Here is a 121,896-nt window from a genome sequence, read left to right on the forward strand (position 1 = left end):
AAAGGCGTTAGTGTGGATGCAAACATATCATCATGGTGAAAAGTATTGTACTCAGCCTCAACTCTTGCCACAGGAAGCAAAAGCAATATACATTACACAGACGTACAAATAAATACACATGTACATAAATACATAAATACATAAAAATATACATACATAAAAATTATATATATGTATGTATGTTAGCATTTACTCGTATGTGTGTGTGCATGTATAAAAATACGAAACTACTAAGTATCACATGCATGGCTCACCTTTAGATCTTGCCAGGAAGCAGAATAAGGTAATCCAGTAACCAATACTGCATAATGTAGCAATACAAGTCAATTTCTAACCACATTGAATGTGATGAGAAAAGCAAGAGTAAATCAGAGGTATGCACCTCGATATTCAGAGTGCCGTGAAAGTCCACCACGGCTACTGCTACTGTAACTGCTATAGTGGTCCACTGATGATGACTGTCCTCTCCCACCATGAGCAAGTTCGACCTACAAAAACATAAAATGAAGGAAGGTAAATAACTAAACAGACAAAGCAATAAAATGTGTTAATACTATTCAAAACTAAAACAAAAAATGAAAGGCATAAAAAGAAACAGGAATGGGAATTTACTCGCAGTCGATGTCCATCAAAATTATACCCATCCCGACCATAAATAGCATCTTCGGCATCACGAGCATCTTCGAACTTCAATACATAGATGTGGTATAAGAGAATTACATGAGGCAATAAACAAAACATGAGAAACAAATACTAATTGTAAGTTATCAATACTTAAATAAAACCACGAAGCAGGGATGACCATTTCTGTCAAATCTGTTCAACCAACTCCACACACTCCGGATATAAACCAGGTTGGAAATATATTTCTTTATCCTTTCAAGTTTGGATCCATATTGTTCAAATTTAAAATTTTCCAGACCAATTCTGCTTTAGCCAATCAATATAAGTCAACATGATTTTCAGGAATAACACACTACAACATATAATTAACGTCATTTAACTACAATAGAATACAAAAAACAAATACATAAATTGCTTTATATAATTACACATTAGAAAATGGTGTACTTCTATGTAATTTGGAAAAAATGGGCCAAGTTTGGGCTGTTAAAATCTAAACCGAGTGATTGGGTCATCCATTATTCTCTGAAAATGAAAAATTGGTTACGGCTGTGATTAGGTCAGACAAGATGATCTGATGCTTGATCATTTTTATGATCTGGAATATACCTGAACCCCAAATGTGACAACCCAAACAGGAAGGCACAAATTTATTTCTCTGTACTCGTGTAAGTTTCATGTTAGTTGTGATATCTCAACTCACCTCAACAAAAGCATAGCCTGGTGGTCTTGGAGGGATCTTCAAATCAATGTCAACAATGGGCCCATACTACAAAAGAGAACCAATTAGATAAACAATGATTTGCAAAGAAAGAAAAATGAAGTTCAATCAGCAATTACCCCTCATAACTAAAGAATTTGAACCATATATTAACCCATGCTAACCACATTGTCAATTTCAATGAGCAAAACCATGATCCTCATATGTGCTCTCTCCCCACTAAGATCTCAAAGAAACCCATAGCTTATACTGGTCAGAATAGAATTTCTCAGTTCACCCCACTACACCAAGAAATAAAATCCTTGTATTCTAACCCAAAAAGGATGGATTTTTTTTGTTTTTTGATAGGCAAAGAGAAAATACATTAACAGTGCCTAAAAAGAGGGCACACCAAAATTTGCACTTAAATGTGAAAAAAGGAAACCAAAAAAACTCTCTCCCTTCAGTTGAAGCTAAGCCAATCAACAAAGCCTATCATTCTAACCCATATTCGAAAGGTTAATGATCAACTTGCATTCTAACCCATTCCAAAAAAGACTCATAAAAGCAAATTTGAATGCTTGGTCCAACTGGTCCACATCTTTGAAAGATCTCTTATTTCTTTCCTTCTGAACAATCTAAAACACACACAAGAGGGCTAACCTCCAAGCCTTTTTCTATACCTTTTCTATAAAGGATCAATGCCAACTAAGAAGGGTTCCTCTCATTATAGCGTGCAACAGCCAAACCACTCCAAACAGCAAAAAATTTGTTGCCATAGGATGCTTACTTTAGGGCAACAAATGAGGAGGTGATCAGTTGATTTTTCATCCATTTTGCACATAAAACAACGGACAAGCTGGTGGATCATATCCATTACCATTACTTTATAATAATTTTTTAGAAGGGAACTTCATTGAAAGTCCATATGAATGTATAATAATATTTAGAGAACTAAACAAGAAAGGGTAAAAAACAACCACTAAGAGTCACCCAGAAAGGTGGCTATAACTCAATCAGGATCAGGGTTTCCTTGAGCCTCCGCTGTTTTCAAGTCTGTGCATCTGGGCCTATGTGCAATATCAAGCTAGGTCCTTTACTCTGCATGCATATTTGCACTTTACTTAGTGTGAACTTGGTTTAGGAAAGGAACTTAGCATTGGACCAGCTTAAAAGGAGGGGATGGAAGTTGCTAAATGGATGTCATATATGTAAAGAAGAAGAAGAAGAAGAAATAATTGACCGTATCCTCCTTTATTTGCTTAAAGGCAGTCATCTTGTGGCGGTTGATTTACGTCCTATGGATCCTTTGTTAGGAAGAGGAGGAAGAAAGTTTGAAGAGTTGTTCCTTTATACTTATTTTGGACCTTATGGAAGGAGAGAAATAAAAGGGTGTTTGAAATTTCTGAAAAAGCAAATCAAACAATCAAACAATCCTTCCTTTATAATTTTTGGGAGTGAGTTAGAATATACACGAGAGATTTCTCAATGGCCATGGTGGACTTCATTGACCAGCTGAGCTCTGAATAAGGAGAGAGGGTTGCTTTTTGTCTCTCTTTTTTGTCTAACCTTTTAGCACCTTTGTATATGTCATTATGCTTTAGTCCACCCTTTTGTTTGGCATTTCTAATATATTTTCTATTTGCCTATTAAAAAAAAGGGCGGGCAGCCTGAAAGTTGAAGGAAATGTGAAATTTGTGCCTTTTCTGGTATTGTAATCATGGTTGTGCACCTCCCTTTACCTTACTGCAGTGACATTCCATTATACCAATAACATATGTTTCCTAGAATGATGCTCACTGCACTCATTGGCGCTTATTGCTTGGTTCAATGTTGCCCATGTGCATGTTTTTGTTGTGTGATATATCGTTGCATTTTCTGTTGCAATTTGGACCAATTCAAACCATAAAAAATACTTCCATCACATTCTTCCAGAAAAACTGTATAAGTGGAGCTGTATGTCATATTTTTTTTCTTCCACTTACTAATAATATTTCCCTTCCAACCACTAAATGTGCCATAATTGACTCTAAAAGCACTTAACAAATACCAAAAGTTCAAAACAACGTCAGCCATAAACTCCATCCTATCCCACAATAGATAAGTAAAGGGTTGAGTAATTCCTTGTTTCTTGCTTACAGTGACAACACCAACTGGCTGATATCATCCTTTGATGTAAGACAATCCAAAGTGGGAATCTTTCCTCATACTGCTCCCAGACAAAGGAAAGTTCCTGAGGGGAAAGTGATTCTCAAACCCTTCGATGTTGAAAGAAAACAACACCACATTCCAAACTCGGTCTTATAGTATGATTTCACAAGGAATCTTCCATCATTAACTTACTTATATACCATCTCATTCTTCAGCAAAATCACTTTTGGAGACAAGACAACAATAAATTCTATTATTCCCAACCCCCAATCATAGAAACTACTAACAAAGAAATTTTAACTATTATTATTATTGTATGAAATATTTAGTGGCTATGGTTGAATATACATGGTTTTCCAAGACTTTTTTTTTCATTGGAAGAACATGGCATGAAGTTCTTGCTCTCTAGTGAGGAAAGAAGTTCCAAACAAATACATAATTCTAACTAGTAACTGCATATAGCACCCAAAACATTAAATAAAATAACATCTCTGATAACAAGTGGCAGTGAAACAAGATTTTCACTTTATAATATGTTTGCATTATGTGGTGTTCACCATTACTATACCAATGAAATGATAGATAGATGAAAAATGAAAATAAGGACCTCAATAGAAGTCAAAACACTATAAAATTCATAAGATGACCACAAACAGAAGTGGATGACAATTTAAACTGGTGAACAGAATAAACCCATAGTTACTGGTTTGGAAAACCAGTACAGGAATTAGATGATTATGACGTAGGAAACATGGCTTCACCTTTGAAATAAAAATAGTAAAAGAAAAATGGTTTTGGTGATTTTAAATAAAGTGAATAACCTATTAGAAAGCAGGAATCCAAAGTTTAATAACTTATAATTAAACTTTACAACAGCAACTACTTATAACAGTCATAATAATTTCCATGCAGGAAGAATTGAAGATAGTTAATAGTAGAAAGAAAAGACATCAATTAAGTTGGATATATTATTAATAAGAATAATTTTTTTAAAAAAGATAGTTATTAGCTTTAAATTTATTTATTTTTGCATACATTAATTGAAATTAATAGACTTATATAGAAATCAAGTTTAATTTATTTTTTTCTGAATAAATGAAGTTAGATTAATGTGCATTTCTTAAGTTTTAATTTATCTTCCCATTTATCATATATAGAAGCTGGAATTGATTTACCTCAAAAGATATGAAAATATTTTAATGACATTTTTTTTATTTGAGAGGCAAATATAAGGATATGTTTGCCATTTGAATTAATACGAAGCCCTTTTCTAGGAATTGCTTTAGCAAATCCATGTCCATAGATGGGTTTCCAACCCCCATCTTTCACAGGTTTTGCGACCTCATTAGAATTCCAAAATAGAGTCTAAGCATTAACCAAGGATGGGTGGAAATTGGGCAGAATGGAATGCAACGGTCACTCAATTCAGTAAACCAAACACAGCCTAAATTCAACAAAATGGGAAGCAACAGTTTGTTTCAAAGATTGTTTCAGATAAAGATGGACAATCTGAAGCGTTTTCAGTATACTAGCCTGCCATATAGAAGAAGAAATTTAAGAGTATGTTATCCAAAAATACATTAGCAAAGTTAATAATTTTTAGATCATAAGAATTTTACACAATGATTCACCTGTAAATTAATCCATTACTACCTAATGTTTCATCAAAACACAATTCCTAGCTCATATTTTGACCCAGGTGTTATGTAAAACATAACAAGAGCAACAATTCAAGCAGAAAAATATACTTTACAAGAAAGACATCTCAACTGTGTGTATCAACAGGCATGACATATAATGCAAGTATCAACCGGCATCTAGTTACCTTGTAAAACAGATCTTCTACTTCTCTCTCACGAATATCACCAGGAAGATTGCCAACATAGACAGTGCGGCTAGAACGGCTACTCATTTTTGCCTGAGACCATCATAAGATTTGATTAAAAAAATGATTGTGATGGGATCAAATACGTGCAATGAAATCGCCAAAATTAAACCCATGCCATGAATTCGGAAAGGCATAACCCGCCAAAGGCACCATCAAATAGCTACAATTTAGGGCCCCCTTGTATTTTATTTTTTTAAACGTGGTTCTTTTTCAAAGAAAAAAAATATACAAAAGAAGAAATAAAACCCTTGATTGCTGCATGTAATTCGAAAAAAACATTGAATTGAGAGGAACAAATCATAAATTAAAAAAGAAAAAAAAATATTTCTACTCCAAAAAAAAAAGGTGTTTTTATCTGTTTTGAGTAATTAAAAAAACAGATTTTGACTGTGATTCCCAAACAAGTTGCTGTTTTCAGCAATTTTGAAGTGAACAGAAAATGCTAGAACAAATACAAACATGCCCTAGGTCAACAACAAACTCCATAATTTTGATTGATAAAACATAATTAATACCAAAAAACGAAACAAAACATACAAATGAACGTTATCAAAACGCTGATTGAATAGTCGACAAAGTGAATAATAACTAAAGAACAAATCAAACCAACGATAAAAATGTTTTGCATTACGCTAGCAGAAAAGAAAACGAAGGAAAAACGATAAGAAATTAGAAATCCTACGACGGTAATTCGAACCTTATCTCCCTCGTATACCGTAAATTTTCAACTCTGATTTCTTGAGGTTTCCCAGCAAACAAACAGACGGGTACACTCGAAGGTAAGAGAGGTTTATATAGGGGGAAAGGAAAGGTTATCGTGCTTCTCGGGTGTATGATTATATTTTGTGATTGAAACGCTGCGCTTCACATAGAGCCAAGTAGCCAACGAAACATACGACTCCAATTATTAAAAACTTCAATTTAGGCACTTTGACGTACTAATATTGAAAGTACTCCTTGTTGCCACGTAACACCTATCTTATTATTTTATTATTATTTTTTTATTCAGATATGTAATTTCATTTTTGAATTCTTTCGCACTTTTAAACTCCACAGTTTTAAATGTTGTTTATAATTTTATTTTATTTTATCTTATTTATTTATTTAACTTTATTATTTTAATATTATTAACTTATTTTTAAATAAAAAATATTTTTAAAATTTATTTTTATTAATATAATATTATACTCTTAAATTTAAATTCAATGAAGGTCCATTATAGCAATCTTACTACTATGAAAAAATAGGCTATATGTGTTCAATTTGGTGAAATTTTGAATTATATCATGCTATTTTGAAATATGTTGGTGTTTTTATAGTAATCAAAAGAGTAAGGAATTGAGTCAAGTATTCAATCTAATGATGTTGAGCATATTTCTCATCTCTTCTTTTAAGAAATAAATAATTTGTTTTTTTGCAAAGTTGTACTAAATTTCACATGTGACAATTTTGTCAAAAGAATTATTAGATCGTTCCACCATAAAAAATAATTAATTAAACTCTATTAAATTTGACTTTTAATTGATCATTTATCAAAATAGAAAAAATAATTAATTAAACTCCGTTAAATTTGACTTTTAATTGATCATTTATCAAATAAAGATTTTGGTTATTGAATGAGAGGGAGTAATTAACATTCTTATTTATGTTAAACTAAAAATGTATGCAATTTAAATTTCATAGTTTAAGGTGTTGTTTGTTTTTTTACTTAATTTTAAATAGAACTTTAATGCTTAATAATGTTAAGTATTAGACTGTTTGTTTTTATAATATTTTATTTCTATTAAGCATTAAAAGGTAAAGAAAAATCAGCATATTATTTTTTTTGTTTAAAAAAAGTCAAATATTTTGACTTTTTCTATTCAGCAAAAAGTTTATAATAAGTCAGTGAAAAATATAAAAATAAACGAAATCTAAAAGTAAATTACCTTTAGCAAAAAGTTAAAAAAAACCAACACCCTTTAATATTATTTTAATTATCTTTTCTTTAAATATTATACTATTTTTATTTATAAATTAATTAATAATCTTAAAATAATAAAATTACATAAAATAAAATAAAAATCATCTAAAAATGTGAAGTTAAAAGTTCAAGAAATTCAAAAAATGAAATGGTTTCAATTCAAAAGTGAAACAATGAGATGCATTTGTCAAATGAAGTTACAATCCAAAAAATAAATAAAATTAATGAGATGGCTCCTATAGGCTTTATTTTTTATTTTTTATTTTTTTATAAAAAAAGAAGGGTAATTTTGGCTTGAAACTGAGGTATTGCTTCCGTTTTGGTTGGATAGTTGTTAGCTTATGATGTTGAAGGTGGAAACCTAAGTTGGAGTCCTAATAGATTTTGTATTTTAAAAACTATTTATTATCTTTTAAAATATTTTTATGAATAAAAAAATATTTATATTTTTTCAAAGTCTTATAAAACTGAAATCTATTTCATCGGCCAAGTATGAACAACCTTGAAAATCCCCTTTTATTTTAAAAATACAAATAAATCGCTTGGATAATATTTTCAAAAGTTGGTTTTATAACCATTAGTTGATATAAGCAAGCTTTTTTTGCTACTAAAAAAACTAAAGAATTTTATATTTTATAAAATTTAAATGTAATTTTAATTACTTTTAAAAAAAATTCAAATATATTGTATCTACGTGTTTGAGTTGAAATAGGAGTTTATTTACTTTTTCAAACATACTTATATATATCTATCAAGTTTTTCAAGCGTTGTTTATAATGTTAAGTAAAAATAAAAAAATAAAAATAATAAATTTGGAAATAAAGATAAGGATAGGTTTGTTTGGTAAAACTTAATATTTATTATTTAATATTTTAAGTTGATTTTAAGTTAAATTATATTAAAGTTATTGGATTAAAACTTATTACTGATAAAAAAAATTTAAAATTGATTCTAAATAATTAAATTGACATATTTATCATTATAAATTATAATTAAGGCAAATAAGAATAAGTAACAGTGAAGGTCATGAAGTAGTAAAAAAGATTGTGAAGGGTAAAACTTAATACTTATTACTTAATACCTTAAGTTGATTTTAAATTAAATTATATTAAAGTTGTTAGCTTAATTCCCGATAAAAATAACTTAAAATTGATTTTAAATCATTAAATTGACATATTTATCATCATAAATTATAATTAAGGCAAATGCAGTCAAGTAATAATGAAGGTCATGGAATAGTAAAAAAGACCGTGAAGGTAATTAGAGCAAATGATGAAAAAAAAAAAAGTAAAATTAAAATATAGACTTAATAATAAGTTAATTATTTTTACTTAATACTTAAAATTATTTTTTTATTTTAAGTTATACCATTAAGTTATTTTACCAAACATACTTAATTTACTTAATAACTTAAATTAAGTTATTAAGTCATTTTAAGTTATTAAATTGATTTACCAAACATCTACTAACATTTTATAAAAACGTGTTTATTCAGAGCCCCTTTGATAATAATTGTAAGGAACGATTTTAATGTTTTTAGTGCTTGAAAATAACTCTTTAGATAAATATTTCTCAATATTGAAAGGTTAAAAACGCTTCCTAAAATTAGTGTCAAACGAGTTCTTAATCTTAACGTTAAATCGATTGAAATGATGAATAAATAAATAAATAAGTTGGAGCTTAAAAAAATAAATAAATATCAATATTAAATTTTGAATTAGATCGAGCTACTTTAAAATATGATAGTGTTTTTATAGCAATCCAAGGGGCAAGGAGTTGGGTCAACCATTCAATCAAATGATGTTAAGTAGCTTCTCATCTCTTCTTAAGAAACAAATGGGTTGTTTTTTTACAAAGTTGTACTAAATTTTACATATGGAAATTTTGTCAAAAGAATTATTAGTTCAATTCACCTTAATGATAGAAAAAATAATTGATTAAATTCTATTAAATTTGACTTATATTGATTATTTATCAAATAAAGATTTTGGTTATTGAAGAGAGTAATTAACATTCTTATTTATGTTAAACTAAAAATGTATGCAATTTAAACTTAATAGTCTAATATTATTTCAATAAAGATAATTTTTTTAAATATTATGCTATTTTATTTATAAATTAATTAATGATATTAAAATAATAAAATTTTAAATCATCAAAATCATCTAAAAATGTGAAGTTAAAAGTTCAAGAAATTAAAAAAAAATGAAATCACATTTACCAAATACGGTTTCAATTCAAAAGTGAAACAATGAAATCGCATTTGTCAAATGTAGTTACAATAAAAATAAATAAAATCAATGAGATGGCTCCTATAGGCTTTATTTTTTTTATTTTTTTATTTTTTATAAAAAAAAAAGGGTAATTTTGGCTTGAAACTGAGGTATTGCTTCCGTTTTGGTTGGATAGTTGTTAGGTTATGATGTTGAAATTGGAAACCTAAGTTGGAGTCCTAATAGATTTTGTATTTTAAAAACTATTTAGTATCTTTTAAAATATTTTTATGAATAAAAAATATTTATATTTTTTCAAAGTCTTGTAAAACTGAAATCTATTTCATCGGCAAAGCATGAACAACCTTGAAAATCCTCTTTTATTTTAAAAATACAAGTAAATCACTTGGATAAAATTAGTTTTATAACCATTAGTTGATATAAGCAAGCTTTTTTTAGGATTAAAAAAATAAAGAATTTTATATTTTATAAAATTTAAATATAATTTTGATTTTAAATAAGCATGAATTAACCCCACAAATTCCAAATTTTAATTACTTTAAAAAAAAATTTCAAATTCAAATATATTGTATCTATGAGTTTAAGTTAAAATAGGAGTTCATTTACTTTTTCAAACATACTTTTATATATATATATATATATCTGTTAGGTTTTTTAAGTGTTGTTTACAATGTTAAGTAAAAATAAAATTAAAAATATTCAAACCGGAAATAAAGATAAAGATGGAATTGTTTGGTAATACTTATTACTTAATGTCTTAAGTTGATTTTAAGTTAAATTATATTAAAGTTGTTAGTTTAAAACTTCTTACTAATAAAAATAACTTAAAATTGATTTTAAATCATTAAATTGACATATTTATCTTCATAAATTATAATTATGACAAATAAGGTCAAGTAACAATGAAGGTCATAGAGTAGCAAAAAAGACCTTGATGATAATTAAAACAAATGGTGAAAAAAATGTAAAATAAAAATATAGATTTAATAATAAGTTAATTATTTTCACTTATTACTTAAAGTTATTTTTTATTTTAAACTATACCATTAATTATTTTACCAAACACACTTAATTTACTTAATAACTTAAATTAAATTATTAAATTGGTTTACCAAACATCTACTAACATTTTATAAAAACGTGCTTATTTAGAGCCCCTTTAGTAATAATTTTAAGAAACGTTTTTAATATTTTTAGTATTTGAAAATAACTTTTTAGATAAATATTATGAAGGTTGAAAGGTTAAAAGTGTTTTCTAAAATTACTGTCAAACGAATTCTTAATCTTAACATTAAATCGATTGAAATGATGAATAAATAAATAAATGAGTTGAAGCTTAAAAAAATAAATAAATATCATTATAAAATTACAATATAAAAAAATATCATTATTAAATATCTCCTATTTAAGAGATTAGAATTGGGATCAAACTCAAACTTTTACTAATCCCAATTACAAGAATCATGTATGGGAAAAGGAGAAGAGAAAGGCGGAGTGAAATAGAAGCTGGTTTGTCATACTTTCCACTGTATTTTGGGCAACTAGAACAACTACAAGAGCAAAATTTGCAACAACGTTGGCAGCAACAAAAACAACAAAGCACTATTGATTACCGAAGGCTCACCTCCTTCCTGGAATACGATGATTCGTTTCTTTCTGTGTGGAACTGGAAGCCTACTGACACCAGTGACAACGGTTCATCATCACAAGGAGCAGAAAGCCGACGACTTTACATAGAACTCCAATCTGGATCACTATTCAGTCGTGATGTGAGTTTTGTTTATTGTTTACCAACTATTTTTTATTTAGTTTAATTACCATCTTCTAATTTTTCTTGTAAAATACAATATTTTTTTCTTATAAAACCTATAAACATAGAATTAGATCAAAAAAGTTTTGTAAGGCTATGTTTGGTTCCCAAAAAATTTGAAAGAAAATGAAAGAGAAAAAATAAAAAATAAAAAAGAAAGAAAAAAAATCAATAAATTATTTTTATATACTATTTCAAAAAAATTTCATTTATTTAATTTATATACTCTTTCAAAAAAATTTCATTTATTTAATTCTTCTATATAAATATTGTATAATTTAAAAATATATATACTTCTTTATTTTTCTTAATATTTTTTTTCTTTCCTCAGTAGACATAATATAAAATTTATTCTAATTTTTGTAACATATCTTCAATTTTTCATAAGAAATATTCAACTCTAAGCCTCAAGATGAATTAATTAATCATAATAAAAATATTTTTATTGTTTTATATTTATCAAAATTAATTAATTTATTACTGTGATTATTATTATCCTTTCATACATCACTCTCTTTCTATATTACAATATTTAAATATTTATATATTGACTTGTTGATAGCAAATTCTGTTGTTGATTTAGTAACCCACTATCAAATTTACTGAATTTACCCGATGCTTATTGTTATGAGGTGGTTATTACCTTGAGGTTTCCTCGGTTATTAAAAAAATAAAAAACTTTTTAAATTTATCTTATTAATTATATAGAAAATGTTTGCACCAAATACATAAAAGTTTATTGTGTACATAACATACCAAGAGAGTATAAATTAAGTTTATAAAGTTTGTAGACTAACATTTTTTCTTTTGTATGTAACTTTGTTAGGTTTTCTATGTGAAATCCGAATATATGAAGTCTAAACAACCTTTTGAGAAAGCTTTTAAGTCCCATGGAGATTAGTGATTCTCGATACGCTGTGGAGATTAGCGACTTTGAAGAAACTTCAGCGGCAAAATTGAGAGAGATTAAAAAATAATCTCAATATGTAGTATTTAATAATTTAAATAAGTTGAATATATATATATATATATATATTCTCATGGGCTTTACTTTTTGCACTCCTATTGATTCTATGGAGGCTTGCTGCTTGTACATACCATCTTTGCATCAATAAATTTGATAAGTTTAAAATATTGGTTTTATTTTCTTTTATTAACTTGCATTTTAAATGGGTTGTTTTTTAAATAATAAATAAATAAATAAATAAATTTATATTTTATAAATTTTTTAAAATTTTTATTAAATTCAACTTTAATTGACCTGAATCATAATAGCAATATTTTCAAATTCACCTTTTGAGCTAAAATGACAATTAGAGCTCGTTTGGGAGTACTTTTTAAAAGTTTTCAGAATTTTAAAAACACTTGTAAAATTTTAGAAAAACACTTCAAATTTTTTTATATATTCTTAAAATACCATTTTTCCCAATCCTCACTCTTACTTCTCGTTATCTCCTCTTTCCCTTTCATTTCCCTTTTATACAAATAAATTTTTATTTTTTTCAATAATATGAATGTTTATATATTTTTTAGTTTATTATCATATTTTTTTTTTATAATAAATGTCATTTTTAGTAATTTACTATTACTAAAAAAACATTAAAAACACTTTTACTAGAAAAAAGCTGAAACAAACTCTTAGACAAACACTAAACCAGAGAGAATTGGGACAATTCCATCCAACAAGTGTTCCATGGTTCAATATAATATATAAATTTTTTATTTGAAATTTTTGTGTTTTACCTTAATGTAATTTGACAATAATTTTAGAAAATGCTTCCAACATTTTTAATATTTGAAAATTTTTAATATTCAAGTATTAGAAATATTAAAAACATTTTTTAGAATTATTGCCAAACACATTCTAAGACTTTTATCATAAGTGATTTTGAGAAAATAAAATAAATAAAATATTTTTCTCGTTTTATGAAAATCATAAAGTTGTAAAAATAAAGATAATAGAATCGTGTTTGTCCATTATTTAATCTTAGCACTTATTTTTCTAACATTTTAAAATCATTTTAAGACTTTAATTTATTGAAATAATGGGTTAAACCTTAAAATATAATAGTAAAAGAAATCAAGTGCCAAAAAAAATATTTTTAACTCTTTTCTATGTTTTTATATATATTTTAAAAATAATTTTTATATGTAGTGTGTTATTTTTAAACATTCCTTTTTTTTTTATTACTAAATATGTTTTGCTATTTTTCTTTTTAGGGAACATAAAACTATTTTCTAAAATAATTACCATACAAATCCTATATATATATATATATATATATATATATATATATATTAAATAGAAAATAATTTTTTGGTTGTCAAATATATCCAACTAATATACACATATATTGTAAATTAAATATTAAAAAATTTAAAAATAATTTATAAGGATATACGATAAGTTCATACTTTTTATCCAATAGTTATTATATTTTATATAAATTTTACTATTAATTTTTTAAACAATATAAAATAGAAAAGTAAATCATTAATGTCTAAAATCCAATATATATATGTAATAGAAAACATATAAAAATTATGACTATGTTTGGTTCACATCAAATAATAGAAAAAGAAAAAAAAAAGTTAAGAAATATGATTTTTCTCATGTTTGATTTTACTATAAAATATATATATAAATCCAATATAATTAAAATTAATTTAAATTTTATATATTTTAATATTATTTAATCTTAATATAATAGAGAAGACTAAGTAAAATTACTTTGAGGAAACATATAAAAATAATTTATTAAATTTGAACTTTTTTCTTTTATTTTTTTTCTTTTGTATTTTTCATGAACCAAACATAACCTAGATAAAATTAGAACATTAATAAATATAATTGTTAAATGTCTTTTCTTTGTCATATTAGAATTTGGATCAAACTCAACCTTCACTAATCCCACTCCGAGTACACATCCTCTATCCTATACCCATTAGCTTATATAATCCGAAATCACACCAAACATTGTTTTAATTTAAGAAGAATCATGAGTGGAAGAGGAGGAGGAGAAACGCAAAGTAACATGGAAGGAGGTTCCTCGTGCTTTTCACCACATTTTAGGCAAATAATACCACAACTTCACCTGCAAAATTTGCACCAAGAGCACCACCACCAACAACAAACTATTGATTACTCAAGACTCACATCGTTTTTGGAATATGATGACTCGTTTCTTTCTGTCTGGAATTGGAAGTCTATCGATGACGGTGACGTCAATTCATCATCACATAGAGAAGAAAGTCGACCACGTTACATGGAATTCCAACCTGGATCATTATTCAATCATGATGTAAGTCTTGATCCTTGTTTATGAATAAAATAGCAATTTCAATTTAATTTAAGTATTGTCTTCTAATTTTTCTTGTACTAAGCATTATGATGCTTAATTTTGGTTGATCAAAAGGGTTTTATAAATAAATATTAAATTTCTTTGATTGATGTATACAATTATTTTCTTCAGATCCATCTTAACGTTGTCTTATTTGAAGTCATTGATAGCATGCGAATTCTTTTTATGATTGGGGTATTTAGTAATTAAGTTCATAAAATCTATACACTAACATCTTTTCTATTGTCTATGGTTTTAGGTTTTTTACTTGAAATCTAAATATATGAAGTCTGAACAACTTCTTGAGAAAGCTTCAACCTCCACAGAGATTAGTGATCATGAAGACGCTTCAAACTCCACAGAGATTAATAATCATGAAGAAGCTTTAAGTTCCAAAGAAATTGGCGATTATGAAGAAACTTCAAGTTCTAAAGAGATTGGCGATTATGGAAAAAACTTCAAGTTCCAAAGAGATTGACGATTATGAAGAAACATCAAGTTCTAAAGAGATTGACGATTATGAAGAAACTTCAAGTTCCAAAAAGATTGACGACTATGAAGAAACTTCAAGTTCTATAGAGAACAATGATTTTAAAGATGAAGATTAAGCCAAAATTGACACCAAATTTAATTGGGTTCTTTAAGACCATTTAGAATTTCATAGGATATATAAATATATATTTTTTCATGGGTTTTGCCTTTTGTACTTCATATTTTTGTTAACTAGAGATATTAATAAAAGCTTTTACATCTTATTGTTACATGGATAAATTTGACTAGTTTTAAACATTGATTTCAAATTTTTTTGGTATAAATTTATGGGATAGTTATATTATTTGCCCATACCAAAGTTAAAGCTCAATAAAACATAGGAAAATTGTGATAGCATAATGAAAATATTCTTAAAATATGATCGGTTTTTTACTATTTCAATCTAGAATGATTCAAATGCATTTTATTTTAAGGAAATTATATTTGCATCCATCAATTTTTTCTTTACATCCATCCTATTTATGCATCATCCAATTTAAAATAATGACCTAACATCATTTACAAATTTCAATTTACGAAAAACATCTTTCGATTCTTCTCTTATCGCATTCATTTTTTTTCTTTTCTTTTTTATGAGCTTTTTTCTTCTCAACAACAAACCATAAGAGAAAATATTATTGACAAAAAAAAAAAAAAATTGTCTAAAAATAATTGAGAAGAATCTAAAGATGATTTACAAGTGAGAAACAGTGCAAAAGTGCATGGACCTAATGATGAATACCATGCAAATATCCAAGCTTAGTGCTCTATGAAGAATGGATAAATTATCTCATCATTTATTTTATTTTATATTAAACTAAATATGAGATATAATATTAATGATAAGATATATAATTTATCATCCTTTTGATGTCCCTCATATATAAAGTATGTTAATCCAAAAGTTAAAATATAAAATATACATATTTTATATATCATAAATTGTTTTTTTATTACTTATTTTATCAAATAAAAAATTTTGATTAGAAAAATTAAATTTGCAGTGAAAAAAAAATTTATAAATTATAAAGAAGAATTAAAAATATTTATAAAATATATTGTAAAATAATACAAATATATGTATTATTTAATATATAAATTATTTTTATGTATTGAACAACAAAATATGACATTTTTATTTATAAGTTTTTAAATATTTTAGTCATAAATATTATTAACAAATAAATAATTATTTATTTATTAAATTTTAAATTATTGAAAATTTCTAAATAGCATTAAATGTGAGAAATTTCATATACTTTTTTATAGCAAATATTAGAATGCGATATTTTTTTTTTAAAACTATTATTGAACATCGAAAATTAATATATATTCCATTTCATTTTTTTAGTCATTTAAAAAAATAAATATAAGCATGATAAAAATATTTATAAAATATAAAGAAGAATTAAAAATATTTATAAAATATATCGTGAAATAATACTAATATATGTCTTATTTAATATATAATTTTTTTTTATGTAATGAATAACATAATATAAATTTTTTATTTATAAATTTTAAATATTTTAATCATGAATATTTTTAATAAATAAATAAATATTTATTTATTAAAGTTTAAATTATTGAACAATTTCTAAATACTACTAAATGTAAGACAAATTTCATATTTTTTTAGCAATATAATTTTTATTTTAAATAATTATTAAATATTTAAAATAATATATGTTCTATTTCATTTTTTTAATTTTAAAAATTAAATATAAATATAATATAATATATCTCATTAAATATGTATATCTTATCCAATGAAATATGATATTATAAGATATACATATCTTAATTTATCTTTTTCTGTAAAACAAATTTAACCTTAAAATTTTATTTTTATTTATATGTTATTTTGATTTTAGATAATAAAAAGAAATACCATATTAACTAACTATTGTAAAATAAAATATGATATCTTAATATATATATATATATATATATATATATATATATTTTATTTTCTTTTAGATGACCGAGATATATTTATTATTTCTAGCCAATAATAATCTAGACGGGGATGACCTTTTCGAGCACACCACCATTAATTTTCAATTTATAATATTATTAAAGAGTTAAGAAAAAATAGAAAATTTTCTATCAAAATTAATGTACATATTAAGATTTTCTTTCTATATAAATTTGCTATTTAAATGAAAGCCCTTAAAACGAGGATTTTTGCTTCGGACGGTAATCCAAACAGGCCCTTAACTTTTTAACTCTTCCGTGGTAGAAATTAAGAAGCCGTGCTCTGACTTGGATTTCAAGCAACCTGCAAATTTTCAAGGCAACCAATAGATAAAAGCCACGACTGCATCATGTAAAATTGGAGGACCTCTTTCGACTAAACACCCTCATAGTTACTCTGCAACTACCAAAAACTCCTCAAAGTGATGACGTGTCAGCATGTTATTGGAAGTTGAAGAAATCACTTCAGAATAACGAACATTAGATTAAAGCCCAAAAGACGTTCGCCCACAGTTTTTTATAGCTTGATGAATCGAAGTTGTCTTCGTCTTCTGGGATTCGAGGTGTTCGTAGCTCATATAAATTCAAATTCTTGCGGTGTCGAGGTCTGCGTTCTGTTTCTCAATCCTCTCTGGAAAATGGCTGAATCAATGAGCATGGGTGCATCGATTAGAAAGTGGGTGGTGGAGAACAAGCTTCGAGCTGTTGGTACTTTTCTCGTTGCTTTTTATTTATTTATTTATTTATTTCCTTCAGTTTTCCGTGAAAACAGAAAATCCATTTGGTTTTGGATTTTCTTTTGGTTTTTGTTTTTTGATTTTGTTTGATTTGATGGAATCTGGAAAAGGATGTTTATGGCTTAGCGGAATCGGGGGTTCAATTGCCTACAACTGGTCCCAACCCGGTATGAAGACCAGCGTCAAGATCATCCACGCTAGGTATGGTCTTTTTTATTTTTATTTTTATTTTTTCTGCTTTCTCTATCTTTTGTGTTTGTTTGCATTCGTATGGGTTGTTGTGGAATTATGTGGATCAGAAGCACCCTCTGTTTGTTTCTCGGGAAAAAATGGGGAAGGAAAGTGATTGAACAAAGAAGCCCTTTCGTTTTTTTTTTTTTTTGAAAAATTTTCAACTTTTAATGTTAGCAAATCTAACAAGCAGGAGGCAACGCTGACTCCCAGCGCATTGACTTTGCATTTGAAAATGAAGTTTTAAAGGTACTCCTATAGTCCTATGGAAAATAATGATAATTTTCATTCATGTAAAGTAAATTTGGAAAATACATTTTTAAATTATTTGTAAAAGAAGAAAAATAATTAATATGGGTTTGATAGGAATTTTTTCTTTTTATTTTATTTTTTTCGTATTTTCTCTTTAATTTTCAAAAACCCAAATACACTTTAGAAGTTGTCTTAAACTCAATTCTACCCCAAGGAGGTAAACATAAATATCCTTGTATGTTTATATTAGAATTTTCTCAAAAACTTATTGTAAAAAGAAAAAAAGAAAAAAGTGAGAGAATTAAATATAATTAAAATTAATTAAAAAATATATTTTAAATTATTTAATCTTTATATAAAAAATTTAAAAACATAATAAACTTAAAATAATATATAAAAAGTATCATTCGTTGCAATTCTATAAGTTGTATAACTTGTATCAAAGTTCTTTGAATTTATGACTTTATTCTTGGATCGAGTTTTGACTATAGAAAATGTTCTCGTGACTAGAACTCATGACCCTCACTCTTGATTCTGAAAAGCCAATTAGTGGTTGGATTCTGAAACCAAGAAGTTTTGATCATTTCATTTAAAAATCAATAAGTGATGAATAAAAATAAGTTAAACTTTTATGACATTTGACATCAGTTTATTCTAAAAGTCACTTTCATCCTTAAATTTAAGAGTGATATTAATTACATACAAACATAATACATTTTTTAACTAAGTATTTTCAAATTTTCATCATTTCTCTTACTTTGTGGAATTTGGATCTTGGAGTTCAAACTTTTGCTTACTTGCTAACTTATTTTTTGGGTTTCAAATAATAAATATGAGTAACCAGGTTGCACGCTCAGGCTTTGACGCTGGCTGCATTGGCGGGGGCTGCTGCGGTGGAGTACTATGACAGATCGGTGAAGAAGACAGATGAAATGACGCACTCCGTCCGCTTAGATTAATCCATTTTTCAGCAAATGAATTCCCCACCCTTGGAATTTGGATGGAAGAAATCAACTCTTCTCTCTCCGCATTCATTTGTTGAATCTTTGCTTAGGAGCCTCTACCTTTAATTAATGGTGGGCTGTTGGGAATATTTTGTTTGGCCGCCCATATGGTTTGTCCTGTATTTTTTTTAATTTAATTAATGTCATTTTCCCATGTGGTTGGGAATATTTTATTATTAAATTTTCGCTTTAATTTCCAATATATATATATAAACTAAAAAAAATAAGAGCATGTTTGTAACTGGTTTTTATAGGTGAAAAACATTTGAATTTTTTATTTTTATTTTTTATAACAGATTTTTGGGAACTTATTTTGAAAATAGGGTGTTTCCGTTGTTTTTACCTTTTTTTTTTTTTACAAATATTATTAAATAAATAAAAATAAAGCACTATAAAAAAAATTATGGACTTATTTGACAAAATTTCATATTCTCCTTTAATTCTAAAACCATCCTAGACATAGACTTGTTTATAAGAACTATTTTTTGGAAACAATTTTCAAATACGTTTCCAAATGCAACCTAATTTCTAACTTAAAAAAAAATGTTTATTTTTCAAGAATTTATTAACAAATTTGGGTCAAATGTTTGTTGCCAAGTGTATGAGAATATGAATAATATGATTATTTTGAAAAACAATTAACAAATGGTTTTCAAAATTTATTTTTAAGAATTGTTTTTAAAATGTTATCAAAAGACAGGTGGACTCTATTTGTGTAGCCTATTTTCTATTTTTCATTTTTTAGAAAATTGAGTTGAAAAAATTGGGTGGAAACACCTAGAATATTTACCAATTCATAATATTATAATCATTTTTTATTTTTTATTACTAATAGTATATCGTTTCTATATTAGAAAGTAATTCATTTTAATGAAGCAAAATATGTGGTTAATTTCTTTGTTAATTATAGATATATTATTATTTTTTATTTTCTGTTACAATATTAAAATAGACAATAAAGCAAATAAAAAAAAAGAACAAAGATATTTTGTTATTTAATTATTTTTATTGTGTCAAATTAGTACCAAATAAAAGAGCACAGTTGATAAATTCCTTTATTAATTAAAGACTTACTATATTTTTTTATTATTATAGTATTAAAATAACATAACATTTAATTTTAAATATATACTAGATCATATTTATTCATATGAATATTTTACTTATATTTATAATATTTATTTCCCTTTTATTTTATAGGTGAAAAAAAGTTTTATGTGATTTTTATATTAATTCCCTCAAACTTTTTCATATTTAAATGATCAAAATTCAGCTGTTTGGACTTGAAAAAATTGAGGAAAAATGTGAAAGAAAGAAAAAAAGATTTTTTTAATTTAATAAATTATTTTTATATTTTTTAAAATTCATTTTATTTATTTTTCACCATTATATAAAGATTAAATAATTTAAATATAAATAGTTTTTTTACAAATTTTAATTATATTTTATTTTCTTTTATATTTTTTAGGATAAAATTAAATATAAAAAAACCATTTTTCTTTCCTTATTTTCTTATTTTCTGAAAGCAATTTGCTTTAAAATTTTAAAAATATTATCCATTTATATTAAAATGAGAATTATTGTTATTTTCATGTATCATTGTTGTGACTCGGTCCCACCAAACTCAGCTCGACCCGTTTTTCATGGGCTTGGCCCGAATTTGCCCCGTAAACTAGACCCGATGGGAAACACAAAAGGGAGAGTTAAAAACCCTAATCCCAGATTCCCAATTGCTCCCAACGCCGCTTCATCCTCACTTACACCTGCCATATCATAATCGGTACATCTCTGTTTGTTTCCTGAGAAAGTGATTATACATAGTTTATTCGTCTGATCAAGAAAATTTTGATACTTGAAAAGAGGAAATATTGTACTGTTCGGAGAGAAATTATTTTGATTTTCTAGGAATATTTTCTTGATAAACAAATAGTGTGCTAGCCCTCTTATCTTTTGTGGTATGCAGAGTACAGCCAAAGATGAGTCGGGGAAGCGCAGCGGGAGCGAAGGGGAAGAAGAAGGGAGCGACCTTCACGATCGACTGCGGGAAGCCGGTGGAGGATAAGATCATGGACATTGCTTCGCTGGAGAAGTTTCTCCAGGAGAGGATTAAAGTAGGCGGCAAGGCCGGTGCTCTTGGTGACACCGTTACCGTCACCCGTGAGAAAAGCAAGATCACCGTCACTTCTGAGAGCAACTTCTCCAAGAGGTAACTCTTATTTTACTAACTTTTTTGTTTATTTTCTTTCTTCTGTGGATTTGAGTAGATATGATCCATAGATATATGATTTGATCTCTTGATTTTTTTTCTGGTTAATGAATATGAATTAGGCAGTATATGAAAACTATTACTTGATTCAGTGTCTGCGTGTTATCATTTAATTGATGAATTCGGTAGAATTGTTATTGTATGTTTGTGTAAAGGGAAAAAATAGTGGCTGAAGTTCAGATGTTGAGGATTATTTATGTTCGGAACTAATGTATTTGATATTTAGGGAAAGCAAATGCCCTATTTCTCTTTTTCTTTTCTTTTTTTATACTAAGGAAATACATGGAAAAAGAGGAATAAATTCAAATTTTAAATGTCAGATTGTCATTATTTGGGACTTAGGAAGACAGGAATCATACCGAATCAGACCGCTGCTTGGCCTGGTTTGGGTGAAAATTAACTTTATTTCCGGTAGGGAACATTTTTCGAAAACAGTTTTCAATTGTTTTGAAGAATATAATTCTATATGGAAAATAGTTTAAGTAAAAAATAGTTTTACTCCTTATACAATGTAAAAGTTGCCAAATTATTCTCCCTGTTTTCAATTATTGCTCAAAACACCATACAGAAAAGTAGTTGAAAACACCTCATATTTGTTCTTATAAACTACCTATTTTCAAAACAAATTCTGAAAACAATTGTTTTCTATTGGAAAGTTTGCAAAGCTCATTTCAAGTACAGTTTCGAAACAGGACTTTAATTTTATTTTACAGTCTTATATGAAACCAAATGGAAACCAAATGGATGGGAAGTGATTCAACATTCCTGTGGATTGTGGAAGCAAAGATTTACAGTTGAAATTTAGAGACATTATGATCACCTCGTATATGGAAACGTATTTCTTGAACTGGTGATGGGTGTTTTAATTTTTATTTTTACATTAGTGTTGGAATTTTATTTGGTACTTGAAAAATCTATATCCTTGTGTTCTAGATATCCAAAAATGCTTAGTGGTTGACTGAAACATCAATAGTTGTAAGCCGGATTTTGGCCACCAGGGTTTTGTTTTGGGTAAAATTTGACAATTTATTTAGTGGACTTCTTCAAGTTATTCAAAGACATTATGTGCTTTTCAGTCTTTATAAATAGTGGGGAAAGGTAAAAAGAAAAATGCCAGTCAAGCTTGTTTTGTGCTAGACATTATTGAATTCAAACCCCTTCAAGTTGTTACTATAGATGATTCGAAGTTTTCTTCCTGACATTCCCATTTAGTTTCCCAAATTGTGATTAGGATCCAAGTAGCGTGCAATTGTTGGGTTATATCTAGTTTCCTGAGTGGTGTGTTTGTTGGGTTGGTTCAGAGGGAAGGTGACTGATTCTCCAAAATGCTTGCAATTATTGAATATGCTTGTTCTCATTTATTTTCTGTTTTTCTTCTTTCAATATGCTTGTTTGAGTCATTTTTGGGTTAAGTTAAATGTAAAGAATATTGGACGGGCTTTTTGCCTCTTCTTTAATGCATTTCATTTTTACTTATATATAAAAAAAAAGAACATTGGACGGGGGTTGAGAATAACATAGCTTTTGCAGTTGGCATAGCATTTAAAGTCAAGTTGCTACAACCCCTGAATCTATTCTCAGTTTCATAGTTGATCAATTGCCTCTTTGTATCTGTGATTCAGGTATTTGAAGTATTTGACAAAAAAATACTTGAAGAAACACAACGTCCGCGACTGGCTTCGTGTAATTGCATCCAACAAGGACCGAAATGTTTATGAGCTTAGGTACTTCAACATTGCAGAGAATGAGGGGGAGGAGGAGGATTAAACATTTGATCTACATTATTCATCTATAAACACCTTCTTTCACCTTGCTTCCTTGGATGTCTCTTCGTTTGTTGGATTTTTATGCAGTTTAACAATTTTGTTCACCGAGATGATCTTGTTGAATTTGGATAGCTATAAGACTCTACCATTTAAAAAATAGTTTATTATCATTTTGTGGGTCTTTATTATCATTTTGTGGGTCTTCGAATTTATCTGAGGTTCTAAATTATGCTTTTTGTGCTGCCCAAATCTCCTGAACGTGGTGTCTATACAGCATTCTGCCTCTCTTATGTCAATGCATGTTGAAAGATCAAAATTTTAACATTTGAACCTTATTTTTTCGTAGTTTGAGGTGGCATTCTTTTTTAAAAAAAAATCGATCAATAGCCATCCATTAAATTGAACTATGCATTTTGGGGCCTGGGTGCAGAAATATTGTTATGGGTGATAAAAGCTGAGGCCATATTCGGATGATTAATAGTGCAATCGGCAGCTTGACCCTTTAATGATCACCTGCAGCCTTAATTGCTACTTGGTGGGCGATCGACTGTGAACTAAGATTGTGCCTGTCGACTTGGTTTAAGCTTCATTTATGAGGTTACCCACCCTTGAAAATCATTTTTTTCTTGGAGTGCACCTACCCTTGAATTTGCAAATCTTGATTAATGCATCCTTATTGTAGTTTTTCATTTGTATTTGAGATTCATTGTAAACTAAGAGTCAAAAAATTGAGTGAACCATCTTTAGGATCTTGTGTGAGAATTAGTTTAAGTACAAGGGATATCTTGAGGTATTGCAAAGGTTCAATGGAACATGAAGTCCAAGTATACATGAAGTTGGAATCGTTGGTTAAAGAGAACCTTAGATGAGTGAAATGAACCTCAAGCTTGTGAAGAAACAAAAGAGTGCAGATGTAGACAATTGTCGATCCCCTATAAAAATGGTATCCACTTTCCTCTCTTCTCTAATTACTTTTCTTGTTATTGTATTACTAATTGTCATTTGCACTATAATTCTTTCAAAAATTTTAAAATTAGAGCAAACACCCAATTCTAAACCACCCCTTGATCCTAACACAAGCATGTTGTGTCATATTATAGCCTTCAAAATGATAGAGGAGATTCGATTAGAAAGTTTGGTCCAGAATGAGAAAATAGAAAGTTATGTTTAGTAATCGAAAAATTATTTTCTATTTTTTATTTTGCTTTAGTTATGTTTGGTAATTAGAAAATTATTTTTTATTTTTTATTCTTAAAAGCAAAAGGCAGAATGTCTTGAGAAAACATTGTTTAATTGTTCTTAGTTGTTTAATATTTTCGTTATGTTTGTTTATCGGAAAATACTAAGAAAAAGAAAAAAAAATGTTAAAGAAAATGATTTTCTCATGGTTCTGGAAAATAGAAAAAAATATATATAGTTAAAATTAGTTGAGAATTTATATATTTTAAAATTAAGTAATCTTTATGTAGAAAAGAAAAAATAAGTTAAATGAGTTTAAAGTAGTATATAAAATAATTTATTGATTTAAATTTTTTTTCCTCATTATTTTTTTTTCCCTCGTACTTTCCCTTGTATTGTCCCAAGCCAAACATAGTCATTCCTAACAAGCTTTTATTTTACAAAATATTAAAAACAGTTTTTAAAAACCGTTCTCAAACAATTTTAGAAAACAGTTACCAAAAAAGGCATTATTTTTCTTTTCTTCCAAGTTTCTCGGCAACCAAACACAAGGTGTAGTCCTGACATATGATTTGCTTGGATGCATGTGCTGAATCCAGAGGTTTTTTTCTTTCATTGTTTCACTTCTTTTATTAATCTCTTCGTTTTTTTTAGAAACTCAAGTACACTCAATGATGTTAGATTTGATATTTTCTTTGTTTTTCCTAAACTTTCTCAGCAACCAAACTAGAGCCATGGGAATCCGCACCGCTCCCATGAATATATTGCTGCTCCTGTGGCTAAACACTCCCATGTTGTGAGCCCTTTTTCTCTAGTTCACTTCATATCATGAATCTTGGAATGTCTCTTATTGATAAATGATAATACAAAGAAAAAATTGATATTATTCTCACAATTTTCCCTAATTGGAAGATACTTTATTACAAGAATTTTCAAGAATTATGCAAAATGATTTATTGAGCTAAATAAAAAAAGATATTAAAAACAAATAGTTTTTAAGAAACTTCAAAGGATTTTATTAAAAATGATTTTCAATTAATGATTTCAATTTATTTATTTACAAAAAAAATCAATTTCATTTGTATTTAATTTTCAAAAAAGTTATTTACATTTATTGTATCAAAAGAATTTATTACAAAATTTTAATTTGAGGACAAAAATTATTTTTACTTACTTTTTCTAGAAAAATATGAATTTTTATAATTTTATTTACAAAGATATTTCAATTTGTTTTCATTTAAGAACAGTGACTTATACAAATTATTAATATATATAACTTTATTTGCAAATGAATTTTTAATTAAAAATTAATTTATGGGACAATTTTATTTACAAAATAATTTTTGGACAATTTTTATTAAACAAAGAAATTTTTGGACAATTATTATTAAAAATAATTTTTCAAATTCTATTAAAAACAATTTTTTTTGGATTTTCTAAAAGCATTTTTTTTGAATTTTTATTAATAAAAAAAACTTTCTTTTATTAAGAAGAATATTTTAAAATTATTATTTTATTAAAACATACTTACTGAATTATTCCTTTTATTTAAACAAAATTTGTGATTTATTTGATATTCAATTTTATACATAACAAGTAAATATATACAAATAAATATTTACAGAACCAATAGAAATAAAACCAAATATAAGTGAGAAATACCCAAACAAGCTTACAATAAGTTTAATGTCTTCTTACAACTTTTCGATTTTCATGAAATTTCATGCACCACGTGTCATAAATTCGTACTCAGCCAACAGATTTGTAGAATGGATCCATGCAAAAACAAAAATAACTCAAAGTGTAAATATCCAAAAATATGTAGAGTACAAAATAATTATTCAAGCACAAATTAAAACATCAAAACAGTCCAATAGATTTCGTCAATTAAAAATGAATCCAAATTAGCAAATATAACCCAACATAAATATCCTCATGCCATAGCCATAATGTAAAATTTCTCAATTAATTACCAAAATACTAGCACAATCAATCAAAACTAAAATTGGACAAATTAAAATAAATTCTACTAGGCTTAAATTTAGTATTCTATAATTCAAGCCTAATTTAATATACACCACAATTGTTCCAACCCATATCAAATATTCAACTCATTCAACAAATTTCATTCATATTGTGGGTCCAAAATTCATATCAATTAATAAACTCACATTAATAATACATATAGCCAAAGAAAATAATGCTTCAAGTCCAATCCAATAAGCCCAAATAAATAACCAATAAGCAATAGACCCAAGTCCAAATAAGATAAATAATATGTATTGACATAATCCAAATATCCCAAATTAATCACCAAATACAATATATCCACAAACTCAATTTTTATATTAAAAAAAAAAAAACAATACATCATAGAGATCAAGAATTTATTATAATAAGAAAATAAAAACATATAAATAATAAATAAGAAAATGAAAAGTTACCCAATTTCAAATAAGAGAAGAGAGTAGCGATGGAGGTGGGGGGTCGTCGGAAGTGGCGTTGACAACGGCCGCCGACAACTAGAGCGGTGTAGTGAATTTGGGTGGAAAGAAAGAAAAATAAAATAAATAAAATAAAATAAAAGAAAAGAGAGAAAATGGATGAAAATAGGGAAGGGGAGATGGTGCGTGGTAAATATGGTGGCTGTGTTGGAAGGGAGGAAGAAAAAAATATTGGGGCTGTGAGGGTGAGAGTCGTGAGTGGCAGTAGAGAAAAAATGGGGCGCCACCAAAATAATGGAAAGCAAAAAACTAAGAAAAATGAGGAGAGAGAAGAGGGAAGATTGGAGAGTGCGGGAGATGACTTGGGGGTATGGGTGAGAGAGAGAGAGAGAGAGAGAGAGAGAGAGAGAGAGAGAGTGGATGGGGTAGTTGGTGAAGGTAGGAAGAGAGAGAAAGGAGATGGAAAAAAAAGGAGAAAAATATATATATATATAAAAAGTAATAAAAATTAAGAATTGAATGGTAAATGGATAAAAAATATTATATCTAATCGGATTTAAAATTTAAAAATAAAATTATACTCAAAATTAATATAAAAATAAAATTGAGATAAATTTTGAGTATACAAAAAGTCTTATTTTTCTTTTTTTCTAAGTTTTCGGCCAAGTAAACACAAAAGGTGTAGTCTTGATATATGATTTGTTTGGATGCATGTGCTGAATCTAGAGGTCTTTTTCTTTCATTGTTTCACTTCTTTTATTAATTTCTTCGTTTTTTTTAGAAACTCAAGTACACTCAATGATGTTAGATTTGATATTTTCTTTGTTTTTCCTATACTTTCTCAGCAACCAAACTAGAGCCATGTGAATCCACGATTCCACACTGCTCCCATGAATATATTGCTGCTCCTGTGGCTAAACACTCCCATGTTGTGAGCTTTTTTTCTCTGAGTCACTTCATATTGTGAATCTTGGGATATCTCTTATTGATAGTACAAAGAAAAAATTGATATTATTCTCACAATTTGCCCTAATTCGAAGATACTTGATTACAAGAATTTTCATCTGAATGATTTCTAATGCTTGATGTAAAAAGAATACAAATCTGTAAAAATACATATATATTACAGCTCTATTTCTTCTGAGAACCATATCTATACCAAAATTAAGATATAAAAAAAAGACATTGCATGGATTACAGTGAGATGAAGAACTAATAATCAAAACAATTTAGAAGTTCTCCTTGTGGAAATCAAATTTGGTGCTTGTTTTCCGGGAAAAGTCCAGGGCTAGCCTCTTTAGCTCTCCGGTCAGTGTAGGTGCACCGCAGTAGAACACTCCTGTTATAGATGTAAAAAGTTAGAATTAGCTCAAATCGTATGATTTTGATCATATAGAATGATTGAATTAAGCTTGAGGATAGACAATGCTTACCAACTCTTTGATTGGCATGGTTGAGTGCAACACGCTTGAAGACGTTTCGCCAGTTGGGTCTAGCAAAATGTGTTTTAACCCGAGTCCCTGAAACTATATCGACGCCATTTTTGGCGTGATGGAGTGATTGAAGCATTGCAATGAGGGCAGACCGAGCGTCTCCTTCTTCATAGACGCTGGTGCAGTAGTTGTGAAGCTCGATCACACCGTCTTTGTCGTTCTCCGTCACCTCATTCATCACACTCCTGAACCACTCGAATGAGCCCTGCTCGCGAGTGACCCAGTAGAAGTAGGCTCGTCTTGTGGCAAAAGGTTTTCTTGCGTTCCCTCTTTCTCCATTGCTCTCTGTCATGCCTTCTTCAAGTTCTTGGTATTGCTTGACGTTGTTAAGCACATCTTTAACTATGCTAATTAAAGGAGTTGCACCGATCCCAAGACCGACGAGGAGGACAACATCGTATTTCTTGTAGTCCTGTGCCGGAGCTCCATAGGGGCCATCGATCAAGAGCTTGGGTAATCTGTTATATGCCCATGAATGTGTCAGATTACAAGTCCATTTATGGGAAAACACACAAAAATTCAACCCAAAAGAGAAAAGATGAACAAAAGAAAAAATGCATACCTGGGCTTGTTTTCGCCTTTCATCATATCAGCTCTTAGGAGACCACTTTGATTCTCATTTGAAGGCTGACATGCCTATATTTGTATGCCAAAGAAAACACAAGTTATTATAGAGAACCAAAAGAAAAAATTTCGGCTCAGGAACAATGATTTTGTTGAAAATTTAATTGCCTCATTCCATGGAAGAAGTGAAGTACCTTGGAGAAGACGGTTTTCAGCTGCGATGTCCAGTCACCCAAGGTGCGAATATAGATGCTTAGATATTCGTCTCCAGGCGCGGAAGTAATAGAGAAGGGATGCCTAAAACACATTGTATCATCACCATCAGTTATTTGTGTATGTTGTTACCATAGAATATAACTAATAGGGAGACTGATTTCTTTCTTAGGTACGTACCATTGAAATGCAGAGACAGCAGAGCAATTTACAAACATATACTGCCCACTAGTGTATTTGAATCCTTGAGGTTTCGACATATGCAGCGCCAATACATTTCCAGGATATACTGCAACCTGTAAATTTAGGAAGAAAAGTTAGGACTCGTTTGGCTTTTGAAATATATGATTTCTTTATGGGGTTTGGTCATGAGCTTAGTGTAATGTACCTTCAAGATCCGCACGCTTTTGTAGCCAGACCTGAATGCCCGAATTAATCTTTCGCATGCATATAAGATAATTGGAACAGCTAGATACATCCATGTCTGCAACAATTCAGTACAATAGATTAGATGAAATTCCTGATGATGTCCTCGAAGGCTAGAAACTACTGATACTCGAGTTTATGAGACACTTACTGTTTTCTTGTACCACTTCTTGGTGAGGTAGAGGTAATAGCCATGGATGACGAAGAGAACATAGACAATGATAAATAAGTGGTGGGAGTACCAGAAGGCATTGAATCCAGTTAGCCTCTTTAGGGTTTTCGGAAGATTGAGCCTGTTGCGGCGGAACCAAGGTTGAGCTAATATGTAAGCTATAGCCATAAGCACCACCATTACCACACCAGTCCAACCCTCAGTGCCCTTCACAAACCACCAGTAGCTGCGAGGTTGGTCATGACCAAAATATTTCTCCATTGGCTCGTACTGTTCCTCGGTAGCATGTAGCAGACGAGGGAAGTCGCATGTTAAATGTGCAATTGCATGCACTCCAACCCCAAGGGCTATTCCAAAAGCAATTACCTGGAGAAATTGATTCAACACCAGTCAAAATATGTAGGATGAAATAAGACTAAAGAATTTAGTTATACTATTTGTATTATCTTACCTTGTGGAAATTGATATTGTCATCAAAGGGAACAGCCATCCCCAGCTTGGTCCTGCTCCTGAGCCATGTAATGGTGTTTCTGCAGACGGGGAAGAGGATGAGAGCCATGTTGAACTTGAGCGTCTCAGCAGCGCCCTTGGCTGCTGTGACACAGTACCCCATGACCTCGAACACAGCCCGGTTCTTATACTGAATGAATTTCCAGGTGAACAGCCCTGCACAGATGGCAAGCCATAGTAGCACCACCCAGATTCTCTTCCAGTTGTCCTCGATGAAGTACTCAATCCCCCTGAAGCATCTCTTGATGGGGTTTGGCTCCTTGGTTGGCACTAGCTTTTGGCTGAGCAGCTGGCTCAAAATTCTACTATTTGTAGTGAGGTTTGTTGATGGGTTTGGGGCTTGCAGAAGCAGCAGTTCCAAGTTGTGTAACTGCATATACCAAACATAAAAAGCATTTTCAGAACATCACCATTTTTGCAGGGCCCATTTTGGGCTGATGGCCCAAATTGTACCATACCGAAAGGAAATTAGACTTTGTTGGCTGAATGGGCCCAATGGGCCCAAACCTAGGCCGAGATATCAGTGGTGGTGTTTGGATGCATACCTCAATGTATCCAAGGTTATCAGGATCAAGCTCTTCCATGATTAGAGCAGCATATTCATCAGCACGTTCTTGGATCTTGGACAGCTTATTCGCAGAAGCACTTAGCGTGATAATCTACAAAATTCAATTAAAAAATTAAATAAATAATTAAAATTTTCCACATAAAACAAAGAACTAAGAATAAATTGCTTCTAATTTCAACTCTTTCTCTTCACCTCTTTGACTTCACCTTCAGTGATGCGTCCGTCATCATCCTTGTCCACCCTGTGGATAAATATTCACTCCCAAATTAAAAAATAAAAATAAAAATAAAATAATAATTCTGGGTGTCTATAATTGAATAAAGCCAGCCATGAATTCAAAGCCCGTGACACTTTTGAAAAAAAAAACAATCATTTTTAAGATTCAAATATCTACTACCACTATCATGCTTTCTATCTAGAAAGAAATATCAAGCCCTTTGACAAAATTTAAAGGGCAGCTCACCTAACTCTCTCAATCTTGTTCTTATCTCTTCAATAATATATTATAAAACCCGTAAATCATTGACATTAAAGGGAATCTATGATTTCTTCATCAAAAAACAGTTGCGACGACCAAAAATTGAAGGTTAATACCGTGTTTAGTTATTAAAAAATGTGGACAAATATAATTGGAATCAAAGATCACGTCTATTCGAGCTTAAGTTATGTTTGATTCCTAAAAAGTAGGAAGAAAATGAAAAATTACTAAAAAAAAATGATTTTAATATGATAAAGAAAAAAATCAAATATAATTAAAAATTTATATATTTTTAAATTATTTAATTTTTATATAAAAAAATAAAAATAAGTAAAATGAATTTGTCAAACAAAGTCTATTTTTTATTGATTTCTTGGCACTGAGAATCATAGTCTTATTTCCAGGAATAGTTCATAAATCAAGAGAGGGTAGTCTTATTGTGTCTTGATAAATCAAGACCGTTAGATACGATTTTTTTTCGAAAGAGAAAATTAAATTTTAAGAGGATGCATGCATTGCCGTACCGGAAAATGGTTTAATTGTTTGCATGGGTCTACTAAACTGTTTACGTGTCATGAAATGTAGTTTCCTATTCTACCCATGCTTAAATAATGATTATAACATATTATTTTGGTTAAGAGAAGGGCATTATGGTAAACAAGGGCAGAAAATTTTACATGTCGAAGAAGGTCTGCAGCCTGGCATCGAAGCTTTGATCGGTGATCTGCTCCCAAAACTCTCTCAACTCCGCCCTGGTGATCGAATTCGATGTAATCCCTCTCCGGCGAGCCAACGCGTCGAACAACTCGCTCGCGAATTCCTTCGAATCCTTCATTCCTGATAGGAATAAGACCGATAAAATTAACGATCGAAACATGAGAAAAATTTGCATAGTTTTAGAGAAATATTTTGTGTTAATTACCTATACATTGGCCGAAGCTGGATTTGGGGAGGGCGCCGTTGACGGATAATTGATCGAACCGCTTTTCAATCGCCGACCAGCCTTCGTTTCCGACGTTCTTGGTCATGAACTGGAGTCCTTTAAGGGCGCGGGTGGCGCTGGACTTGCTCCGGTCATCCTTGTTGAACCTCTTTGAGGAGGAGGAGGTGATGCGCTTCAGCTCTTGGGAGACCTGTCGGATCCGGAAGGAGAGCTGGGAACCGAGGGAGGGGCGCTGCCTCTCGAGGCGGCTGGCGAGCATGGAAGTTTCTAGATCTCCGCCCCTGATGTTTTGGACGGAAACTGAGTCATCACGGACGTCGAGGGTAATTTCGACGTACTCTTCGCTTTTGAATCTCGCGCTCTTTTTGCTGCCCTTTTTGTTACCAAGCAATGGACCGCTCGGAGGGCCGCTTGATGGACCACTTAATGGGCCGCTGAAACCCACCCGGCCGCTCCGGACGCTCTCCGTCTCCGACGAAGCTTGATCGTGGTTTTCCTGGATCTCCATTTGACTTTCTCAGCCTTCTTTTCTTCTTTTCCTACCAGCTCGATGGACGATGAGTGTAAAAGAACGGCTGTCTACTTGTGAAATGACAATATTACCCTCAACAGTAAACCAAGTTTACTTATCTCAGTTGGGTAATATGGTCCTTCCAGCTGCGAAAAGATAGGAGTAGGTGGTGGTAAGAAAGTTTCCCGAGAAAATTGGACGAGAAAGTGATGAAGTAACCGAATCCCGGCGCGAAGAGGCCGGGAACTTGGAGAGAAAATAAGGGAAAGTAAGAAGAAAAGTGAAGAAGGATTGGAGGATGTTTGGATGAGAAAATTGAAGAGGGGTGGAAAGGGGTATATATATTGAAGAAGATTTAGAGAGAGAGAGAGAAACCAGTGGGCGGATTATGAGAAGTGTGGGCTTGGTTTCAGAGTTCAAAGATTAGAGGCACTCCCACCAACTTGGGTTTGTCAAACGCGTACAGAGGGAAGAAAAAGCAATGTGAGAGACAGAGGGGTGGAGTCAAGGAAACACATGATAAAAAGTTTTAGTGGAGACGTAGCCAAGTCAACAATAAATTCTTTGACAAAATTGGTAGACGAGCTATTTTGCCCTGTTTGGTTAGTTAGAAAGTGGAGGAAGGTGAGGAGGAAAGCCACTATTGACTAAAAAAAATTTGACATTGCAGGCTAGCATTAAAAATTAGGAAGGAAATTTTTTCTACCGACATGATCAATATTCATCATGCCTTATTTTATTCTCATCACCTTCTCTTCCACAAGTTATTACTATAGAGTCTTTGTTAAGTTATTGAATTGACATTTATTAAAATAAATAAATAAATCAACTACAAGTCTACAATGCACCGCATTTTTTAATTTGGTTTAATTATTTGTATTTGATTTACGCGTGTGTTACTCTGATTCGATTGATGGGATTTGGTATGATGTTTATAAGATCTTCTTCTTAAAACAACATAGTGATTTGATCCGTAAGAGGAAGCACCACCCAATAGCATATTATTATTAAAAGTAGAACCCGTATTTATTTGTGTCAAGCAACTAGTAAAAGATTCTTTTAACAAAAAAAAATAAAATTTAGAAGTAGAATACCTATCAAAAAAATTTTGCAACTCTTATGATGGAATCATACTCGTGTTTTTCCATGGTTTAAATTTTATTATGACTATGTTTGGTTCTCGAAGAAAAATGTAAGGGAAATAAAATACAAATGAAAAATAGAAGATTATTTTAAATTTATTTTATTTATTTTAATTCATCAATATTAAGATTAAATAATTTTAAAATATTTAAATTTTTAATTAATTGTAATTACATTTGATTTTCTTTGATATTTTTCATATAACAATTAAACATGAAAAAACCATTTTTTTTCGAGAATCAAACATAACCTATATATTTTTAATGATTGAGATTGTAAATTCCATGAGATATCGAAATCTTATATCTTTATTTATATATATATATTTTGTAATATTTAATAAGAATTATGAAAAAAATTAAAAATAATATTAAATTTTCTTATAGTAGATGTAATTACAATTTAGATGATTAGTAGTTGAATTAAAAATTAGAAAGTAAAACTTTTTTCATGCAGTAGTCAACTACTGACATGGATAAATGCCTTGATCTTATCTTCTCAATTTTTACTCCCGACTTTTGCTTTATTGAATTACTATTTGTAATTGTGATGCGCTTTATAAAGGAGTGGGATTGATGCCTCTAATGTTAAAAATAAAAATAATAAATATAAATATTACACAAATAACACGTGGGTTTGAATATATTTTTTATTTTATATTTTTAAGAATTAAAAAATAGGAATAAAATCTATATAAAAAAATTGAACATTATATAAAAATTTGAGATAATAAAATTTTTTAATACCTCAAAATTTTAAATAATTTTTGAAAATATCATTTTTTTTCTATATAAACTTGTAAGAGTTTCTTGCTTCTTATATCAAAGTTATCATTATTTTTAAAATTTTAAATTAAAAATTATAAAGAAAATGTTGTTTACGCATTATTAGTGTTCATAAGATCCTACCATCCAATAGAGTGACAATTTGTATCCATGGGTTGCATTCATCTTGTGTTAAAGTTTAAGTATTCTATTATATAATTCAATCCAAACCCGATATGAAGAATAATCATGTTAAAAATATAAATACAAATACTATATAATTATTAAATAGGTAACACATCATGCAACTCATTTAACCCATTTAATAATCAAGTTAAGTTAGATATTATATATGTTCATATAATTAATATCTCAATCAAATATGTTTATAATTTGATTAACTTATTTATTTAAAAATAAATTTATAAATTTAAAATGATTCAAATATGGATTAAATAACTTAAAGATATAATTAAGTTAATAGTGAAATTATTAGGTGAGTCAATTCAATTTAAATTCGTGTAATGAAGATTGACTAAAAAATTATCTATTTATTAAACGGATTATGTAGGTTAATACGAATTTGACCAAAACTCAATTATACTCAACTCAAACCCATGAAAAATGGGTTAGGTTCGTATCATGAATCATGTCAAACTTCACCACCCTTATCATCTAGGCATATCCCGTTTAAGCAATAAATCAGACATGCTCATAAATAGGATAATTAATCATTGAATATGATACAATGAACATTACAAAATTTAGAATACTTGATAAATATAATATTTTTTTTCTTATGGATATTATATTTTTTTTTGTTCATTTACATGATGATAACGTGAATTAAACGAGGATGAGTCTAGATTGAGACAATCATTCAATAAAAAAAGACCAAGGGAATCTTCTTCATTTTCCACATAAAAAGTTCTCTCATTTATTTTTTATATATGTTTTGTAATATTTAATAAGAATTATGAAAAAATAAAATAAAATTTTCTTTATAGTAGATGCAATTACAATTTATATGATTAGTAGTTGAATTAAAAATTAGAAAGTGAAACATTTTTCATGCAGATGAATAAATGCTTTGATCTTATCTTCTCAATTTTTACTCCCAACTTTTAATTTAGTGAATTACTATTTGTGATGCGCTTTATAAAAGTAGTGAGATGATGGCTCTAATATTAAAAATAAATATAATTATTACACAATAACACGTGGGTTTGAATATATTTTTTATTTTATATCTTTAAAATTTTAAAAGTGGAAATAAATTCTATTTTAAAAAATATAACATTATATAAGCTTTAATTTGAGATAATAACATTTTCTTATACCTCAAAATTTTAAATAATTTTTGAAAATATTATTTTTTTCTATATAAACTTATAAGAGTTTTTTTGCTTCTTATATAAAAGTTATTATTATTTTTAATTTTTAAAATTAAAACTTAAAAAGGAAATATTGTTAACACATGATTGATGATTGTAAAATTTTACCATCTTATAGGGGTGACAATTTATGTTGGTGGGTCGTATTCAACTTGTATCGAAGTTTAAGTATTTTACTATATAGTTCAACCCAAGCCCAACACGAATAATAATCATGTAAAAAAATATAAACCTAAATCTTACATAATTATCAAAACAAGTAATACATCGTGTAACCCATTTAATAATCAAGTTAAACTAGGTCTTATACATGTCCATATGATTAATGTCTTAATTAAATATGTTTATTACTCAATTAATTTATTTATTCAAAAATAAATTTAAAATAATTCAAATATGGATTAAATAACTTAAAAATATAATTAAGTTAATAATGAAATTATTAGGTGAATCAATCCAAGTTAAATTTGTATAATTCAAATTAATTAAAAAGTTATTTATTTATTAAACGAGTTATGTAGGTTAATACGAATTTAACTTAAACCCATTTATACTCAATCCAAACTCACGAAAAGTGGGTTGAGTTCGTGTCATATTTACGAATCATGTTAAACTTCATCACCCTTACCATCCAGACATATCCCGTTTAAATAACAAATCCAAACATGTTGTGAATAAGATAATTAATCATGTTGATAGTGAACATGATACAATGAACATTATAGAATTCTGAACACTCACTAGATATAATATTTTTTTCTTAAAGATATGATTTTTTATTTATTTATTTACATGATGATAACGTGGATTAAACAAGGATGAATCTAGATCGAGACAATCATTCAATAAAAAAAGACTAAGGGAATCTTCTTCATTTTCCACTAAAAAAAAGCTCTCCCATTCGAAGGAAGGAGGTCTTTCACTCCATATGGCTAACTTAATCCTTTGGTTAGGGTACCCCTCTTGTATTATTGGATTGCAAAGATAGAAAAGTTGATTGAGATAGATTAGGACCACCACTAACTCTTATTTCTTTTTATTTTGCTAATAATTATAATAATAATAAAATTAACAAGTGATGACATATAATATTCTCCATTAAAATTTAAAAATATATTAAATTCCTTAAATAAAAATTCTTTATAGTGTATGCAATTATGTCAAGAGGGAAATGTTTTTCACACCATCAATAAGCACAAAGCATTAAAGATAGATAATATTTTATCTTATTTTAGCACCTTTTTCTTTCATAAATTAATATCATTTTACTATTTTGTGACAACACGAAGGTGTATGTCAGATAATGACTTTGTTAATGAGTAAATATTTTATTTTTTAAAAATAATTTTTTATATAAAAATTTAATATTTTATATAAAAAATATAAACTTATCTTACATCTTTAAAAATTATTTTTAAAAAAATTTAAAAAAAATTGAGATGAAAATTTTCTTTTCATACCTTAAATTTTTTACTTCTTTGATACAAGTATATAAAAGTTCTTATATCTTATACAATTATTATTATTATTTTTTATTTTAAAAATATTATAATAATATTAAAAAATTTAAATCAATTTTTCTTTAAATTTAATAAAACATAAAATATTATGTGTACCAATGAGAGCCACAATTGAAAAGGAAACAACTTTTGCAAACAACTTTTGTTTGGATACTTTTAGATTCTAAAGCTGCTTCCATGGCCAAGGTGTTATCCAGTTGCCAAAATAAATAAATTTTTGCTTCTTATCTTTTTCACTTTTATCAAACTTTAAAGATCATCCTTTTCTTTTTTATACATTACGATATAAAAAAAATTTCTACAATACGACGCCTAGTACTAAAGTTTTATCTTATTCGATTCTTAAAATTTTTTCAAACATATAAGGGACAGAAATCAACTTCCAAATTTTGAACTAGAAATTTCGTGACATTATTCTTACTCTCATTTATATTTTTTCTATTAGTTTATTGGTTTGAGCATGGATGTTCTTATTTGGACATCTTATTTGGGGTATTGGATTTATATTCTTAATTTCCTGACGTGGATATTGGTAAGAATTGATTACTCATTAAGGTAATCCAATTAATCAAGACAGACATTAGAAAATATGGTTCTAATGAGTGGCACATGGTCCTTAGTTCAAATCTTGTCACTAATGATACCTTGAATTTACCTGATACTAGTTGTTGTAAAGTGATCAATACCTCGAAGGGTTTAGCCATGAAAAGTTCTTTAGTTATCAACAAAATGAAAAAAGAAAAAAATGGTCGGAATTAATTAAAACTTTAGCATGAGCTCATGAAAGCACACCTTTGGCCAATTTGATTCAATAAAGAGATAAATCAATGGCCTTTTCCATTGCGCAGACAAGATTTGTTGGATTAACCTACTAATCTATAACTAAGATCGACATTAGAATATATTACGATATAAAACAAATTTTAGCTTTAAGATTCTATATTTCATTGTGGCTTCCATGTTCAACTAAGTCATTTTATATTCATCATCCAAAGGCTATGGTCCTATTACTATAAAACAAAGGACTAAAAAAAAGGTTAATAATTGTCTCATTTGCCTTTATTATTCTATTCTTGTCCCTTTCAAAACCCTAGTTTATGGTACTATTAAAGTAATACGTAGTTGCTTTAAATGAAAGTGCTCCCTTGGACCCATATTCCCATCTTTTAAGTTCAATAATTTCCAACCCAAAAATATTATTTAATTAACTTTAGTGTGTTTGGTAGACTAAAAGCTATGTTCATATTAACTTACTAACAACACTAAGTAAAATTAAATAATAGCCATTAAAGTCCACATTTTACATCTTCATACTACCTCTAAAATCAAATTTTCTCACCTACCCATACTAAAGAGTTATTAAAATTACATTTTTTTTTTGTAATGCATTAGTTGTGACTCCACCGCAACGAGAATTTTAGGTTAAGCAATTATTTGGTCCTCATATGCGTATATTTTATAATATAGTTAAAAAAAATTAATAATTGACTAGTGGATAATTTTATTATATGGTTCTATTCATAATCTCTATCGATCACCGACATTGACCGTATAATTAGGATTTACTTATGATATATTCATAATGGTCTATTTAGTAAAAATTTCCCGACGCTATTAGGAATATGATAATTAATTATGTAGATAAAACCTCAATTAAGTAAATTTACACCCATATGTTGGCACCATGTTGTAGTTTGATTAACTTAGAATTTGTCTTTTGTCATGTTCACATTTGTCTTTTTGGTTTCTTTGTTTCTAGTCGTTTGACCGCCTCCCTTTTGGAACCTTTCTTCTATAAATAGTATCAAACTTATGGTGGTTAGATTTATAGTTGAAAAAGTTAAATAATTAACCAAGTTGATGAAAATGAAAATAATTTAAGCAAACAATGTCTTATTTTAAGAATTAGTTTTTAAAAATAGTCTTTAAACAAACCCTCAAATTCTTTAAGAAAAGTAATTTTAAATTTTTCATAATTTTAAATTCTAATTTTAGGTAAAAATTAAAAAAAAATAATATAACTTTTTTATAAAAAGAATTCATATACCTTTTTATCATTTTTTCTCTTTTATTTCTTTTCAAGCGTGCTCTCTATCGTGGAAAGGGTCTTAAAGTTTCAAGACGTACATTTTCTTTTTCCTTTTGTTTTAAGAAAGTGTTGATAGAAAAGTACGAAATAAACATTATTCACGTGTATTGAATAGATTTATTAAATGAAAAATCAAATAATTTTTATATTTATTTAAATTTTAGAACAAAAATGATAAGTAAATATCAATCACATTTAGAAAATAATTGTATCATAAATCAGTAACTCTCACATCTATTAAATATGATGATGAAGATAATGATGGGTAATTCCATTCAAAATCAAATAATTTTCATATTTATAAAATAAATAAAAATAAAAAACCAGAAAGAGAATCAATCATGATGCAACCCTTTGTGAGATGGTGACATACTGACATGAAATAGACGTCCAATTTGGGCCATTTAGGGTTGAGAGATTCCAATATTTTGGCCACCTGATTTCATTAAAAACCAGTCAATTTTGGCGGCAATCTTTGAAAACGGTGACACTTGGAGTTTGGGTGTTTCTCTTGCACAACAAAATGGAAGAAATCAACTTCAGCTGACATCCATCTCTCGTCAACTTGAGCTTGCATCCATCTCTCTCTCTGTGGTTTGACTATTGATAGAAAAGGAAAGACCCTGCTTGTTTCCTGAGAAAACGTGTTCACAACAAAAAAAAAAGAAAAAAAAAAGTGATTTGAACAACAACGTTTAAATAAGAATCATTCAAAGTCTACTATTTTTTAACAGTGAATTTGGATGTTTCTCTTATTTAAGAAGGGTATTAATATAAATAAATAAAATTAACGTATAAAATCTCGAAATTATATATAAGATATTTATAAAATAATAAAACTTGAATGTATAAGCGATATCGCTTAGTTTATAGTACTTTTCAATAAACATCGAATCAAAATAGTAGTAAGAAAAAATTAATTTTTTTAATTGTTAAATCATATGAAAAATTAATTTTCTAATTGTTGGGTCTGGATATATTTTTGTTTTTTGTTTTTTTATCTTTAAAAATGTATTAATAAATTTTTTATATAAGAAATAAAAACACTATAAACTTATTTTATGTCTTTAAGATTTATTTTCAGAAATTTTAAAATTTGAGGTATTAATTTTTTTAATAACTTAATTTTAAAAATAATATTTTTAAATTATTAACAAGGAAATTGAATGGCAATTATGAAAATGTAGAATTTTGTCATTATGATAATGCTTCAATGATATATTTATTTATACTCGGTAAGTTATCCATGAGGCTGAAAATTTTTCCAAACACCTATCTTTACTCAAGGGAAAGAGCCATACTTAAAAAGCTAAATGACAGTGATATATTAAACTAAATAATGGTAATATATTTATTGGAATTTAAAATCTAATTCACTAGCAATACACCCTTTAGACATAAAAAAATAAAAATGAAAACAAAAACAAAACAACCTTATATTTATGATAATTTAACTATAATTAAAGGAATATTTAATAAAATTTAATACTTATTATTTAATAATTTAAATTAATTTTAAATTAAATTATATTTAAATTATTGACTTAAAACTTATGAATGTGATACTTAGATTTATTACCATACTTAATATTTGGAAAATATTTTTGTCCATACTTCAAATCATTAACTATCCTATAAAGTCAAATTACTTTAACATGTCATGAAAGTCAATGGCATACATTCAACTTTACAATCATAATTAGGAATGACACTGAGTTGATTTTTTGGGATGTTCATCCCACTCTTGATGGAACAAGTTTGGAAAAATGATAAACGGGTTCACATAAGTTTAGGTAGGTTTAGGTTTTAAACTCGATTGAGGTAAGTTTAGGTATTTCCTTGTCCATCCTACTCCACTTTGTTTAGACATATAATTAATAAAAAATATATATTTTTATTTATTTAAATGTATATCATTGAAATAAATTATAGTTTTTTTTTTTGGAGACGATGATGAGAATATGTTTAAATAATTAGGATAGGATTGAGATATGAGTGTTTCGTCATAAACCCACCTCATTGTCATCTTTAATAATAATGTTATAACTTATTATTTCTTTAATAATATCATGAATGCTCTTATTTGCTTTCGTGTGAGTGGGTGTTTATATTATACAAATACAATATTTATATACCTTAAAATTCATTTTATTGCTTGTATGTGTAATTAATATGGTTTTGATACTTTCATCTTATATTGTTTTAGAATGTTTATCAGATGGTTTCTTTGTAAGATGAATGTATTACCGTCTACTTGTTGAACCTCAATTCAAAGAACATTTTAAGTGTCATTGTGATTCAAACTCTTAGGGTTGAGTAAGAGAAGATGTGTTTGAAATAGAAAAATCGATGGCATTTATTATTTTTAACAAATTATTCTTCAACTAAACCTCTATTTTTCCTTACTTTATTTTTGAGTCCTTATTAAACTTTGATCCTCTAACAATTGAACACTTACACTCACAATCAAGTTTATCATCATCATAATCACAATTAAGTTTATCATCATCATCACGTTAATAATATTTAGTCGTATCACTATAGCCAACAAAAATACATTTAATGTATTTCATCATCATCATCATCATCATCATCATCATCATCATCATCATCATCCTGCTAATAACCTTTAGTCACATCACTATAGACAACAAAAACCAACTTCATGTTTTCATTATCAATTTTTTTTTCCATGCTTTTATTGTATCTAGGAATATGTATTATATTAATACGTATTCAAAAACTCCGGAAAAAGAAACATTTGACTTGTATACACTCAATGCTTCTGAACATGTTCTTTCAAAAACTATTTTAATAGAGGTTTATTCAACAAAATTAGTATACATATGACTGATTTTGTTTAGAAAACTTTAAAAAATGACTTCAATTTCAAACGCTTCTTGCTATTTTCATAATTATTATATTTTTTCTTTCGATTATACCATTTTATTGAGATATATAAATAACTATTAACTGTCATCGAATATCTTGATTCTGTAATAATTATTTATTGATGATGATTTTTTTTTATCATATCTTGATGTTTTGATGTTGCCAGTTTATTTTTATATATTAAAATAAAATATAAAATATTTATTTTTATGTAAATTTCAAACAAATTTAGACTTGTGAGAATGAAAACAACCCCATCTAGAAAATAATTAAATAATAAATTACATTATTCAACTCTTACAATTATACAATTTCAACCCATTTATTATAATCCTAAAATACCCACTAAAATCCAAGTCAAAAAATGACAAAAAAAAAAAAGAATAAAAATCAATAAAATTTCAAAATGTCCTTATCTAGGGAACACCCCAGAGGAATATTAGGGTACCCTCACCTAATACTGCAGAGTATAAATAGTGAAAGAGCTGTCTCTCGCCCACTGGATTCTGCTGTATTGTTGACCATCTAGATCTAAAGCCTCCCCGGTCCCACTACCTTTTTGGCTTTTTTCTCAAGGGGTTGTGCACCCATGGGATGATTGTGGGCCTGGGGCATCACAGCCGTCCACGTGGAAGGGGTGTATTATGCAATGAAGGGTGGCTTGGACTAATCAGCTTTGTTCAAACCTTCTCTTTGTGGTCCAATCATCTGCTTTCTGTGGACTTTTGTGTGTATATCTTCATTGTCTCCACACCCAGGTGGGTGATGGTTCTTGAAGATTCTCATGGGAACTACATCCATAAAAAAGCTGCAAATTATTTGATAAATTTAAAACCATAAATCTTTTAAATTGTTTTTCTTTTATAATATGTTTGGTTTCAAGAAAGCATCAATAAATAAATAAATAAATAAAATTATATATATATATATATATATATATATATATAATTTAATCTTTATATAAACGAAAGTTGAAAAAGTATGTAAAATAATTTATAATTTGATTTTTTTTTCTTTGGAATTTTCCAATAACTAAACATAGGGTCGCATTCAAAGATCTATCATCTAATTTTTTAAAAATCAATGTGATGTTGATTTAGCGGTTGAAATGAAAGAAAACAAATCCTACCAGTTGAATTGATTTACATAAAAAAATTTAAATTTTAACGTTATGTTTGATTTTTTGAAAATTTGAGGAAAAAGAAGAAATGAAAAAAAATAAAAAATAAGTTTAAAGTCAATTAATTATTTTTATATCTTGGTTTAAAATCATTTCATTTAATTTTATTTTTAAATAAATATTATATAATTTGAAAAATGTATAAAATTTTAACTAATTTTAATTATATTAGATTTTTTAAATATTTTTATAATAAAACCAAACATAGAAAAAAAAATTCTTAATATTTAGTTAAAACCAAACATAGCATAAAAGAATGGGATGAAATAATTCAAAATAACATTTAAGATGAAGTGATTTACTATAAGATTAGAATTTTAGGACTACTTGCTAAATTCAAAGGCACATACGTGTAATTAGTAAGTGTATTGAATTTTTTTTTCAAGGTTCATGATCAATAATTTTGTAAAATGTTGCTTGAATCATACAAAAAATGATTTAGGGTACATTTGATTCTAAATTTAGAAAGTTGTTTCTTATATTTTAGAATTACAAATTAAAAAAAATAAATTGAGGTTCATGTTTTTCTAAGAAATTCCTCTAAAAAATCTTATGGTTATGTTTGGTTCTTAGAAATTTTGAGGGAAATGTGGGAGAAATAAAATAGAGAAAAAAAGTAGACAGAAAGAAAAAAACGAAAGAAAATAGAAAATAAATTAAAGGTCGATAAAGTATTTTTACGCTCTTCTTCAAATTCATTTCACTTATTTTCCCTAGTCATATAAACATTAAGGCTCTGTTTGGTTCCTAGAAAATGTAAGGGAAAATGTGAGGGAAATAATATAGAAAGGAAAAGTAGAAGGAAAAATAAAATAAAAAAAAAATTAAAATTAAAATCAATAAATTATTTTTATATGTTACTTCAAATTCATATTACTTTTTTTCATTATTTGATATAAAGATTAAATAATTTAAAAATATATAAATATCTAATTAATCTTAATTATATATTATTTTCAGACAACCAAACATGATAAAATAATTTTCCTTAACATTTTGTTTTTTTTCCTTAATACTTTTTGAGAACCAAACATACTCTTTTGAAAGGCATAGGACAAGAAAATTACGCCCATTACCTTACAATATTTGATATTTGATAGAAAATAATTGACTTTGAGCAGTTAAAACTACTATAAAAGTTTATTTGGGCTTTTTCGTAAAAAGAGCATGCATTTTTGGGCTTTAACCTAATCTGAAACTATTTTGGGCCTGGCCCGGGTCCGTTGTGTCCACTCCTACTTAGGCTTGCATGGCCCATGTCCTTTCTCAAAATTTGGTGTGGGTCATGAGTCATGACCATGGAGGTTGATACTATTGAAGCATAGGCCCTTTTTTTTTCTGATCAAATCAGGACCAAATATTTTAATGGGCCCCTTCAAGATTGGGCCCACTTAGGAGTTTAATAGCCATGGTTTTAAGATTTTGGGCCCAATCAGTAATTGGGTGGGGCTGGATTCACTTTAATAATTGGAGTGGGCCCAGAACAGATGAGAGCAATTAGACTCAGTTATTGATCCATTAATACCTGCTACAAGCATATAATCCCCAAACCAACCAAAGTATTAAATATCCTCATTTGATAATTTTTTATATTTTTATTTAATAATTTTTATTTTCAAGGTGTTAAAAATAATTTTAAAAATAAAAAAATCCAACCCAAGTTAAAAAAAAAACCCAAAAATTCGAATTTAAATGTGTCTTATAATAATTAATTTTACAACCACATTTAAAATCTCAATCTTTTTTTTTTTTTTTTTATAACTATTGAGAGAAAAAAAAAATTGTTCTTCTAATCTCTCTCATAATTAATCAAAATTTCCAACATCACTACACTTTATCCTACAAAAAGAAAATTATAAAATTTCTCAATATTAGTCTGGGTATTTCCTAAAATTTCATTTTAAACTTTTAAATACTAATTTTGCCAATTTTTATTTTTTAAAAGATTTCAAAATACAAATATTTAATCAAAATTTTTGTGGATATCCTTAGCCCAATCCATGACTTTAAGTAATACTTATTTTTTGGTTGAATAGAAAAAATCAAAATATTTAATATTTTTTTATTCAATTAAAAGTAATTTGTTGATATCAACCAACATAAATGAACTTGTTATCGATAAATTTAATTTAATTATATTGATCGATATCAACGTATTACTTTTAACTAAATCGAAATAATCAAATATTTTGATTTGTTTAATTCAATCAAAACACGAACACCATCTTAAGTATAACTTATAAAGTTTATATTTCAAATAGTTTCTCATGATGTCCAATAAATAAATAAATCTAACTGCATTGAATGAATGAGGAGATGCAGATCTGAAGATTTGATGTTAAGGGCTTAAAGTGAAAATGTACTTCACAAGTGTACAAAATTCATTATAGTCCTTCAGTGAAAAGTAGAATAACAAGCAATGAGAATTTTGAACAGTGTATTGTTGAATAGTCACACTGCTCTACAACCAAGTACAGCATTGAAATTAAGTTCCACTGGAAATTCTATACTACCAATTCATCCTCATATGGGGCTTTAAATCTAAGTCATCCTTGTATTTAACTATATCTATAAACAAAGATTAAAAAAATTAAGACTGATTTGCTGGCTATAAGTCGGATTTGGGGCACTGCTTACATTAAGTGTACTTTTAGCCATCATATCCTATTGGATAGGAATTTATTTTTACCACTTGATTATTTTTAGAATAATTGTGGTTAAAATATTTTTAATTTATAATGTTTTGTGAGTAACACTTAAGTTGTGTTTGAATATACTTTTTATTTTTTGATTTTAAAAACCAAAAATAATATTAACTTTTACATAAGATACACGAACTTTACCTACCTTAAAAAAATAATGATTTTTCAAAATTATTTAAAAAAATTAAGTATATAAAAAATTGTTACTTTCTCAAAATTTTAAAAATAATTTTTAAGAATTTAAAATAAGTTTATAAGTTTTAAGTAAGGTGGTGTTTGTTTTTTTACTTAATTCTAAATAAAACTTTAATGCTTAATAGTATTAAATACTAGATTGTTTGTTTTTGTAGTATTTTATTTATATTAAGTATTAAAAAGTAAAGAAAAATCATTATGTTATTTTTTCTATTTAAAAAAAGCTACATATTTTGGCTTTTATAATAAATCATGAAAAAGTAAAAACACAAACGACCTAAATTCTGAAAACAAATTACTTTAAGCAAAAAGCCAAAAAACCAAACACCACCTAAGACTTATTATATTTTATAACAAAATTAATACTATTTTTTATTTTTAAAAATAAACATTTTTAAAGTGATTTTAACACAATTTTCCAAATCTCATTTTTACAAGTACTTTCAATGGTTAGGAAATGCTTGTAATCACCTTAGAGAGGAAAAAAAAAAAAAGGTTGAAATAAGTTTCTAAAAATGGAGATTTTGAAACTATTCAAATGCTATTTTTGATTGGACAAAGGCTTTTTTGGTAAATTTGGTCGCATTGGAAACTACCTACAAAAAAGGGGAAGATTTGAGACATTAAAATGAAACTCCATGAAGAAGTAGGAAACCTTGACAAAAGATTTGAAATCATAACTTTCTTTGAAGGGCCATTTTAAATTTTTAATTAAAAGTTATGCCTTATGGATTCTAATGACGTGTATAAATGAAATATTAGATAAGATATATGTCCACTATTTCTTTACATCTATTGTGTTTGTTGACTATAATAAAATTATTTTTTATGATAATTATCTTAAAATTAAGGTTTATAGCTTAAGGTATTAGTCCAAAATGATCAACTATGAATGCATATAATGGTCTTATTTATTAATGATATCAAATCTTTGAGATTAAATGTAGTGTCTCATATTACTAGGAAATGAAGAAGAAAGAGCTATATATGGAGGGCTTTTACAATACACTATTGGTGCTTTTTCTTGAGGACATAGGTTTAATAAAAAAGCAAAATCGAGATTAGTTAGTGGGTCGTGTGTGCACCACTATAGCTTTGAACTCGATAATATCGAGTGGAGAGTGAGACCATGACATTAAAAAACATGTTTTAGTATATACCAAGATTGCATTTAGAAATAATTTTGACTAAAATGCTTTTATTTATAGTACTTTTATTAGTTAGGTTTTCATTAAAAATGCTTAAAAAAATCATTTGGTGTCCATTTGTACACACTTCTTAATTTTTGTTTAAAAAATTAAAATGTAAGAACTTGCTCCCAACCGTGTAGATATTGTTCGTTTTAGATCCAAAGGGTTCCTCATGGTTTTAAAACGCGTTTATAAGGTTACGAGGAGTCCATACTTATATAACGTCAAAAACTTTCTCTCATATCCAATGTAGGATGTCACAAACACCCCCTCCTCCATGCAAACACGACGTCCTCATTGTGTCCCATGGGATTATAGGGCTAAACAGACAAACACTCCCTACAGAGTCAAACAAACCCTCACATCGAAGTCGGGGATCGGCTCCCAATTATGTAGATATTATTTGTTTTGGACCCAAAGGATCCTCACAGCTTTAAAACACATCAACAGGGTTATGAGGAGTCCATACTTATATAGCATTAAGAACTTTTTCCCTTATTCGATGTGGGATGTCACATAAAAAGTAATAATAAATTCTATATAAAAAGAACCTTTTTAGATATAGTACTTTTTCGGTAATCGTAGCATTTTTCCCAATTCAAAATTATAGGTATTAAATGTGCCCTCACACTTTGGTAGAAAGTGTGCTAGTTCATGGCAAGAATTACTCAGTCAACGTAAACCAAGCCAATTGTCCACAATGATATGGAGATTATGGTGTTGGTGTGGATCCTTCTCCGTTAGGTGAGACACAAAACAAAGAAAATCAAACTTACAACCCCACCAAACCATGGATGGAATGTGAACCTAAAAGAAACCAAACAATAACCACTCGGAAAATGATGCCACAAATGTGTGGAAAAGAGTCAAAACATGTAGCATGGTAGCCTCTAATTCAGCATCAAAAATCTAGTTTTTCTTTCTCAAATGTTGCTTTTGGTTTCTCGGTGGGAGATCACATGAGAAAGTGATGGCCACATTTTTAAGTGGCCATCACTAAGGAATGAAGAAGAAAGAGCTATATATGGAGGGCTTTTACAATACACTATCGGTGCTTTTTCTTAACGACATAGGTTTAATAAAAAAGCAAAATCGGGATCAGCTAGTGGGTCGTGTGTGCACCACTATAGCTTTGAACCCAATAATATCAAGTGGAGAGTGAGACCATGACACTAAAAAACATGTTTTAGTATATACCAAGATTGCATTTAGAAATAATTTTGACTAAAATGCTTTTATTTATAGTACTTTTATTAGTTAGGTTTTCATTAAAAATGCTTAAAAAAAAAATCATTTGGTGTCCATTTGTACACACGTCTTAATTTTTGTTTTAAAAATTAAAATATAACGATCCACTCCCAACCATGTAGATATTGTTCGTTTTGGACCCAAAGGGTCCTTCACGGCTTTAAAACGCGTTTATAAGGTTACGAGGAGTCCATACTTATATAACGCCAAGAATTTTCTCCCATATTCGATGTGGGATGTCACAAACACCCCCTCATGCAAACACAACGTCCTCATTGTGTCCCATGGGATTACAGGACCAAATAGACAAACACCCTCTACGGGGTCAAACAAACCCCCACATCGAGGTCGGGGATCGGCTCCCAATTGTGTAGATATTATTCGCTTTGGACCCAAAGGAGCCTTCACGGCTTTAAAACGCATCTATAGGGTTACGAGGAGTCCATACTTATATAACGTCTGAAACTTTTTCCTTTATTCGATATGAGATGTGACATAAAAAGTAATAATAAATTCTATATAAAAAGAACCTTTTTAGATATAGTACTTTTTCGGTAATCGTAGCATTTTTTCCAATTCAAAATTATAGGTATTAAATGTGTCCTCACACCTTGGTAGAGAGTGTGCTAGTTCATGGCAAGAATTACCCGGTCAACGTAAACCAAGCCAATTGTCCATAATGATACGGAGATTATGGTGTTGGCGTGGATCCTTCTCCGTTAGGTGAGACACAAAACAAAGAAAATCAAACTTACAACCCCACCAAACCGTGGATGGAATGTGAACCTAAAAGAAACCAAACAATAACCACTCGGAAAATGAAGCCACAAAGTGTGTGGAAAAGAGACAAAACATGTAGCATGGTAGCCTCTAATTCAGCATCAAAAATCTAGTTTTTCTTTCTCAAATGTTGCTTTTGGTTTCTCGGTGGGAGATCACATGAGAAAGTGATGGCCACATTTTTAAGTGTTGGACCATGTCCATCTCTCTCTCATCCTTTAATAATGTGGGGGTTGGAGGAAACTTACACTATCACCCTCCTTAGAGGTAGGCAAAGTCCAACCAGAAGCTGTACCCCACATACAAACTTTTACATAGTTTGTTGAGATTTTAGCTGCTAAAATCTGGATTCAGCTGCAAATCCCATGGCCCTTAAGCTTGTCAAACTGGGGTTTTGGGGCTCTGGGATTGTAACTAAACAGAAGAAAATGATGAGGCGAAGGAAAAAATACAGTGGGGTTGGCTCTAAAACAGAAGGCAAGGTGTAAGTAAAAAGGCTTCAAAGGAAAAGACAAGTTCGAGTGGATATTAACAGTGTCTGCAGGGAGAATTTATGGAGGGTGAGAAGAGATAAGAATGCTTCAGCGGAAGAAGTAAAGAAGGCCCAGTACAACCACAACTGCCATGTTCAGGGGTTCCTTGGAGTAGCATTAAAGGCTCTCTCTCCTCTCAGATCTTCTTCACTACACATCCTTACCATTTCCAACCACACAAAAACTCATTATTTTCTAGAGAAAATGAAGGAAAAGAAAAAAAGAGGAGCCAGATTTATAAGCCGAAATTTGGAATGATCTTTTGATGATTTGGCTGAACAGCATGGGTTCTGGGTTGAAGATTCTCCACATGATCTCCATCATCATATCCATTCTCATTTCATTCCAAAGTGCCCGCATTTTGATTCCTGCTGTTTCTTCTGCTGCTGTATTGAATGCAGAAGAGAATTATTTCAATGCTGTTGATGGCCTAAAAAGCCTGCATTTCATTGAGGACAACACCACAGATGGTAAAGAACAAATTGAAAAGGTCTCTGGTGAGGATGATAATGCAGAAAAGGAGCCTCTGATATTGGAAAAGTTCAGAGTTCTGCTTGGACTAAAGAGCTTCAAAGCCAGAAGAACCCGATATAATGGTGAACTTGAAAATTGTTCCCCATCCCCTTCTCCATCACCCTCCCTTGAAGATGAGGCTGAAGCACCGGCTCCGGTCCCTGCACCGCCTCTCCATGCACATTCCCATCCTCCCCATCACCCCAAACAGATCCCACCAGCCCACAGGGCTCACAGAGAGAGAAGAGGTAAAGGTAGAGTAAAAAAAATTATAGTAGCAGTTCTTGTATCTACTGGAGCCACATCTGTAATCTGTGTTCTGGGTTTCATCTGGTTCTGCCTAAAATTCAGAAAACCCAGGAAGAGATCTGCAAGAACTGTCACAATCCACGGCAAAGAGAAAGGAAGCAGAGGCAGATCAAATAATGGAACAGCAAGCAAGGTGAGCATCAATCCTGGCCTAGACCTCTTTTATCTTGACTCTATAGAATCAAGTTTAGAGCCACAAGGTACTTGCCTTAAACAAAGTTCCCAAACTCCAAACATATCAACAACAAATCAGAACTCAATTAGTCCTACATTGCTTGAGAGCGAAGGACTGGGCCACCGACAACTGAGAAAATCAGAATCTGGTCATGTTAGCTATGCGTCGGGTGAGGGAATTGTGTCGGTCCATGGGGATGCAGAGTCAGGGGATGATCATTCCAATGGGGGTGGCTCTTCTTGTAGGAAAAAAAATGTTTCAATTGAAGCTCATTTTTCAGATGATGATGATGAATCTTTTCACTCTTTCTGTGAGTCACATTCATCCAATGTGAGGCTTTCGAATGCTTCAGCTGGTAGTTTTAGGGATGCAGCTGAAGTTTTCTCCCCAAATGTGTATAAGATTCAGCCTTCTCTGCCATCTTCTTCTAACTTGCCTATTCCACCAGCAACCCCAGATCTCATTCCAGCCCCAGCTCCAAATATTGGGTCATTTCCTCCTCCCATTTCCACTAAAAACCCGAAACAGGAAGCTTCATGTTCTTCAGAATCATGTCAGAAAGATCTCCCACCACCACCTCCACCGCCACCGCCACCACCACGGCCTCCACAGTTTTCACCATCTCCTTCTTTTAGCACAACCCGGCTTTCATCTAAAGCTTCGTGTTCTTATACATTGGCAAATTTTTCGTCTCCTAGGAACTCAGACTCTTCTTCAGGATCAAACCAAACCCCACAAAGGGACTTGCAGCCTCCATCTCATAAACCTCCCAATCCTCCACCACCTCCAGGAGGCATCCCTCCGCCGCCTTGCCCGCCTCCATTTCTGAGAGTAAATAGTAATTCCCTCAAAACCCCGCCGCCTCCTCCATCTCAACTCTCTCAATTTATCCCTCTGGGAAAAGATGGAGCTCCCCTGCCAAAGTTGAAGCCATTGCACTGGGACAAAGTCAGAGCTGCGCCAAACCGTTCCACAGTGTGGGACAAGCTGAGATCGAGTTCATTCGAGTAAGTTACACCCTCTTTTCTTGATCAAATGTTCCATTTCTGTCTGCTTGACCTTGAATGATGATATGAGGATGTGGAACAGACTGGATGAGAAAATGATCGAATCACTTTTCGGGTACAATCTGCAAACTACAATGAAGAATGATGAGGCAAAGAGCAAGAGCCCTTCTCCAAGCAAGCATGTTCTTGAGCCCAAGAGACTACAGAATATAACCATACTCTCAAAAGCCTTGAATGCCACTGCTGTACAAGTATGTGATGCATTACAACAAGGTAAAACGCCTCCGAACCTCTTTAGAATCAAGGGTTTTATTCATCTTAATTTGATTGTGGAAAATCTTCAAACAAGCAGGGGACGGTCTGTGCTTACAACAACTAGAGGCATTGGCCAAGATGGTGCCCACTGATGAAGAGGAGGCTAAGCTCTCAAGCTACAATGGAGACATCAATGAACTGGGCTCAGCAGAGAGGTTTGTTAAGGCAATGCTGGATATCCCATTTGCCTTTCTGAGGATTGAAGCCATGCTCTACAAAGAAACATTTGAAGATGAAGTGGTTCATCTCAGAAAGTCCTTCTCAATGTTAGAGGTAATCACCTTCCAACAATTTTATCTTTTTAAGATACAAAGTTTGATATGATTCATCAAAACGGCATAAACCCAATACGGTTTTTATGGATTTGAGCAAAATTTATGTCCATTTACATAACCTGTTTAACAAATATATAATTTTTGAATCAAACTTACATAACACGAATTGATATGAAGTCACCGTTTGATAATCCCGTTGCTTATATTTGTTTTTAAATAGATAGGTTAATTAATTCATAAATATATTTAGTTAAGACATTAATAATATAGAACCCATTTGATAACGAGTCTAGAGAGCACTTATAATTTTTTTAACATTTGCAAATTTCTACCATTCAAGGGTTAAAAATGGTATAAACTTTTTCTAACATCAGTGTCAAACACCATCATAGTCTTATACAAGACTTAATTGTAATTATTAAATATGAGAGCTTGATTATTATATGAATTAAATGTTAAAGGACATGTTACCGGTCTATTAATTAGGTAGTATTTGACTTTTATGTTTTTAACTCGATTATTATGACACGACTTGGACGCAAGACCTGCCACCCTGGTGTACACCATTTTTCTCTTTTCCCAGAAACAATCTCATTCTTCTGGTTTGTCAGGAGGCCTGCAAGGAGCTGAGGTCAAGCAGGCTCTTCCTGAAACTGCTTGAAGCTGTGCTGAAAACCGGGAACAGGATGAATGTAGGGACAATCAGAGGAGGGGCAAGAGCATTCAAGCTGGACGCCCTTCTTAAGCTTTCTGATGTGAAAGGAACAGATGGAAAAACCACCTTACTCCACTTTGTGGTCCAAGAAATGATCCGGACAGAAGGAATCAAAGCTTCAGAGAGCATCATAGGGAAGATCAATCTGAAAACAAAGAACAAGACTGTTGAAGAAAGAGAAGAAGGGTACAGAAGAATGGGCCTAGACCTTGTCTCAGGGCTCAGCACTGAGCTCTGCAATGTGAAGAAGACAGCCACAGTGGACATGGATGTTCTTGCAAGCTCAGTCTCAAACCTCTCGGATGGAAAGAGAAAGCTGCAGAATCTGGTAAACAATGACTTGGGTAATGACCAGAGAAGCAGAAACTTTGTGGGTTCCATGAAATCATTTCTGGGTCATGCAGAAAAGAATCTGAAGGAGTTGCAGGAAGATGAAAATAGAGTCCTGTTACAAGTTAGAGAAATCACAGAGTATTTCCATGGAGATGTGAGCAAGGATGAAGCTAATCCACTTAGGATTTTTGTGATTGTCAGAGACTTTCTGGGTATGCTGGACCATATCTGTAAAGAGCTTAGAAGCGCCAAAATCCCAAGATCTCCAAATCCTCTGTCCCCATTCAGATAGATTTTTTTTTTTTTTTAATAATAATTTTAGATTTCTGGGCATGTTCATAAGAAACCATCAGAGATCTGTGATAACTTCTTTTTTTTCTGAAATTGTGTAGAATTTTTGGAATGTGTAGAGTGGATTTCTTGAATCAAGGATTTGTAATAACAATCAGGTGTAACATCTTTAATTGGCCTTTTTAATAATCCGAACTTTTCACTTGCTAAGTGCGGCAATATACAAATATGACTGTGATAAAAGATTTTGATATGACTCCAAAAATGCCAAAATTATTAATTTTCATGAATAGTATTTAGTTACAATTAATTGACTACAAAAAATAATGGTATTTTCCATGTGGGAATTTTTATTAATTTAACATTATTTTTATTTACTCTTCACAACTTAAACTTTTTTGTCAAATTAATAGATCTTGGTAACTATTTTCGAAAATAATTTTTTATTATCCAAAACAAAAAACCAAGAAAACATATTTGATAATAAATAACTATTTTTATTTTTATTCTTAAAAATAGAAATTTGTGCACTTTTAGAAAACGACTTTTAGTTATTTTTTTTATTGTTTTTACTTAATTTTTTGTTGATTGTTTTAAGAAATAATTTTACAAACATATGATTAAAAATAAAATAATAAATATAAAATTTATTTTAAAAATATTTAAAATAAATTAAAAACATTTTGGGTTTTAAAACATAATTTTTTTTTTTACAAAATATCATAAAACAGTTTTTAAAAACAGTTTTTTAAAATTATTTTTGAAAATAGTTACTAACTTAGAATCCATTTTTAAAAAAATTATTTAATATTTGGATATAAATTAAAAATATGTTTTGATAATTAGTAATGTATTATATAATAAAAACGTAATTTTTAAGTTACATACAAGAATACTTCACAAGACTTTCTAAAATTTTAAAAAATTCATCAAACGTGAAAGCATTTCCAAGTATTACAACTCAACAAATTCTTAGTATGTTTGAAAATTCAAAATTTCAAGTACATGTATAGGATTTAAAAAAATTAGATAATTCAAAAAAATATTTCCAAATAAACTAATTAAGAAAAAATCAATTGAAATTTTTTTTTATCTTTTAAAGAGACGATGCCAATTTAAATATTGAAATTACTTTTTAAAATTCAAATAAAGTTATCTTTTCAAAAAAAAAAAATTTTTGATTGAGAATATTTTGATAAATATTAAAAAAAAAAACCTTATTTTTTCCTAATTTTTAAGACATTTAAATTAAATTTTTATTATTGGATATTTTTAATAGGTCGAAAATTTTAATATAAGTGTTACTTTAATTTTATAGGTAGAAAACATTTTTCTAATATCATAATACTAAATACGAATACGTACATAGTGGGTTGAACTGGAATCATTTATGGAAACGACGTCGTGTGAGTCCATGCATGTCATGCCACCAACAGCCACCCCTTCAGTTTTTCTCCAAATCCCTAAAATAACCTTTCGAACACGAGTCAAGAACCTTCAGGAGATACCCAGTACAATCATTCTGCCACCGTGGCAAGTTCCCATTGGTTGCCTCACGTGGAGAGAACCTAGAGGCGCAAACAGCAGAGCAACCGCTAGGACACGTGGCGAAATGTGATTGCTTGGAATACTCTAGCGTGTACTCACCCACAAACTATATAAATACACCTCTCAGCGGCGTGGTCGCTTAATAGAAAGACACAGAAAAAGCTCTCAGACACAGGAACTATGGCGGTGAAGAACAGGGCGGTGATGATTTTGCAACTGTTTGTTTTGGGTAAGGAAAATTTTGAGCTCTTGTTAATGGGTGTGTTTGGTTGCTGAGAAAAATGGAATGTTTAAGAGTTTTCATTGTTTGGAGGTGAAGAAAAATGAACTTCTTTACTCTTACCTAATTTGAAATTTTCTTATATTTTTTGCTTACTTTTCATGGTGAAGAGATAGATGCATAGTTTAGGGATTTGATTTGTTGTTGCGTTTTATGAATCGGGTGTCTTTGTTTGTCCAGAACCTATCCTTTTTTTTTCTTTCTAGTTTGTTTTGGTTTCTGTTGCTCCCTTCGATATCTGACAAAATCTGGGGAAAAGGAAGTTAAAATTCAAATGGGATCAGGAAGTTTTTGAATGGGTTTTTGTTTGGGATTCAAGAAAACGGAATATTCGTTGTGTTGAGCTTAACATACAAGCTGACCAGCTGACATGAGCTCTCTCCTAGTATTTTTCCCTTGCTTTTCCTGGCTACCAAACAGAGAGTTGTGAACTTTTATTTTACTTCAAGAAAGAATACGGATGCTTCTCATTTAATTTGCTTTCATGTGCTCTATTTCCTCGCTAACAAAATATTGGAAAACAAAGTACAAGAAGATTTTGAATAGCTTTCTCATTAGAGAAAATCTAATAGAGTTACTTTGCTTGATTGGGGTTTCAAATTTTGAGCTTTTGATTTGCAGATAATCCTTGAAACCTTGTCTAATAAATTTACATTCTGCAGAATTTCTTTTTGGAACAGCATTAGCTGCTGAAAATTCACAGAAGCTTGGGACAGTTATCGGTATCGATCTCGGAACTACTTATTCTTGCGTGGGTGTGTATCGGAACGGTCACGTAGAGATTATAGCGAACGATCAAGGCAACAGAATCACCCCATCATGGGTTTCATTCACTAACACCGAGCGTTTGATTGGAGAAGCCGCGAAAAATCAAGCCGCTCTCAATCCAGAACGCACCATCTTTGATGTTAAGCGGCTTATAGGAAGAAAGTAAGTGAATTTCAATTCATTTCCATTGAAATTAGTCGCGGGTTTGATGCTTTGGATTGTGATTTGTAATGGGTTTTGCTTGGATTTTCCTGTAAAGGTTTGATGATCCGGAGGTTCAGAGAGATATAAAGTTCTTGCCTTATAAGGTAGTGAACAAAGAAGGGAAGCCATATATACAAGTGACGATCAGAGATGGTGAGATTAAAGTATTTAGCCCTGAGGAGATCAGTGCTATGATACTGGGGAAAATGAAGGAGACAGCAGAGGCATATCTGGGAAAGAAAATCAAAGATGCTGTCGTCACTGTTCCAGGTAGAATTTCTTTTACATTACAGGTCTTGTTTCTTAGGCAGAGAAAAAAGTTTCTTATCCTATGTATATATAGACTTTTCTGAATGATGTAGATATATTTTAAAGTCATAAGAGTCCATTGAGCTATGAGCGACACTATATAAGTATAAGATCATGTCAATCACGTAAACGTGTTTTAAAGGTGTAAAAGGCCATTGGGCTCGGACAACATCTACACAGTTGGGGAGTGGGTTTTGTGCATGTGATATCCTAGATCAGATAGGAGTAAAAAGAAATTCTTCCCATGTATATGCATAAACTCTTTCTAATCGTATGGGTTTTAAAGTTGTGAACCTATTGGGCTTGGTATATAAGCTTTTTTGAACCATGTAGGTGTGTTTTACAACTGTTAGAACTCATTGGGCTTTGAGTGAGCAATATCTATATGGTTGGGAAGCGGGTTGTTGCAGTGTGAATCTTGGGTCTAATGGGTTTTCTTTTTGTTGCTTGAAGCTTATTTCAATGATGCACAGAGGCAGGCAACCAAGGATGCAGGCATCATCGCTGGGCTCAATGTGGCTCGGATAATAAACGAACCGACCGCTGCAGCTATTGCTTATGGGCTAGACAAGAAAGCAGAGAAGAATATTCTGGTCTATGATCTTGGTGGTGGTACGTTTGATGTTAGCATCTTGGCTATTGATAATGGTGTTTTCGAGGTTCTTGCTACCAGTGGGGACACCCACTTGGGAGGAGAAGACTTTGATCACAGAGTGATGGACTATTTCATTAAGCTGATTAAGAAGAAATACGACAAAGATATCAGCAAAGATAACAAGGCCCTTGGAAAGCTCCGTAGGGAATGTGAGAGGGCGAAGCGAGCACTGAGCAGCCAGCATCAAGTTCGGGTTGAGATTGAGTCCCTTTTTGATGGTATCGACTTCTCAGAGCCATTAACAAGGGCAAGGTTCGAAGAGCTGAATATGGACTTGTTTAAGAAGACAATGGGGCCTGTGAAGAAGGCTTTGGAGGATGCTGGCCTGAAAAAGACCGATATCAATGAAATTGTGCTTGTTGGAGGGAGTACTCGCATTCCCAAGATCCAACAGATGTTGAAGGAAATGTTTGATGGAAAAGAGCCATGTAAGGGAGTCAACCCAGATGAGGCTGTAGCCTATGGGGCTGCAGTCCAGGGAGGAATTCTGAGCGGTGAAGGAGGGGAAGAAACTGGAGGTATTGATTCAGTTCTCATTTCCACTACAATTGGGGTCATTTCTCATAGATTTGATCACTCACAGGAGAGTAATCTATCAATCAATCTGTTTTTGCAGGCATACTTCTGCTAGATGTTGCTCCCCTCAGTCTGGGAATCGAAACAGTTGGTGGGGTGATGACAAAACTGATTCCCAGGAACACCGTTATCCCCACCAAGAAATCTCAGATTTTCACTACCTACCAGGATCAGCAACCCACAGTATCAATCAAGGTACATACCATACATTAATTTCTATAGATTTTTAGCTTTCCCTTCTTGTTGATCATACAGAAAACAACATTCCTTTCATATATTCCGGGTGATCTTCAGGTCTATGAAGGTGAAAGAAGCTTGACAAAAGACTGTCGTGAGCTGGGGAGGTTCGAGCTCTCTGGAATTCCACCTGCTCCAAGGTAAGATCAGGAGCCAGATCCCAGGTTATGTAGCTTTATCTCTTGGTGTACTCAAGATCAGTTCCTCAGTGATCTTTTTTTTTTTCTGCAGGGGAGTGCCCCAGATCGAGGTCACCTTCGAGGTGGACGCCAATGGCATACTACACGTCCGGGCGGAGGACAAGGCGGCCAAGAAGTCACAGTCCATTACCATCACCAACGACAAGGGGCGGCTCAGCCAGGAAGAGATTGACAGGATGGTAAAGGAGGCAGAGGAGTTTGCAGAAGAGGATAGGCAGGTGAAGGAGAGGATTGACGCCAGAAACAAACTGGAAACATACTTATACAGCATGAGGGCCACCATCAACGACAGAGACAAGCTTGCAGACAAGATTGATTCAGAGGACAAGGAGAAGATTGAGGCCGCATTGAAGGAGGCGCTGGACTGGCTGGACGATAACCAAAACGCAGACAAAGATGAATATAATGAGAAATTGAGAGGAGTTGAGGCAGTATGTAATCCAGTTATAAAGCAGGTTTATGAGGAGTGGTGGGGCTTCTTCCAGTTCTGATGGTGAAGAAGAACCCACTGATGAGTTGTAGACAATAGGACAGTTTGATTTGTTCCTTTATATATATATATATATATATATATATATATATATATATCTTTTGAGGGCTCGCTTTTTCCTTTTTCATGTCAATAAATAGAAAATTTATCTTCTTCTGCTTTAATACTTAAATATAAATAGAAATTAATTTAATAAGCATTAAGTATTAATAGGGTAAAAGTGAGTTGTTAGAAGTCTTTATTATCAACTAGGTTCAATTAAAAAATAAAGTCTCAATTGTCAATTACTAATATTTTTTTTCAATCTAAAATTTCAATTACCAATTAAGTTTTAGCTGAAAAAATAAACTTCAATTACCCTTGAAGCTTCATTTTTTTTAAGGATGATCTAATAGTCACATGTCCGGAAAGAAGCCATATTGATGAAAAGGTTGCTAGATGAAGAAAGTTGTCATTTATTTATAGGCATGTGATAAATTATTTTATACATGATATATGAATTTGGATTATATTAATTTTAAATAAAAAATTAATTTCATTTTTTTTTCATTTTTCAACCTTAAACATAATTAAAATATTAATTTTCATAAAAATAAAAATATTTTTTATTTATATATTATATTTCCTTTTAATAAATTTTAAAATTTTAAAAATAAAAAATTGAAAAAAATGAAAAGTGTTGAAAATTTTTAAACACGAGACGAGTATGAGAATTTCTTATGCTCACCCCACCCGCTCCATTTAATTTTATTATTATTATTATTATTATAAGGATGAGAATAGATATAAATAAATGAGAAGGGTTGGGATGAGAGTAACCCATCCTAAACTTGTTCCATTGTAATCCCTAATTGAATGCAATAAAAGTCAATTTACTATTGGTCTATTATGAGTAAAAATATAAATATTATAGGTAATTAGTCATAATTTTAAACTTTTTATTTTGTTTAATAAATATATAAGTATATAACATCCAAAAATATAGCTATAAATTTTAACACTTGATCATATTTGAATTGATCTTTATTTATTCTAAACCTAACTCTAACCTTGATCGTAACCCCATTTAATGTTCAAAGTATCTAACTTAAACCTATTTTTTAAAACTTGAATTAAAATTAAATTCGATTAATGTTGATTAATATTGAATTGTAAAGTTTAAATTAATTTTATTATGCTTCGCTTGAGATGTCTAGGGTCTAACTCCCTGTTGAGTTCGTAGGATCGAGTTATTTGGTTAGCTCGGGGGTTGAAGGGAGCAACACTTTCTAAAAATTATTTTGTTAATATGATGAATGACGAGTTTGTCCCTATTATATATTTAATCCTTTATGTTTTAAGTTTTGTTTTGAGATGGTGAAATGTATTTTTTTAGAAGCTTCATCATTGTACTAATTCTTTCTTTGATTAATGTATTGTTGAGTGTTAGTATACTATGTGGACATAAGGATCATATTGATTAACAAATCACATTAAAATCTCATATTTTTTCGTAATTTTCTGCTTGTGTGTGCATGGTTTTGGTTAATAATAAATATAATTTCATATTAATTGGATTGATTGACTTAATGACTTTAAATATATATATATATAAATTTAAGATCTATTTCACTAAATCTTTTATTAATCAATTATATAAATACAAGTATTATTAATAGCATTTATTTAACTAAATATTTAAAACATTTTTAAACCAATATCATAAAAGGTAAGTTTTATAATATACATTTACTTAGTCAATAAAATGAATCAAAAATTCTAAAGCAAAATGAAAAACAAAGTAAAGTAAATGTTCCATATTAGTTTAAAATAAAAAATATATTATATTCCAATATTTTCTATTAAAAAATAAGAAATTTCTCTCATGTTTAATATTTGTTTGAAAATTATTCTATAATTTATAAGCCATTAAATAATTTTTAATTCCTTCTTTAATAATAAATGTGGTTAAAATACTTAAAATTTATAAATGAAAATTTTATAATATGTTGTTAAATATATAAAAACATTTTATATATTTAATTATTATATTAGCATTATTTTAGGTCATATTATACACATTTTTCTTGATTATTTCCTATTTTTTATAACTAAAATTTAGCTTTTTAATCAAAATTTGAAAAATGAGTAATTTATAAACAAAATTTAAAAAATAAGAGAAAATATGAGATAAATAAATTTAAGATCTATGCCATATATCTCGATTTATGATTATCATATCTAATGTAAATGGATATATAAGAAAAAAATAAAAAAAAGATTGCATAAATTATCTGATCACTTATTTTGGGAGGTGTTTAGTGACATGATGATTTATTTGATCTGTTCTCAACTAAATATGAATAAGATATATTATCTCATGTTTTATTATAATGGAACATGACATACATATTCCAAACAAAAATTTTGTATTCATAATCAATAATTCAATCCGCACGAATTTTTTATTTATAGCAAAAGTAATTTAAAAAAAATCATTTTTGAAGACACTAACATAATATTTCACATCCGTGGAGTCTTCTTAGCCATAAAAACGTGCTTTAAAGTCATGAGTACTCATTGGGTTCAAAATGAGTGATATTAAGTAAGCCTTAGTCTTGACCCTACAACGAATGAAATCGTAATATTTGCATGAGGGATGATTTTGATAGCCGAATTCAAATAGAGAAAAATTTTCCAACACTATATGCATTAGACATATAGACATGTAGACATGTAGAGCACAACAATATCTACATTAGAGAAAGCTAGTTGTCTCCATAATTATGTATAATTTTAAATGTTTTAAAATATTTTTCATATTTCAATTATGGTTTAAAATAATCTAAAAAAAGCTAAAAATATCTCAAATTAGTTCTAAAAAATAATCTATTTTCAAAACAAATTCTCACAATGCTGTTTGTGTTAAAAAAAAAATAAATAAAGTTAAAAAATGTTTTTATACTATAAAAAAATGAAAAATATTTTTAAGAATAGTTTTAAACAAATTATAATTTTAAAAAGAATTCATTCATCATCAACTCTTTAAAATTTCTTACATTATTTAAAATAATAAAAATATCTTATTACAAACAAAAGGAATATTAACACTTTTTTTTTGTACCAAATATTGGATTGTTGAAACCCTAATTTAAGACGACTTAGTGTTTGGTAAACCAATTTAATAATTTAAAATGTCATAATATCTTAATTTATGTCATTAAATAAATTAATTGTGTTTAATAAAATAATTTAATTATACAACTTAAAGTAAAAAATAATTTTAAATATTTTTAAATTTATATTTATATTTTACCTTTTTATCCTAATTATCTCCACAATCTCCTTTTACCAAAACTCTTTTGTCCTAATTATAATTTATAAGAATAAATATGTCAATTTGATAATTTAAAATAAGTTTTAAATTAAATTTATAAAACAACTTTAATACTTAAAGTAATGATTAAATAATAAATTTTAAGTTAATAACCTAAATATAATTTAACTTAAAATCAATTTAAATCTTTAAATAATAAGTATTAAGTTTTGCCTTACACCACAATTCCAATTTTAAGTTAAATTAAGTTGACTTTTTTTTTTTAAAAAAAAGGTCGGGTTGGGTTACTTCTAACTAATTTGCCTGCCTCGATGCAGTACAAGCATGCTTCATGGTTTTTTCCTATTAAACGACGTCGTTTTATTTTCCGCCGCTGAATGTCGAAGTCTCCCCTTCACGGCTTCAACCATACACTTCGTTTAAAGTTTCGCGCGTTGGCGATATTTCCATCTTTACCCCTCCGATTCTCAGCTCTGCAGTTCTAGGGTTTCCAGTTCATCCTTAATCGCCAATCTCTCTACACAGGTGAGACACCATAGTCACATTACCAGATTTATTGAATCTTCAATTTCCGCGATAATTTTTCATCTATTTTTTAGTTTCAATTGATTGAGTAATGCTCGCAACTTATTTTTGTTTAAAATTTGTCGTTCTTATTTCCCTATTTGTTGATTTAACTTGTAAAATAGTCTTGTTTTATTAAAATGTTGTCGTTTTTCCGGTTAATCTTCCGTTTGATTGCTGAGGAAATCCGGGAAAGGAAAAGGAATTGAAAATTTGAATATAATTCTCTATTTTGAATTTGAGAAATCTCGATGTTCCACTCAAATGACCTAATGCAGTTGTCTGGTATAGTTGAACTGATTTATTTGTGTTTGTATATATATATTTATATTTATACTTATATTTATTTTATTTATATACTTTTTGGTGGGAAGGGGCTTTTGGTATTGGAAAACCTAAAGTTTCAGTTATCTCAAGATTCAAATTGGGGGAAAATAGAAGATATTAGTGTTTTGAATTTTAGATTCGTTATTACCTGAATCTGAGGAAAATAAAACCTCCATTCAACCGCACTTGTCACTATTAAACTTGGTTGAGGTGAGTTTTTCATTTTTCAGAAACCCAGAAACTGAGACTGAAAATTTTAAAATATTGTCCATAGTTTTCTCACAAGCCAAACAGAAGGTAGTGCAATTGTAGATAATAATTTGGCTTGTATTAATCTGGATTCAAGATGGTTACTAGTGGATATATTTCTGTGTTCAATATACAAATGTGTTTATATTAACCATTAAAAAAAATGCAAAAATAAAAAAACAAAAAAATCTTGAAATTATTTTTGCCTGATTATATGTTATGACCCTTCTTTGGGGAAGAGCATGTTTAATTTGAGTAACATGTTTTACTTCCTCTCTTTATTTTTTTCAGCCTAATGGGTAATATGGGAAGTTGGAACTAGGACGATTCACTTGTGGAATGACCATAGTACTCTGCTGCTTTTGAATAACTCAATAAACCCTCATTCATCATCATCCCTTTTTCCATCACCTAGCTTCATTATTTCTGTTCAAATAGGTTTTGATGAACTTTGTTTGGTTGTTGAGATGACTGAAGAAAAATAATGGAAAGAAAATTTGGAATTCTTTGCTTCATGTTGTTTTAGTCTCAAAACAAAAAAATAAAATAAGGAAGAAGAAGAAGAAGAAAAGAAAATACACATCTAAGTCAAGCCAAATAGGTGTACTAGGTTTAACTGTGTGGAGGATTTGTGTTTTCCTAGGTTCTGAAAATGAAAATGCTTGAGGTCTGCATTTATTCTCTTTCCCATATTTTCTCATAACCAAGTGGAATGTGAAACTTTCACAACAGCTCCCAACTTGACACACCACTTTCTTCATATAATTTTGTTAGGACTACATTCTATTTGAGTTACGACTCTTTCTGTCATTATAATAAATGAATACTGATTGTTTAATATATTTTGCCCATTTACTTTGATTGGTGCATGCAGTAAGCCAATTGGGTCAACATAATCCTTGTTCTTAACATGTGTCTTTTTCTTCTTGGAAAGTGTTTTCACATTATGGATGGCAACAATGTACACTCTGACCAAGTCATTGCAGAGCTGATTGAAATGGGATTTGAGTTTTCAGCTGTTACAGAAGCTATAGAAGTTGTTGGTCCATCATTAGATGATGCTATTGAGTTTATTTTGAATGGTCCTCATAGATCCAGTAGGGGGGCATCAAGTAATTCTAAATGTCCTACCAGCACTGGAAAAGCTCTGGACAAAACAGCTTTGATCTCCTCGCACTCTCTGGATCAAATGCGTCAGTCTAGCATAACAGAACATCTCCAACCAGTAGGTAGATCCAAACGGATCAGAACTAATTCTGTATATAATGCAGTATCACCCTATGGGTCAGAGATGTTGCCTGGTCATCTGGAAGAACAGGTGTTGTCATTTTCTGGTGAGGGTTGTAATCTGAAAGCTGCCTCAGAGTTGTCTGCACTGCCAGTTTGTTGCCAACAAGAGCTGGAGATTGGAAAGGATTGGGTGCAAAGAGTCAATAGTCTCTTGCACAAGCATTTTGGGATTTTGTCCTTGAAGAGTTTCCAGAAGGAAGCCCTGTCTGCTTGGTTAGCTCACCAAGACTGTCTTGTTCTTGCTGCAACAGGATCTGGTAAACTAATCTTTCTTAATGTCTGTTTCGTGTGTATTTAATTAAGTGCATTAATTGGCTATGGACTTGTTGAAATTTCAGATCATTTTGCCTTTCTGTAGGAAAATCTCTCTGTTTTCAAATCCCAGCACTTCTGACAGGAAAGGTTGTGGTAGTAATTTCACCCTTGATAAGTTTAATGCACGATCAGTGCTTAAAGCTTGCAAAACATGGGGTGTCAGCTTGCTTTCTGGGGTCTGGACAACCTGACAGCAGTGTGGAGCAAAAAGCAATGAGTGGCATGTATGAGATAATTTATGTTTGCCCAGAGACAGTATTAAGGTAAGAGATTTGTGATACCGTGAGTCCTATGTTTCAAAGAAGTATGTTGACAGCAAGTGCATTCTCTTATTCTGCAGACTAATAAAACCACTTCAGAGGCTTGCAGAAAATCGCGGAATTGCACTATTTGCAATTGATGAAGTTCATTGTGTTTCTAAGTGGGGCCATGATTTTCGACCCGACTATAGGTATCTTTCTCTCTTCTAGCCCATTTGATGGTTTTCCTTCCTCTTTGACAATTAAAGCATCATTTAGTTCTGTTGTCTATATCAAATATTCTTTTTTGTATACTTTTGTGAATTGGGCTAGGGTGTATTTAGAGGATCATACCTTGTCTATGATTTACTTTATTGAGTGGCTGTTGTTAAGTAAGGGGAAAGGTTAATTGTCTTCTTTTTGCCTAGTTTCTCGAGCATTTGATTGTATACTTCATGTGTACTGTTTTCACCGCTTCTAGATGTTTCTAATACAAGCTCTTTTTTACCTATCGACAAAAAAAAAAAAAGGTTCTGTTGTCTATATCACTACCATGAAAGTTGGATTATTTGCAGTAAACGCTTATTATCACAATTTTATCTGTCCTTAAATATAACCTCAAGTAACCATCAATATTGCAATTGTGCAATTGGTGCAACATGCAGGGAAGTGAGAGTGATATAGTGGATCCAATTTAGAAAATATGCTACCCTACAAAATAAGTTCCATGCCTATTGTTCTTTTAATTTCTTTCTGTATATGGCTTGATATGTTTTCTTGATGGCACAAGTTACTAGTCCTCCACCTGTCAATCGAAGTCTAAAAGTCATGCCCTTATCTATCCAATTTACTGTTAATTGTGTTGTTATGCCTACAAATTCTGTATTGGGCTCCAAAACCTATTTCTTACGTCATTAATTAGAATTATCAGTATATTTTGAGAGATGTTTCCACATGTTTCAGGCGATTATCTGTCTTGCGAGAGAACTTCAGTGCTTGCAGCTTAAAATTTTTAGAATTTGATATACCAATAATGGCATTGACTGCTACTGCAACAATTTGTGTCCGAGAAGATATCCTTCATTCACTGTGCATGTCAAAGGAAACAAAAATTGTGCTCACTTCATTTTTCCGATCAAATTTAAGGTTTTCAGTAAGTTGTTCTCTGTTTCTGAATATTGTTCCTGGGATATCATGCATTTTTAGTTGTTTTGTAATTCAAACACACCAAGGAGTCCTTATAAGGATTGTCTTCAAGTCCTTTTTAGTAGAACTCTTTCATTGGGTCAAGGATCATATATTTACACATTTCTCTGTTTTTTACTATGTCTTATGGTAACTTCCTTATTTGTTACGATAACAATATTTGCAATTCATTTGCTGCTATTTTTAGGTAAAACATAGTAGAACATCATCTCCATCTTCTTATGAGAAGGATTTCTCTGAGTTGATGGATGTGTACACAAAGAGCAAGGTTGGTAAGAAGAAACAAAAAATCTTCTCTCAAGAGTTGGATGATGCATCTGATGACTCCACCAGCTCTGCTGATAGGAGCTTATCTGAGGCAGATAGAATGTCTCCAAGTGATGTGGAAAACAATGGTGATGGCTACTTTGGGGAAAATGATGATGAAGCAAATTCATCGCAGGAAAATGGCTCAGCTGCTTCAAAGCAGAGACAGATGTCAGTCGAATATCTGGAAAATGAGGTTGACCTCTTTCAGAGTGTAGATGACTGGGATGGTACTATTACTTCTTCAATATTTCTTTTTAAATTTACACAATGTATCGCGTGTAATGTAAAGTTTGATAGGAATTCATGAATGATGCTGAAATAAATTTTTTTTCATCACCAAGCTTGAATTAACTTGCATATTGGATGATTATTTCTTCCATATGCTGATTCGTCCCTGCTCTTTCCATTCTTGCAGTTTCCTGTGGTGAATTCTCTGGACAACCTCCTACTGAACATACATTTGGCTCATCTGAGACATTGGATCCATCAATGAAACTGGATGAAAGATTGACGCTTTTGAAGGGGCCTTTAGAACAAGGACCAACTATCATATATGTTCCTACTAGAAAAGAAACATTAAACATAGCAAAATATCTTTGTCGGTGTGGTGTAAAGGCTGCTGCTTACAATGCAAAGGTATATATTCTACTATAAAGCACACGAAATACTCCAGATTAATATAGAGTAATTATTATCCTTGAGTTTATTTCACTTGTGCTCTTGAACTCTTGCTCTATTACTCCAACCCTTCCTCTTCCTTTGACTTAGTTATTGTTTCCAAATTTACGAACCTCATTTTTTTTCAGAGACCAAAGTTAAAAGTTTTTTTAGGTTTGCCATTGTAGTTAACTGCAGAAAATTGATTGGGTGAGGTCAAATACAATTTCAATTTATATGTGCACTTTAAACTCTGCATGCTAATTATAATTTTTAATTGTTCTACTCTACTCTCTTGGTCATTAACTTTTCCCAACATTTCATTGTTGTTGCTTATGTCAGGCTCACTGAGTCTTTGCTATTTTGCTGGCTCTCCGCTACTGTTTAAACTCATTTCTGGTTGGTACACAGCTAATATATTGGTACTTATTTTCCCCAGTTGCCGAAATCACATCTAAGGCGTGTTCACAAGGAATTCCATGATAATGCTTTACAGGTATGGATGATAAAGCTTCTCAAGTAGATAATGGAAAAGATAATCATAGGCTGTCTTGTGTATGCCTTGTATATTTTCTGTGGAAGTTAACCAGATTGTCATTTTGGAGTATCCTCTGTTTGGCTTTTTTCAGATTACAAATCAAATTTTAGAGAATTTTCCTCAAAATTAACCTGGTGTAGAGAACATTTGGCATATATATTTTTCTTTTCACCTTCTTAATTCATTTTTGCTCTTCACTGCCTTGGACATTGTACTGTTATTATTGAGTCTTGTCTTTACAAAAATAACAAATCAATTTTGCGGGTAGCTACTTCTGTCAACCTACTTGGATTATCCAGATAAATCATGCGGATACATCTTGTGGGACTAATGTGTGGCTCAAATTTTGATAATACAAATTAACTTGAATTCAGAATCAAATCTATCAAATCAAGGATGTGGATGGTCTAATTCTCGCATTCTTGATTTTTTCATGGAAATCCTCCTCCTCGTCCTTCTTCTCCTTTCCTCTTTCATTCCTCATGGATAAACAGCTGGCCATCTCCTCATACTCCATTATTGTGCATATAATATATATATGAATGTAATATCAAATGTTTGTGGCTTGAGTATTCTTTTCTCAACCCTCCAGGTTGTTGTTGCAACAATTGCTTTTGGAATGGGGATTGATAAGTTAAATGTCCGAAGAATCATCCATTATGGTTGGCCACAGGTCTATTTTACCTTTTGTCTATTATGTCTATTGTGTGCATCATTTATCTCTTTCTTGGTAAATTAATTTCAGTTTTTTGATTTTGTTAGTTTCTTTTATTTGTTGGTGTAACTACAGAGTTTAGAAGCATATTATCAAGAAGCAGGTCGAGCTGGGAGGGACGGGAAATTAGCAGATTGCAGTGAGTTCATTTACAATTTACAGAAAAGACATTATTTTGATGGAATGGAAAAACTTATATGACAAAATTTTTTATAGTCAGATACAACTATTGATATATCCAAATGATATTTTGTCGAGAAATGACATCTCAATATCCCTTTCTAGCCCATAGTTATATTTGTTTCACAAAGAAGGATTCACATCCAGGTCATAAACTCGAAATAATTGGATAGAGATAGTCCACTATTCATTTTAATTGAACTAAATTGAAATTAAAATTGATGATGCTATTAATAATATTAATTATTATTAAATATGTTCTATTTTTGTCAAGCAGTTCTATATGCTAACCTTTCAAGAGTACCAACTCTTTTGCCAAGTCAAAGAAGTGAAGATCAGACAAAACAAGCATATAAGATGTTATCTGATTGCTTCAGGTTTGTCTTAAATACATTTTCTGCAAACTTTCTCTCTCTCCTTTTGACATCCATTCTATATTTACTTTGATTTCTTACAGATATGGAATGAATACTACATGTTGTCGAGCCAAAACACTTGTGGAGTACTTTGGGGAGGATTTTTGTCATCAAAGTTGTATCTTGTATGTATGTCTTCTTTTCATTTGAGGATCTCTTCTATATGGCTGTTGTAATAGAAGCTATTATCTCAAATATGAATCTCCTAGAGTGTAAAAGCCATATTTGTCTCGTATTTTGCCAGAGGCCATGTTACTAATCCTGTTCTAATTGTAGACTTAAACATTTCATGAATAGTTTAATGTTTAGATCTTATGAGCACATGCCAATTTATTGTCATACATAATGTGAATAATGAGTTTTTGCTCTTCAGCATTTCTTATGTAAGTTAAGCATATCTAACATGTTTTTTGTTTTTGAAAGCTATCCTGATAGGACTGCCTCATATGCAGGTGTGATGTGTGTGTTAATGGACCTCCTGAAAAGCAGAATTTGAAAGATGAGGCAGATACTTTTATGCACGTGATTGCTGCTCATTATGTGAGCATTACAGATTTTTCAAATTTTTTTTTCAGTTATTTTATTTTTATTTTTTGTGTCCTACACTCTTCAATTTTTGCAAATTTACTTGCTACCGTGAATATTTGTATTAGTGCTTGTGGAGAACTCTGAATTTTACTTATTTTCACCATTTTTGCAAATTTACTTGCCACCATGAATATTTGTATTAGTACTTATGGAGAACTCTGAATTTTACTCATTTTCACCATCTCAAGAATCATTTAATATTTTAGACCATATTCTTAATCTCATCAATAATTGATAACTGATAACTCTTTTTTCTCTTTCACTGCTCATATAAATGTTTTCAATGTAAATAAAATCAAGAAAAAGTAAACTGAAAAATGGAGGAAGAAGAATGCTATAAGATTTTGAACCACTGTAGCTGTAAGTTAATTACCCTTGTGGATTGTCAAAACTCCAAATAATCTATGGGCATATTTTATGTTCTAGACATGGGGATTTGGTTTTCTTCTTGTGTTTAAATTATAGGTATATGTTGTATTTCAGGGGAAGAGCAGTTTTGTGGATGATTTGTATGATGGTGTGATATATGGTGATGTTGAACAGCAGAGATTCATGGATAAACCAAATCTCAGGATGCTTGTCAGTAGAATAAGAGAACAGGTAGTTTCTGAATTTAGCTTCTCTCTCATCTCCCCTTCTCGCTGCATATGAAAGTGGGTGAATGATCATAACGGTGTTTTTATGGTGTATCCACATGCTCATCTGCTTTGTTGGTTTTTTTTTTTTATCTGTTAAGTTACTGATCTCGATTCAGTGTATATGAAATGTACTTGAATCAGTACAGGCTGATAAACAGCTCTTCTTTTATTCTCTCATTTCAGTTGTTTGATGCTTTTCTTTATGATGGTTGCATGCACAGTTTCAAAAATTTGCAGCAACTGATCTGTTATGGTGGCGAGGTCTTGCTCGAATCATGGAAGATAAAGGGTACATCAGAGAGGGAGAGGACAGGGTATACTCAAGAATTGATATTCCATTTTAGATGATGAGGAATTTTTATGTGAATTATTTTCAGGTGATTTCCGTATCATATTCTAACTGCGCTATCCTGTGTAGATCCATGTCCAGATAAAATTTCCAAAGCCAACAAAACTGGGACTGGAGTTCTTGCAATCCACAACAGAGCAAACATTCGATGTTTATCCCCAAGCAGATATGCTGCTCTCAACGAGAAACCCCAAATCTTATTCCACTTTCTCAGAATGGGGAAAAGGCTGGGCTGATCCTGAGATTCGTCGCCAGCGCTTAGAAAGGAGGCGATCCCAAAGAAAGCCTAGGAAAAGAAAATCAAGAAAACATCAACCCAACATGAAAACGGCTCGTGGAAGGTTAGCAGCAAAACTCTTAATACAGAAACGATAAGTTAGACCCATTTTGCCATGCTGTTTATGTATTAAAACCACAATTTCATTATTCTTCTTCCTTCTGTCAGTTATCTAAATTTGGAAGTGCGGAGTGCGATCGACTGGTATTGGTAGAATAGATAATAAATTAAATTAACTTTGAAATCATTTGGCGGGGATATTGCCTGGTATAGATACTGTGATGAAATCTTAAGGGAAGAATTTTCAACTGCTAAGTAATCATCCTTCATCCTTCATCCTCTTTGCTCATGGATTTGAACCAAAACTCAGAAAAGAAATGCATCAATGTCAAGTACAACAAATTGTGTCTCTTATCACTAGACGTTATAGATTCTTGTTCAGGTGCAGACCACAGTTCAGTGCGATGCCGCATCTTTTGGATGCGGAACTTTGTCCATGGACCTTGGGTAAGGCACAATAGTAGTGTGCTGTTAGAACCCCGTATTGCCTTTTCCTCAAGCAACCCCGAACGTGAGGTTACTAGAAAGAGGAAAAGGCTACTCTTAAGTACTTATTCAAAAGCAAAGAATCAAAAGCCCTTTGCCATTTGCTTCTTCTTCTTCCTGTTCATCCTTTTCTCGCCTAAATCAATGGATTTTGGCCCCATCTTTTACGTCTTGATTGGCTTCTCCATGTCGGTCTCCCTCTGTTTGCCAAACCTGAAAAAATGGCAGAGTCAACAGATCACAGCAGAGAAACTGAGGATCATTAGCGAGGCCCTGGAACACGCTGAAGAGAGAGCAATGAGGTTCCAAGAAAGGCACGATCGTGTTCTCAGCCAGGTAGGCTCTTACTACCTCTGCAATCAGGAGCTTCTGGAGGCCTTGGCGGTATCCCGAATCGCCATGAATGAAGCCCTGGGGTTTGCTGTTGGACTGAGGAAAATGCAGATGGAGATTATATGCTCTTACCCAGATGAAGTTGATGATGTAATTCTACGAAGACTCTCTGAAAACACAGGTTCAGCCTCAGCCACCCGAAGAAACCGTTGAGAGGCTTTTGCTTACTCCGATGTTTGTTTCCCAGGAATGCAGACTGTGTTCATTAATCGAAATAAAAAAGAAAATTTTATTATATCTGGTATTAGTAAAAAACAAAATAAATATATAAACTTCATTTCATTTTGTAAGGTAATGATAACTATCATTGTTCATTCTCATCTTCACTAGAATTTTCAATACATTTTACATATAGTGGAACTAATTTCTTTATTTCTTATTTTTATTTACATAATATATTATTAAATTTGTAGGATTGTGGAGAGTGTAAGGTTTCGTTTGGCTTACGGAATTCAAGAATGGGAATGGGGGTTATATTCCCACTCAAACAATTCCATTATTTGGGAGGATTTTTAGGAATCATGAAAACGACTTTTGCTTATTTTTTAAAAATTATTATCTATTTCACTTTGTTTTTAAAAATTTTTTATAAAGAACAATAAACAAATATTAATATAAATTTTTAAAAATAATTTTTTATTTTTTTTATTTTTAAAAAAATTATTTTTAGAACTTTTTTTGAAAAGAATGTATATTTTAAAATCTATTTTAATTGTTTTTAATTATTTTTGGGATTGTTTATGAAATAATCATACAAATATGAAAAATAATTAAAATAAAATCTTACATGTAAAATTTATTTTTAAAAAATATAAAAAAATATAAAAAAATATAAAAAAATATAAATTACAAATTTAGCACATTCCAAATTTCAAATAAGATTTTATTCCAAAAAGCATCATAAAACCTATTTTGAGAATTGTTTTCAAAATACATTTTCAAATAGATTTTACGTGTTTTATAAAAAATGAAAAATTACAAATCTATCCCTTGTATTTATTTTTAAAAAAAATTAATAACAAATAACTCCGTTATGAATATAAATGTTATAAACTATCAAACCTATTTTCAATTAACAATATAATCAGGTGAGTGTATTTGATAAGACTTTTATTTAAATGTTATTTTTTATAAGCGTTTTGAGGAGAGTTTTCTATCAAATACTGTCTAGAAACTTCTTTTTTTTTTTTTTTTTACTTTTTCAAATTGTTTTTATTATACTTTTTTCTTTTTCTTTTTTTCTATTTAATTTAAAAATATATTTAAAGGAAATTCAACTTGTATAAACCTTTCCTGTTATTATATAAATTTGATTAATATGATTATCAAATATTAATTATATTTCTAATAATTTATTGATTTTTTTAAATCTATTGTTTTTTATTTACTTTTAATTTTTCTCACTATTTTATTTTCTTCACATTTTTCCTCAAACTTTTTGGAGCCAAACACATCCTAATATTAAAAATAATATTAAAAAAGCATGTTGAAAATGATTTTTTAAAAAATATTAAGAATATGTCAATTTCTTTAAAAAAGACAAAAAATTTATTAATAAAACCATAATTCTTTTTTTTTTAAAAAAAGGTACTGATCTTGCTAGTGGTATGGGCTAGAAATCAGAGCGTCAAAAAATTTGGGCCGGCCTCACCAGAACGAACTCAGGTTTACACGTAGGCTCAGCGCACTGTCATCAGACTTCACGCAGAAGCCTCCAGCTCTCTAGGGTTTGCCGGCGGCAGCAGCAGCAGGAGAAGCCTCCATCTCTCCACTCAAAAGCTTTCTATCTTTCCTTCACCAAACGCTGCGTTTCGGTCAATTCTACTAGGTACACTTCCAATCTCTATACCCCAATTTATATACAATCGTTTGGGTGCTGAGAAAATAATGGCATTTTTCGTGCTATTCAAAGTTTGGATTCTTTTCTTCTTTCCCTACGTCAATTCCTCGTCCATTCAATTCAGTATAGATTCGATACCTTGTCTTCCAATCTACTATCTGTCTGCAATTCTTCCCTTCCTTCTTATACTCCGGATCATGTCCTCTCTCTCTTTCACTCCTTTCCAGAAGTCGACTTTGATTAAGTCTAAGTAGAGGAGTGAGAGTGGTAGAAGCTAACTGTTGAGTCAGTTGAATGTGCTAATTCCTTCTCATGCCATATGGCAATGACAAAGAAAGTTACATTTATAGAGTCAGATTCAGTATGAATCTCTTGTGTCACTAGCTCAACTACACAAGATTCTAGCAAAAAAGCTTGGATTCCAATGCTGTTTGTGAAACAGCCAGGAAGAAGAACTGAAGAAGACACAGTACAGACTACGGAAAAATAAAATTTTCTTATTAAATAAATTTTCTGCTGTCTCTACCTAGGAACCAGTCCCTTTTATACCTAACTCAACGAAAATGAAAGGAAAGCATAGATAATGGAAAGCATAAATCACGGAATAAAAAATCTAAATAAAATCACGGAACCCTAATTTAAAATGGGTCGTTGCATTCCTTGCCCCTTCAGAAAAGCCTTGTCCTCAAGGTTGAAATAGAGGAAACTTTTGTTGTAACTTAAATGCATCCTCCCACATTGCATCTTCCATGAAGGAATTTGACCATCGAACCAACCATTGTGTCACCGGATGATTGTTCCGCAGAACCACTCTCCTATCCAAGACAGAAGTGGGCTCAAGTTGCAGCTGTCCATCTTCTCGTGTTGTTGGTAACTCCGTGAAGGGAGTGATCGACTTCCCAATTTTTTTCTTTAGGCAAGAAACATGAAACACAGGGTGGATTTTTGACTCAACTGGTAACTCCAACTTGTAGGCGACTTGTCCAACCCGTTGAATAACCTTATATGTCCCAAAGAATCGAGGAGACAACTTCCTATTTCCTTTGAATGACACTTTGTTTATAAGGTTGTAGGCAAAGGAAGACCATATTTCAAACCACTTATGAAGCATTGCACAAAAAATTCCTCGGTTAAGCCTCTAGTCCTTGCCATTAAGGCTTCAAATTGCTCTTGATAAATTCGTATTGATGTGGTTTGCCTCAATTTAGTAATCTAGCCCATCGGATTGTCATATGTTCCTGGTCCAAATTGCACAATTACATCTACAGTGAATGTCTTTCAATTTAATTCTTTAAGAGAAGCTTCATAACCTTGAAACCATTCTAGAGCCTTACCCTCTAAATAAATAGAGGCAATCCCAACCTTCTCATGTTTCAACACTTCATTGTATTTGAAAAACCTTTCACACTTATACACCCAATCCGTAGGATTTTCCCCCTCAAAAGTTGGAAAATACAATTTAGAAAATTTGGGTTGTGAATGATTCATGCTAGAAGTGGAACCTATTCTTGGCTTGGTTGGAACTAAACTACTAACCTCCATGGAACCCGTCGGAACCAATGATTTTTCCATTAGTTGATCAATTTTGAGGTTCATTGCTATCATCATACGGGTTAACTCCTTCAGCTCTATCGATTGCTGATCTGAGGTCTCCTTCAATTGCTTTACGGAATCCTCCTAATGACGAACTTCTTGTGTTCTATTCCCATCTACCATTCTAGGTGTCAGGTCGTGGCTCTGATACCAGTGAAACAGCCAGGAAGAAGAAGACACAGTATAGACTATGGAAAAATAGAATTTTCTTATTGAATAAATTTTTTGTTGTCTCTACCTAGAACCAGTCCCTTTTATGCCTAAGACTCAACGAAAATAAAAGGAAAGCATAGATAAATGAAAGCATAAATCACAGAATCAAAAAAATCAAGCAATTGCCAAACTTGGCTTATTCCTAAATAACCAAAATAAAATCACGGAACCCTAATTTAAAATGGGTCATTGTAGTTTGATAAAGAAAAGAGCAATTAATGGAAGACTTCTTGGACAGAAGAAATAGGCCATAAACCGGGTTTATTATAATAATATTAATAATAAGAAAATCGCCTGCGATTAGCCTGAGAAAATGAAAGAAAATTTTGAATCTTAAATTTTGCAGCATCTAGGGCTCGAGATAGTAATCAAAGTGTGGTTTTCTTTTATTTTTCTTCATTTTTCCTTGTAATCCAAACAGAGGGTCGGATTTCACGCTCAAGCGTTTTATAAATTGGGAATGCTACAACCATAAGTTTTGAATTCTAGGGTTTCTCTTTGAACATCTGAACTATTGGCAGTTTGGATTACAACTCACGAAATTTTTGTTGGATTATTGGTTCCCTGTGTCTATTTATATATTTTTTTTTCTTTTGTTTTATTATAATTTCAATTGTTGCGATGATGATATGAAATTGGCAGTGTCGGTGGTTTAATATATATATTTTTTAATTTTCTGCAACACTACTGTTTTTTTGTTGTCATTGGAGTCCTTTTTTGTTGTGATCTGCTTGCATGGAGGAAATAATGTTGAGTTGTTGAAATATTTTTTGTGGTTTTTCAGAAAATTTTGTTTTGATTGCCTGTTTTGGCTAGGTGCTGCTTTGAGTGTCTTAAAGTAGAAACTAATGTGTATGGTGCATGCATTTGTCTTTGATCTAATGGAGAAACTGGGTGCTTGAAATGATACATGCATTTCATTTATTTTGTTGCAAGAAAAACATGTTTGGTAGTGACAATGAAAACTGTTTTCCTATAATTGAAAAGAGGAAAATGAACATGACATTGGAAAACATGTTTGGTAGCATTTTTTTTGAAAAACATTGTATGAAATTGGGTTAGTTTCGGAGGACTTTTAACCATTGAAAATGATTTGAGACTGACAAGATTTTACTTGTTCACTGTTTTCATTTTTGAGCCCCATGAGAAAAATCATATGCGTTGCATTTGGTAGCAAGATCTTACAAATCAAGAAAATGATTTGGTCCCAATAAGCAAATGACGTGTACCTTATGATTGTTTCATTTTTAATCAAATCTAAATGATAAGTGTAGTTTTTGGGAATTTTTTTAAAAGATTGTTTAGATCTAATGGTTATAATTCCCTAAGACTAAAGCTTTAGTACGAGCAGATCCATTTGATGGTGGATTGGATCTATTTTTATCCAATCATGGTGAACAAGTGAAGTAAATAATTGATGGGAAATAAGGTTCAGGTGATATTTACTTCATAATAAAAATAAATAAATTATATGTACAGCCTGAAAAAACCTAAAGCTACATTTCCAATGGAGGGTGCTGCTGAAGAAGCTGCCAAAGCAATCTCGGATTTATCCATGGATGGTTCTTCATCTGAAACCATAAGCAAAAAGTGAGTTTTTCGTACTATAATTCTCTGTTTATTTCCTGAGAAAAGACAAGAAAACCTAGTCAAAATGGAGGCTTTGTGCTTCTTTTTTTGGCTGCAAATAGTGGCAATGTGGAACTAAGGTTTTGGTAGTGTTTTGACTGAAATTGTGTTGTTGATTGCTTTTGGTAGTGCTCGGAAGAAGGAGTTGAAGATGAAGCAGAGGGAGGAGGAAAAGAAGCGCAAAGAGGAGGAAAAAGTAAAGCAGGTGATTAGTTTCTTAGATCCTAATTGTCTGTTGGTTGAAGAGAAAATTTGATTTTCTTTTTGTTTTAGTTTTTCAGCTTTCTAAAACAGGGAAATTCAACTTGTTTAAGCCATGCACTTGACATAGGTTCTGTTGAGAGGAACTTTTATTTATTATCAATGTTTTAAAAGGTTAAAGACAGTCTTGAGGTGTTTTGCCTAAATGAGGCGAAGCATAACCCTCAAAGTAGAACAAGGCATAAGCCTTGACTTCAATAATAATAAAAAGAAAAAATCTTAAAAATCAGAAAAATATTAATAAAATCACATGAAAATTAAATGATAGCAAAACCATACAATGTATAATAATCAAATTAATTGTATGTTATGTTATTTTCAATAGCTTCTGATTTAGTTTCTTTGTCTTTTCTAAAATCCAACTCTCTCATGCAATTATCCAATAATCTTCAAAACTACCATCACTATCACTAGTAGGATCCTCCAATGAATCATAATTATATCCAATTGTTCTATTATCTTCCCCATCAATGTTAATGTCAATCCATTTTTCTTCTTTATCCATTGATTATAGTGATATTTTTTCTTTTATCCATCAATAATAAGATAATGATTAGATGTAAGCTTGATCACTATAATGACCAATAATTCTTTTATTTCTTCTTCCCAATCTCTTCGTTTCATTTCAATTTAAAGGGTTAATTGGTAGTCAATTAGGCCCTTATTTTTTAAAAGTTTTAACCCTAATATTGGATGCAAGACAAAACTTATAAATCTATACGAAAACCCCATAAAAGCACAAGTCACTACAACAAATAAATGTTGAGGCTTAAATCTCTTAACAAATGTATACAAAAAGTCGATAAAGACCCTAAACCCATTAAAACCCTTTGAATATTTGAGACTTAAGCCTCAATAGCCTCAATCAAGTGAGGCTTAAGCCTCAATTACCCTCTATTGAGGCTGTAACCTCAAGGCTAATTTGCATAGCCTCACCTTGAGGCAAGCCTCAAGGCATAAGCCTCAATAGCCTTTTAAAACACCATTTATTATTATTATTATTATTATTATTATTATTATTATTATTATTATTATGTATTATTATTGCTTTGAGGAATCTAGGTTCTGTTTGGTTTTGAAGAGAATTAAAGGAAAGAAAATGAAAGAATTTTGAAGTTGTAAACTCCATCATGAATGCATTTTTTTTTCTTCTTGTGTTGGTTTTCTGCAACAGGGGATGATGGAATTGTTTTTTTTTTTTTTCCATAACAATTAAACTGAGAGTTAGAGGTCTTAGTCCGGTTCTAATGGAATTCACCAGCCTTCTTAATATTTGAATCACAAGTGAGGGTTAACATTGATTTTTCTATTTATTTTTTTTTTTTCTGAAAATAAGATATTTCTACTTCTAAGGTTTTCTATTTCCTGAGAAGATTTTAGTCTTTAATGCTTGTTTGTTTTTCATTCTATATAAGTCCCTTTCTTTTTCCAGGCTGCTGCAGTCTCAAGCTCGAAGGTGCAGAAACCCATGGCTGGTGATGATGAAGATATGGATCCAACTGTAGAGCTTTGTTGCCCCTTGATTAAATAATGTTTTTCTATTAATGGTTTCCAAGTGAACCTTTCTATTAATGTTTTTCTATATGGTATTAACCTTCAATTGTTGCTCTTTTTGCTTGATTTCTTGTGCAGCAATACTTTGAAAATAGGGTGAAATATCTTGCAGCTCAAAAGGCTGCTGGAAAAAATCCATATCCTCACAAATTCTTTGTTACACTATCTATCCTTGAATACATAGAGAAATATGGAGCCTTAAGCAATGGGGATCACCTTGAGGATATCACAGTATCATTGGCTGGTATTGGAAATTTGGGGGTTCTACACATTTAGTGTTGTACCTGTTGTAATTTTGCATTTCTTTATGCTAATCTCTATAATATTCCTCTTATACAAGGGCGAATAATGAGCAAACGGTCATCCTCTTCAAAGCTATTTTTTTATGATTTGCATGGTGATGGTGCTAAAGTTCAAGTTATGGCTGATGCAAGGTATCTAATGATTATTATTTCTTCTTATTTACATATCCATGCTCTTTCTTGTATTTATGTAAGGTTGGGGCAATAATTTTCAACAAGGGTTTTTGTTAGTATTTGCTTGTCTAAATCCTTGATATTCAAATCAAAAGCTAGCTTCCATTATGCTCTGTCTGGTGACTTATTTAATATGAATTTTTTTTTGCTTTTTTCTCTTTCTTTGTTATACTTCTTGAACATCTTCTTGACTTTCCTGATGGGTTCTATAGAGTTTAGAAGGGTCTATATCTATTCTATTATTGATTTGTTATCTATATGTAGTAAGCTCAACCACTGTTCCATACTCTATGCTAAGTTGGTTTTCAATGATATGTTCTTCAAATTGGCATTCTAAATTTCAATATTAAAGGTAACTCAAAAGGAGGGGGTGGCCCATAGCTAATAGATGTTTCCTTCTTTTGTGTTGAAGAGGAGTCTATTAATCATATTCTAATCCATTGAACCAAGACAAGGGTTTTGTGGGAGTTGTTATTTGTGCTGTTTGGTGTGATGTGGGTCCTTCCGCTTTCGGCTAGAGATACCCTCCTAGGATGGCATGGTTCCTTTGTGGGCAAGAAGCGTAGAAAGGCTTGGATGGTAGCTCTATTATGTTTATTTTGGTTGGTTTGGAAGAAAAGAAACATGATTGCTTTTGAAAATGAGGATCTTTCGATTCAAAGGGTGAAAATTCTTTTGTATGTAATCTTTGGTCTTGGTCTAAGTCGTGTATAGATGAAAAATCTTTACCTTTAATCAACTTTTTTGATTGGTTGGGTTTTAGATGAGTGCTGGTGAGTTTTTCTGTATCCCCTCTTCTTTTTTGTTTTTGCCTTTAGGTGTCTCTTGTACACTCCTTGTATCATTTGGGTTGGCCTTTAGACTCCCTTTTCTCATTTTGTTTATAAAATTTTTTATGCATTTACCTATCAAAAATATAAAATAAAATGTTAAAGGTGACTTAAAGATATGAACATGTTTCCTATACACACAAGCACAATCGGCCTTTGCACAACATCCCAATTCTCCCCCTTTCCACCTGCTACCTAACCCGTTAAGTGTTTAGGAGTTTAAGACGACCTGTGTTAGTCTGGATTATGCTTGTTGAGAGTTATCATCTGTGTTTAGCAGTATATGTGTCTGCTCCATGTGCAGGAGCTTGAGATACAATAAAAGTTCTTGTCACTTTAGGATATCTTTTTAGTTGTGTAACTCATGCTTCAATATGTGTATAGCTTTTGTTTAAATATGTGGAGGTGTTAAAATAACAGTATCTATGAGTTTTTTTAGCAGATTCAATTATGTGTTATTATGTGTTTTCTTGTGGCTTTTGCCTTCTTGAAAAGCTCTAATAGACTATGCATTTCATTGATGCAGGAGCTCGGATATGGATGAGGCTGAATTTTCTAGGTTCCATTCTGGTGTGAAGCGGGGTGATATTGTTGGTGTCACTGGCTTTCCAGGTCCAGATATTACAATTAATCAAATATAGCTTCTTTAATCTATCTTTATAAATATTTCATGTGTCTTTGGTGGAGTATATGAAATAGAATTATGGTTATAAATTAAGTTTCAATTGAATATACAATTTTTTTTATCTTGATCTGAAAATCAAACCATTGCTACTACAATGAAACCTTGTGGATTTAACTTTTTGTTCTTGCAAATTGTTTTGCCAAATACTAAGGATTGCATTAGAATTTTATTATCCTTTGTTAATGTTGTTAATCATGGCTACGATGAAAAAAAATCCAATCAACGACTTTTTAGTTAGGGAAACTCCTTATATTTATAAGAGAATTATAGAGTTCTAGATCACATAAAAAGCTCTTGTATTTGCTTTCTTTGGTTGGAAACTAAGATGTTTATAAATGATGGTTCTTTGACTTTAGTTAGTTTCTTTGATTGGTTGGGCTCTTGTTGCCCTTCTTGTTTTGTAAATTCTTCTCTTGTTTGAGCCTCTTGGTGGTAGGTGTATACATCCTGTTTTCCTTGGGCCACTCTTTTGGTGCCTATATATATACACATATATAGATACACTTCTTTATCTATCAAAATAAATAAATAAATAAATGAAAGAAAGAAAGAGAAGCAACCAACCAGAATTAAACATGGATTAGATTTTATTGCAAAGAAAAAAAAATCCATTCAACCATGCTTTAGTTGGCTGGAAACTCCTTATATTATAGGAGAATTATATACTTCTAGTTTAAATTAAAAAACTTCCTATTTATCAATTATCTTGTGAAACCTGCCCAGTGTCCGTAATGGAGTTTCTCAAGGATGATGAGGGCGCATCCTTTGGTCTGCTTAGTGTCTGCTCGTGTGTACTTTGGTGCATCCTTTTTGGCGCTTTTTAATACACTTCTCATTTGTTGATCAAAAAGTATGATGAGGGTGCATCTTTTGGATAGTGAATATCCTGCTTGTCATTAAGGAACATTGCCATTTGGAAACAGGATAAGATCCTAGAGTATTGGTTATGATCCTGAATCATATTGGTTTTTTATTAGCTTTTTATATCATTTTTTTTTTTGTTCTTCCCTTCTAGCACCTACCTGCTACCTTTGTAGGGGAAAAAAAATTGAGAATAGGGGCCCTGAGCCTACATCTAATGTTTTTGGTGTTTTTCCATGCAGTAGTATAATCCCCAATTCTTTACTTACTTGATAATGTAGGTTTTAGATATGTTTCTTGTACAATCTTAGTTAAGCTTTTAGTTTTATTGTTAAAGTTGTATGTGTGTGTTTGGATCTTCCTACTTTCTCCGAACCTTTACTATGACTGGTGTAGGGTGCTCTCTTCTGCCCCTTCTCCTACTCGCTTCTGATAGCCATTCCTATGCCCAACCATTTTTATCTGTTTCCTTCTACTATATACAACTTTGTTATTATCTTGTGGGTTCTTTTACTAGATGTTATGTTGGTGCACCGCACGGATATTATCGATTGCAATCATTTAAAAGATGTTAGAATATTGACAACATCTCAATGTGCCACTATTTTGATATTGTTCTTTCTTTTCTTTCATGCCATGTTCTCACAGTTATATTGATGCTTTGTTTGTCATCTTACCTTTTTTATTATCCATGGGAGTCAGTTTTTGGGTTAATGTTTACCGAAAGCATTTTGCATTATGGTTAATTGAAGAATTTCTAATGATGCTCATGTTCAAGCTATGGTGATTTATGTTGTTCCTTATTTTTAATTTGGTTTTTTCCTTTTTTTGTTTAACTATTTTTCAGGAAAAACCAAAAGGGGGGAGCTAAGTATTTTTCCAAAATCTTTTGTAGTCTTATCTCATTGTCTCCATATGATGCCAAGACAGAAAGCTGGTCCTGGTTCTGATAATGCCAATGTGAAGGTGAGCAGATTTTGTTTTGTGATTGATTTAATGTTGTCTGGCTTTTTGCTAACATCAATTTTTTATGGCGTTTGTACAGAAAACTGATGTATGGGTCCCAGGAAGTACCAGGAATCCTGAAACATATATTTTGAAAGATCAGGTATTAGTTAATAGCCTACAACTTAAAACATGACCTCTTAACTAATTGAAATTTTGTCAATTGTCCAAATTTTGTTCTTTTTGTTTTTCATTTGAGTTGAGTTGCTCTTATTGATTTCATCCTAGTTAAATGAAAAAAAAAATGCCGTTTCCTATAATTAATTCATTTTACTCATTTAATTTCTGTATCATTATGTTGAACTTGAAATGCATGCATATTTACTGATTAAATATTCATACACATTTTTGTTTATTTCCATGGTTGTTGGTTTCACATGATACACTTTGTAGCTTTCAGACTAGGCATATTAGTTATCTTGGCTCATGATGTAGGTCTACAAATTACCATTTTTTTTTTCTTTTTTTTTGGGCGGGGATGATTTTAGCAATGCAAAGAGCAAGGTGAAAAAAAGATTTTGCAATGTCCATTTTCAATTTATTTTTTACCCACTTGGGAAACCCATCAATTAGTGGATCAGCCTGATTTAGTTTTACGTCTTGAAAAGAACCTGAACAATATTAGAGATACATGGAGACAGAAGGATGTTTATATGTGAGTGATTGTGGATTTATTGTATTGAACATATAATATGATTTTTTTTTTTTGGATTGGTAAATTTTTGTCCCATTGGGTCTTTAATCTGAAACCTCCCACAAAACCCTTTACCACTTGATCCAAGCCTCAAGGGTGAACAAATATGTGAAAATTTATCTAGGTAGCTTTAATATATATAATACACATTTATCTATGTATGCATGAAAAATTCAAGATTGTAATGACACCAAATAACTATCATATAATTAGAACTGTTATGGTACTCGTTTAATTGTTAAAAAGCAAATGGTAGTAGAAGTTCTTTATATAAATGGTATAATTTTCTTTTCTTTTTGATAATATCAAACTAAAAAGGAGATTTGCTCTTCTGCAAGTGTTTAAATAGTTGGACACAGATGGATAGAGTCTTGAGTTGAAAAGCGTCCATTGTGCCCCAATCAATAGGACAAGTGCACTACATATCATTACACATTCTAATGTATGTTGAGTTATTATCTATTGATGTAGTCACATTTAATCGAGCATTTGGAATCAAGATTGAGTTAGAATTGCTTTGGTTGGGCACAGCTGGATTGGATTTAGGGCATTTCAGGAAGAGCAACCCAAGTTATAAGCAAGGACGAAAATGTCGCTAAAAATTGGGGATATTTTGATGAAATAATGTGTATCGGCAAATTCCAAAGCAAAAAGTGATGGAGACATCTTGGAAGGCTGATTTTTCTCAAAAATTGGCACAAGATCACTGATATATCAGCAACATGCGGTGTGCGCGGATAAAGAAAAGGGAGGGTTGGGGCTAAGGAAAATTACTCTATTAAACAAAGCTCTCCTTGGCAAATGGATTTGGAGATTTGCGTGTGCTAAGGAGGAGCTTTGGAAAAAAGTGCTTGAGGCTAAGTACGGGAAAGAGGAGCTTGGGTGGAGGACAAGGAAGGCAAATGGGGTGTTCGGTGTTGGAGTGTGGAAGGAGATTCTGAAGGAATCCACTTGGTGCTGGGAAAATATGGGGTTTAAGGTGGGTAAAGGTAATAGAATAAGGTTTTGGACTGACCTTTGGTGCGGTAACAATGTGCTGTCCCAAGGCTTCCCGAATCTTTTCTCCATGGCTGCCCATAGGAATGTCACAGTGGAGGAATGTTGGGATCAAAATACGGGTCAAGGAGGGTGGAACTTAGGGCTGTTAAGGGACTTGAATGATTGGGAGGTGGGTTTGGTGGGCAATCTCCTAGCTGTGTTGAGGGATTATAGTGTTAATGTGGAAGACGATTCGGTTTTTTGGAAGAAGGGTGGGGACGGGCTGTTTAAAGTCAAGTATGCGTATAATGTGTTGGTAAATTCTCAAGGGCTGGATTTCCCTCATAGCAATGTTTGGGTGGGCAAAGTCCCAACCAAAATTGCCTTTTTTGCTTGGGAAGCTACTTGGGGGAAGGTCCTCACTTTGGATAGGCTGCAGAGAAGAGGGTGGCATTTACCTAATAGGTGTTTTTTGTGTGGGTGCGAAGAGGAAACGATCAATCACATATTAATTCATTGTACAATGGCAAAAGGGTTATGGAACATCATTCTTGTGTTGTGTGGTGTACAGTGGGTTTTTCCAAATTCTGTAAAGGAGGTCCTTAGTAGTTAGAAAGGTTCTTTTGTGGGGAGGAAAAGAAAAGAAGTGTGGAAGTCCATCCCGTTATTCATTTTCTGGACTATATGGAAGGAGAGGAACATGCTAGCTTTTAAAGGGGGGGTGTTGGCTTATCAGAAATTAAAAACGTCGCTTGTATACATTATTTGGGGTTGGGCTAAAGTGTACATTGATATGGAGTCGAAATCCCTAATAGGTTTCTTGGAGTGGTTAGCCTCCAATTAGGGTTGGTTCGTGTTGTTTTTTGTTTGAGGGTTGGTAGCTTTGTATACTTCCTGTATGCCGTGAGGCTATTTGCCGTTTTATATATATCATTTGCTTATCAAAAAAAAAATGCTGATTGTTTTTGACCACTTATCATGATATATCAATTTTTCCAGCCTGTGGCATGGCAGTGGATGTTTGATTGAATGGAGGGCATTGCAGGAGAGAATGGGTGCAGGAGAGGATGGGAACGCCGAATATGGATGTGGCAGCAGCGTGGCAGCTGCTCTCTTGCCATCGTTAATAGTGATTGTTAATATAACGATGTGTTTTTAGACTTATTTATAAGTATAGTATAAGGTTTACTTGGGAGAGAGTTAGATTTATTAGGGCTAAAGTTGATTAAATGACTATCAGTGAACAATTTTGATGCAGCTTCGTTTACATTGATGAAAGTGCCTAGAACTCAACTAAACTGGAGAAGGGAAGTTTGGTTGTTTTGTTGCACCAAACCACACCTCCCTCCTAGTCAATAACCTGAATGTTCTGTATAATATTAATGTGGCTTGTGCAGTAATGTGAATAGTGTCTTATAGGATAACAGAAAAGTGAGTTTTTATCCCAGTGGCACACTGATGTGAGTTCCACTTCAATCATCTGAGCAGTGTGGAGTTGTGTTGACATTATTAATTGTGCTATTTGAAATTCTTTGTTTCCTATCCTTATAAGTTGTTGCATTATTTTTATTCTTGGTAGTTTAGAAAAAAATTTCCTTTCATTGTTTGGTTATCAAGGTTTTTTTTTTTTAAATTTAATTTATTTAATTTTAAAATTTTAAAATTTATTTTCTTATTTATATTTTTGGTAGGAAACTCGATATCGCCAACGTTACCTGGATTTGATGTTGAATATGGAGGTTCGACAAATATTCAAGACCCGAGCTAAGATTATTTCATACATTAGAAGCTTTCTTGACAATCTTGATTTCTTGGAGGTTAGTCATTTGTTCAGGTGTTAATCTTCCTTTATTATCAATATTGTTTAATATTATTAGCCGTCTAATGCCCAAGCTTTATCTCTTTTTCTCGTTCATTCATTGAGTCTCCACACTTCAGGTTGAAACTCCAATGATGAACATGATTCCTGGGGGTGCAGCGGCTCGTCCATTTGTGACTCATCACAATGATCTAAACATGAAGTTATATATGCGTATCGCTCCTGAACTCTATCTTAAGGAGCTAGTTGTTGGTGGATTAGACCGAGTTTATGAAATCGGAAAACAATTTAGGAATGAGGGAATTGATTTGACCCATAATCCTGAATTCACTACATGTGAGTTTTATATGGCCTTTGCAGACTACAATGACGTGATGGAGCTCACTGAGAAAATGTTGAGTGGTAAGCATGGCATTTAGGTTGTTCCAAACAAGCACATTTTTTTTTCCTTGTGGCATTTCATTATCCTTATTAATTTTTTCCCTGAATTTTTTTTCTAACCATAGTTAATTGAAACAGGTATGGTCAAGGAACTTACAGGTGGCTACAAAATTAAATACCATGCAAATGGCTTGGATAAGGATCCAATTGAGATCGACTTCACTCCACCTTTCAGGTTTATTGACTATAATAATCTATGGTGCAAAGTATAACCTCAAACATCCATCCTTCTGGAATAACTTTTGTGATTGATGTTTTAAATATTGCAGGAGGATTGACATGATAGAGGATTTAGAGAAGATGGCAGACCTCAGCATACCCAAGGATCTCTCGAGCGATGAAGCAAACAAATATTTGGTGGATGCATGCTTGAAATTTGATATCAAATGCCCCCCTCCTCAAACAACGGCTCGTTTGTTGGACAAAGTAAATCCTCTATTTATTTTTGACCCATTCCTAAGCATCTCAATATTTATCAATGGAATCTGGGAATATGACAAAGTTTGTGGTCTAATGTTATATTACTGCTTCCTTGCTGGGGAAGTTCCAAAACATGACTCTTCATGGTTCAGTAGCCCTTATGGGTTCAGCAAATGGCTCATCTCAACCCTTGGTGGATGGCTGATGGCTGCACTTCCAACAAACCACATTTCTTCCACCTCGACCTCCTTCACCAGGCTAGCCATGTGCTGCTACACTTTAAAATCACTACCAGCTCCTCTCAACACCACTGACACTGACACAACCACTGTTGTTTCTGCCACTGTTGTCTTCACCATTACCTACAACTTTGGAACCATGCCAGCATTGCTGCCACTATCGACACCCCCCTGTTAGTGCATGTTGCCAGCATCAGCATTTCTATGAATACTAGAATCACATAATGTTACCACATGCTATTGACAAGATAATATTGATAGGTCATCCTACTAAACTATCCTTTTCAAAACCTATCCCAAATCCATGTAATTTTACCAGTGTCACTTCTGCTGCCAACCCTTCAACATATGTGCCACCACCAATGGTAACTTGTTAAGAACCACCAGCATAATTGCCTCACATTCACTGTCCACCACCATCACAGGTACTACTAACTTCTGTTAGATGTAACCACCTCTAACACCAAAGACACCGTTGTCTCTTCTAACATCCCTCCTTGATCCTTGATCTACTCCTCCGTAATCTCCAGCCTTGTGATCAGAGCTGAAATTTTTATATTATAGTTCAAATTCTGGATTTTTAAATTGAGCTAGCGAAGGAGACAAGATTAGGGTTAATCTCTGTCACCTCCCCTGAGGTTTTGGCTGAATACACTTAACCGTTATTGGTTTGAAATTTCATCAAATACCCTCCTTATTTTGAGAGAGAGAAGAGGTGAATGAAAATGACAAATGAAAATACCCTCCTTTTCATTTGTCATTTTCAACCTCTCCTATCTCTCTCAAAATAAGGAGGGCATTTGATGAAACTTCAAACCAATGGGAGTGTATTTAGCCAAATCCTGAAGGGAGGTGAGTGAAATTAATTCTAAAAAATTGTTTTAGTTTCTTAAATTTTCTGTGGAAATTTTTTGTATAAGAGAAAATTACAAATGGAGCATTTTGACACATTTTTCCCACCATGAGCACTTTGAAAAACTCCTTTGGCTCCCAATTTTTGCAGTATTATTTGTTGTAGTGGTCCTTTAATTGAAATTAAGCTAATAGCAAAAACCTTTATTTGGTTGGGGGCTTCCTCCAATACCTTCTGAATTTTATTGGACCTGGTATTGGTACATTATAAGAACCTATTTGGTCTTCTAATTCCTATGGATGAGCCACTGCTCCCCCAGCGATCATGTTCATCATTGGAGTTTCAACCTGAAGTGTGGAGACTTGATGAATGAACCAGAAAAAGAGATAAAGCTTGGGCAGTAGATGGCTAATAATATTAAATCCATCAAAAAAGAAATTTAGTCTTCTAATTCCTATGTCTTAGATTCAATCCCAATTCCTACAAGGAAAAGATGTTCTGATGAAGACATTTTAATCTCCAAAATGAAAGCAATACATCCTTGAAAACTTGTTTTTTTGGTGGTTTCATTGTTCAAGTGTTTGCATTTCATAAAATATAGAACACAGCAGTTTGATCTTCCTCGAAGGTAGCACATGTAAGAAATATTTTCTGAAAACAGTTTCTGAAAATATACCATTTTTAAGGCCTGACATGAGAAAATGCTTAAAGCCCTTCTTGCTCTATTTGTTTTTCCGTTTCTTTTATCTTACCAATTTTTCAATCATCAATATCTGGTCGAATGCTCTTATGTTTTCTCACATGGATTATTTTTATTAAAATACAATATGACTTGTATGCTGGCAGACCATTCCTTCCCTTCCCCCCCTTGGCCCCCCCCCCCCCCCCCCCCTCTCTCTCAAATGTTTTTGTATTTTTCGCCATTGGATGATAACGGTCTTTGTTGGCTTGTAGGTTGTAATATTTTTAGTAAGTTGTATGAGCTTCTGAGTGAATTTTTGGTGCAATTTGAGACTTATGCACCACTTCTGACTTATTTTTGGTGCAACATTTTGTGATTTAAATTGTATCTTTTATGATGTATAGCTTATTTTAAATTTTATGGATTTTTAATTATTTCCATTTTGCAATGTTGCAGCTTGTGGGGCATTTTCTTGAAGAGGCCTGTGTAAATCCTACTTTCATCATCAACCATCCAGAAATAATGAGTCCTTTGGCAAAGTGGCACAGATCGAAACAAAGCTTGACTGAACGTTTTGAATTGTTTGTCAACAAGCATGAAGTACCTACGCCGTTTCAAGATTTGTTTTCTATTTCTATTTTTTGTTTTTTCTAAACCAACTCTCTCATTCATACTTGTTACAACTACTCTGTAATTGCACAGCTTTGCAATGCTTACACTGAATTGAATGATCCTGTGGTCCAACGTCAGCGATTTGCCGAACAACTCAAGGTAGAAAAAATCATCAGAAATGTGCAACTGAGTTATCGTCCTAATTGAATTACTGACTTTTTCTGAGGTGAATGTATTTCCAAATGTCAGGACCGACAATCAGGTGATGATGAAGCAATGGCTTTGGATGAAACATTTTGTATGGCTCTTGAGTATGGATTACCACCCACTGGTGGCTGGGGATTGGGAATTGATCGACTTACAATGATGTTAACAGATTCACAAAATATTAAGGTTTGCATCTCTATTATTTTTTTATTTTTACCTTTGTGGTATATTTGTGTTATGATCTCTATCTCTATCTCTTTCTCACACACATGCACATAGGAACCACGGTATATATAAATGAGACTGCTAAATTCTTGGTTACTGCTTACATTTTGAATTCTATGGGGGACAGGAAGTTCTTCTCTTTCCAGCCATGAAACCTCAAGATGAGCCTTCTTCTGTCCAGCCTCCTGCACAACCTTCTACCCAAGGTTTGCTTATTTATTATGGATGCCATGTTTCAGTTGGAGCTTAACAGTTGATCATTTATTTATTTTCATTTTTCTTTTGAATCATGCAGCTGTGTAGGGGTTGGAAGACTGAAATCTTGAATGGATGTTTCATCGGTGCACGTTTTTGGGCTTGCTGTCAAGTTTTGATCGTTAATTTACTATCACAACGACAGTGACAATGGCTGCTTCCATGTTGTTCAAAGCCGAAAGAGAAAATCATAAACCCTAGACCCCAAACATGAAACAAATCCCGGGAAGCAGTGATGAGAAGGGTTTAAACATTGGAATTTATAACGGTTTGGCTAAGATACCAAAGACTTTGAAATTTTTTAATATATATATATATATATATATAGAGAGAGAGAGAGAGAGAGAGAGATAATGATAAAAAATGATTTATCAGATTTATTTTTTTATTTTTTTAAAAGTGATTTAAAATTCGAATTTCATGATAAAATAAATTAATGAAATGAAATATTATTGTAAAAAATAAATATTTAGAAAGCTATACGTGGGGCTGACCTTTTGAAAAATGTCTTTAATTTTATAATTATCTTATCAATTGTTTTTATTTAAAAGTTATATTTTATAAAATGTTTAAGAAATTATTTTTTATTAATTATATTGATATTTAAGTTTGTATTTTCATTTTGCATTTTTACCTCATTTGTTATAGTTACTTTCACAATTTCTTTTGTTATTTCATAACCTCTATTATTACTCGATCTTTTTTATTCTAATTATAATTTATAAAGATAAATGTATCAATATAATGATTTAGAATAAATTTTGTTAATTTTATTAAACAATTTTAATACTTAAATTATTGAATCTTAAAAATTACAAAAATTAAGTTTAAATTATTTTCATATTAATCATATTAAATAAATTAAAAAATCTTGAACCTTAATTTTTCTATATCTTTATCTAAATTTTTAAAAGAAAATTAATGGATTAATATGGAGAAAGTTAAATATATATATATATAAAAAGGATAAATCACCGGTTTTTTTTAGTAAAATCAACAAAAAAAATTGGAATAATATTGTGATTATTTAAAATAAAATTAGTGTGTTGAGCAAAAATGAAATGTAAAGAAGGTAAATAACTGAGTAAAAATTACCAAAAATATCCTTATTTTATATTTAATTTTTCATTGTTACCAATTAATCTTATCCTAAAAATCATATAATTATCACATCAATATTTTCATATTAATCGCATTAATTGAATTACAAGAAATTCCTTTAGCCTTCACTTTATTTATACATTTATAAGTATAATTTTTTCATTTATAATTTTTCATTTTAAAAAGTTAAAAAAAATACTTATTAGTGGATAGGTGTGGACCTACATTCTCCACATGTTTTATTGTGAAATTTTGATTTTTGTAAAAATTGTTTTGAAGTCAACATTTATTTTTATTTTATTTTTTAAAAATAAAATAAAAACCTTCACTCCTAAAACAAAAAAACAAGTCTATGAAAAATTGAGTTGAGGTTTGGGGTCAAATTACCTATTATAAAGATATGGTAATAATTAATAAGACATAACACCCCACTAAACCTTAAAGTCAAGTCTCTACTAATTAAGTCAAGACACTATAACAATTGAGTGGTTGATCGGATATCTATGAAATATCAAGATATGTTATGGCCAAGGAAACATCGAAAAATAATCAATTAGATAAGTAAAGTTACAAACCTACTTAAACAATGAGCAAAATCAATCAATAGTCAACATGTACAAGACACTTAGAATCACCGATCAAATGGTGAAAATCTCATATGTTGGGTCCCATCGATGCTCGATTTATTTACATGAATTAATTTTATGAATATTATATTTTTTATGATCATTGAAAAGGATCATAAAAATTTAAAGGAATTCCATTATTTTTGGAATTATATAATTTATTAACTTTGAAATATTTAAAGTGGAGTTTTTGAAGAATTTTTAAGAAAAGGAAAATGAATGTTATTTAAAAAGGAAAATGAAAATCAAAGAAAAGCATATAAAAAACACCAAATGGGAAAGTACACCAAGAGGAGTGAAGGTGGTCATGGCCATGTAGGACTGTAGGAGTGGGGCTGGGTATTGGGATGATGCTGATAGTGCTGAGGCCCCACAAAGCTGACCATCATGTCTAGCAAATGGAATCTGGAAGACCGGCTTGGTTTGAATCTCTATCACATCGAAAGTCTCACTCGAAATTCCAAAATTTGATGAGGTTTTCACAGTTTCACCCCTGCTTCCATCTTTGATACAAAAAAAAACATCCATAGTAGCTACAGTCATGTCATCGTTAAGCCTCATGTAGAGTGTGTTTATCCAAATCACCGAAAATATGTGAATAATAAGTATACAGATAAAAATGAAGTAAAAAAATTGAAACTCACAAATAAGATTGATTGAGGTTGGAGTTTGACTCTATGTTTTTAAGACGAATTTATTCCGCTCAAGTGCTTATGGTTTATTGGCAATCGTCTCTCAATATACAATGATCACTTTCTTGTGATAATAGCACTTCAAATTACAAGAAACAATGAATTATTTGATAATTTGTACTCTATTATATACCAAATATTTGGTAGAAAATAGAAATGATTAGACTCGAAGGTAAGGAGGATTTGAATGACAAGAAAGAAGAAAGAGTGGAGTGAATGAATTAATCAAAATGCCACGAGGGGCCCCTTTTTATATATATTTGAAAATGACATTAGAAGAAATGTATTTAAAATACTAGACACATCCTTTGCAAGATTATGTCTTAAGACACCAAACACAACCTTTGGAAGAGGTTGTGTCTTTTAAATACAAAATACACCATTTAAAACAAGTTGTGTGTATTAAGAAATAACATGTCTTCCAAAAAAAAAAAAAAATCCTAATTTTCATTCACCTATGTAAATTCCAACAATCCCCCCCATGAATGAAAATTGTTTTAAAAAATCCAAATGACAAACTAATTAATCAAAATAGTAAATTTTGAAAAGTAATTACATAAGGATAGGTAGCTTGTGACTTTGAACCTTCCTTAGTGAAATATTAACGAATTTACTAGCTAGAGAATTTTGGCTCTAAAACCATCTATAATGATCGATTCCCTTGTGTACATGTAATATAAGCTACTACGGGCCTAAGGTTTGAGTGGTTTTAATATAGCGTTAAGCAAAAAATGAATAATATCAACACATAAGAAAGTCATGTCATTAAGAATTTCTATGACACCTTGAATACAAAAGCCATAACACCATGATCAGATCATATATGAAGCCTGAAAACCTAACATGAGAATAATAGAATGAATTGAAATGATAGGCAAGTGCCAAAAACACAAATATGTCCCAGTATCAGCTAAATGGAGAAATATTAATCCCTCAATCAAACGTAGTCTCCAAATTATCAGAAGTCTTAAAATAGAAAATCAATAACATCCTAAATGAAAATGTACTCAAACTAGCAATTATAACATGTATAAATGACTACAATATAAAAGAAAGTAGTAAACAATCCACCAAACCAACCATATATAGGCCAAAAGCATATAAAAGTGACTATTAAAAATATTATTTTATATTTTAAAATATAAATGCAAATTTTACAATTTAAAACCATTAGAAACAAATTTTAAAATAAAAAAAAAAACTATGAGAAAAATAATCCTAAGGTCATTAAGAGTGCGTTTGAGAGTGATTTTAGAAAGCGTTTCTAATATTTTAAATGCTTAAATAATAAAAATTTTCAAGTATTAGAAATATTAAAAACATTTTCTATAATCACTACCAAACAAACTCTAAGAGTGTATTTGATAGTGATTTTAAGAAATGTTTCTAACTTTTATAATACTTAGAAATTTTAATCCTTCAAATATCAAACACACTTTAAATATTTACGGGAACATTACTTTTATTATTGTGAAGATTATTTGCTTAATCAACTCCTTTGGTAATAAATCTAGCGGACCTTATCTTATTTTTTACTTTATTTTATACCTTTTAGATTTTCTTAATTATTGCTTAGAAATAAGAGATAGGAATGAGCTTTACATACTTTTAGTTTTTCTTAATCAACTCCTTTTAGTTTTTTAAGTCCTCCATATTCATCCTAGATGTTGGCAAATTCTCTCTATATATTACTGAAACTATAAAATAGATTGGTCATGACAACATTTATGATCATTATTATTTTTTAATTATATTTCTAATAAATTTATTTTTTAATACATTATTATTTTTATATTCAAAGTGTGTTTATTGTTTGGTATCGACTATTTATAAATTTACCATTTGCCTAATGTATGATTATGAGTCATTAAATATTATCGAAATTAAAAAATGATTGACAATTTAATTAAATATGTGTTATTATTATTGTTCCAACTAAATAAAAATAATTTTAATTACTCGTTATAAGACTATGTTTGGCTCTAAGGGAGTATTAAGGAAAAAATGTAAAAAAAATTATTTTTCTCATATTTGATTTTAATATAAAAAATAGAAAAGAAAATTAGTTATAATTAAAATTAGTAAAAAACTTATATATTTGTAAATTATTTTAAAATAAAAATATAAAAATAATTTATTGACTTTTTTAAATATAACTTTTATTTATTTTTTGCTATTTTATTTTTTTTACATTTTCCCTCAAACTTTTTGGAGCCAAACATATCCTAATATTAAAATTTTTTAAATATTAATAAACCAAAATTCATTTTCAATAAATAAAAAAAAGGGGACAATTGTGTTTTGGACCTAGTTCGGCTCAAAAATTAAGTTTTGGTTCATATAAATTCACTATTTAAGCCCAAGACCTAGAGAAAGTGTGAAAATTGAGAAGAAGGATATGAGATTTTTATCTTTCCAAAAATGACCTTTAATGACTGAAAAAAAAAAGAGTAGAAAAATATTAATTTAAATTTTATTCATTTTTCAAACCTCAATAAGATTTAATATAATTTAGTGATTTAAAAAAATACACCATTTTCCAAAAAAAAAAAATTATTATTATTTAAAAATCAAACATCTTGGAAAATATATATTTTTAAAATTGCATATATAAAAAATAATTGAAAATATGTCAAATTTATTTTTTTTAAATGATATATTTTTATAATATATTGGTCTTTTCATATCTTATGCCATCTCCATCAATTATGTAATTTTTATGGGTCAAATGTTAATTTTTGGACTTTTGGGCCAAAATAAGCTTTTGCTTAAACATAATATTAAAAGTAGGCTCTTTCCCATATTAATGTTCAAAATAACCCCTTGAATCCACATCAGCATAAAAACCAATTTTTTATACTATTTATTTTTTACTTTACCAACTTCCATCTCGTGTTGTTCTCTCTTCCCATCCCGTGCTGTTAAGTGTGGTTTTTTCCTTCAAAACCCTAGCCCCACCAGTGGGCCACTGAAAGAAACGTTGGAGCTACAAAGTATCAAGTTAGTCCTAATCTTATTTTTGGCTTATTTTATGTAAAGTTTTTGGCACTTTCCAATTTTTTTTCCCATCTTAGAATCTCGGTTTTCAGAAAATTATTTTTTTTCCATTGCTTTTGGTTTTCTCTTTTGTTTATGTCCTTTATGGCTATTTTAGCATAAATGGTTTCTTATCATCCAAAGATTGAAACCCTTTAAGATGCAGACATTTGTTGAAGTTTATGGGGAAAATGAAAATTTCTGGAAAAAATAAAATTTTATGGGGAAAAAGGATAGATCAGTGATTTGTATATTTGATGATTAATGTCTTGAGGTTGACCTAGTTTCAGCTTCTGGGGAAAATAAAATTAATGTATATTGGTATTGGTTTTCTGGGCTGGTTTTAGGTTATATTGTGATGATTAAAAATTAATATATATTGGTTTTCTGGGCTGGTTTCAACTTATATGGTGATGATTAAAAATTAATGTATATTGGTTTTGTGGAGGGTAACCCGGTTTCCGCTTGTGGGGAAAATAAAATTAATGTACATCAAAGAATGGGTTTTCTGGGCTGGTTACAACTTTGGTATATTGGTATTTTGGGCCGGTTATAACTTTGATATTGTTAGCTTAAAGTTACAATTGAAGAGAATGGGTTTGTTTGAGAGTTTAGGTCTTTCACGTCATCTACATAAAGACTTATTATTACTTATTAAAAAATAAAAATAATTATATAATTGTAATATCTTTTACTATCCTAAACTCTCCTTTGGATTTTTCAAGGGCTTAATGTTAAGTTTTTAACTTTTATGAATTTGATAATATCATTACAAAATTTATAAATGAATGAATAAAAAAGCCATGGTCCGTATTTATATATTTGAAAATGACATTAGAAGAAATGTATTTAAAATACTAGACACATCCTTTGAAAGATTATGCCTTAAGACACCAAACACAACCTTTGAAAGAGGTTGTGTTACACCATTTAAAACAAGTCGTGTCTATTAAGAAACAACATGTCTTCCAAAAAAAAAAAAAAATCCTAATTTGCATTCACCTATGTAAATTCCAACAATCCCCCGCATGAATGAAAATTGTTTTAAAAAATTCAAATGACAAACTAATTGATCAAAATAGTAAAATTTGAAAAGTAATTACATCAGGACAGGTAGCTTGTGACTTTGAACCTTCCTTAGTGAAATATTAACGAATTTACTAGTTAGAGAATTTTGGCTCTAAAACCATCTATAATGATCGATTCCCTTGTGTACATGTAATATCGGCTACTACGGGCCTAAGGTTTGAGTGACTTTAATATAATGTTAGGCCAAAAATGAATAATATCGACACATAAGAAAGTCATGTCATTAAAATTTTTCTATGAAACCCTGAAATCAAAATTCATAACACCGTGATCAAATCATATATGAAGCCTGAAAACCCAACATAAGAATAATCGAATGAGTTTAAATGATAGGCAAGTGCCAAAAACACAAATATGTCCAAGTATCTACTAAATGGAGAAATATTAATCCCCCCATCAAACATAGTCTCCAAATTATCAAAAGTCTTAAAATAGAAAATCAATAACCTCCTAAATGAAAATGTAATCAAACTGGCAACCATAACATGTATAAATGACTACAATATAAAAGAAAGTAGTAAACAATCCACCAAACCAACCATATATAGGCCAAAAGCATATAAAATTGACTTTTAAAATATTATTTTATATTTTAAAATACAAATGCAAATTTTACAATTTAAAACCATTAGAAACAAATTTTAAAATAAAAAAACTATAAGAAAAACAATCTTAAGGTCATTAAAAGTGCGTTTGAGAGTGATTTTAAAAAACGTTTATAATATTTTAAACGCTTAAATAATAAAAATTTTCAAGTATTAGTATTAAAAACATTTTCTATAATCACTACCAAACAAACTCTAAGAGTGCATTTGATAGTGATTTTATGAAGTGTTTCTAATTTTTATATCACTTAGAAATTTTAATCCTTCAAATATTAAAAATATTATAAACACTTTTTACAATCACCATCAAACACACTCTAAATGTTTACGAGAACATTACTTTTATTCTTGTGAAGATTATTTGCTTAATCAACTCCTTTGGTAATAAATATAGCGAAACTTATCTCATTTTTTACTTTATTTTATACCTTTTAGATTTTCTTAATTATGCTTAGAAATAAGAGACAGGAATGAGCTTTACATACTTTTAGTTTTTCTTAATCAACTCCTTTTAGTTTTTTAATTCCTCCATATTCATCCTAGATGTTGACAAATTCTCTCTATATATTACTGAAACTATAAAATAGATTGGTCATGACAACATTTATGATCATTATTATTATTTAATTATATTTCTAATAAATTTATTTTTTTAATACATTATTATTGTTATATTCAAAGTGTGTTTATTTGTTTGGTATCGAGTATTTATAAATTTACCATTTGCCTAATGTATGATTATGACTCGTTAAATATTATCCAAAAAGAAAAAATGATTGACAATTTAATTAAATATGTGTTATTATTATTTTCCAACTAAATAAAAATAATTTTTATTACTCAGTATAAGATTATTTTTGGCTCTCATAGAGTATTGAGGAAGAAAAAAAAAAGATTTTTCTCACATTTGATTTTAATATTGAAAATAGAAAAGAAAATTAGTTATAATTAAAATTAGTAAAAAAAACGTATATATTTTTAAATTATATTAAAATAAAATATAAAAATAATTTATTAACTTTTTTTAAATATAATTTTGATTTTTCTCCGTTATTTTTTTTTTCACATTTTTTCTCAAACTTTTTGGAGCCAAACATATTCTAATATAAAAAAAGCATGTTGATAATTATTTTTAAAAAATATTAAGAATATGTCAATTTCTCAAAAAAATAATAAAATATTAATAAACCAAAATTCATTTTCAATAAAAAAGAAAAAAAGGACTGATCTTGCTAACAAACAATCAATCATTTTCCTCATGTGAAATACAAGCGTCACTGATCCAAACAGAAGTTTTCCATTGGTTCAAACTGTAAGCCGAGGATTGCCAACGTGTCAAGTAAATCAGTCAAAACAAGCAACCCCATTGGTCAGAATCCAACACCCACAGATTCCCATCGTGGCACATCTCAGCCGTTAGATTATTTTCAAAACCAGACGCACCTCCCGCCAAATTAAAGTGGGACCCACCTCAAGCCTAATGTCGTCATTTCAGTATTAAGTACAGGGCTTCTTTCGTCATTTAGAGAAAAATCTAGGGGAACTCTTGGCAATTCAGGACAAGGCCATTCGCCAAAACTGAAACCTTCGGATTGCCAGCGTGTAATATCTCCCAGCCGTTTGATGAGGACGATCCAGATCCAATTTTCCTACTGGCGAACATTATAAATACAAACCCAAAAGACTACGACCCCACCGCATACTAAACGTCGATTTGGGATATTTGAATTTGGAGATTCGGCAGAGCTTGAGAAGGAGTCAACAATGGAGAACACCAAGCCAACGAAGGGTGCCGGAGGAAGGAAGGGCGGAGAGAGGAAGAAGTCGGTGTCGAAATCCGTCAAAGCGGGCCTGCAATTCCCCGTTGGTCGTATCGCCCGGTTCTTGAAGACCGGCCGCTACGCTCAGCGGACCGGAACCGGTGCTCCTATTTATCTCGCCGCTGTGCTCGAATACCTTGCCGCTGAGGTATTTTCTGATCCTTGAAGTTTGAATTTATCTTTCTGTGTTTGGTTCCTTTGGAAATGTAGGGAAGTTTTGTTTGGAAAGATTAGATTTCTCCCTTTATTTGATTTTGAAATGTGTGCCATAGCTTCAGATCCTTCATTCTCGCTTATCTATCTCTGATCGCCTCCTTAAAATGGAAAAGTGCAAATGGATTTTGTTTCAGAAAAAAACTTTAATGCTCATTTCCATTAATTTTGTAATGTATATCTGATCCAAACAGAAGTTTTCCACCATATATCTTTCGGTTGAGAAAACATAACTCGGTTTTTATGAAGCACATATCGTGCGCTTAATTCCTATCAGATACTTGAAATTTTAATTTGTGAAAAAAATTTCAATTCTCATTCCGATTCTTTTTGCAATGAAGGTGTTGGAATTGGCGGGAAATGCAGCAAGAGATAACAAGAAGAACAGAATCAGCCCTAGACATGTGCTATTGGCCGTGAGAAACGATGAAGAATTGGGAAAGCTTCTCAGAGGTGTTACCATCGCAAATGGTGGTGTTCTGCCCAACATCAACCCAGTGTTGTTGCCGAAGAAATCCAATTCAGAGCCCAAGTCCCCTAAGAAAGCCTAAACTCTCTTATAGTCCCTTGTTTATTTAGGGTTTTGTTTTTTTGGCTTCTGCTTTTGTCCTCGCCTAAGAGTTGCGGATTAATAATTACTGTAGTTGTATCTATTTTACAAATGAAATGGAAGGTTCTCCTTTTTCAGTTATTGTATTTATTGATATCTTTTTGAGTATCAACCATCTTTGATTTGAAATCAATGGGAAAACAAAATGACTACCTACTTGATGGAAATTGATTTAGAATGGAAATGGGCATTTTAGTTCCTTTGCTACTTACTTTTGAGGTTAGATCATTTATGGCATGCGAATAACATATTTTCACGTCCGTGTATGGGTTGAAAATTTTATGGGATGGTCTAAATATGATTGAGCATTTATATTCTATTGGCAAGAGAATGGAGTTGCTCTCTAGGTTTGCAGTTTATATGCTAAGCCTCGACCTTCACTGTAGCTGTTATGGCCTGTTTGGGCTTGCCACTTTCAGTTACAAGGTTTCGAAAATGAGCCGAAATCCTAACTCGTTGGGTTTTTCGTTTGTCTTGGACCTCTGGGATGGATCAAGTTGAGGCCCGTTGCAAACTTGGTTCTGAATACGGCCCAATTGCCTGGGCTTTGCTAGGGTATAAGCTCATGAAGCTTATGCAGATAAACTACTTCGTCGGAGACTACTAATAAATGCTCCCTTTCTCTCTACGTTTCTGTTTGATTCCGGAGAAAACACAGTGAGCCGAAAACATACCTTCAGGTGTTACTGCTGCATTCTTAACTTTGAAGTCTGTTCCTTTTCCTTTCTCTTTCCATATTATCTTGGGAGCCGAACAGCCAATTCATCAAGTTAATAACTTTTGTTATTATATTCGCAGGGAATGGCTCGAATCTCCACTATGAACTCCGTCTTGCGGAAGGTTTCTGTCGCCGCGGCCGCCTCTGGTTTGTTGTATTTGTGTCGCGATTCAGATTCCAGTGAGCTCCAAATATTCTTCGAACTTTTATCTTTTTCCTTATTGTTTTGTTAACTGGAAAATAGAGGAAAAGGGCAAAATTTTCTGTGTTGTTGCGTTGGTTTATGGATGCCGTGATCCGGAACTAAGCCAAGTGCTTGTGTTGATCACAGATGATGTGAAGAACCAAAGACCGAATATTTTGACTCTGTTTGGCAAGTGTATTCTAAGTCAGTTTTTGAGAACTGCATGTTTTGTGGAATAATAATTTTATTTTAAATATGTTTTTTCTTATAGAGAACAGAAAACTATTTTCGAAAAACATGGCCTTTTGACTCTTCTCTTTGCCCTCTTTTCTCCGGACGTTTTTCTTTACAAACCAAACAGGGCTTAATTCCCTTGAATTCGCTAACAAATCTAGAATGAATTTGAATGCTAGAAACAATGGTATCAATATCTGTTCCGGCACAATTTCGAGAGCCATTGTTGAGGCCATGGCAAATTGCTCAAGATATAATTCATCGTTCTTCATTCCTTTCACAGGGAGATGCCTCGCAATCTGGTTTGTTTTTTTTTCAAGTTATATTTATTTGTTGTTGTTGGTGTGTATTTTTTTTTTTTAAATTATAAATCTTATCATAAACAAACATTTCATTATCATAAAATGAACAAATACAAATAAGGATGCAAACTCACTCATTCACAAGACAACTCCATACTCTACAGAGAGTTAAGGTTATTGCATTACCAAAATTGTTACATTTACAAGCTGAATAATAAGGCAAAATTGGCTTCTCAATCTGTTTAGATATTTACCATGTAATTAGCTAAGGAATCCAAGTCTAAAGTAATATAAAAGCTTCTTTCCTTCTTATTCACCCGTGATAGTATTATTGTGGAATCTCTCTCTATTGGAAGATTGGAGTGGCCCTTAGCTTTGGTTAGCTTGATGCCTTCCAACAATGTGAATATTGATGCCTCAATTCCTAAGCCCACTCTACCATGTTTAGAAGTGCTTTCACTAATGTTATAGGATGCTCAGTGAGTGTCCCCAATTCCTAACTGTACTCGGCTAAGTAGCATCCATCAAAATTCAACTTGATGCTACCCACTGGAAGAGGAATTCATGTGGGAATTGTCTCATCAACCAACCTAGTAGATCTACACTTCAACTCTAAAGCTATATGGTTTGAATTTTCATGTTATTTATAATCATTCTTTTGGCATAGCAGCTTCTTTCTCTTGTTATTATTTGGTCAAGTAAATTTTTTTTTTCAGGGAATCTCCCGCCTATTTTCTCTAGAATTGGACCTGTTCCATCAGCAGATGTAAATAAGGAAGCTTTTGGGAAAGTGGGTGATGGTGTGAAACCATCTTGTGGATTTTTAGGCAGAGATAGTATTGCCAATGCAGCTGCTATGGTTGGTCCTGCTGTTGTCAATATATCAGTACCACAGGGTATGTTGCAGGGACTATTAGTTTAGCATTTGAGGTGTTTTCCTTGAGAAATTATTGGTGAGCTTGTTTTTAAAATTTGTGCTTGCAGGTTTTAACGGGATGACTATTGGAAAGAGCATAGGCTCTGGAACTATCATTGATCCTGATGGTACTATCTTAACTTGTGCTCATGTTGTAGTTGATTTTCATGGTCTCAATGATTCATCCAAAGGGAAGGTTGGTGGGCCCCATTTTATTTTATTTGTCACTTCCTATTTATATTCTTGCCTTCTTGACATTGGGATAATTTGACCATTCTTTGCCATGTCTCTGAGCTTTATGCACGCAAGCACTTGATACCTAGTCATGAAATTCTCCATTAATTTGGTTGTAGATTTCTCTTGTACACAAGGCATAATCATCAAGAGCCTGAATGGTACACAGCATAATTGTCAACAGCTTATTGTGCATCAACACAAGGCATAATACATTTTCATGTAACATGATGTATTACCCATGTGTATTGTATCTTAATTATATCCTAAGATACAAAATGTGGCACATACTCCTTTTATTTATTTGTTGGTTTTTTATAATTGGTGAATAGAAGTATCATTAGAAAATGCCAAAAAGGGTCCTGTTAATGAGATCTATAACAAATAGGCTCACATTCCCAAGGATCCCTTTGGCTAAACAAATAGAGGTTTTTAGGAAAATTGTCTTTCAGATTCTGCTTTGAAAGCTCAAGCCTTAAAATCTTCACTTCCTACAATTTTATAAACAACAATACAAAGCCATAGGAGCTGTTCTCCTTATTTTTTTCCCCTTCTTTTGTCATATTCATGCATGGAATACATGTACATTTGTCTATTTTTAATAAATTTTAAGAAAATCAAATTTGAAATAGTTTCTTAATAATGCAATATTGTCTAAAATGTACATTTAAGTTAAAATAAAATTTTAGAAACTCTCTTTTGTATTTTTATTCTTTTCCTCCACGTTAAAATTCTCTTTATGCACTTGAATCTAATATCATTTTATACTTATCTCTTTTCTTTACAACTTTTTTGGGGTTTCTCTCAACCCCCAACCACTTGAGGTGTGGAGGTTGAAGTCTCAAAATATTTAATGAGTTTCAAGACTATGTGGGAAGCTGAAGCTTTACTATTCAATTGGATTTGAGATTTTACAGGCTTTTGGGACATATTTTTTTGGGTTGTGGTTTGTCTTTGTGTGTGTGGGGTGGAGTTTGAAATGTAGCCTTTGAGACGAAGCCTTATTTGGTGAGATGCCCTATCGCATGCATGGGAAAATTATAGAATTATCTATTCTAAAGAAGGTTTTGCTTGGTAAGTGGAGTTGGAGGTTTGTTACAAAAAGGGGAGACTTTGTGGAAACAACTCATTATGAGGAAGTTTGAAAAGACCCCCTTGTGTGTAGATTTCCCTTTTTTTGCCATAGCCCATTGAAAGGATGCTTTGGTTGTGGGTTTGTGGAGAATTAGATGGGGGAGAGAGTTGGAGAAAACGTTTCTTAAGACGGTCTCATGATTGGAAGAGGTTAATGCATTTATTATGACAAAGGTGACCAATAAGAAGAAATGATGAGGATAGACTGATTTGGAAAAATCTAAACGATCAAATTATGTGGAATTGGAAAGTGGAGGGTCTTTTTTTGTAAAAGTGGGTTGGAATTCTTGGGTCCCCATGAAACTAGGGTTCTTTGCTTAGGAAGCGGTTTAGGTGAGGGTTTTGATATTGGATTAGCTTATAGCTAAGAAGTAGAGGAAAGACCTTGGTGGACCTTGCTTTCTTTGTAAGGAAGCAGAAGAATTAGTTGATCATATCCCTTTTTATAGGGTCTTGTGGCATTTTTTATTCTTCATATTTGGAGTGGAGCGAGTCTTAACTTCTTTAGTGTAAGAGGATTTCCTATGCTAGCATGGGAGTTTTCTAGGGAAGAAGCCCAAAGTGTGGAAGGTTGCTTTTTTATGCCCTTTTTGGAGTATTTGGAAAGAAAGAAATGAAAGACCATTTGAAAATATGGATAGCAAGAAAATGAGAGAAGAAAAAAAAAAAAAAAAAACCCCTCTCTCCTTACTATTTGCTAATCTAATCTTCATAGCCCTTCATGAATAAAGAATGCATCATGGATAAAGAATGATCATCTGTATACAGTTTGATCCATTCCAAAGAAATATCTATTTTAATTGCTTGTTTTGATTGTTTTGAGTCTTCAAAAGCTCGTTTGTTTCTTTCTTTTCATATTGTCCAAAACAAACATAGAGGGAGTGGTTCTCAAAGCGTTATTTTTTTTTCTGCTTTTTGTCCATGAAAGATCCATGCCAGCTCAATAGAGTTCCTCTTAAAGTTGTTTGTTTATATATAATTATTGTCTTATTAATCTTGTCATTGATAAATGAAGTAAAGAGATCACTAGAATTGATGGATGAAGAAGAAGAAGAATGGATGAGGAGGAACTAATGTAAAAACTATTGAAAATAGCTAACAATTAATTTTTTTTTATTATAAGTTTTATAGGTTTTTATTGTTCAATTTTACAGTTTGTTATTGTTCTATTTGATGAAATTTATTATTATTTGTATTATTTTTAAAAATTTATTTACTTTGAGGTTTTTGTCCCTTTGCATCTTGAGGCTTGCACCTTGCCTCATTAGTCTCAAGACCGCTTTTTGGCCCTTTAAAACTTTGGAACCTGGAGGCTTGGAATTTTTGAAACTACAACACATGAACACATATGTATCCATAAATATATATACATACTCATATTTCATTTTTGGTATATTGGTTGGGGATTTGAGTGAACTTTAAGACTTTCGTGTTGTAGTTTTATTAGCAGACTTATTTTTTGGGTTCTTTTAATGGACTATGTGTGAACACATCATATCTTGTTCAGTTGTTTTCAGAAAAACTCTTATAGTTAATGTTTACCTATCTATTATATTGAAGTTGTTTCACCTTTTCTATCCTTTGCATTTTCATGAAATTGGTTATATATCACTACTACATTCTGGCACTACATGTGTTTTGCACATGCATACTTATTTATTTATTTTTATCTATTTTTCAACATGTGAGAAATTGTTGCAATATGTTACATGAAAAGATAGGAGAATGATACATGACAACTTACTAATTGACAACTATGCATGTGAGTCAGAGTCTGAAAGTGATGCAGTGGAATATATTATGGTTTTTTTAACATCGCTAGACAGAACATCATAAAAATGTATTAGTTATATATGCTAGTTGTCTATGCATGTATTATGTTGTTTCTGTTACACAAGTAAGGAAAACAAAATATTTGAATGCTTTGGTATGACATTGGCAATCATGCATGTGGTTAATCAATCAAGAGAAGTCCATGAGACATAGGTTTTAGTTGCAACTTACTCTTGTTGCTTAACTTTTGCTTAAGGAACTTTTATTTGAATAAGATCATTTTTTTGGAATTTGTGTATTCAATAGTGTGGCTGATGTTTGACTTTTGTTTTGCCCATGTGAAAGACTAAGTTGGTGGACTGATTGAATTTTCTATGTCGTGGGTGGATCTCTCATATTGGACTCTAGATCCATCATAATTTTCTGTGAATGAATAAAGTGAGCTAGAAAAAGGTACTCAAACCCAAAACTATTTGGATAGAGTAGATAATTTCTTTGTGAAAAGAAAAGTTAAAAGATCCACCCCAAACCCATGTTTACTTTTTTGATTGCACATGGATTTCAGTATGTTTACATCCAAAACCCAGTCCCTTCCCTAGACATGACTCCAAGAAAGTTAATGCAACCCATACTGCATGAACATTTCTGGATGGAAATGAACAAATTTTTTTCCATCATTTAAGGACCATTTACATTTACTTGATTTCATAGTCAAATTATTCATGATTTGCTAGATCCATTCATACAAATAATATCAAAATACTAATAATGGCCCATATACAACGTTCATGAAGTAGAAGATGCTCTTGGTAAGATCAAAGAAAGAGCATGTTCTTCTTACATAAAGAATTCTTCTAAAGTTCTCAACCTAATCTTTTCAAAGAAGTTATTAGATGCCATATCAAATGTTATTCTCAATACTGTCACGATTAACTGTTGCAGGTTGATGTGACCTTGCAAGATGGTCGATCATTTCAGGGTACTGTGTTGAATGCTGATTTACATTCTGATATTGCTATTGTAAAGATCAAATCTTCAACTCCACTTCCAACTGCAAAACTTGGCACTTCAAGTATGCTTCGTCCAGGGGACTGGGTTATAGCTCTGGGCTGTCCACTTTCCCTTCAAAATACAGTTACTGCTGGTATTGTTAGGTATTCAGAATGAACTGAATTGATATATACTTTTTTTCTTCTTTACTTAATATCTTTGGACTCATAAAAAATCATAGTTTGTTTACATATGGTTTCTACAATGAAATTTGAACTACCTAAAAATCTTTCAATATTTTATAGTTTGTAGTCAGTAGTGAATTTGTAACATCTGATTTTCTTACTTCATTATCCTAGTAGCAATATTCTAGAACATATTTTACATGTTGGATTAATGAACTTAGCTAGAACTCCTAATGGTAAATGATTCTTTTCTACTTTTTTGTTTCTACCTTTTTGGATCTAGTTGTGTTGACCGTAACAGCAATGATCTGGGTCTTGGAGGAATGCGGAGAGAGTATCTACAGTCAGATTGTGCAATCAATGCTGTAATATAAACCTCCCTCTCTCTCTCTCTCTCTCTCGCTATTTTTCTCTCTTTAGCAGTCACCTTGTAAGTATATAAATATGAGTGCATCCCCTCATGCACTGTTCTACTTTTAGTGTGGTAATGTGTGTATTTATTGATGATAGCAGTGGCTAGGATATTGAGATGAATAATTCTAACATTGGCAAGCCTAACAGCAGCTATCATTTCATTCGACTGTACTTTGTTGCTGGATAAGCCACTTGAATTTTATATACATAGAAATGTAAGAGATTGGATATTATATTGTGGCATTTTGGTTTGCAATTAGTTTAAGGTTTGAATTTGATGATTTTTCCCCCAGTAGTTGAAAGCATGAAATCATGGCTTAGGGATTGCTTGTCACTGTGGGATTTCTTCTTGATGTTGATTGGACAACTGTTGCAAAGTTGTTTAGAGAGAATAGAGGGATAAGATTAACTAATTAATTTATTAATACAACAAATTTTGATCCTTTATACTAAGAACTAGTGCCTGAGGTTTGAATTATTTGAAATGTCTCTACTATGCTGCTTTCAGGATTCAAATACCTGTATTATTGGCATTCATGAAGTTTATTTTCATTCATGATGTTTTTGTCAAAGACCTACATCTTTTTATCGATTAAATTTAGAAAAGCCAGTCTATGGGCAAGGTTGGATTTCCTTATTTGGAAGGGACGTAAATTTTGTCTTGCTAATAAATGGGATATAGGATGACTTTAATCAGTTACCTTATTTTGGCCAAAAGTGACCATATTATAGAAATAAGATCCTACATCCTGTTCCATGTCTTTATCTACAGGGTTAAGGAAGGATTTGAGAGGATATTGATTGTGGCAATTGGAACAGGCTGGAAGAGAAAATTTTCAAATCGTAAGGCTACTGGTATTGTAGATTAGCAGATTACAATTTTGTGCTTGCTGCAAATCCATAGATATCCAGACCTGAAGTTTTGTGCTTTTCTCTTTGTACAAGAGGTCATTTTATGGTGAAATGCTGTTGTATATGGTTCAAGGAATAGTTGCATCAATATACATGTCTGCTTGTGTGTGTGCTCTCAGTTGTGGTTTCAACTAACTCTTTCATGTATTATCTGTTAAAAAGTTCTTTTGTCTGTTTAAAAAAATCTTTTTGTTGTTGGGACATTCTGTTTTTGTGAACTTACTATTTGTTGTACTCTGTTTTCAAATTCTTTCGATGTAGGGAAATTCTGGAGGCCCCCTAGTTAATATTGATGGAGAAGTTGTTGGTGTTAATATTATGAAAGTACTTGCCGCTGATGGCTTGGCCTTTGCTGTACCTATTGATTCGGTTTCCACAATTATAGAACACTTCAAGAAAAATGGGTATGTTTTATGTTTTTGTTTGAAATTAAATATTTAGCTATTGAATTCCATGCCATTGATAATTTAGTTTTGAGTTGCATCATTTGTTTCCTTTCTCTCTCTCTCAAATATAAGCAGTCAAGAAGGTTGAAATATTATTTCATTCATGTATTTACTTGTCTTGGTATAGACTACATCATTTACCTCATCTCATAAGAATCCAAGGTTGAATATAACGTAGATATTGTCCACTTTGACATCTTGCTCTCTAAACAGTGAAAACCTGCTAACAGATCTTTCGGTAGGAATTTTTGTTTTTGTTCTTTGTTATTTTATTTTAGACCAAGAAGAGAATTTTATCTTATTTTATATTGAAAGTCATTTTATCTGTTATTTCAAGCATTTCTTGGTTTACAATATGACTGTACTATAGGGTTGCACTTATTAGTTATTCTTGAGTTGTTTGAGCCATACACATCATAGGTTACAATGTTTTTCAGGAGAGTCATTCGACCTTGGCTTGGATTGAAAATGATTGATCTCAATGACATGTTGGCTGCTCAGCTTAAAGAAAAAGATGCCAAATTTCCTGATCTCAACAGAGGCATTCTAGTACCTATGGTATGCTTTTTCTTGGCCTTTTCTCCCCCTTCCTATCATGATTCTGAGTGTTGTTTAGAAGTGTGTTGTGTCATTAATGCGAAAATATGTATTTTTTTCCCAGTGCTGACAAATTTAGGATCAGCTTGTTAGAAATTAAAAACTGAAAATGACACAGAGAGCAAGTTTGTAGTATGAAGGCTGTTTAAAAACAAAAATAGATTCCTGAAGATGAGTTATTTTAGGACATTGCATTTTGTATTTCATAAAATGTGAAGAGTAACACTTTAATAGTAGAAAACAATTCAAAAGTTGCAAGTTTTTAACTATGTTCGTTGTTTTACTTTTCGAAAATGAGAACAATCAAAGAGACCTATTCATTTTTTCTGCCAAATAGTCTTTAGAATTCATTGGGAGTCAGGCTGACCCAGCTTGAACTGGGGAAACTGGGTGTAGATCAAGAAATGCTTGTTTGGGTTGGATGTGTAAAATATAGGAAGTACTAGGAATATATAATATCATTTTTGACCAAAAGTAATACAAGTCAATTTCATATTTGCTCGTTTGGCTGGTTTGGGGTACCTAAAATATTTATAATCAGGTTGGATTTGGATTTCTAGAAACCAGCCCTTTTTGCAAGACAGGCTTTCTTTGGTAAATTTCTGGGCCCCCTGCATCTTTCGCCGACTGGAAAAACAATTTCTTAATAACTAAGTTATCTAGTTTGAAATATTATCCAATGTAAATAATCATTTGAAACATAAGCTCTTTCCTGCAAATATCTTGATGACTAGCTTTCTATTTCAAATTGCATGCCCGTCTCATGCTCTCTTAGACAATGTTGATAGAAAATTATTCATGAAGTTGCATGTTTCTCAATCTCTTTTATTACAACCTTTCAAATTTGTTAATCAGGTAACTCCAGGATCACCTGGTGATCTGGCTGGATTCCATCCTGGTGATGTTGTCACAGAATTCGATGGGAAACCCGTTGTGAGCATCAAGGAGGTATTTAAGCACATTCCCCATGCATGTTTCCCTACTTTCTTTTCCTTTTATTTGGAGTGACACTGGGGTTGATTTGAGCAAAATCACACTGAAATATGGAACCATTTGGATCTCCAGTTATGCGTAAGTGTAACTGGGCCATGTTCCTTTCAACACAGGTTACTTGGTCCACGAATTTATAAGGGTGATAAAGCCACATTGTGTTGGCTCAAATTCATGAGCCATGTAAAAGCCAATTTGAATGCGCAGCCATAATCTGGTGCAGAATATTAGACAAAATAAAACAAAATAATATGGTAGTAAAGGGCTCATCATGGGCTACTCAACACGGGTTGCCCTCGTCCGTGATGAAGGTGGATTTGGTTGTAGCTAGTAGCTTTTCATAGTACAACTGTCGAGAGACTTTACTAGTGAAGAAGGGCCAGCCCCTTGAGTCGATCATAATCTCCGTGATTATGTATGCTAATGTGTGTATATATTAATGGTTTTGTTACAGGTGGTTGAAATAATGGGGGACAGAGCTGGGATTCCTTTGAAAGTAGTTGTGATCAGAGCAAATAACATTAGAGCGACTTTGACAGTGGTCCCAGTGGAGGTGAGCCCGGTCATGTAAATGGTTTGAGTTCTCTTCTTCCCTCATGATAGAATCTTAGTTTCATTTTTTTAGTGTCATTCATAGGAGATGTGAGCAGATTATAGAAAAGTTGTTACTTTTTCATTACAAATTTATGCATTTTTAAATTCTTTAATCTTTCAATTGAAAAAGTTAAAATAAGGGAAATGAGTTGAACTACTTAAATTTTCTTCGAACCAAACATAACCTTAGTTATCAACTAACTTCAATGTAACATGGAAGGCAGTTAAAAGGAATGAATTAAGCATGGATTTTCTTTTAAAAGCGCTTCTATTAAATCCAAATATAGAGGTAGGGAAGGAGAGTGAAATTAAAGGAGGCTTTTGTTTCGGTTGGAATTGTAAGTTCATATTCTCTGTAACCGAACAGGGAATAATTTTGAACATTCTCCTTATCAAAGAAATCACTCCAAATATGTAATTCAGTATTTGTAACGCTTAGATGTATACAGCTTGTTTGGATTTTTTAAAAGTAGAAAACCGAATTTAAAAATTCATAGCATTATTTGCTCGTTGTTCTCTATTTCCAACTTTCGAAAACCAAGTAAAATAAATGGTTTTTAGATAACAATTAAAAGTTTTTTTTACTAGTTTTTAAAAATAAAGGAAAAGATAGAGAAAAAAAATAAAAAATGTAGACTTTATTTATGATATTCTTTTGAATTCTATATTTATTGTTGAATATCTTTAAAAATTTTCATAAGGCAAATAAATTCTAAATAAAACTATACTTTATACATAAAATTATTTATTTTTAAAAATAATTTTAAACTCAAAAATCAATTTAATTAATAATAGAAAGTCATGAAACTCAATAATATTGAAAAGTCATGAAATAAAATTTATTAAAAATTCATAAATAAATTTTAAATCAAACAAGATTTAATGTATTAGATTCATTAATAAATTTAATAAATTTTTTAAAAAACTTGAAATTTAAAGAATAATTTTTTATAGACAAAATATATATAAAATCATACAACACCTTTTATTGATTTGTATTTAAATTCATATTAAATAAAACATTATTAACAATTATTATTTTTAAATTATGGTTCATTTTGAAAAAATAGAAAATTGATGTAATTTATAATTTTATTATTGTTATAAAACGTGGATAAATGTAACACAACTCAAAGTAAAGATAATTTTTTAACAATATATATAATGGGGGGAATGAATCAAATAAGAGAGTTTTAACAATATATATAATGGGGAGAATGAATCAAATAAGAGAGTTGAGAGAATGAAAGACTGAAAGAGTGAGAAAAAGAGGGAAATTTCTTTCTTATTCAAGAATATATATTACAAGGGATGAGAAACCTTTTTATATGCTTTCCTAATTACTTCCATTAATATTCCCATTAATGAATATTAATGAAAGTCATAAATAATATTTAATTAATATTTATTATAATTAATAAATATGGTGACATTCATTACTTTAGTTATAACACTCCCCCTTAAACGTCCATCACATTAGAAGAATATGCCTCATTAAAACTTTGTTAGTAAAAAACCCTATGAAAAAAGCCTAGCAAAGGAAAAAGTACAATATTTTTAAGTTGTTCTTGGTATGTTAGGACTGCCTCATTAAAAACATTGTCAGTAAAACCCAATCAGATAAAACTTGGACAAATGAAAAAATAGTACAATACACTAACATCATTTTACAAGCATACTCCCCCTCATGTCAATATCCTTGAGTTGACGCATTCTAATATTGTGTAATAACTTCTTGAATGTTGAGGTTGACAATAACTTTATGAATAAATCTACTAGATTATCACTTAAGCGTATTTGTTGAACATCAATTTCACCACTCTTTTGAAGTTCATGTGTATAAAAGAATTTTGGTGAAATATGTTTCGTTTTATCTCATTTAATATAACCCCTTGTTATATGTGTAATGCATGCAACATTATTTTCAAATAATATTGTGAGGCCACCTTTGATAAAGGGGAGTCCACATAATTTCCGAATATGTTGGATCATAGATCTTAGCCATATACATTCATGACTTGCTTCATGAATTGCAAATATTTCTGAATGATTTGATAATGTGGTCATCATTGTTTGTTTAACAGATTTTCATGAAATAGCAGTACCATTGCAATTAAACACATATCCTGTTTGAGACCTATCTTTATGTAAATCTTAAAGGTATCCTGAATCTAAAATGTATCCTGCATCTACATATCCAAACAATTGTTGCTTTGATTCTATTGAGTAAAACAAACCCATATCAATAGTTCTGTGAAAATAGCGCAATATATGCTTGATACCATTCCAATGTCATCGAGTTAGAATGGAACTGTATCTTGCGAATAAATTAAAAGAAAAGTAATGTCTAGATGTGTACAATTGACAAGATACATTAATGCACTAATAGCACTAAGATATGACACTTCGACCAAGTAATTCTTCATTTTTTTCACAAGGACGAAATGAGTATTTTTTCACATCAAGTGATTGAACAACCATTGGAGAACTTAAAAGCTTATTATTTTGCTCAGCAACGAGAAGACATGATATTAATTCAAATTATTTTGTAAATCTATGCTCTCAATATTCTTGTTATAAGAACACATTCGAGGCATGAAATGAAGTAAAAGTTTTTTCAACATTTCTTTTTTTGTAATTTTTTCTCCACAACTTTAATTGAGAGTTAATTTTGAAAAGTACAGAGTTATATTTACTAATAGTTTTAAAATCCAACAACCTCTGGTGTACCCATTCATATCAATATTTTGAGAGAATCACAGTTTTCTGGTTGTCATATATTTCCTTCAAATTACTTTATAGAGTAAAAGAACCATTTATTGTAAGATCCTCATTTTTTAAATCTTCATGGAGGTGATGGTGAAGGAAAATTAGTGTTTTTGCATGATCCTACATGTATGCTTGATTTCCTTCTTTGATCGTAACTCCAAGATTCATTGCATTAAAATGTATTTCAACATCAAAGATCTAAGATAGATAATTTTTTTCCGAAATGTCAAGTGCCACAAATTCGAATTTTGTGACATTCGACATTGTCAAATAATTTCATATATATGACAAAACAGTATTATTAGAATTAGTTATAACAAATTGATAGCATTGGTATAACTTTTGATTATAAACAAAATCAAATAATTTGCTTATAGCTTTTAACAATATATAATATAAATTAAATGAATTTAACAATAGCAATATGTAAAATTTTATTTTATATAAACAACTTCAAGTTTAAGATACGAAAGTTACCTTCAAAGCAATTCGTGCTAATAACGTGTTATAAAACGAGAATAAATGCAACGCAACTCAAACTAGAGATAAATTATGTATTACTTCAACACTATATATAATGGGAGAAGGAATCAGAGAAGAGGGTTGAGAGAATGGAAGACATAAATAATGAGATAAATGAATAAATTCCTTTCTTGCCCAAGAATACATATTATAGGGGATGAAAAGTTTTTTTATAAGCTTTCCCAATGACTTCTATTAATATTCTCATTAATGAATATTAATGAAAGTCATAAATAACATTAATTGTTTTATTAATTAGTATTAATGAAAATTATAAATAATATTTAATTAACATTTATTATAATTAATAATGTATCATTTTTTAATTTATTTATAATTACAAAACTATTTTCATTTTTAATAAAACTTAAACTAAATTCTATATAAATTGAATTTATAATAGATTTATAAAATCAAAAGAAAAAATTTTATTTTTACTTTTATTTTTTAAAAACAAATTTTACAAACATCTTTATTGTTATAAAATTATTTTTCTTTCTTACCTTAAAAACAAAATTTAAAAACAAACATAAAAAGATGACCAAACTGCTCATATCTTCTCTGCTTTCAGTACTTTTTACGGTCATTTCCATCATTCCCGACAAAAACCATCAGCGGCAGCAACAGCAACAGCGGCTGCAGCAATAACAACAGCAATAATATTAATAATAATAACATTGCTTATGTCAACTAATTATTTCATACACCAAGTTATGACTAAACCGAGAAACATAACTTCATCAAAATTGAACGCTGCAGCTTTCCGTAACAACCACATCTAAAGCCCAGCCTACCAAAATCAATAGATGGACTTGGGACACGCAAAGATTAATATACAACAACTGTCTTCAATCTCATTTATTTATCAAGTAATGTGGGGTGAAACAAAAGTGGTAAGGGAAAAATAAAAGCAAAAAAAGAAGGAAGAAGAGCAGTCACTGTTATGGTTTGAGTTATATACATGTACAGATATTGATATTTGCATGCATATACAACACAGATATTGAATTGCCAGCATTTCAGCTCATTTCCATTTCCTAGTATATATACAACTTATTAAGACCCCCTAAACAAATCTAGGAAAAATAATACCCGTAACGACCATGCCAAAGTAGAGTCATGCCTCCATCTTGAGAGTTTAGAAAGTTTCTTCAGGCTTCAGGAAATTGTAGTACTCCAGCTGGGTCATCTCTCCACCTGCTACTGGATCAAACTGGCATCGGTAGAAACTGCATTTGCAATTTATTTGTTAATTATCGATTTCATTGCATGTCAGCCTTTCACATGAAATACAAAGTTCTCTAAAGGCATACATAATTGCATAAACTGATGTACCACATACAAGATAGGTGTGTGAATAATCAGATCAGAGATTTAGTTATCAGAACAAGACACCCTCTGATTTAATCCCTAGAAGATTCAATTCTATTGAAATCAGAAGCTTGCTGAATCATTGTAAAGATGATACTAGATCTACTTGTGAAAAGGAATTAAAACCGTGATAAAATCCATTTCCAGTAACATTCTTGTCTTTGATAATAAGCATGGAAATGAAGGATTTGGCAAAAATAGGTGACAGTACATAAACTCCAAGTAGCTTGATCATTATCTAATCATTAACTAGCTTTGCCTCAGAAAGTTAACAATGGATCTTGACTAGTTAAGATAATACACTGTGGATGATGTTGCACAGAAAGCAGTTATTATAGAAGCTATTCCTATCCCTAAGATGAAAGTGCAGGACTTACCCTAATGGATTCAGGCATATAAAGATGAATTTTCAGTGATGTGAGCTAGATGGTTGAATAGAAACCTACTTCTTGCGAACTTGACTTGGTTCCAAGCAAGGATTTGTTGGATGGGGATTTATAAGAAAATTCTGAAATGCATATAAATATCTCAGTGTCTCCAATTAACCCTGCTACATAACTTGGTAGGATGAGGTTTTTTAGTTGAGCCAGGTGTTTTTCAATGCTTATCATCCAAAGGGTAATTTTCTAAATGGGATTTGCAAATTACAGTGTATCATAAAACAAATCCCTCGGTTAACGCTATGGAACAACATCTCCACAATGAAGATATTGAAGAAGAGGTTCAATATAAAAATATGTCCAAGTTGAATGAATAAGGAGACATGTTAATTAATTTCATTAATGGTTTGAAGGGAGTTAGAAATTAAAAACTAGATAAACATGTGAGTCAGGCAACTGAAGACAATGAGCATATGAGAGCATAGGAAGTAGATGTGTTTCAAGGCCCATCCTAAAATCCCATCTACAAAATAGCAATTTTTATTTTTATTTTTTATTTATATAGGTGAAAAGGGAAATTAAATTAAAAGTGCTTGAAAAAGGCGTATCAAAGTACATGGAGTATACTTATAGCACCAAATAGCAAAATCTACAGGTAATATGCCAAATTGCATCACCAATGATAATAATACATTCTAGTTTGCAAGACCACCATGAAGGATGAGGAGATAAAGGAATTAAACACCACACCAGTAAATGGCCTCTAATGAACTCATTCTATAATTGTAATTGTGAGGGGTTTCTAATGCCTGACTTATTATTAGAAGGAACAGAAAAACAGTGCAGAATGCACCACTATGAAGTGATGGATATTCAAGATGAAAGAAGCACCAATGTTATCATGGACTCAGTTCGAGTGCCAACTCCTCAATGGAACATTTAGGACCTGTTGAAGATATTTGTTGAGAAAGTTTTATCTATATACACAAGGAGAGTAATATGGCCATTGATACCTTAAAGGGATATGTTGGAAAGATTATGATCCACGTTGTCTATCAATTTAGTTCATCATGGGAGGCTTCCCACAGAACAACAAATCAACCGCCCTTCCACTATTATCTTCTACTTCCTCCAGCCACACCACGACATCACCCTCCAAGAAAAACCCCCACCCACCCCCGACCAACCAACCAAACACACACCTACCTCCAACCAATAAATAACAACTTGAAAGTTCAAATCAAAGAATTTACACAAGTTTAATATGATATTTAGTTACCTTCCATCCATGCCAAGGATCACAACCGTGTTCTTTTGGTGGCCAAAGGCAACAATGTACTGAGAACCTTCATGCAATCGGAACTGAGCGACAGACCATTCTGAGCTGAAATACCTTGGTAGCACACCTGCAAAATATGAGAACCCACAATTGCACAGATAAATGCAGATCCTTGATTCATTATTGGGACATATCCATAATTCAATATTCCTAATGCCTCATCCTAATGGACTGGTTTGGAAAAGACATGCTGCTCTACCACTTCAGCTAGAGTCGGAAGGATATTCACTAATGTAGCCTGTTTAAAAATCTCAAAATGATAAAGATGTATTAGCACTCTTTTCATCTAGAAAAGATAGTGGATCCAAGAAGTTTTATATCACTTTCATGAAATTAATGCAATTAAATGAGCAAGGATTCAGACCAACAACTTCCAAAAGTGCAAAAGTTGAAATTGGGCCAAAGCGACAGTCAGCTGGCAATTTATGGTTTTTCTAAACAGCTCCTTATTATTACTTGCCACTACAATTCATTTCCTTCTTGATCCCAAACTATGTAACTACAAATTGAGGACCAAGATATAACAAATTGTATCTTACAACAAATCGAAATAAAGAACAAATTGATAGACAATCCTACCTTTCATGAAGGAGAGAGATGAAACAGCTGATGGAACAGAAAGATTTGGTTCAGATGAACTGCGTGATCTGTCACTCCCTAATGATCCTGATTCAACTTTTAGGCTGAAGACATGCACAGTTCCCTTGTCACTAGAAACAGCCAGCCATTGGGCACTAGAAGAGAAAGCTACGCTGTAAATTTCTGCTCTATCTGCACCTCTCCTTACCTAAATTGAATGTCCAAACAATTTAATTAAGTTTAAATCTTTTATAGCAGCAACAAACAGAGCTGGCATGAAAATTGGTCATGATAATATTTAAACAATAAACAAGCATAGTAGAGCCTAAAAAGATCCACAGCTCCACAGAATTTCAAAGGTCAACAAGTATCGGTCCTAAATAATGGGAAGTAATAGAGAAGTATTTATTCCTACTTGTGCAATCACATATTTTGAAACTTTTTGTTTCAAGAGCAGAAACAAATCTTGGTACGCACTTCTACCAGAAGCTTCTCTGGAAATACATGTCCAAAGTTGACAAGTATTGGTCCTAAAAAGTGGGAAGTAACATAGAAGTATTTATTCCTACTCTGTGCAATCATATATTGTGAAACTTTTTTTTTTTCGAGAACAGAAACAAATCTTGTTACACACTTCCACCAGAGGCTTCTGTGGAAATACGTACCCAAAGAAATTTAGTGATCAGTTTACAGATCAAAGATCACAAAAAGTTAAAGCAGGGTAAGACACCTAAAAACCAGGTATCAGGAGCCATTTATCACCTACGCAGTTGACTGAAAATGTACATATAAATATTCTAGATACAATGATTAATCTCTACACAATCAATCTTTTAACTCATTTCGTTTTACCTTTCAAAAAAGATTTCTATACAATCTAACAATTCTCAAGTTTCCATTTCAGAAACTATTTAGAGAGGGTTAAACTTGGGTCTAAAAACAGTTCTAAACATATAGGATTGTCGGTCAGCAGGGTTGATACATCTATCATTTAGAGTATGAAAACAACTGACACCAAAATGTGTGATTTGCAGGTACCAGCTATGATCCATTCTGGTTTGTCTACTTCCAGCTAAGGGGTGTGTGTGTCTGAAGCACCTTCCATGATGGATTTTTCATTGGGTTGCGATGTAGGAAACATTTTTGCTATAGATCAACCCATGAAGAGGAGCTGGACTCCAGTTAATTCGCATTGACTTTGCAATCAAAGGGAAGACTAGGTGAGCAGAAGAAAGTTCTTTGTGCTAGTTTTGGGGTGTTTGAAAGGACCCCAACTGTAAAAATCAGAAAGAGAAACAAGGGATATGGTTTTGGCATACGAAATCTGGTGAAATTTTAAATTTGGAGCTTGACCTAAAATTCAAAACCTAATGAAGCATGAACTTTCCCATTAGATATCTCTCCTTCTCCCACAATTAATTTTCAAATCCATCATACTTCGTCTCTCACATGCATAAAGTGAAACCTTTTCAAAGCCAAAGATCTTCAACTCCACAATTCACAACATACCATTATCAAGCAAACTCAATTCACCAAGAAAATTCAAATTAACTCGAACACAAACAGATAAAAAATTTGCATTTACCTCCTGCAACAATGTACCATCCAAAGTATTGAAAATCCTAACCAAAGTCCCCTTACTACTCGATGTCGCCAGCAACCGCCCATCCTGCGTGAGGGCAAAACACGCAATCCGGGAATCGTGCGCCATTATGAACTTAGTCCTCTTCGAATTATAGTGCTCAACCCTAACTTGCCCCTTAAGCAACCCCGGACACACTAGAACCATCGATCCCGATAGCTGCGAAACCTCACACAGTCCCTTGGGATTAGCAATCGTCTCGATTTGGTGTAGCAGCTTCAGGTCAGCAAAATTGTATACGAAGATCTTCTGCAGCAGAATCGCCACTATCCGGTCCCGTCGGAGCCGCACCGATTTCACCTCCGACCGGAAGGAAAGCTCACCGATGCACCTCGTCTGGTGGTCGTCCCAGATCATAACCTTGTTCGGCGGGTACTGCGGGTCGGGACCGCCCCCGACAAGTGCCAGAATATTGCACCGGAACAGCATCTCCACCACTCCGATCCCCGTTCCGCTGCCGCCGTCATCGCCGCAGAAGTCGCGGCGGAAGATCTCGCGGAAGGGATCGCAGTTGTAGATCCGGAACCCGTGGTCGGTGCCGGCGGAGAAGCAGCCATGGTCTTGGTTAAAAGAGAGGTGGAGCAGCGTCGGAGCGGGAAAACGGGTTGGGTCAGCGCTCGGAGGAACCGAATCGTCGTTGTATTCAGATTCTGGGAGGTCTATGGTTTGGGAAGAGGAAGCGGAGGGAGGCGAGTTCGGTGCCACGGGCGGTGAGAGGAAATTAGGGTTGGGGTTAGGGCCTGAGGGAGGCAGAGGCCAAGATGCCGACGAAGAAGGAGGCGACAACGTGGCCATCCGACAACCGGGGTAGCACCGATTCTATAGGCGGTCTACAACAATCAATCTGCGTTCCGGAACGCAGATTTAGGAAGAAGTGATAGAGATAAGCTGGGGAATTTTGATTAGGGAAGGTGGCAGTAGAGGACATATGGAGTGTACTCGCTTTGTACAATTGCCACGTGTAAATTGAAATTTTAAGAAAATCTTTTAATTTTAATCAAATTTCCTTCTCATTTCAACTAAATTAGTTTAATTTCCTCATTTAAAAATGAAAAAAATGCTGCTGTCAATGGTCTGTTAATCTCGTTTTTACAACTACATTTTGTTTTTTTGTGTTTTTTTTTTCTCCAATTTACATAGAGTAAATATTTTTTAAGTTGAAAATTTATCTATCAAAATAACATCAATTTAACTAATAAATTAACCATTTTAATTTTCATAAATAATTTTTAGAGAAATATAAGAACATGTTTGATGACGGTTTCAAAAAACAGTTTTAAAAAATAATTTTTAAAAATTGGTTTTTGACATTTTATTGAATAAAAGTTTATTTGAGAAACATGAAATATTTTTAAAAATAATTTTTATATTTAATGCTTTATTTTTAATTATTTTACGTGTTCACGTAATAATTTTTTAAAATAAATAAAATTAATTAAAAAAATATTTTTTATATTTAAAAATAAAAAAAACAAATAACGATTTTTTTTAAATAAAGAATTACTTTAAAAAATAGTTGTGAAATAGACGTTAAAGGTCTCTGACATACAACATTATTTAGTTAATCCAAATTTAATTTGACTTTTGAA

General features: G+C 31.3%; 12 protein-coding genes across 25 annotated transcripts in view; 9 read left to right on the forward strand and 3 right to left on the reverse strand.

The window, feature by feature from the left end:
• The window catches only part of LOC100249315 (serine/arginine-rich splicing factor SR30), a 14,620-nt gene extending 8,448 nt beyond the window's left edge, over positions 1-6,172 (reverse strand). For 5 of the 9 annotated variants that reach the window (XR_002031773.1, XM_019225047.2, XM_059742654.1 and 2 more), the window contains exons 1-6: positions 6,061-6,168; positions 5,301-5,393; positions 1,328-1,393; positions 613-687; positions 383-488; positions 255-301 (exon numbers count right to left, since the gene is read on the reverse strand). Coding sequence is in view for 8 of the 9 variants with exons in the window: in XM_019225047.2 (XP_019080592.1) it covers positions 255-301; positions 383-488; positions 613-687; positions 1,328-1,393; positions 5,301-5,387 (381 nt within the window). In the remaining variant the exon portion in view is untranslated. Of the gene's footprint in view, positions 1-254; positions 302-382; positions 489-612; positions 688-1,327; positions 1,394-5,300; positions 5,394-6,045 lie in introns of all 9 variants that reach the window. The other 4 variants (XM_002283829.4, XM_059742651.1, XM_010661333.3 and 1 more) reach the window with 4 other exon arrangements.
• A 4,841-nt stretch (positions 6,173-11,013) lies between these two features.
• LOC109123905 (uncharacterized) lies at positions 11,014-12,406 on the forward strand. The gene is made up of 2 exons (XM_019224976.2): positions 11,014-11,329; positions 12,197-12,406. The coding sequence occupies exons 1-2, from the start codon at positions 11,024-11,026 to the stop codon at positions 12,269-12,271; spliced, it is 381 nt and encodes a 126-aa protein (XP_019080521.1). The 5' UTR covers positions 11,014-11,023; the 3' UTR covers positions 12,272-12,406.
• A 5,329-nt stretch (positions 12,407-17,735) lies between these two features.
• On the forward strand, positions 17,736-19,624 carry LOC100244157 (uncharacterized). The gene is made up of 3 exons (XM_002283843.5): positions 17,736-17,927; positions 18,067-18,157; positions 19,284-19,624. The coding sequence occupies exons 1-3, from the start codon at positions 17,747-17,749 to the stop codon at positions 19,396-19,398; spliced, it is 387 nt and encodes a 128-aa protein (XP_002283879.4). The 5' UTR covers positions 17,736-17,746; the 3' UTR covers positions 19,399-19,624.
• A 1,415-nt stretch (positions 19,625-21,039) lies between these two features.
• LOC100266503 (large ribosomal subunit protein eL22z) lies at positions 21,040-23,532 on the forward strand. Its single transcript, XM_003633577.4, has 3 exons — positions 21,040-21,223; positions 21,407-21,649; positions 23,332-23,532. The coding sequence occupies exons 2-3, from the start codon at positions 21,420-21,422 to the stop codon at positions 23,474-23,476; spliced, it is 375 nt and encodes a 124-aa protein (XP_003633625.1). The 5' UTR covers positions 21,040-21,223; positions 21,407-21,419; the 3' UTR covers positions 23,477-23,532.
• A 4,525-nt stretch (positions 23,533-28,057) lies between these two features.
• LOC100261299 (respiratory burst oxidase homolog protein B) lies at positions 28,058-33,461 on the reverse strand. The gene is made up of 12 exons (XM_002283852.4): positions 32,445-33,461; positions 32,200-32,359; positions 31,237-31,285; positions 31,022-31,135; positions 30,418-30,846; positions 29,946-30,332; positions 29,757-29,852; positions 29,549-29,664; positions 29,350-29,452; positions 29,154-29,227; positions 28,532-29,049; positions 28,058-28,437 (listed from the first exon to the last, which is right to left on the reverse strand). The coding sequence occupies exons 1-12, from the start codon at positions 32,971-32,973 to the stop codon at positions 28,328-28,330; spliced, it is 2,685 nt and encodes an 894-aa protein (XP_002283888.1). The 5' UTR covers positions 32,974-33,461; the 3' UTR covers positions 28,058-28,327.
• A 16,875-nt stretch (positions 33,462-50,336) lies between these two features.
• LOC100240767 (formin-like protein 11) lies at positions 50,337-54,766 on the forward strand. The gene is made up of 4 exons (XM_002279538.5): positions 50,337-52,610; positions 52,693-52,883; positions 52,963-53,198; positions 53,812-54,766. Exons 1-4 carry the CDS (start codon positions 50,872-50,874, stop codon positions 54,538-54,540), a joined length of 2,895 nt encoding a protein of 964 aa, XP_002279574.3. The 5' UTR covers positions 50,337-50,871; the 3' UTR covers positions 54,541-54,766.
• Positions 54,767-56,267: 1,501 nt separating this feature from the next.
• On the forward strand, positions 56,268-59,838 carry LOC100263033 (mediator of RNA polymerase II transcription subunit 37a). The gene is given in 8 exon segments (NM_001303080.1): positions 56,268-56,316; positions 57,030-57,297; positions 57,395-57,609; positions 58,102-58,821; positions 58,920-59,074; positions 59,174-59,256; positions 59,348-59,779; positions 59,781-59,838. Coding segments are annotated over 8 exon segments (1,980 nt in total).
• A 3,622-nt stretch (positions 59,839-63,460) lies between these two features.
• Positions 63,461-73,155, forward strand: LOC100257897 (ATP-dependent DNA helicase Q-like SIM). 3 transcript variants are annotated; one of them, XM_010661329.3, is made up of 16 exons: positions 63,461-63,647; positions 65,137-65,809; positions 65,911-66,130; positions 66,208-66,318; positions 67,070-67,259; positions 67,500-67,848; positions 68,037-68,257; positions 68,718-68,774; positions 69,409-69,489; positions 69,607-69,670; positions 69,989-70,088; positions 70,169-70,252; positions 70,580-70,667; positions 71,199-71,315; positions 71,575-71,667; positions 71,772-73,155. In XM_010661329.3, the coding sequence occupies exons 2-16, from the start codon at positions 65,173-65,175 to the stop codon at positions 72,075-72,077; spliced, it is 2,718 nt and encodes a 905-aa protein (XP_010659631.1). In that variant the 5' UTR covers positions 63,461-63,647; positions 65,137-65,172; the 3' UTR covers positions 72,078-73,155. The 3 variants fall into 3 exon arrangements, with proteins under 3 accessions (XP_010659631.1, XP_019080256.1, XP_002279606.2); XM_002279570.5 differs by having other exon boundaries at positions 63,462-63,647; positions 65,197-65,809; XM_019224711.2 differs by lacking the exon at positions 69,409-69,489.
• Positions 73,156-74,504: 1,349 nt separating this feature from the next.
• LOC100242505 (lysine--tRNA ligase, cytoplasmic) lies at positions 74,505-91,597 on the forward strand. 2 transcript variants are annotated; one of them, XM_059742865.1, is made up of 18 exons: positions 74,505-74,746; positions 77,916-78,154; positions 78,323-78,398; positions 79,887-79,955; positions 80,087-80,252; positions 80,349-80,442; positions 81,841-81,926; positions 83,708-83,826; positions 83,906-83,968; positions 87,229-87,354; positions 87,476-87,758; positions 87,876-87,972; positions 88,067-88,223; positions 90,448-90,591; positions 90,694-90,762; positions 90,853-90,996; positions 91,163-91,241; positions 91,331-91,597. In XM_059742865.1, the coding sequence occupies exons 2-18, from the start codon at positions 78,036-78,038 to the stop codon at positions 91,336-91,338; spliced, it is 1,899 nt and encodes a 632-aa protein (XP_059598848.1). In that variant the 5' UTR covers positions 74,505-74,746; positions 77,916-78,035; the 3' UTR covers positions 91,339-91,597. The 2 variants fall into 2 exon arrangements, with proteins under 2 accessions (XP_059598848.1, XP_002279658.2); XM_002279622.5 differs by having other exon boundaries at positions 78,044-78,154.
• An 8,483-nt stretch (positions 91,598-100,080) lies between these two features.
• LOC100256203 (histone H2A.1) lies at positions 100,081-101,163 on the forward strand. Its single transcript, XM_002283935.5, has 2 exons — positions 100,081-100,407; positions 100,814-101,163. Exons 1-2 carry the CDS (start codon positions 100,204-100,206, stop codon positions 101,021-101,023), a joined length of 414 nt encoding a protein of 137 aa, XP_002283971.1. The 5' UTR covers positions 100,081-100,203; the 3' UTR covers positions 101,024-101,163.
• A 481-nt stretch (positions 101,164-101,644) lies between these two features.
• LOC100264796 (putative protease Do-like 14) lies at positions 101,645-111,844 on the forward strand. 2 transcript variants are annotated; one of them, XM_002279642.5, is made up of 11 exons: positions 101,645-101,790; positions 101,881-101,980; positions 102,398-102,520; positions 103,237-103,416; positions 103,505-103,632; positions 107,520-107,731; positions 108,036-108,117; positions 109,340-109,482; positions 109,962-110,082; positions 110,977-111,069; positions 111,566-111,844. In XM_002279642.5, the coding sequence occupies exons 2-11, from the start codon at positions 101,884-101,886 to the stop codon at positions 111,680-111,682; spliced, it is 1,296 nt and encodes a 431-aa protein (XP_002279678.2). In that variant the 5' UTR covers positions 101,645-101,790; positions 101,881-101,883; the 3' UTR covers positions 111,683-111,844. The 2 variants fall into 2 exon arrangements, with proteins under 2 accessions (XP_002279678.2, XP_010659630.2); XM_010661328.3 differs by having other exon boundaries at positions 101,654-101,762.
• A 3,233-nt stretch (positions 111,845-115,077) lies between these two features.
• Positions 115,078-121,202, reverse strand: LOC100251047 (autophagy-related protein 18a). Of its 2 annotated transcripts, XM_019225285.2 has the most exons (5): positions 120,251-121,202; positions 118,666-118,873; positions 118,027-118,153; positions 116,089-116,225; positions 115,078-115,632 (listed from the first exon to the last, which is right to left on the reverse strand). In XM_019225285.2, the coding sequence occupies exons 1-4, from the start codon at positions 121,100-121,102 to the stop codon at positions 116,135-116,137; spliced, it is 1,278 nt and encodes a 425-aa protein (XP_019080830.1). In that variant the 5' UTR covers positions 121,103-121,202; the 3' UTR covers positions 115,078-115,632; positions 116,089-116,134. The 2 variants fall into 2 exon arrangements, with proteins under 2 accessions (XP_019080830.1, XP_002283982.1); XM_002283946.4 differs by lacking the exon at positions 115,078-115,632 and having other exon boundaries at positions 115,825-116,225.
• Between the last annotated feature and the right edge of the window lie 694 nt (positions 121,203-121,896).

The sequence above is a fragment of the Vitis vinifera genome, chromosome 14 (genome assembly GCF_030704535.1).
Source record: "Vitis vinifera cultivar Pinot Noir 40024 chromosome 14, ASM3070453v1".
Taxonomy (NCBI): domain Eukaryota; kingdom Viridiplantae; phylum Streptophyta; class Magnoliopsida; order Vitales; family Vitaceae; genus Vitis; species Vitis vinifera.

What these genes read in the sequence shown, in the direction of transcription:
- LOC100244157 (XM_002283843.5), top strand. Translation starts at nt 17,747, where the DNA reads ATGAATCGAAGTTGTCTTCGTCTTCTGGGATTCGAGGTGTTCGTAGCT. An exon ending in GAACAAGCTTCGAGCTGTTG is followed by an intron (nt 17,928 to 18,066) that starts GTACTTTTCTCG and finishes AATCTGGAAAAG; the next exon opens with GATGTTTATGGCTTAGCGGA. An exon ending in GTCAAGATCATCCACGCTAG is followed by an intron (nt 18,158 to 19,283) that starts GTATGGTCTTTT and finishes ATGAGTAACCAG; the next exon opens with GTTGCACGCTCAGGCTTTGA.
- LOC100257897 (XM_010661329.3), top strand. Translation starts at nt 65,173, where the DNA reads ATGTGTCTTTTTCTTCTTGGAAAGTGTTTTCACATTATGGATGGCAAC. An exon ending in GAGTGTAGATGACTGGGATG is followed by an intron (nt 67,849 to 68,036) that starts GTACTATTACTT and finishes CCATTCTTGCAG; the next exon opens with TTTCCTGTGGTGAATTCTCT. An exon ending in TGTCATCAAAGTTGTATCTT is followed by an intron (nt 70,253 to 70,579) that starts GTATGTATGTCT and finishes CCTCATATGCAG; the next exon opens with GTGTGATGTGTGTGTTAATG.
- LOC100240767 (XM_002279538.5), top strand. Translation starts at nt 50,872, where the DNA reads ATGATTTGGCTGAACAGCATGGGTTCTGGGTTGAAGATTCTCCACATG. An exon ending in CTGAGATCGAGTTCATTCGA is followed by an intron (nt 52,611 to 52,692) that starts GTAAGTTACACC and finishes GATGTGGAACAG; the next exon opens with ACTGGATGAGAAAATGATCG. An exon ending in ATGTGATGCATTACAACAAG is followed by an intron (nt 52,884 to 52,962) that starts GTAAAACGCCTC and finishes TCAAACAAGCAG; the next exon opens with GGGACGGTCTGTGCTTACAA.
- LOC100261299 (XM_002283852.4), bottom strand. Translation starts at nt 32,973, where the DNA reads ATGGAGATCCAGGAAAACCACGATCAAGCTTCGTCGGAGACGGAGAGC. An exon ending in CTGAAGGTGAAGTCAAAGAG is followed by an intron (nt 31,136 to 31,236) that starts GTGAAGAGAAAG and finishes TGAATTTTGTAG; the next exon opens with ATTATCACGCTAAGTGCTTC. An exon ending in ATAACCTTGGATACATTGAG is followed by an intron (nt 30,847 to 31,021) that starts GTATGCATCCAA and finishes TGGTATATGCAG; the next exon opens with TTACACAACTTGGAACTGCT.
- LOC100266503 (XM_003633577.4), top strand. Translation starts at nt 21,420, where the DNA reads ATGAGTCGGGGAAGCGCAGCGGGAGCGAAGGGGAAGAAGAAGGGAGCG. An exon ending in GAGAGCAACTTCTCCAAGAG is followed by an intron (nt 21,650 to 23,331) that starts GTAACTCTTATT and finishes TCTGTGATTCAG; the next exon opens with GTATTTGAAGTATTTGACAA.
- LOC100251047 (XM_019225285.2), bottom strand. Translation starts at nt 121,102, where the DNA reads ATGGCCACGTTGTCGCCTCCTTCTTCGTCGGCATCTTGGCCTCTGCCT. An exon ending in ATCTCTCTCCTTCATGAAAG is followed by an intron (nt 118,154 to 118,665) that starts GTAGGATTGTCT and finishes CATATTTTGCAG; the next exon opens with GTGTGCTACCAAGGTATTTC. An exon ending in ATCCTTGGCATGGATGGAAG is followed by an intron (nt 116,226 to 118,026) that starts GTAACTAAATAT and finishes TTGCAAATGCAG; the next exon opens with TTTCTACCGATGCCAGTTTG.
- LOC100242505 (XM_059742865.1), top strand. Translation starts at nt 78,036, where the DNA reads ATGTACAGCCTGAAAAAACCTAAAGCTACATTTCCAATGGAGGGTGCT. An exon ending in TGGTGTCACTGGCTTTCCAG is followed by an intron (nt 81,927 to 83,707) that starts GTCCAGATATTA and finishes ACTATTTTTCAG; the next exon opens with GAAAAACCAAAAGGGGGGAG. An exon ending in TGTTTGTCAACAAGCATGAA is followed by an intron (nt 90,592 to 90,693) that starts GTACCTACGCCG and finishes GTAATTGCACAG; the next exon opens with CTTTGCAATGCTTACACTGA.
- LOC109123905 (XM_019224976.2), top strand. Translation starts at nt 11,024, where the DNA reads ATGTATGGGAAAAGGAGAAGAGAAAGGCGGAGTGAAATAGAAGCTGGT. An exon ending in GATCACTATTCAGTCGTGAT is followed by an intron (nt 11,330 to 12,196) that starts GTGAGTTTTGTT and finishes TAACTTTGTTAG; the next exon opens with GTTTTCTATGTGAAATCCGA.
- LOC100264796 (XM_002279642.5), top strand. Translation starts at nt 101,884, where the DNA reads ATGGCTCGAATCTCCACTATGAACTCCGTCTTGCGGAAGGTTTCTGTC. An exon ending in CAGATTGTGCAATCAATGCT is followed by an intron (nt 108,118 to 109,339) that starts GTAATATAAACC and finishes CTTTCGATGTAG; the next exon opens with GGAAATTCTGGAGGCCCCCT. An exon ending in GAGGCATTCTAGTACCTATG is followed by an intron (nt 110,083 to 110,976) that starts GTATGCTTTTTC and finishes TTTGTTAATCAG; the next exon opens with GTAACTCCAGGATCACCTGG.
- LOC100256203 (XM_002283935.5), top strand. Translation starts at nt 100,204, where the DNA reads ATGGAGAACACCAAGCCAACGAAGGGTGCCGGAGGAAGGAAGGGCGGA. An exon ending in TCGAATACCTTGCCGCTGAG is followed by an intron (nt 100,408 to 100,813) that starts GTATTTTCTGAT and finishes TTTGCAATGAAG; the next exon opens with GTGTTGGAATTGGCGGGAAA.